Genomic DNA, 116,000 nt, shown 5'->3' on the forward strand with positions numbered 1-116,000 from the left:
TAGACGCTGGGCTCCAGTTTCCAATGAAGATCATGGTGTCTCTTCACCTAACTGACTTCACAGGAAAGTTATGGGATACAGTGGTACCTCGGGTTACATACACTTCAGGTTACAGACTCCACTAATCCAGAAATAGTACCTTGGGTTAAGTACTTTGCTTCAGGATGAGAACAGAAATCGTGCTCCGGCGGCGCAGCAGCAGCGGGAGGCCCCATTAGCTAAAGTGGTGCTTCAAGTTAAGAACAGTTTCAGGTTAAGAATGGACCTCCGGAACTAATTAAGTACTTAACTGAGGTACCACTGTAGCTCCTTGGAGGGCAGGTGGGATAAAAATGCAAAAAAATAATTTTAAGACACTTTAGAGTAATTTAGCAAGATGAAGGGCGACTTGGGTTAGATTCCACACAGGCCTGATTGAGGCTGCAGCAGAATTACGCATATTCTTGTACTAAAAAGATAAAATAACCTCCAAGCTTGGCACTAAGAAACATTCGTCAGGTACTGGAATAAATCTTTACTGCATTATTATTTCTTTACTTTGCAAAACCTGCCCTACTCCTTTCATTTATGGAGAATAATGTATTTATTTAAATAAAAGGATTTCTATACTACTCTCTCACAAAACATCAGCAACATACAAAATACAATACAATCGTTGACCGGCTACTCAAGATAGATTTTCAACAATTGCATTGGCCTGTTGGCATAAAACAATAATGTTTATGGTGATAATTATAGACAGAAGGCACTGTAGAATAATGAAGGTTAAGAGAACAAAGCCAGGCCCCTGGGCTTACAATCTCAAACCAAACACAAAAACAGAACTATAAAGAAAGGAAGACCAAAGAAGACTGAGAAGAGGCAGAGATCAGAGGTTAAAGATGGGTTGCATTTAAGCAATAGCTGGTAGCACTGGTGACAAGGTATGCAGATGAGCACATGGAATGCTATGCGGCTGAGTGAGCAGGCTGGCAGAGGAGGGGATGGAGCGCTCTTCTCTCCTCTGCGCACAGCACAGAAGTAAAGGGGGCTGCCCTTCCCAGCACACCAAGCCTAGAAATGCAGCAAGCCGCTGGAGAGAACAGAGTTCTCCATCCCTCATCTGCCAGCCGCTCGGCAGGCTAGTAATTTTTATGGGCTTATTTGCAAGGCTGGATTAAAGGCTCAGCAGAGGGGATCAGTTTTCAGACACTTGCAAGGAGGGGGGCACAGGGAGTTCCGGAAAAAAGGGGCGGGAAAAAGGGAGAAAAGGACACCAGCATGAAGTAAAAACAAGTAGCCCAGATCTGTGGAGCAAAGACAATTAAGGGGCAAATAAGGAGAGGGAAAGTAGATAAGAAAGAGCCAAGCTTTTTTAAAAAGGAAAAAAATTGAATGCCACATTCAAACTGATCCATTGAGGAAACAGAAGCCGGTGAAGAGGGGGATGTAAAAAAGGAGAAACAAGGGCAAAACAGAGAATGAGAAGGAGTGAGAGGTGGGGAGAAGAATGGGCGCCAGAACTGAGAATAAGGGGAAGGAAGGGGGGAGAGAGAGGATGAAACCAGAAAAAAGGCAAAACAGAGAGATGAGGATTCGTCATCAAGCCAAGAAAGTGTAAGAGAATAGACAAATGTGGTTGTTGTGGGCAGAGGGAGAGAAAACAAAGGGTAGCACTATTAAGAAGCATGAGTCCAGACTTTGGAGAAACTTGGGTAGCCATCCAAACGCTCTGCCTGCCAGAAACCTCTTTCTGCCCTCAAGTGGGAGAGATCTTGTCTGGAAGGGTCTTGGCTGACATCATGCTACCCTGGACAGCCAGTGCGGTGTAGTGAGTGATGGGGAGACCTGGGTTCAAATTCCCTGTCAGCTATGACGTTCACTGGGTAACCTTGGGTCTGTTACTATGGTCTCTCAGCTAACTGTACCCCATTGGTTCATTGCAACGAAAAAACAGGAGATCCTTGAAGGAAGGGGAAATGAAGAGGAGGAGGAGGAGGAGGAGGAGGAGGAGGAAGAAGAAGAAGAAGATTTAGTAAATTTGTACACCGCCCTTCATTCAAAGATCCCAGGGTTGTTCACAACAGAAAAAGACACCGGACACATTCTTAGGGTCCCTTGAGATATTTGGTGGGTCTATTCCACAACATGCAGAACAGTGCATTAGTGACGGATCGTGTGCAGGTAACAAGCACCGTACTCTGCTTTCACTTACATGATTCCAGCTTCGCGCAGGTAGAGGAAAAGTAAGTAAATAAATGAAGAGCAGAGTAAGCCCACCATTCCCCACCCTCCATGTACCGTATTTATTTTCCCCCAACCCAGGCACCCAGCAGGTTTTCCTTGCTTACCAGACTTTGGGAAGGCAGTGGGGGGGCCCTGGCAGCAGCCTAGATTCCCCTCAAGGCTCCTACCCAAAGCCTGATAACCAAGACTTCCAAGAAGGTCATGGGAAGGCGCTGGTCACTGCCCTTCCCAGAGCCCAGGAAGCAGCCCTCCACCCTGCAGGGGGACAATGGCTCCTTGGCTTCCTGAAATTTTACATTTACACACGGACCCCAGAACCTGACCCTCGCATAAGATAAAGATACCTGTACTGGACCATCCACATACCATCCTGCTTTATTAGTTTTTCAGTCAAGCCTCCTCAGTATTATCACATTATTGCCATCTAGAAAGGCAGTCTTACACTGCAGCACAATTACATTGGGAGAAAACCTCTGAAACATTTGTGGGATGAGTTACAGGATTTCAGCAGGAAACTGAAACTTTTACCAGCGTAAACAATATTGACAGCAGGATCATGTATAATTGCCCCAATAGCACAAGCACAAACTAACATGAATGCACTACAAAAAGGACGTCTGGAAGAGCCTTTAGTGCAGAGCTTTCCAAACTGTGTGTTGCGACACATTAGTGTGGCGGCTGCAGTGTGTAAGGGTGTCACACAAACGTTCCCACACTCTACCCAGGGCTGGAAAGGGGTTAGTTTAACCTCTGGTTTTCTAGTAAAACTGTATTACTGTGTCGAGAAATGATGCATGTCTAAAAAGTGTGTCACTGACATGAAAAGTTTGGAAAGCTCTGCTTTAGCGCCTGAGAACCATGGAACAACTGTAGCAGCAATCCCCTGCCACTACCTTCTCCTGCAGCTCAAGCTTCCGAGAGGGATGCTGAAGAGAAAGTTTCTCATCAAAGTATTTGCAGTGGCTCCAACAAAAGAAGAAAAAGGTGAAAAGAGTGGGGAGGAGAACCTGTGCCCCCCCCGCCCATTGTTGCTGGACAGCCTTCCAATGGTCCAGCATGATGGGAGTTGTAACGCAGCAATATCTGGAGGGCCCAAGGTTCCCTACTCCCAAGTTAAAGCACAGAAGCACTACCCAGAGTAAATAAAAAAGGAAAAAACTACAGCACAACCCCTGAGCTTCAAGCAATTAATTTTAACAAAATTATAAAACACAATCACAAATAGCAACAAGACAATCAGAGAGGCTGAAACCCAACAAAAGGCAGAGATAGTCACCTCTTCTTTTCATCTTCTGAGCTAACAGGCGAAAGAGAAAGGGATAAAGAGAAGAGGGCCCAGCAGCCAAGAGCTTTGGGGATCTCTTCTGGAAAGAAGGCAACCTGCCCTGTATCCATGCTTGGTAGCCAAGCAGAGTGCCTGGGGCAGACGTCCTGGGAGCCTACATAGCAGGTAGCAGAGAGTAGGAGAGGGTCTCTACTCAAAGACAGAGACCACCCTAGCACATATCCCTTTCCCTCCCACACACTTCAACCCTAAACTACTCCAGAAAAACTTATATGGGAGAACAAAGGGGTGACAGAGGAGCGAGAACTTCATCCATACTACATGGGACCATGAAATAGCATGAATGAAAGCTGAAGGAACAAATGGGACAGCAGGAAATATTGGGCACCCACTACCCCTTGGCATCATCCTCACCCCAAACTGGCAGCAGGCTGCTCATGTGTAGAACCCTCATGTTCCTGGAGAATATGCCCAGCAATAGCGAAAGTTGTGTGGGTGCTACGCCCCAGACCAGCTAGGACAGGGTGGTGGAGAGTAGCCAATGGCTGACTCATTACTGGGGAAATGGATATGGCGAACATGCACGATCTGTGCCCTGTTCTTGAGCTGCACACACACACCCCGGACCCTTGGTATGACAAGAATGACTGCTCCTTTGCTGCTTAGCACACAGGCCAATTCTCTTCTCCCAGCCATGAGTTTTCACAGGACCCAACCTTGGTACAAAAAAAGAACAGTCTGAAACCACTCCACAGGGCAGGGCAGGGAGGGCAAAGCATGACTGACAGGATTCTGGAAATCCTACTCGGCGCCAGGCTGGCTTTGGAGACCAGATAAATTTGTAACCATGTGGATGGCTACTTCCACAGCTGGAACACATGATGCTGATGCTGCCTTATTTACTGGTCCATCTAGTAGTGGCTATTCTAACGGTCAGGACCTCAGGTCAGAAGACTTTCCTAGCATTTGCCACCCAAGTGCGACAGAGGATTGAGCCCCCAAAATGAAAGGAGGTCTGCTCCTAAGAATCAGGTCTGCTCCAACCTAGAAACCTGCTTTAACAAATGAAAGTTGAGGTTTTCAGGATACTCAATTCTGCCAAAGTCTGTCCCTGGGCAGTCCAAAGTTATGCACGCCGGCCTAAACCTGAATAAACTGCAGTGCAAGGCTGCAGCTGTTGAGGAACTACGCGGGAAAACTAACCCATGTTACTGATGCAGTTTCTCACCTGGACAGAAAACACTAACACACTGGGCACCACTGATTCTAGGTTGAAGGCACATGTGTGTGTGTTTTGGGATATGAGGAGAGGTTCTACTAGAGAGGAAGAGAATAGGAACCTTGGACTACAAGCATCAATTGGTATGAAGAGTGGATCAATCACTGCCCTAGGCCCTTACAGTGAGCAAAATTAGTAACCACAGTTAATTAATTAGTTAAATCAGCAATATTAGAACAGTGGGGCTGAGAGTAAAGCATGCTCATGTTCTTAGGTTATGCTGGTCCTGGACTGTTACTGAAAGGGTTTGTCCTCACTTCCTCTTCAGTGTTCAATCAGAACAAACGGCAATGTGGGTTTCCTCCAGAATCCGGATTGACATTTGTTCTGATTTAGAGCTAACAGTGGGTTTTCCCTGAGAAAAGAGGGAGAAATAAATGGCTGCCTTTGTTTACTAAAGTGTAATGTTCTGTCTAACATTTCCTTCATTATCCCGCCCCCCCCCCCCCAATATGCTTATACTGGTTCTTTTTTTTAGCCTAAAAACTTAGGTTGAAATCAGAAAATTGGTTAAAAGGCAGATCAATCAACTAAACATTATTTAGTAAGTGGCCAGTCCAAAGGGGAAATCGCATGACAGAATACAGTATGGCAAATCCATAGACAGCAAAAACTCTAAAAGGCCGACAAGCCTTCTTAAGTCTCCAGATTTTTCTAGACTCAGTACCAGGAATCAAGAGCAATTTTTCCAGAGCTGAAAGAATTGCAGCAAATACTTTATGCTGTGAAAGGATCTCCTATCACTTTCCTTCTTAGTGAGAGGAGAATTTTTATGGGGCTTCCTGCTCTGTGACACATTTGGAGAAACTGCTTATTATACACTTAGTTTAATTTTTAAAAATCCTCCGCTCTTAGCTCTTCCTTGTCATATGGCGAAAGAGAAGCAGCAATCATCCCAATGCAAGAAAATTTACAATATGCTTCCAGCATAAGCAACACAACAGCCTTCACTCTGTACAGTGTATTAGGCCTCAGGTTTAGACTAAGAGGGAGGGAGGGACAGCCTGCTTGGAAGCAGGTGCTGGCGCTGCACACATGAAACATGCAATTTTAAATGGCTTGAAACACGCAATTAAAAATCAAAATCAAACCCAGTCCTACCCCTACAGGCAGGATGTGCCAAATCAGCCCTCCCTGTAGAATATTTTTTTGGTCTTTAATTTGTGGGAAAATGGAATCTCAGACTCGGGAGGAGAAGGAAATATGCCAGACACACCTTGCATTTTTTGAAAGCTAAATTTCTGCTCCGGGGTGAACTAATTCTGCACTCCAAACAGCTATACTCCATAATCTGAAAGGAATTACAAAACTTAAGCCGATCTGCATGTGCTTCATTTCCCTGCACAGGTTTTCAATTTGCTTCTATTACTCATGGGAAAGAGCAGTGACCAATCCTTACACTAGTTTTGTCTCCTCTCTGGTTTCAGAAGCATCACTAGGCATCAACCACCTACTTAAACAATTATTTCTGCACCAATATAGCTAGAGACTTGCTCTGAAGGGAGGGAGAGAGGAGGAGATTCTCAGGATGTTGAATTAGTGACCAATACCAAATTTTGCGGCTTGCAAACAGCATGAGCTGTTCCACTTTTTATCTCACACATGTGGCAGGCATCTCCCAAGCCTATGCAAATAAATTGTACTGTGGGATTAAGACACACAGATGCTAACTTATTCAGAGTCTCAAACTCGGAGCGCTTTGGAAGAAAAGAGGTCCAGACCTTGAAGAAATTATACCAAGCTCTGCACACATGTGGATCAGAGGCATAATTAGAGGTCTGAAAACTCCAAACTGCAGAAATGTATCTACTTCTGGTATGGAGTTGCCTTCACCCCGTACCTCCCCCTTCTAGGATATTGAAGAAGTTAAAGCAACATCAAAAGGCACACACAGTTTAGGGTCTAACTCTTGATTCGCTTACAAGCTTAGGGACATAGGTCAGTAGGATAGCAACTGCTTTGCATGCAGAGTCCCAGGTTAAATCCTCAGCATCTCCAGCTGGGCTGGGAGACCACATTGCCTGAACTCCTCAAGATCAAGGCCAGTCAATGGAGAGAACATGGATCCAGACAGACCAAGTTGCCTACACTGAAGTGAGTAAGCAATAAGTCAAATATGAATGAAAACATGTGAACACAAGCACACGAGTTCTCTTTTGAATTTTCCTTGAAGAACAGCTTTGGGAAGCAGTGATTTGGAGCACAGAAGCAGCTGAGGTACTCTTGCTCCCCACCGCTGCTGCTTCTCCACTCCAAATCATCCTACGGATCCTGCCACACACAGGATGAACCCAAAATAAAATCAAAACCACCTATGCAGAAATATGGGCTAAATAAATTTAAACAAATATATAAGGGGGGAGGAGGAGAACAGTAACACAAACACCCATTTAGCAGGTGCACACCTGGGTGGAAGCTGTCAGCAGCACAGCAGGAACACAGCACACAGCTCAGATTATTGTCACTGCGTCGCCCATTACCTTATGCAGCTGCCCAACACCATCTCCAAGGAAGGCGATGGTATGACCTGCTTCTATCATGGCCGCCACGGCTGTCAGTCTTGGCATGGTAGTGAGAAGAGCCTCGGCCACCAGTGGCTTCCGGCTAGCAATGGGACTAGGTGTGTGCTCATCCCCACAAGGGTAAGACTCTGGCGACTCCTGGAAATCAACAGAAAGGTTGGAATGCAGCCACCTCTGGGCTAGGGAAGCCTTTCCACTGCCCCCTCTTGCCTCTTCCCCCACGGAAAGAAGGCAATCACTTCCAACCTCTCTCTCACCTTAGGCAAATAATTGCAGCGGGAGGTCACCCCATATTCAATGGCGGCCTCCTGCTCATTTGTGGCACCCATTCCAGCCGAAGTGTAACACAGCCGCCGTGTCTGCTCCATGGCTGCGTTCACGTCGCCCAAGCTGTAGGAGCACAAAGCTGTCTGGGCTGTCGGGGAGGAAGTGGAGCCCTGCCCAGCGGCTGAAACGACAAAGAGGGTTGCCTCGTCCCCAGGGACGCCGGATGCCAAGTGCCCAGCCTGAGCCAGATTGTAAACCTGCCCTTTTGCGTCCCGACACTCGAGGGGCAGCTCGACGTAGGAGTAGAGGTTGGTGTCGTCCACGCAGCTCCGCGATAGGTAGGGGCGATACTCCATTTGTGCCTTTGCTCCACGCCGAGAGAACAGGAAGTAGACGTAGCCCCCAGAGGCAAAGGCCGCCACGTAGCTGTTGTTGTAGTCCGAGAAGTCCCCCACCACCAGCTTGCCCATCCCTTCGTTAGAGAACGCCTGGGGTCCTTCCAGCTGCCGGATCGTGAATGGTGGGATGCCCCCAGAGAGCTTTGCGGTTAGCCCACGACCCACAAAGAGCAGGTCACGGCCATCGTGTTGCCCCACCAAGCCCACGGTCGAAACCCGCGGCTCGTTGGCTGCCACAAACTGGTTGTCACCAGGATCCTCGGGACGGTATAGCACTTTGTTGATGTCTGCTAGGGCTCTCTTCTCGCACACTCCCTGGAAGAGCTGCCCACAAACCACCAGCTCCCCGGCCCGCTCATTGGCCAACAGCAGCTTGTTGGAATTGTCCGTGAGCCGGGCCTGGGGGCAGTCGCGTGCGTCGCGGAAAGGAAGACACTCGGGGCTGTCTTGCGCGGGCCCCGTTCGCACACGCCCTGTCAGCCTCAGCTCGGGGCTCAGCTGGTACAAGGCATTGACGGCACCCACATACAGCGCCCCTGTGTCCCGGGCTCGGGCCAGGTGGTTGAAAGTCGTGTTGGGGGCCAAGAAGGATGGGTAGGAAGGGGGCCGAGCAGCTGGGTATGATGGCAGGAGGAGTGTCAGGGCAACCACCGAGGGCAGCAGCAAGTGGCCTAGGAACATGGCCAAATCCTGGACAGAAGGAGAAAGAGAAGGCATGATTAGCACCCAGAGACACAGCAGGCAGCCTCTTTCGTGTGGAAACTCCAGGCTCAAAGGAGACATTTAATTAACTTATTCAAATAAGTCTCGTGACTCATTAGCCGCTCTCATGCAGCACAGAACTGTGGCATAGCATGCTGTGTGGGAATCACCAAGCTGGAGATATAGTCTGGTTTCTGACACAGATCTTTTTCCCTGGATAGGATCTGTACCACATTCCAAGGGGAGCTGCTGATCAAGGCTCCGCTGCTGGATTTTGACACTGAGAAGTGCACCCATCAACATTCGGCAAAAAGTCTGGGCAGACACTCTCTCCTCACTGCTCCCCAGGGCTAGTAAAACCAGACTAACTTGTGCAAAACAGATGCGATGCCAATTTGATGATGTTTTGTCTGGTTTCTCTTGTCAGGGTGGGTTAATGAGGAGGCAAAAGAAGATCTCTTTCCACTCCACCAATTATACACTTACAAGTGAAGTTGGAATCCTGATCACCATTTGTGAATACAAGATAGGGACTGTCTAGACTGGTCTGTAGTAAAGAGGTGCAATCTTGCATCCTCTGTGCACCACACTTTTAAGGCAGCACCAAGAACCCAGGAGCAGAGGCATAGGAAGGTCAGGTGGTCCCTGGTGTGGAAATTTTCTTGTCTCCCCCCCCCCCACATTGATTTATTTATTTTTGCCTCCAAAAATGGTTTTACTTTATTTCATATTTTCTTACAAAGGAATGTGGATTCTGAGCCTCTGATAACAAGTAGGCAACTATGGACAGATACTTAAATCTACAGGATGGATTGTGTTTTGGCTTGTGTTATTTTATTTATATTTATTGTTTATTTATTTAATAAAAATTATTTTTAAAAACCTGAAAAGTGGTTTACCGAAACAAAAAACACCACAGCAGTAAAATCAAGAAAAATTAACAATCCTACTTTAAAACATACAAAAGCTAAAATATTAAGATTAAAATTAACTTCAACTTTCCAAGCATCTAGTTATGCTTGCCTAAAGAAGAATGCTTTTAGCAGGTGCCCAAAAAGAGTCTAGCAAAGGCATGTGCTTTGTTGCAATTTCAGCCTTCACGACATAGGAAAAAGGCCACGTAAACAGATGTTTTCATGGAGGAGGGTCAAGATATTAACTGATATGCATGAAATTTCATATGTAGCTATATAATCCCTAATGTAGTAGGATCAGACGTTTGGAGCAGGCATGTTCAAAAAAAAGTTTTTTATGAACCGCCCTCATAGGGCAGTAATTGTTCCCTGACAATTTGTCACTCCCCCCCCCCCAATGATGGCACCTGGGGCGGTCCGTCCCCACCCTGCCCCCTTTCCTATGCCCAGGAGTCCTGGCACACTTCTTCTACCTCCCTGGCTTAGGATGCCTCTCAATGTCCAGTTTCAGTGGCCCTTTTCCCCAACTGGTGCTCAGTTCCGCACATTATTCCTCTCCCCCGCTCTGCCCACCACAATGGATGCCGTAGAATGGTGACTCCAGTTCCTCCTTCCCACACTTTGCCCTTTCAGACCCAAGACATTTTGCTGCCTGAAGCAGCCCGAATTCTCCCTCCCCTCCCGAAGGCCAATACTTTAAGGAGTTGAGCGCATCATTCAGACACCAACTCCTGCCTTCATTTGTCTCCCCACATGGTGCTGCAAGAAGCCGCTCAAATTACCCCCAAGAGGAAGTGGAAGGAGTGGGGGGGGGAATCCAGTCCGCTTTCACCTTGGAAATGAGTGTCCTCCCCCTCCTTTCCAACACCAACTGGGATTTAGCAGCCCAGGGAAGGCGATTAAGCCACATCCCATCGGAATTAATCCCCTCCCTCAAGCGAGGTCACAGCTCAGACAGCAGCAACACAGGCGGGAGACGTGAACAGCGCAAGGATGCTCTCGGCTTCATCACTGCCCAGCCCCTCAGTCTGGCCTTTGCTTCTATTTGCCATTCTTTAAATGGCCTGCAAAGGCAATGCCTACAAGACACCCAAAGCACAATGTGTGCTCACAAGTGCAGGAAGAGGAGAGACAGAAATGGGACTACTTTTTAATTAATAGGTTGTTTTGGTTTTGGTTTTTAAAAAAAGCAATAATGCACTGATAGGGAGACGAGTGGGATATTCTACAGGTTTAGCAATCTCAGTTTGGAGCCATGGCAGGAAAAAGAGAGGCCAGTTTGGAGCCATGGCAGGAAAAAGAGAGGCCAGAAGAAGAGTGTGAACTGGCAAGTCAATCTGCATGTTAGCACAGGAAGCAAACGAGTGTGCAAAGAATGTAATTCAAAACGAGGAAACTGCATAGCCTCCTCTTCACACGCACACCCCCTCGCAGGCCCCAGACAGATGCCATCAGGAAGATGGCACCTAAGGCGGCGGGGGGGGGGGGACACCTCTCCCCCTTCTGCTCTGCTCCAATTCCCCTGACCCAGCTGTTGCCTAAACACACAGATGTGAAGGTGCTTTGTCCCACTCCCTCCTCCCCAGTGGAATTCCCAACCCAGCAAAGCACACACAAACACCACCCTCCATATTATCTCATTGCCCAGCACATGGGCCCATCTGCCTGCTGGAGGAGGGGGGGTGCAGAACCTAGATATTCAACATCCTGGCTGGAAACCAAACCTTCTGTCTCATCCCTCCATCTCCCCCTACGCCCAGTCTCAGGTGGGGGTGGGCAGGCAGGAAGCACAGAGACGAGAGCTTACAGTAACCCCCACCCCTTCCCTCCTGGCAACAGCTGGAAGGGAGCAGAGGCAGCACATGTAGCAACACCAACACACACACAAAATCCCTGGGGAAGGTGAGAGAGAGACACACAGGCAGACAATGGCACAGGGGTGGGGCTGCAAGGGAGACAAAAGGAACCACACACACACACTTTCAGGAATCCTGGTCCCCGCTTCTTAGCACGGAATAGCAACCCAAGTCTGTCATCAAAGCATATCACAGGGTAGTATCAGAAATGTGTCACACACCAAACTAAGTTTTTCCAGCACCTGCTTCAGCTCATGACATGCGCACACATGCACATCCCCTCTGCCCAGCAGCTATGGTACTCCAGCACAGTTGCGCCTCCCCTGTTAAATCCCATTTTCCTCCTCTGCAATTTCCCCTTCCTACACTTCCAAGGCTTACCGTTTGGCTGCGCTGGGGGCATTTCAGCTCCCACATGGTGGCGTCGAGCAGGAGGACTCAGCAGGCATCCCTATGGGTGGAAGAATGAGATAAGACAGCGGGTGAGTTGACATGGGTGCCGGGGGACGGAGAGGGGGAGAGGTTAGATGGCAATTCAAGGCTGCATCAATGGCTGCTGTGATAACCTTCCCCAATCAAAGCCCCCACTGTTCCCATCTCGGCTGTGCCATCACAGAGCCACACGGGGGCTAAAGGGGCCCATTATCCCCTAGAAACAGAGCTCTCACAACTTATACACATAGCACTGGCACCCCAGAGAGAATGAAACAGGCTGGAGGGGAGAGGGGCTGTGGGTGCAAAATGAAGGGCATTGCCAGAGACAGGAGAAGGCAGCTATTGCAGGCTGGGGGGGGGGGTCCTGAGATTGCAAGAGACGGACAGGTCGGGCTTGTGTCTGGCCCTTGGGTGGGGAACAGAGGAATCCCTTGTGATTTCTTTGCATGAAGTTATTGATTAACTGGAAGGGGCAGGGAGAGGGGGATGGCTGTGCCTGGTTTGCTGGGACCTGAGGGGGCCCCTTTTTAATTTTGGGGTGGGGGCAGGTCATAAAGCAGTACAAGGCTGACCCAAACCATTTAAACGAAAAGCTTAAGAAAGGCAAAACCAGTCAAGGAATATTGTCTGATAAACCCATTTCCAAAATTGATTCCCAAACCTTTCTGATCATTTTGCTACAGGGCTTCCTAATGCCTGAGGAAGGAGGTGGGAGAAGAAGTCAGTTAACACGCCCTAATTAACTTGGGGGCCTAATCAACTGGGAAGGTCTCCTGCACACAAGACTGACCAAAGCTGTTCATGTCAGCAGAGCTGGTGCAAAACTTCTCAAGGTGGATTGAGTCCCACAGATCAGGACTTTGCCTGTCTCCCATTCTCCTGCCCAAAATCTGCTGCTGGAGGCAGCTGCCACCATGAGGCACCTGGCAGAAGCCTTAATGTGTAGTTATGGTGCTATGAGCTTAGAATCCAGTTCAGTCAAGTCCAGCCCATTTCATGCCATTTCAGCCTCAATCTCTCAAAGCAGCAACCCTCCCTGGCTTTCCCAAGCAATTATTGTGCCCACCCCACGCTATAGCATAATAGCAATTCCATTAGAGCCTCATGGAATCATCGATCCTCCTTTGCCGGCTCCAGGAAGCTGCAGAATTGGGGACATTTGGCCTGAGCGGGGAGGGGCAGGACACTCCCCACAAGGGAGTGGGTGCAAGATTAAGGTTACAGCCAGCAGGGGGTGGGTGGGGAGAAGCAGCAGAAGGGGAAGGACAGGGAAGAGAGAGAGAGAGAGAGAGAGAGAGAGAGAGAGAGAGAGAGAGAGAGAGAGAAAGTGTACACAAAGTACAAACAGCCAAGGTGTCAGGAGTGTGTTGCTTTCACTAGGCCTTCCCCAGGTACCTAGGCCCTGTCACAATGGGTCCTGATTATTCCGTTCCCCTGCAAAGTTTGGTTTGGGGCAAGACAACACACTCTTGCTCTGAGCTCAGGCCCGCCCCACCCTTGGTGCTGCTTTTGCGACTCCCCACAATGCCACCTCCTGTGGCGCCCTGGAGTCAGCAGAGGCCTCGGCTGAGAAGGTGTCGGGGTCAGCAAGAAGCTGCAGTTCCCTGGCGAGCGCCCAGCGCAGCCGCCCCCACAGCGGGAAGCAGGCGTGGGGAGAGCCATGCCAGTCCAGGGGCTGCTGAATGCCCCCTTTGTCTGGCTGGGGGTAGGGGGGCAGGAACAGAGCCACCCCTGATAACAGTCCAGGGAATAATGAGAGACTCTGGCGCAGGGAGTTCAGAACCAGCGCGTTTAACCCTACAAGTGCCAAAGCCCACCAGAAAAGTGGGGAAAGGAGGGGGAAATTGCAGGTACAACAACCTGACATCTCTCCCTCTGTGCCAACACCCCCCCCCCCGCCTGCACGCACACCGTGCATTTAAAGCACACCCTGCCTGAGCAATCCTGGGAGGTGCAACTTGCCCATCTCAGAACTACAATTCCTAGTATCCTGAACAAACTACAGTTCCCAGGATTGTTTGGGGGCAGTGTGTGCTTTAAATGCATGGTGTATAACCAGCCACACACTTATGCGCAGGCATGGCGGGTAGGACTCCTATGGACACAGACAGTGGCGTGGGAGGAAATCAATGGGGCTTTTGAGTGCCTCCCAGGGTAACAAGCTCTGGGGCAGCAAAGCGCGCGGAAGCCTGAAAGAGGGCGTCAAAGCAAGTCAGAGCGTGAAGGGGAAAAAAGACAAGAGGAGAAAATGTGGGGCAGACGTGAAGGGACCACAGCCAAGAGGGGGGGCTGGGACCTCGTCATGAACCTCTCTTCGTTTCCTCAACACCGAGGCTTCAGATGCACACCCTTCTCACTAGCATTGCCCTACCAAGCACGGCAGCACATCATGTCCCCTCAGACGGACCTCAGCATATCTATGCACTTGTTGTTTTCCAGCAACAGGCACCTTCACACACACAAACACACCACTCACAATCGACCACCACCCTGCCCAGGGCCATTGGAGGTACCTTCCCCTGTGGATTCCTTCCTTACGCGGCCTCAGGCTCCCTGCACACACCTGTTCCAGCGGGAAAGCAGGTTCTTCCTCCTCCTGGGAAGTGCCTGGCACTGCTGCCTTTCGCACAGGTTCCTACGCTGGGCAACACGCATTGCTGGTGCTGGTGCCCGCAAGAGCAAACCGTGGGCGGCCTCAGTAATCCCTCACGCAGCAGCAGCAGCAAGTGGGGCTGGGAACCACAGCAGCCCCCCTCCGCTGGAGGAAAGGATCTAAAAACAGCCACAGCCGAAGTGCCTGTGCAGCAAGTGTCAGCATGTGTGGCAGGTATATGGGTGAGGACCGAGAAGCGTCTACACACCCACCCACCCACACCCCGGCCGCTGGGGTGGGTGGGGAGAGAGGGGCCCGTAGCTGGGGTCCGGGAGGGGATCCCAGATTCGACCACAGCCATCCCAGTGCCCCCCACATTCCCAAGTAGTACACATTATACAGGAGGAGGAAAACAAGGGGAGGATAATCACTATGTTTGTTATATAATCCAGGCAAACATTAAGCACTATTTGCCAGTCTATGGTAAACCGTCCCATTAAAGGAAGACAGGCACTAATCCTTCCCCCACCCCCTGCTGTGTGAGGGGAGGAGGGGGAAGAGTCAGACAACGACAGGATTAGAATCATGTGATTCTGAGTTCTTGGCAAATCCATTCCTCTCCCCAACCCAACCCACTGGCCACTGCTTAACCATGCACTGGCTGAAGTCTCTGGGGAGGAAGGTGGTCTCCCCCCCCCCTTCTGCCTCACCCCGATAAATACACTCCACTTTAGAAAGATGAGACAAACCAACAAACACCCATTGTGAGTTTAATAACTGTGTGACTGGCAGCAGTCAGGCCTGCTGGGACTTGCCCTGCAGTCGACAGCAAAGGGGGGAGGCAGGAGAGAGACAGACTCCCACCCTCACCTACACGTGGCAGCTTGCCCTGCAAACCTTCCCCCGAAGACTAACACCTTCACATCTGGTTTCTTTAAGCATTCCTCCCCTCACTCCTTTGTAACCCCAGCGTCAGAAAAAAGGGAGTCCCGCATTTAACATATCCATTTGGCTGTCCTAGCTTTAAATCACAGGGAGGAGAGAGAATCCCACCTCTGTGTGAGGGGAGAAAACAAATCAGCATGGGACTGCTAGCAAGCCTACTCCATAAATTCAGCAAATGGTGGGGGGCGTGGTCCTTTCCCCCAGTTTGCTGATAGCTAGCCTACCACTTGCCTTTCCTTGTTATGTATCCTTAGGAGCATTCTGCGTTTTAGGTTTTTGAGGAGTGAGGTGGAGTTGGGGGCAAACACACTCAGAAATTAGAACTTAAAATACTAATAATTATACATAGATACATATTGTTTGTGTGCCTTTCCTTGCTATGTATAATTATTAGTATTTTAAGTTATAATTTCTGTATGCATATATCTGCTTAATTTAATAAAAAGGAATTTAGTGGGTTCAGAGAGAAATCCGCTTTCAGCACAGGTGGGATCACGTTAAGGCGCAAGGAGGCTGGGGGACCCATTTACTTTGCGGTGAAGGCATCATTCCAACTAGTTTAATTGTACTTTACTGTACTTGCAAACCATGCAACAGTATTGCCTCTTTGTGCAAAATGAGAACACTTAGCCCCCCACCACCACCACCACCGAAGCTCAGCTGCCTTATCCCAAGTCAGACCATTGGTCCATCAAGCTCAGTACTGTCTACACCAGGGGTGGGGCAGCTGTGGCCCTCCAGGTCTTGTGGGACTCCATTTCCCATCAGCCCCAGTCAGCACAGCCAATGGTCTGGTTTCCAGTCTCTGGTCCCCCTGATGGGGAGCAGCTTTGCTCAGTTCCTGAGAGGAGTCTTTTGCAGCCCTACCTGGAGATGATGAGAATTGAATCTGGGACCTTCGACAGGGTCAGCCACTGAGCTACTGCCCACCCCCAAGGCAGACCAAATCATCTCAGACTGGACGTCACTTTCCAAGCGGCAATCATTCTTTCTTAATCTATCCTGAAATCATGGTGTTAAGTGCCCCGACTCTTGGCCAGCTCAGCTGCAGAACTTTTAAATGGAGAAAACTGAAAGAAAATCCATCATATCTCTCTGTGATGTGGACATGTGAAAAAGGAGCAGCGCTTGTTGCCTATTAAAAATACAACATGCAACATGGTGACAAAACGCAAGTCTGCCTGGAAACACCAATCTCTGATCTGACAGCCCTTCCTCCTAATTCCCAATGTGTGCGGAGTCTCTGCGGTCGCCCAGTGTATGGAAAACGCACTCTGCACTTTCTCAGGGCCTGGCAATCTCCTTTTACTTTAAATATTCTGGCACAGAAAAGAGGTCAGAGCTGAGCTCTGGCACAAATCAAGCAGCCTCTCTGCAAATGAATGGGGCGTGCTCGCAGGGACGGAGAAACAGCCCCTACTCACTCTGGCATTTAGGGAGAGGCAAACGATGCCCTTCCCGCCTGTCACCTCTTTGAAGCTGCCGGAGAAGGTGTGATGCAAGCAGAAACAAACTATGGAAATCCACCCAGGCACGGAAAACAAGCCGCCTTTCCGATTGCACATCTCCGCCAAAAACGCGCCACGCTGAACCGAAGCTGGTTCTCCGAAAGGCGAGCGGCTCCCCGCCTCTGGGCTGCTGCCCCCTGCAAGCCCCACATGGCCTCAGCCCCGGCTCCCACTCCTTGCGCGGCTTCAGGCGGCGCGCCCAGACCCTCCGCCAACTCCCGAAGAGTCCCGGTCCAAAGCACCTGTTTCGCCGCCCGGCCTGGGAATCTCCCAGCGCGACAATTCGGGCAGAAGAACCATTGGCGGGGAGGCGGGCAAGGCAGGCAGGCAGGCACACAAAGCAGCCGGCTTGCGCAAGGGGCGCCGCGGGAGAAAGGGCTTTGCAGCCCACCCAGCCGCCCGAAAGCCCCCGGCAACTCCCCGCCGCCGCTTCCCTCCTCCCAGCAGCGCCTCCGCTCGCAGAAGGGGCGGGGATCGGGACCCCGATGGGGGAGGAACGGGAAAGTGCGGGGAGAAAGGGAGAGGTCGCCCGCGGGGGGAGCGAAGGAGAGGCAAGTTTGGCCCCGGCGCTGCGGGGAAGGGGGTCGCCCAGGAGGCAGAAGGGGGAGGAGGAGGGTCTCCGCCCGGGGCGGCATCCCGGAGGGGTGAAGGGACGCAGGAGAGGGGCGCCGGGGCAGCCGGTGGTGCTCCGCGGCAGGCAACGAGCCGCAACTGGCCGGCGACCCCGGGGGAGCAGGGAAAGGGGGTGTCGCGCAGCCTGGGAGCCCGGCGGAGAGAGCCTGGCGAGCGCGCCGCCCGTGCGCCTTACCTGGCCAGCCCGCGCCGAGAAGAACTTGCAGGCGGTCGCCGCTGCCACCCAGAGCCGCTCCCGGCGGCGGCGGCGGCCACTCCCCACAATGCACCGCTGCCAACTCCGGAGCGGCTCCCTTTCTCCGAGCCGCTCGCGGCGCCCAGCCTGCCCGCCCCTTCCCAAAGCCCCGCGGCGGGCCAGCGCCGAGGCCCGCAGGCGCCCCCTGCCGCCCCGAGGCAGCCGCCGCTCGAGAAGCCGGGCGCGCCTCCTGCCTTCCTTCCTTCCTTCCTTCCCGGCGCGCAGGAGCGGCTCTGGCGAGCAAGGCGGAGAGAGAGGGGCCAAGCGGGGCCCGGCGCCCACCAGGCGGACGGGGGCGGCTGCCTCGGGCGGCAGAAGCCAAGGGGCGGCTCCCACTTTGCTGCCCCCAGAGAAGAGGTTTCTGGGTTCCTGCGAGATCTCTCTGAAGAGCATAGCTGTCAACTTTTCCCTTTTCTTGCGAGGAATCCCATTCGGAATAAGGGAATTTCCCTTTAAAAAAAGGGAAACGTTGACAGCTATGCTAAAGAGTCCTACAAGACATAGGAGCCAACTCCTAGGGGCTGAAGGGTCTTTGGGCCCCCAATAAAACATTGAGGGGGCCGGGCCCTCCACAGTTGATGGGCGTTGCCATTCAAAGAGTGCGTGTGCACCACTCATGTGATCAGTTATGCAGTGGCGTAGCATGGGGGGTGCAGGGGGGCTGGCCGCACCGGGCGCAACATCTGGGGGTTAGGGGGCACAAATCCACGGGTTAGGGGGCGCAAATTACTTGCCTTGCCCCGTGTGCTGAAAACTCACGCTACGCCACTGCAGTTATGCCAGACAGGGCTTATCTGGGCCCCTCTAGTTTTTAATTTGTTCATTTAATTTATGCTTTTGCAGTAAATTGGTACATCCATTTCACAATATTCTTCATTATCCTTCTACATGATTTGGCTTCCCCACACCTCCCGCCATGGGTTCCTTTTTACTCTTGGTTGTGCTACATATCTTTCTACAGGGCCCCTCCAATGGTACCCCTGCTGTGAGAGCCCCACAAAATTGCATGGAGGCCCCTGGGAGATCTTGTGGGGTTTTCTCCAGACTCTGCGACTGCACAACTCTGAGAAGCAAGGCTTTGGTGATGGCAGCAACAAAGGTGGGGTGGCACATGGCACCTTCCTGCTTTGCCTCAGGCAGTGAAATGGGACAGACTGCCCCAGTGCCAAAGGCAGGATCCTAAGAGAGGGTCGCCCCCAGCTAGTGATTTGGACGGGATGGAGATTGCGGTGGACGGGGAGGCGAGTGCTTAAATAGTGCCATCTTGACACGGGATGGGGTTGGCACTTTGCAAAGGCAGCCAAATGCTCCCATCGTATCGCCAAGAACACCCATCTTCATGTCTGGACCAAAGAAATGCATTTGAGGCAGTACTGCAGTTCAGAATTCTGTCCTGACACCTTATTTCAGTGATACGGTAAATTAAGATATATCTACACCAGGCATACCTTTGGTTCCCTAGCAATCACTTCATTTTTAAAACTTGGGGCAAGCAAGAGATGCACCGGGTGGAGGGATGAATTTTCAGTGCAGGGTAAAGGAAGGTTAATCCCCTGTGTTGTGGGGTCACAGGGCAGATCGAGTGCCCCAACCCCATCGCTGATTTTTGAAAAATGAAGACACGTGGTCAGCACTAAGCATAGGGTTTGATAACAAGTCCTGTCTACTCTGATCAGGGAGCAGGGACAGCAAGGTTCAAAACAAAAAGTGGTGTTTTTCACACAAAAAAGAGGAATTGAGACAATATCAGCATTTTACCCACAACAGAAAACGTTTACTAACTATTTTGCCTATGTGTCAGCTTTACTGACATCTATCCAATATGCTGTACTCAGCACCTAAATTATGGAAACTCCCCTGTATCTGTTAAAGAAAGTTCCCTGCTTTCAGTGATAGGCTGGGAGTGAGCCACATGTGATGCAGAAGATCACCTGACTGGTTATAACTTTAAAACAGTTGCAGAAAGAATTCTGAATGTGGAATTTCCCCCAATGAAATTGTGTGTTGCTTGATAATCAGACCTGGACACACACACACACACACACACACACACACACACAGTTGGACAGCCATGTGAAAGCAAAAGGGCCCATGTCATCAGAATCATCCTGCTGATTGTGCTTGATCTGCAGCAACTACTTTTTCATCCCTTGCCACATGCAGACACCCCCGATAAGGATTAAGCAACCTGGCTACAAAGCACAGAGACAGTGAAGTAGTAAGAAAAGGTTGAAAATTGGATTGACTGAGAAGGTGAAGTCCCTCCCTGCTTTAGAATTTACTGTTCAGTTCACTGGACTGTGCTTAGTAAAAAAATGCCTGAAATGTTGTTTTCAAGCATTAAACTAATCTCCAGACACCAGAGAAAGGACCATTAGAGAAGAGGAATACACACATCGCCACATCCTTATCAAGCCTAGAGAAAAACTGATCTATTGGGATTGGCAAATACTTGGACAAGAGCCTTGTGGACATTTTCCTGCTGGCTCAGCCTGAGGAAAGCACAAACCATTTAATTTCTTTGGTAAATAAAACAAAAATAATAGTTGACACTGCTGGGTCAAACGTCAGATCCCTCACACAGGGTAGAACCCCTCTGCATTTCTGTCATTGGCCACTTCTACTTGGGTTAGATTAGAAATCAACCATGTGACTGACTAGAAGCCACTCTCAACATACCAGCTAGTGCTTAATGCACTTCTAACAAGTCTAGTCTAGTCTGGTGAGGAGGACAACACTGAGAACGAGCCAAGCATAGTGCTTGATTAGTGTGCACAGCGGTGTTTTACGCACTGTTATAACATAAAGGCCTTTGATCAGCTTTTATAATGGCGCAGATGCATCTTGGGAATATCCTCTCATGGGTGTTATTGTACTACTTGCAGGACCGGCCCACCCATGAGGCAGACTGAGGCAGCTGCCTCAGGTGGCAGAATCCCAAGGGACGGCACCCCATGTGTGCCCCCCCCCCACTGGAGAAGCGAGGAGAAGCGATGGAGGCTTCCAGTGAGATCTTGCTGCTGCCACTGCTTCTCCCGTGGTCGGTGGGTGGGTGGGTGCCCTCCCCGCTGCCCACCGTCACTGCTGCTAGAGATGCATCTGTGGCTTCCAGGTTCTGGCAATATCTGATGGGACCTTATGTAATATCTCACCAGACTCCAGAAGTCGTAGCTGTGTGACCCGATAAATGAGGTTTCAGCAATGAAGTGGTGGCACAATTCCGTCTCACCTTAGGGAGCGAAACAGGCTTGGCTGCTCTTGACTACTTGTGCTGTGGGGACTTCCCTTTCTACTCTTCTCCTGTGTGCTCCCCAAAATCTGTACCAGAGCATCCACTGACCCTCTGGAGCAGATTTGGAGGGCGTGAGAGGTGCTACGGAGAAGGAGGGAGTTCTGTTACACAAGTGGGAAACCTGCTGCATGAGCAGGCCTAAACTATTGACCTAAATCCATAGTTGCTCTCCAGGTGTTATTGGACCAGAGCTCCCACCATCCCTGACTATAGGCTGGGGCTAATGGCAAGTGGAGTTCCATTACAACATCTGGAGTGCCACAGGTTTCCCTTTCTCAGCCTAAAACCGACTCAGACTACCAAACAAGCTCAAGCAAGGCCATTGATAGACCCAGCTCTATGATGGGTTTAGGCCCTTGATTCTTGCACAGGAGAACCTCCTGGTGGACTGTAGTGTTATTGGACAAACAGTTGTCCATGTTTATGACTGATGTCAGTCTAAGGCCGCAATCTTTTAACAATTTAAAACATGCCCTGTTGAGTATAAATGATTAAGCCCTGAATGTGACTATTCATATGAGACAATGACCGAGATTTTCAAATCAATGAGGCTAGAGCACTTGGTTATGAAACAGTTTGGGCTACATCCAAGCACTCCAACTGAACTAGTTTATGGATTAGGTGGAGACGCCGTTTACCCCATGCTCACTTGTTTTCCACAAACAAACAAACAAACAAACAAACAACAAACAGATCAACTGTGTGTCAATGCAACTGCAAGCCATGGAATCTATTAATGTCCTAGACCAGATCTAAGAGAGGGTCCTGAAGAATTGCACTTAAAACAAGCAAATACCAGCATGTTCTTACTCATCCTGGGGAAGGAGGTTAGGAAGAAGCCTTCTGGATTTTCAGGTAACGGTGGATCTGCAATGTAATCAGAAATGAAGCAACAGGAAAAATCAGCAAGTTCAATGGGAATTAATGCTTCTTGCATGCAGATATGTACATGCATTATAGCTCTCAAAACATAATGCAGAAATATATACTGTAAATGTAAAACAAAGCAGTTTATGTGCATACTAATTATAGATGATGGGATCGGTGGGGAAATCCAGCAGACAAGTTGGCACTGGGGTAGCAGCCTTGTTTACCTGCTGTGTTGCTGACCAGGGAATTCTTAAGCAAGATCTTTGCGTGTTGCTTCCTGCTAGTGCTGGGCAAGTCTTCTGGCACACGCTGCTGAACTCTGGGCTTGTCCTATCCATTCCCAGGACCAGCCCTACCATTAGGCAGAGTGATGCAGCCACTAAGGGTTGGAGGACAGATCTGCCCAGCCTGCTGCCCTCAGCTGCACTGGAGGGAGGATTCTGTTAGTTGCCAGTCCCATCAGCATTGGCATAGGGAATGGTGTGGGTTGCTATCTCAGAATGAAATGGGAGGGTGGGGAGTCAGTCTTGACCATCCCGAGCATTAGAGGGAGCTCATGAAGCCCCACAGAAGGGGTCATGAGTGATTCTATGAGCAGGACTAGGGTGGCTGCTTCTGCTCTGCTAAAAATGCATCACCAACAAGAAGACGACAAACTAAGTCCTTGATCTGTATAATATTCACATCTGCTAATATATATGCAGGGTGCCAGGGTTGCCATGTGTCATTTTTTTCCAGGACACACCTTCTTTTTCAGGGGTAAACTGTGAGACAAATTGCATTCATTTGCTTTGAATGGCCTTCATAGTGTCCTCTTTTTTTATCTTCAAAATATGGCAACCCTAAGAGTGGCCATGTATCCTATTTTGCGGAGGATGTACTCTATTCTGGAGGGCGGCTCCAGAGGACAGTCCTCTCTTTGAAGGTGTCCTCTCTTTTGAGGGCTGCCCAAGCCAAGTCAGCTGTAAATATAAGGAGCCAGATGAAGGGGCCTTGGAGCTGCCCATCAGCAACTGCGACACCTGGTCAGCAGAATGAGCAGGTGCACAAGCCACCTGCTGTCTTCCTCACTATGGCAGGATGTCCTGTGTTTCTATTTAAGCTATAGTAGTTATGTCTAAATTTGGACCTAACTATAAATTACAATATGCCCATTTTGTGCAAATTGGTGCCTTCTTTTCTTTCAGTGCATAACACACCACACTAACATATAGATGTGCATTTCAAAATAATTTCTGAAATCTAAATCTAAATCCCATAAAGGGGATGACTCTAACGAGGTGACCTGTATACCTGCTTAGTCTGCTATCCAGGTACTGTTGACAGGCAGCTTCGGGGTCCCCTTTTGCTCTCCCTTCCCAGGGTTCCTTACCATTAATCTGAGGGGAAATCGCTTTCAAACAAAGGACTGCCCCCTCTAATGTAAGACACACAACCACCCTAAGCAGAACTCAAAAGAAAGAAAACTGGTGGGGGGGGTGGTCTAGGGCATGGTGGGGAACCTCAGCCTGGGGCCCAAATGTGGCCCTCCAAGCCTCTCTGGCTCTCAGAACATTCCTGAGCCACAGGTCCCACCAGCTCTACTTAGCACCAGCTATTTTTGCCCAGCTGGGAAGTGTCATTTAATTCTGGTAATGCTCTCGCTGGTCTGGATGGAGGGGTGGACATAGAAACCGGCCGACTGTGCAACAATAATCTTTACATTTGCTGCCCCACCCATTTTTGCCCCTGCCCACCACTGGCATGGAAGTTTGCTCCAAACGGAATACAGCTTGTGGGCTGATACAGATTCCCTGCCTTTGGCTTGGTCACAGCGGTTCTCAACCTGTGGGTCCCCAGATGTTGTTGGATTACAACTTGAGTGGCGGTTAAGCATTGGTATTGTTCTGTAGATGAAAGAGGGGAGGTAGCTCCATCATTGAAGGGTAGTCCGATAAAGGATTCCGGGGGGCATGGCCCTGTCCGAAGCCTAGGGAGCTGAGGGCCTAAGGCACGCCCCCTATCGGTGACCCCGGGAGAGTTCCTAGTTGATGTGCATCAGCAGGACTCACCCAATGGTGGCTAACACATCCTGGACTTCAAGCAGACGGGCTGAAGCCAGATATAGTCGGTTAGGACCAATGCCTAAGCCAATACCGCTCATCACCTGTAACCAATAAAGTTGTGGCCTTATTTAGCCCATTAACCTTAATAAATGTGTCATGTGTCATTATTTCCACTGGGGGCAGCGGGAGCTCACCACGCAACTCCCATCATCCCTGAGCTCTGGCCTTGCTAGCTAGGGGTGATGGGAGTTGTAGTTCAACAACATCTGGGGACCCACAGGTTGAGAAAGGCTAGCTTAGAACAAATTTTGAAGCCAAGCATTTGGGCGGGGGCAGGGGGCATTAGGAAACCATAGCGAAGCACTTTGCACTTCACGCAAAGGGAGGAACGAGCAAGCACACAGCACCACACTCACACAGCTTCTGTGGCAGGAGGTCTGCAGAAAGAGCCCTCCTTGAGAGAAGGGTTCAAGGAGCGACTGTTGTGACTGGGACTCTACTTCCCACCCAGGCAGGCGGGGCACTACTAAGAGTGCAAGGGCAGCTGTTCTGTTGCATGTGTCTGGGCTGTGATCCTGCAAGGCAAAAGTTTTCCTGAGTGTCTGGCCAGCAGTGGTTTGAGTGCAGTGCTTAGCCTTTGCTGATAAAATAGAGCTTGCAGGATGTGGGGGCAAGTGTTTTCTCTCTATGGGAGACAACTCTCTTCACTGCTGTGAGTGGCAGAGAAGGTTACATCCCATATTGCAAGGAGTGGGAGGCAGTTGTGCTTCGCAGGATGACTCCCACTTCCCTTACTTCCTTGGGTGGAGTGCTCTGCCCTTGTGCGTTTGTGTCTAGAGCAGGGACAGGTAAGGAATGCACTTCAGTTTGCCTTTAAAGACAAACCTGTGTAATTCACATATTCTGAAACAAGATGCAAACCTAAACACAGCCACCTGTCAAAATTCACCCTTCTCTGAATTTTGCAATGCAGTTCTCCAGCCAAGTGATGTCATAAACATGCATATACTGATATTAAGTGTGCATGAAAATACATTATAGTAGTGAATTTTAAAAAAAGCATTATATGAGGGGAAACTGCTTTGTTGAAAAGTGTATATTAGGCGAAATTGTGACAACAATGAGTATATTAAGAGAATTTTTTGTTAAAACACTGATGAATTTTCTTGTAAACTGATGTGGAAATGTGGAGAACTTAATTTAAGCCTGGGGAAATGAGAAGCTGAGAGAACCCAAGATTGATATATTCACCTACCCCTAGTCCAGAATCCCCAGGTGAGCTACCTGTTTGGGTTCTAGGAAGGGACATTTTAGGTACATGTTAGCATGTACCTAAACTGTTCTGGAAGGAGATTGGCTACCTTGTGTATTAGGCTCCCCCTTTCCTGCAAAGTGCCTTTGTTCCATAGTTTCCATTGCCAGAGTTCTCCCTTGTGTGCTCTAAGTGTGCACAACATCCAGCCAGAGAGAGAGAACCATGTTTCACACCATATCATCTAAGTTATGGCACTTACATATAGATGCTGGTGTGCTGTGATTGGCTAAGCCTTCAGGGATAGGGAAGCAGTGGCCCTCCAGCTGTTGCTGGAATACATCTTCCACCCTCCTTATCAGCTGGGGCTGATAAGATTTGCCATCCCTACTGTACTTTTATGACATAGGCAGGGAGGCCAGGAGGGATGAGTTCAGTAGGAGGGAAATGCTTTGCACCGGTTCTGTTGTCATTATAAAATTGTGCTATTGATAGAGATAGTCTGGGGGAGCATAGGATCTGAAGAAAGTGCTGCTTCCTTGTATTGCCCATGTCTCTGCCTCACCTTGGCTGTTCCTCTAGAGGTGTGTTCAGCTGGTGTATCTGAGCAGATGTGCTCGTGAATCTCTCTTGTTGGCTTATGCCAGCTTCTGCTATATCCTATACAATTCCTCATTCAGCACATATTTAGTATAGTGCCCAACAGATTTCTGATTTACAGTGATGTAAGCACAGTGATAAATAAACTGCGTACTAATAACATAAAAATAAATAAATAATTTATTACATTGATTTGGGTCTCATGTAGATTTAAGATAAATGTATAGATTAGAACATCAGCACTTGTCTATGTTCAGCCTCTTGTGAACTTTCTGTTGTTGGGCGTCTTTCTCTGAAACTTCAGAAGGAAGCATAAAAAAGGGAGAAACCTGAACAAAATCCCTTCCAAACTTCAATCAGCAATGACTGAACTATCAGATTAGCATACGATTAAATGTCTACCAACTGTATTTCATTAATACTCTCTTTTGACAAGAAGGTGTAATGAGAACAGCAGTCACTTCCATTCCATTAAGCATTTGGCACGTGAAGAAGGAACTAACAAGTTCAGCGTAGTTAACAGATGCTTGCTTGCTGATTCCAGCGCAACCTCATGATTTATTGCAAAATGTGTAATCATACAATATTTAGCTGCAGTCAGCTTTCAGAGAGATGTGGCATTGCAACTCTGAAGAATCCAACTCCCTGAAGCTATATCTCCAAGATTTTTAGGAAACAATGCAGTCAGGTCCTTTGCATGCTGACTCAGAAGGAATTCCCACAGAGTTCAGTGGAGCTTTCCTCTAAGTAAGGGTGCATAGGTTTGCAGGTGGCAATGGAGGCGCTCTTGAATGCAACAGAGTTTACTTAGGAACAAGGGGAGTTTCCTTATACTGGGTCAGACCACCAGCTCATCTAGATTGAATGCCAACTGGCAGTGGCTCTACAGGCTTTCAGACAGATGTCTCTACTTGGAGATTTCATCCAAATATTGTCTTCCAACAGCAAACTGCAATACTTCTCTTGGGTGGTTTACAGTATCAGACTGCACATTGCTTTGCACTTGCAATGTGAATCTTGAACTTCAAGTCCCATTGAACTTAACTGCATATTCTTTTGAGCAAACATACTGTACAAGGCACCATGTTGCCAGATTGTGAATCTGTTTAGGGACACTGTCATGGGAGTCTTGATAGCTAAACACTGTGGTTGAGTTGAGATGGTTTGTGGCCGGTACCAGAGCCAGCTACTACTAGCAGGTTTCAGTCTGCAATTCAGTCAATATGGCACCCTCTGGATGTTGTGGGACTCCAAATCCCATCAGCTCCAGCCAGCATCATCCCATGATTAGGGATGATGGAAGCTGAAGTCAGACAGCATGCATTGAATCCCAGACAGGCAGTTCTTTATGGCTATGTTTGTACAGAGTTTCAGTTGTGAAGCAAGCACTTTTCTATGCTCACTCAAATTTGGGACATCCAAGTAGAAAATGAGTTCTCTGAAAACAGCTTCACCCATTACCTCCTGCTCCCCATTATGCCTAGAACTCCCCCCTCACCAGAGCAAGGCTGGCCAGCGATAGTATCAGGCAGAGTGAGGTGGGTGCCTCAGGAGGCAGGTTCTTGGGAGTGGGCCCAGGGAGAAGTGTGGAGAGATGCAGTCCCTGAGCTAGCGCATTGCCCTCAGGTGTGGCAGAAGACATTGCCCCACAGACACGGTTGAAGGAGGATCTGATTGCCAGTCGGATCACCTTCAGTGTTCCAAGTTAAATGAAAAGGACAGTCACTACTTCTTCTCTGTGTTTTTATTTTAAATGCAAATTGCATTATTTCACCAACTTGCTCATCAAGAGGTCAACCTGCTCCTGTCTGCCTAGCTAATGAACACAAAAAAATCACCAGGCTGAGCTGACCAGTACTCGGGCACTTTTCCAATGTGATGTACTGAATTAATTTCATGTAAACAGTGTCCTTTTAAAAAAATAAAATAAAAAGGTAATTAAAACATCACACTATTAGTTAAGGTTGTTTAAACTCAGCAACTAAAACATTACTTTTATCTCCCTTTGACCCACAATAAGCCCCTACCATTGGTTTTCCCCATTCAACGTTTCTATTTGAATTTCTAGTTGAATCAAAAGGGTCTCCCTCAAATAAATTTAAAAAATTAAATGACAAGGTGCAGAGACCTGTGGATAGGGTTGAGGGAGAAATTTATTTTAGTTCATATTTAAAGGTGATAGAGGGGCCTGGGACAGAGCAGTTGATGAATACTGGGGGAAAGGAGGCTGTGCCAAAAGTATCCTCTGGCACAATGCCTTCTAGCACCCCTTGGACCCCACTGAGGACCACCAACTCAGTGCTAGGGCTGGCTCTCCCTCTCCCAATACCAATTGCTACCATTCTTGGCAGTGGCCATGCAGAATCCCATCCCAGAATCCAGAATCACACGGACAGATGTTTGTGATCTATAATATTTTTATTATCAGCATCTGAATAAACCTGGCTTCTGCCAGCATAAAAGGCACTGTGAGGGTAGGAGAAAGGGGGAGTGGGATGGCAGTTTTGCACGTACATAACAGCAGAGAAAGAAAGTCTTTGTTGCATAGTTTTGTAAAATTCTGACATCAGAGCCAGCAGATGGGAACAGCCTCATTCCACTGAGAATTTTGACACATGCTCAGCCCTCCATGGCACACACTCTGTCTCCCCCGCCCCTTGCCAGGCAATAGTATCACATTGTTTACTTGTGGGGCTTTCATACTGGGAAGGGCACAAAGTGGATGGCAGGCTAAAAATAAAAATAAAAAGATGGTCCGAAGACAATTCAGAAATAAGTTTTAAAAACATCTTACAAAACACAGACATACTACAATTAAATAAATCAGCAATTTATACAATCAAGTAGAGGAGAGGAAGAAAAAGTTGAAACTCCTCACTCCAAACACCTGGGACCCACTTGGGAAGTCCCATCTCTTCGCATGTATTTATAGGGTTTCAGAGCTGTTCCAGAATGAACAATGCAGAGATTTTATTTTCTCTCCAATAGGATTGTGGTGTTGCTATGCACACACTTGCAATGGCTTGCCTTGAAATTTGGCTGGAGTAGCTAAGCCAGGCAGGTCTGTGATCAGGAACAAAAGAAGAACCTGTGTTGCCGCTGCTCCCCTAGGCAATGGCGGCCAATACAAGGAGCTGCTCATGAGAGCGAGAGAGAGAGAAAACACAACAGCCCTGAACTTCCAGGCTCTCTTTTCAAGGCTTGCAGGAAGCTGCAGCAATGACGAGACTTGCAAACATAGAGAGCAAATCAGAAGCAGATACAGGAGAAACCAATGGCAACACACACACATGCAGAAGAATGTGGCAGAGTGGGCTGCACTACTTCTAACTTCTGGTGGGGGCACTCTCTTTCGATGGTCACACGTACACAAGCTCCTGGCAAGTATAAAACTAACACAACATGGAGAAAGTTCCTTTCAGCTTTCTCTTTGCTCTGCTGTTTGCTTAAAAAAATTTCACAGGAAAGCATATATGTGTTTATATGTTTAAGGAGATGACTGCCAGCAAACTAAAGGAGTGCACTTTTACTCTGTCAGGTTGTTACCATCTCTTTCCTCGACAGGTGCAGATCCATTCGTTTTTGTGATGCTGGTATTTTATGGGGTTTGATGCATTTTTGTGGACTGGTTTGTATATTTGATTGTTGAAAGCAACTTGGAATTTAGTTTTGTAAAAAAGCAGAATACAGATTTTTTAAAAAAATATTAAATAAGAACCCCTATGTGGCACTTAAAAGACGCTGGGTATGGTGGTGATGTGTGGGGCATGAAATGACCTCCCCAGTGCCCAAATTGGCTGGTGACACGGGCCGTGTGCTTTGTAAAATGTCAGCAATTGCCCTTGGGGAAAGGAAAACTCATTGGACTAGTTGACTGAAATTATGTTAAGAATTTATCTGGTTCTCTGAAGATGTGAGCACACTCTGACTGAGGTGGCCTCTCTGTGAACATGGCTGGCCCAGGCAGCAGAGCCTGCAAAACACTGTATGAACTTGCTTCCCTTGTTAGCATCTCAAGATGATTTGCCCAGCACAATGTCCTCCCCCACCACAATGACATGTCAAAATTTGGAAGTGGTGATTTCATGGGGCGCAGGGAGCCCCAGGAAGGTTGTATGAAACCTGCAGGCTGTGGGCTGCCAAGCTGTGGTTTTACTCCTCCAGAAGCAACATGCCATTTGAGAGCAATGCGTCTATCCCAATCAGGGATGGCTCCCCCATGGGACAAGCAGGGTTCCAGGTGCCAGTCCTAGGGGGGGGGGTGTGCCAGAGGGCCAGTTGCCAGGTGTCCCTGGGCACAGAGCTGTGGAATCAGGCCTGCCACCCAGCTTAATGCAGCCTACCAGCCTCATTGTCAAATAATGCCTCCTGCTCTGTTTTTTGCAAGAACAGAGATTTGGTCAATGCAGGTTGCAGGGCTGGTATAGCTCTGAGCCCCCTCCCCCGGAAGAGCCCCCTCCCCTCTGGCTAAGGCCTTATGTGTCAGCAGCCGCTGGGCCTGAGTTGCTGCACACCATGCAAAGTGTTGCTAAGTCAGGCACTCTGGAGCACCGTGGGAAAGTTAACACAGCGGGTGGTTTGCCAGACTCTGCTGCTGCCAGTTAAGTTCAAGGGCCAAGCATGGTAGGCCACACGACTGCAGGCCAGTGCAAGATGTTTCACGAAGGGAGAGCCGAGGGTTCATTTCCCCTAAGCAACCATGCCTCTTCTTTGCTTTCTTAGGAAGATGAGGTGTGCTTGGAAGCAGCAGGATTGGGAAAGGGAGGCAAGCGGGGAGAGGAGGAAACACCCGTGCAAAAGGGCAGAGGGGAGAGAACCTAGAACATGAGGCAAACCTGATGTCCCACCAACAAAGCCAACGGCTGAAATATTTAAAACAAATAACTGCGTGATGGCTATAGCTAAATGCGCATTTAAAGGACATGGGAGCACACATTATTAATAGCTTGCTGGTCTGTTATTTCACGTGGAAAACACAACTGGCAGTGAGTCTTCTAACAATAACAACAACAACAACAACAGTAACAACAACAGCAGCAATCACCTTCATGAGTAATTAAAAGGCGGCTCAGTTTTTAAGAATAGACACATCTGTGCAGACTAACACTGGCATAAGTGAAATAGGGGACAACCAGCAATCCTAGTTCCTTTGCCACACGCTCCCTCTCTCCATCGCATCACGCACATGGCAAGAGGCAAGACCCAAATTGCTGCACTCCTCCTAATGTGGATATATGCTGTGCAGTTGAACTAATGCAGCTTCACTGGCTGAGGCCTTGTTGTCTGTATACAAAAACATCTCTTTCTCTACCTCCACCTCCACCTCCACCCTGCTTTAGAAAACGAGGGGAAATGACCCCAGGAGAATTCTTGCTATTTCAAGGAGAACAAGTCCTGAAGGACAGCTCTATGGAAATCAAGTCTCAGCAAGTTCCCATAGAAAGTGCCCTAAGCCAATGGCACGGGGCCTTCAGCTGGCCTTCACAGGGAAGACCAGTCCCTCAAAATTAAGGGACTAAAGTATTAGAAGCCACGAGGACAAAGCCTCAGGAAGGGCTTTATGTTCTACAGAGTTGCACAAGAGGGGCCCAAGACAGCCCAGGACCGTGGCTTTCAAGGCTTCCCACCTCAGGGGACTCCATATTGGCTTATCTGCTGAGGACCCAATTTGTGTCTGGGACCCCTGCAGTGTGAGAGGCATCTTAGGCCACACACTCCATTTGTAAGGGCATGAGGCAGACCTAAACTGTTGCCCCAGAAAAATGAACCAACCCCACATTCTGAAACAGTTGTGGAAGGTCGGTCAAAGATGTCGTGGTGAGGTTTTTTGACCGCTTGCCTTGCATAACTTACCCATCTTCTCATTGGGAAGCTCTCTGTAAGTTCTGAGGAACAGCAAGGTTTCAGAGAAAACTGTTGAAAATTACTGATCTAGAGCAACGTGGATTTCCTAACTTGCTCCCTTGGCTGCCAGGTCACCCACATGGTGTCCAGGTAAGGAGGCTCCTTCGGCTGCCATGTCACCCACATGGTGTCCAGGTAAGGAGGCTTCCTCAAGAGGAGCTCAGGGGGTGAAGGTTGAAGGGGAGGGGGTTTTGGTGCTGCCCTATGCAACCAGCTTCTACAGCCCAGTTGTGGCGAAAAGGAGGCCACCAGGGAGAAAGGTGCAAGAGCTACATTCATGGCTTGGATTCGTATCAAATGTTGTGCGGCTGTTTTGTGTGGAGAAAGGCGGAGACCAGTCCTGCTGAACCTTCCAGGCCTCTGAGGTGTGGCTGATGCTGGAAGCTCACTCCAAAACATCCACAGATGCAGAGGGCAGAGAATGGCAGTGGGGCAACAAAACCCATGCTTTGGCGTTACTATCTTGGGATATTCAGGCACTGTGTGTGTGAGGTGTGTGTGTGGGAGAGAGAGAAAACTTCAGAGTCACTTGTCAGGACGAGGTGACCCATTCCCTCCCTCCAGTCCTAGAACGAGGCAGGCTAAGTGAGAGAAGGTGGCAAAGGGCACAGTCAACAGGTGCCAGAAATAAGCGATGCCCCAGCAGAGAAAACGTGACTCTTCCTTCAGCAGCCAGGGCAACAAGCCGGCCTTCCTCTGCAGCTCCCAGGAGGAAAGGAAAGCAGCCGGGATCCTCTTACTGAGCACTCAGCCGAGTGGGCCGGGGCAGGAATGGTGAGGGGATGCTTGAGGGTGCCTGGCTCTCTCAGATGTGTCCCGCTGGAGAGGCCGTATCTTCACCCAAGATTTGGCAAAGTTCACTGAGACGCTGCTGCATTTTGGGGACTCCGGCCAGCTGCTGCTGCAGGCGCTGCTTCTCCTCTCGCAGGGAGACACGGGCTGCGGGGTCCAGCTTCTCAAAACGCCAGCCCCCCTCCCCGTCAAACTGCAGGAGGTGGGTGTGGTACTTCCTGAAAGGGAAGAGGGAAGGGCTGCTTGAGATGCTGGCCTGCGCTACGCTTTGCTCCGGGCCTCCCAGCAATCTCTCCACACCCCACACCCCCGTGCGCTTGGCCTGGAGCTCTCGCTGCTGCCCCTCATTCCTCGGAGTCCAGCGAGTGCCCTGTGCGTGGGTGGGGTTGGCATCCCTGCCTGCTCCTGGGGAGGGATCTTTCCGCTGAGCTGTCTCTGGGGGAGTCAGGAACAAAGCGGCTCTCAGTCTCCAAGGATGAGACTCTGATGCCCCCCTCCGCCCACACGGCTTCCTGCTGGGGACGTGACTCCCTGCTTGGGAGACAGCCAGGGACTGGAGGGGCGGTGGAAACAGGGAGAGATGCGGGGAGGATAGGAAGTCTTCTGGGGGCAGGAAAGGACAAGGTGGGCAGGCCCAGGCGCAGCCAGACTCTATGCAAAAACAGTCTCCTTTCATAATGTGTGCAGAAAGGAAGATTTTAGCAGGTGCATCCTCTGCTGTCATAAAGCTTCAGTTTATTAAAGACACAGGACTTTTGGAGTCGGTGGGTTACTCTAGGTCCTCCTCCAAAACCCCTCTTTCCCTGTCCGGGTCGGGCAAAGGGGCACCAGACAGGTGATCCACTCTATGGCAGCCTCTACTGGTCACAGAGGAAATGACAGGTCTGCCTCCAGGCTCACTAATGACACAACCCTTTCCTACCCTGTCTGGGTGGCAGTGCCAAGTTTGAACCAGAGGAGGAAGGGGGTTCATGCAGTGGCAACTGAGGTTTGGGGGTATGATGAAAGCTGGGATGGGGAGATACTGACTCTGATACTGGGGGGGAGGGGTCTGGCAGGTGGGGTGGTCTGGCATTCCAGCTTCTTGGGGAGAAAGGGGGGGGGGGATATAAAAGCATGCACAATCACAGGGATAGGTAGGAGCAGAGTAAATGGATGTAGAAGTGTGGACAGACTCCTGGAGGCATAATAAGCCTGCCAGTCCACTTCTCATCTAATGCTCAGATGGTTCCCCATCCTCCTCCTCCAATTCCCTGCCCCCTGTATGAGAGAGAGAGAGAGAGAATAAGGGGTGGCCCACAGGGAATCCTGCCTGGTAAATCAGGAATGTGGAGAAACTGCTCCATTTGTGGCAGAGGTGTACCATCATGGAGACTGAGGGCCTGAGGAGGCACACTGCTGCGGGGATCTCCCCAGCCTTCCCTGCTCCACTCATGGGCCAGTGTGTGGCACAGCTGACTCCACAAACAGCCGATGGGCAAGAAGGGAGAAAACATGTGTCCAAATGACTCCAACTAACTAGCCTGGATGTCCTGGTCTTGTAGACAGGAAGCTCCCTGAGCAGGACAGGAGAGTGATCCTAGAGCACCCAGTACTGTAGAATCTTTAAAGGGAAGCGGGAAGACCATTGGGAGCCCCATGGAAGAGTGAGATAGATGTATATAAAGTCCTTAGATCAAGGGACTCCAAAGGAAGAAAGGCCTAAAGAAACATACCAGGCAGAAGACTGTGGGTGGAGCACAAAACATACCAGAGTGAAGGTCGGTGGGTGATCGAGAGCAATGCTATCCCAGCATCTTTTGCAGCTTGAAAGATCTTGCCTTCTACATCAATGCTGACGGCGCTGGTGCACTCATCCAGGAGAGCGTACTTTGGCCTAGGGAGGAAGAGCAGCAGCCCAAATGAGAGACCCCAAAGTGGCTCCTTGGCCAAGCCAGTCTGTACACGGCCACTCCTAACACTGCAGTCCTCCACCTTCCCCTCCGCACCCCCCTCCGCAATTCCTGATCCAATCTGCGCCTCTTCCACCTTTCAGCTGTGATCCTGGCAGTATTTCCCAATATCACCCTTTTGGGCTGCCCCTGGTGTGACTTTCGCTGGTCTCAGCTTTGGTTCTGCTGCCTTTCTACTGACGGAAGGACACACTGCATTCCCATCCTCAGCCGGCAGCAGGATGAGCAAAAATGCAAGAGGGACCGCGAGAAAAGGGGTCGCGGGACTACAAGTCCCATCTTCCCTGATTGTTGGCCATGGACTGATGGAAGTCGTAGTACACAATGTCTGGAAAGCACAACACTGGGGCTAGTCCTCTGCTAGGGGGGTTATGGTTGATTCCAGAGAACCTGCCTCATTTCTTTGCACAAAGTTTGTGGGAAGGTTATGCAATATCTGCTGCTTAAATAGCACTCACCCCGATTTATTTGCCAAGAGGTTATACAAACATTGCGCCAAGCGATTCTTCTCTCCTGCTTCCCAATGCTTTTTCCTGTCCCTTTCCTTACTGACCCCCCCTTTTTAAAAAAGAAGTAGGTTTGTTGCACAAGACTGCCAAAGCCACTTTAATTACTCTATGTGAATTTGCTGGAATGCAACTGAGTCCCATGCACAGAATAGCAGCAGTGGCCAATAATCAGGCCTCTCACTGCACTTGTAGGCACTAACCTGTGGTAGAACATGCGGGCCATCCCCATGCGCTGCTTCTCGCCACCAGAGAGCACATCCTTCCAGTCGCTGACTGCTTCCCAGCCTGGCCCCGCCCATGGATGGAAAAGTAAGAGATTTCATTGGTCAATGCAGATGGTGCAGCAGACCCTCCCATGCGACCTGCTTGCCCATTCACTTTCTGCTCCACACAGCCAGAGGCAAAGGAAGCAGAAATGACAATTTCCCTCCCCATTTGTCTCCCATGAATTAAAGGTTTGCGTGTTCTCTCTCTCTCTCTCTCTCTCTCTCTCTCTCTCTCTCATGCTCACCCCACCTCTCCTGGTTGCACCCACCTCCCTCACGCTGCACAATGTAGTTCAAGTTGACAATGCCCAGGATCTGCTCCAAGTCAGCGTCCGTCTTCCCTTTCCGTGCCATGTCCTCTGCAGTGTCTGGGTAGATCACTTGGTCTCGCAGGGTTCCCACAGACATGTATGGCCTACCAGGATATACCAAGCAGACAAGTCATAAGTGTGCAAATATATTAATATGACAACAACAACAATTTATATCCCACCATTCCTCTCAAGGAAGCCAGGACGGCAAACACGCAAATGCTAAAACAACGTGGAAGATGGAGCAAGCTTGTTTTCTCCTGCTCTGGAGGGTAGGACTCAAACCAATGGCTTCAAGTTAGAAGAAAGGAGATTCTGACTAAACATCAGAAAAAACTTTCTGAAGGCAAGAGCTATTCCACATTGGAAGGCTCTCCTTCGGGAGGTTGTGGACTCTTCCTTGGAGGTTTTAGAGCAGAGGCTGGATGGTCATCTGTCAAGGATGCTTCAGCTGAGATTCCTGCATTGCAGGGGGTTGGACTAATGACCCTTGGGATCCCTTCCAACGCTACACAATTCTGTGATTCTATTTCCTAATTTTAGTACATTCAGCCCCATGAAGAGCAACCAGGAGTCTTAGGCTCTCTCCTTTTTGTTCCATTGTATCACCCGCCTTTCCCTTCCCTGCAGACATCTGAATACTGGTCCTTTGTACCTCTGTGGAATGTAGAACATACGATGTGGGGGTGGCTTGTAGAGGATGCCTTCATATGTTGGCCAGAGTCCCCCCAGGATCCGGAACAGTGAGCTCTTCCCGCAGCCATTTGGGCCAGTGATAAGCAGGTGCATGCCCTCGTCCACCTGCAAGAAGACATCAGAGAGCAGTGTGTCTGATTATTATTATTATTTTATTATTTACCACCCACCTTTTTTCCTGACAGGGACTCAAGGTGACTTACAGATAAAAAAGAACAGCTAAAAACATAGAGAGGTAAAAATCACTGAAAAACAATTAAACATTAACAGAATTAAAACTATATGTATATTTTTTTAAAATACAATCACATCAAAACAAAAACAGCACTGGGAACAGCAGTCAGTTCCCCAAAACTCACTGGAACAAGAACGTCTTCACCTACAGCAGAAAGACAGCAGGGAAGCAGCCAGTCTAGCTTCTCTAGGGAAGGAGTCCCAAAGCTGCCTGGGAGCAGCCACTGAGAAGGCCCTGCACCCCCTCCAAGTGTGCCTGTGAGGGTGGCAAGACGAGAGAAGGGCCTCCCCGGAAGATCTCAGAGCCCAGGCAGGTTTGTAGGAAGGAATACACTAGTTTGGACCCATAAAGCAGCTCAGGACCGCAATAGCTCAAGGACCACCTCTCCTCATAGGAACTGAATTGAACCCTGTGATCACGATGGGAGGCCCTTCTTCGTGTGTCTCCTCCATGAGAGGTCTGGAAGGCGGCAACATGAGAAGAGGCCTTTTCTGTGGTGGCTCCCGGTTTGCGGAATGCTCTCCCCAGGGAGGCTCGTCTGGCACCATCATTATAAATCTTTAAGTGCTAGGCAAAAACTTTTCTCTATAGCCAGGCCTTTGGCCTTTCACTATCTGTGGCCTTTTAGAAGTGGGTGGGATGCTTTTAATGCACTGTTTCCCTCCACCCCCCCCCTCAGTTTTAATGTATCTATGTTGTTTTTGTTGTTAATTTGGTTGGTTGGTTGGCTGTAAGTCGCTTTTGGTTGCCTTGGACCTGTAAAGGCCAGACTCCCCTGCCCCATCTCTCCTTGGCCTTTGGAGTATAGATTCAACTCCCCTGCCTTGGGAACCTGGCCCCACTCTCACCCCAAATGGCCCAGAACGTAAGAAATCTGTGATCTGCCAGCCGCTTTAGGCCACCTGCCAAGTGACATTACCCCTATGGTGCCCTGACAACTATCTCTGAGCCACGTCAGGCGCTCTCTCTCTCGCCCCACTCCTGTACTCTGGCCGATTTTCCAGCTCTTTCTATGCTCTTGCAAAATATAATAAAGAGAAGGCAGTGATCAAGGTCTTATCAGCCCCCCCCCCCTCAACACCACACCCCCTGCTCCTCCTACCTGACCTTGCAAAGTCAGCAGCACTGGCAGGGACTCTCTGTCCCACCCACCCCCTTCCCTCAACTTTGCTGCTTCATATCTCCTACTGACAAAAAAGCTTGCAATCTCAGCCCAGCCTTATCTCCATCTCTCTTTTAACAACCCTGCTGAATCTGAAGAAGGTTCTTCCAGGCCTTCAGCATTAGAAACCTCTCAATGTTAGAACTCTGCCCTAGGATATATCTTTCAAGCAACAATACAGAACAGAATTTCAAGCAATAATACACAACAGGCTTAGCAACCAATAGCAAAAACGGAAATGGGGGTCTGCTCTGCTCCCGTGCCTGCATGAGCAAGTTGATCTGCAGAAATCTGCAAACTTCTCATGGCATTGGAATACAGGGATCAATGTTATCACATGCAAATTCCTGGATATCAGGCAACTGTTAAAGGCACAGCCAACTCAGCCAAAGTCTCCCGGCTCCTGCTCCCCGCTTTCAAACTTTGTATTTTACCACTTACCCGAATGTTGAGGCTGGTGACCACGACGTCTCCAGTGGGGGTGATGATGGGGATGTTTTCACAGACAATTCCATTGTCAACATCAACCACACGTCCTGTAAGCAAAATGGGGTGGGGTGGGATGGGATGGGATGTGGGGGGAAGGAAGGAAGAGACTGGATATCAAATCCACAATGGAAGACAGTGTTCCAACCCTTGCGAGAGTGAACACAGGCTCAGCCAGAAGGGGGCAGCACACCCTCTCACAATCCTCCTCCTGTCTCCTCTCTTGCTCAAGCCCAAATTTAGACTTTGCCTGGGAATGAATGCAAGGTGGGGCCCCTATATCTGCTAAACGTTGTCCATCTCAGTCCTCAGGATGGTTTGCGACAGGCCCCTCTCTGACATCTGCAGGGGATGGCTACGGCTCACTGGTTAGATTAAGGCAGTCTGCACATGCTCATGTGCACTCCTCCATTTGGTATTAACATGCACATGACTTTATGTTATATGTTTCTGGGAACAAAGCATGGCTTTCAGAGGAGGCTCCAGGACCCAAAGCCCTGCTGGTCTAATCCAGTCAGGTCAGGGATAATAATGGGAGGGAAAGGAGGGCTGCTGTACTATTGCAAACCAAATGGGAGACATAACTTTGACAGGTGCCACTTCATACAAAGTGGGGAACACTGTACCTGCCAAAACTCCTCCTCAGCCTTCAAGGCACAGGAGACAAATAGTTATCCTTCCACCGCAGTCATGTTATCTGACCCAACTGGAAGTCACCTTGCGGTCAGGTCAGAGGAGGTTCAGCTGGTATTTGCTTATGGGATGAAGCCAGGAGAACAGGTGAGGAAGTGTATTAGGATAAGCCATTAGCTGGCAGGGTTGCCAGAGCTGTCCCATCTTAGAGGATCCAGTGATAACCAATGGACATACAAACAGCCCTGACGGATCAGACCATCCCATTTCCCCAGTGACCAGCCAGATGCCGCTGAGAGGCCCACAAAGAGGACATCAGGGAAATGGCCTACTCTCAGCAACTGGCATGGAGAGAGAAGTTGCTCCACCCACTGATCACTTTGGGTGCCCTTTTCTGCACGTTTCCCCGAACTAACAATGCCATTGAGGCAACAGTTTTGTAGTGCAGGAGTGGGGAGTCTTTTTGGCCCAGTGGGCTAAGATCTTTATTTCCCCAACCCCATCAGCCAGCTTTGACAGGTGTGTGGGACCGCTCATCTGCCAATCATCAGGTGCAAGATGGGTGGAGGAGTCTGTAGGACCCAGCAGGACTGACGTCTCCATTCTCCAGCTGAAGAGTGGAGGGTTCAACACTGCTCTCTGCAGGGGGCTCCTTTGCCAGCATATCCCACCCCCCATGACTAACAGAAACAGGACCTATTGTGCAATGTTGTCAATAGATTATGCAAAACATATCAGAGAAATATACTTAATTTGCATAATTTATCCAGGGCCCTGAATTTAAGCTCAATTTAAGCAGGTTGTTGTTGTTGTTTTTAATGAACAGAATACCCACAGCCCTAGCCTTGTCAACTTGCAAATTTCAACTCTGTAAGTCACTTGAGCCATTTCTTTTGATAGAAAGACAAGATAAAAATCTAATGAACACGCACAAAACAGAATTACCAGCACAGACTCTGGCCTAGAACTGTACATTTTAATAATAGCCAGGGAAGCTGTTGTCAACAGAGAGCAAGAAGCAGGTACAATGGCTGCTCCCATGAAGTGATGGGCTGCAGGGTGAAGAGATGGAGAGAGAGGTGTGAAATGTGAGGGCAAAGACAAGAGGAGGTGAACTTGCTTTGGGACAGATGGAGATGATGCTGGAGAAAGAGAAGGGTTTGGTGGAAGAGAGAGAACAAGAAGAGAAGCAGGACACCAAAAAAAGAAGTAAGAGCGGACACAGAGCAGCAGAGAAACAAAACTTACAGGCACAGACTCTGGATTCACAGACTGCCCACTCCCCAACTAGAGATGGGCAACTGACACAGCCATCAACTCATCAAAAGTAGTTTGGGGTTGTGTTTCCTTTGTCTTTTCATTTATCCATGCTTTATAGGTTAGTTGTCCATAGCATAAAGCAGGTGTGGGGAACCCTTGGTCCTCCAGATGTTGCTGAGCTAACCCTCCCACTGTCCCTAGCCATTGGTCACGCCAGCTGAGGCAGATGGCAGTGGCATGGGGGGCAAAGGTTCCCCATACCTTGGACCTGGAACAAAATGTTGCAGTGCAGTGCTCCCTATTCAGGATTCCCGCCACTCTATCTTTCCATTTTTACCTCCCAAGAGACAGTCAGCATTAGGCGCCCATTGAGCATGCTCAGTGTTTTTGCATGTCTTTCTCTAAAGGTTCTTTTGTAGTTCAAATGGCAGTGTTCCCCCGAGTCTGCTGATGCCTCCGTCTTGTGCACGGGTGATACTATATTGGCTACATAAGGACTGGCACTCCAAGAATTGAAATCAGTATTTGTATGTACAGGATGTTGTTCAAGCATCTATTGTGCTATAGAGCAATTACCAATCTGCCTCTCGTTGGGCAGTTACTAAGGGCTATGTGCATTACTCAGGAAAGGAGGGGAAAGAAAGTAGATGCACAGTCAAGCAGGCAGGAGACAATTCTGACTTGCTGGCAGAAAGGTCTAGTTCTCACTGAGGTGGTAAAACATGCATCCGGAATGTACCAATTTAGATTGTTGGTGCAAGAGCTCCCTTGAAAAGTTCCCTCCATATGAAACATGTTTTTTAAACCTCCACACAACCCTCCCCCCCCCCTTGTTCCTCCTGACATGCTGCCTTTCTTTCTTTTGGACTGTACCAAAAAAAAGGAACTAAAATAAAGCACTCGCCAGTAACTCCCTTGCATGTTGTAGTAAGAAAAGGCAGGAATACAGATGAGAGAACCCCTGGCAAGATGGCTCCTACGTGGTTTGTTTTGTAATGAAGTGCCTTCAGTCACGGGAGCCCCTACCTGCAATTCGAAGTGCTATAGCCCAGGCCCAGGTTTACCAGCTCACTGAGAACTAGATCTGACGGAAGCTATGCTGCTGTCTCTGGGTTCCTGTACCCTGATACCTATGCATGTTTACTTGGCCGAAAGTCCCATTGGGTTTTATGGGACTTCTGAGTAATTGTAAATAAGATAACCATCTTGGTTTGATCCTTGCCACCACGTGAACATCATGTCTTGATCTAGCAGGATGCATCTCGCAGTTACCAGGCCAACAGCAGTGCAGGTGTGCCATGTCAGCCCAATACAGTCTGGAGCTGAAGGCCTTACCTTGGATTTTGAGTGGCCCTTCTACCCGTACGCCATGCTTCATCACTCTTCCAGCATGAGCCTGACCCTCCTCAAGTTCTCCAGGGCGCCGGAAGTTGCAGGCTTTCACCTCTTCAAACACTTGGAACATCTCATGTACGCGAGCAGTGTACCCGGCCAGCTCAGTCACCTGAATTAGGAAGCAGCAAGTAACATACCTTAGCCCAGAAGGGAAACACGAAGCTTTTAGGGCTGGAGTTGGGATGTTCTTGGTAATAGCCAACATTAGTCTCACTGAGACTAATGTTGGCATCACCTTGCCAACAAAGGTCTGTATAGTTTAAGCCATGATTTTCCCAGTAGTGATGTATGGAAGTGAGAGCTGGACCATAAAGAAGGCTGATCGCCGAAGAATTGATGCTTTTGAATGATGGTGCTGGAGTAGACTCTTGAGAGTCCCATGGACTGCAAGAAGATCAAAACTATCCATTCTGAAGGAAATCAGCCCTGAGGGCTCACTGGAAGGACAGATCCTGAAGCAGGGGCTCCAATACTTTGGCCACCTCAGGAGAAGAGAAGACTCCCTGGAAAAGACCCCGATGTTGGGAAAGATGGAGGGCACAAGGAGAAGGGGACGACAGAGGATGAGATGGTTGGACAGTGTTCTCGAAGCTACCAGCATGAGTTTGACCAAACTGTGGGAGGCAGTGGAGGACAGGAGGGCCTGGCGTGCTCTGGTCCAGGGGGTCACAAAGAGTTGGACACGACTAAATGACTAAACAACAACAGTCTCACTGAGAGTAGATCCCATCAAGTCCACTGATATCCATTAACTCATAGAGTAAACCCATTGATGTCAATGAGTGTTACCCAGAGTATCCAGGATTGGGAAATCACTCCAAGCATACAGGTAAAAACAACAACCCCACAACAATCACTAATATTACAGACCTTCTGGCTTCGCTCCAGACTCCTGAAACCAGCTCAGTCTGTCAAGTTTTAATATGCCTAATTACTCAGAATTCCCATATAGCTCAATGCTCCTTTCTCCCAAGCACACAGAGAACTGCATCCCACTAATGGATATAGAGAGCTGCCACATACCAGGTCAGACTCTTGGTCTCATATATGTAGCCCATTATTGTTGGGCTTGCAGCTCTGCAAGAGTCTTAAATCTCAGCCTTTCCCATCCTTTTAACTGGCAATGCCAGGAATTGAACCTGAAACCTTCCAGATGCAAAGCATCTGATTGACCACTGAGCCAAGATCCTTTCCCAAAGTTGCAGGAGGTTGCTTCAGCAAGCTTCCCAGAAGAAAACGTTTCCAAAGGCAGAGTTCCCTAGGAAGTTCCTGTGAGTAACCACTGGCAGTTTCTCTCTACCTGGGACACATAGTTGGCATTGTTAGGAGGATGCCATTAAATGGCAGGGCGGTGTGTGTGTGTGTGTGTGTGCGCGCGTGCGAGACGAAACACATTTAAATAAGTTTCAAATCTCTTTAACTGAGGGTCCCAGATGTCTAACCTGGAGTTTCATTGGCCCGTTTCAATCAAAGCTTATGCATACACTATACCTTTAAAGCACATTCTTTCTCTCAAAAAATTCTGGGCACTCTAGTCTGTTAAGGGTTGCTGGGAAATGTAACTCTGTGAGGGATAAACTACAGTGCCCAGGATTTTTGGGAGGAGAATAAGTTCCTAATGTTCTTTAAAGGTATAGTGTGTAAAGAACCAGAGTTTCAATCAGGTTTAAAGACCAGGCATGTGGAGATTCCCTTAGAGTGTGTGATGAAATAAAGGAACTACAGTATGTTCTGGTCCAGGAAAGGGCAGATTTGTGGAATATACTTTGTATTTCCCCAGAACCCTCAAGCTCCACAGATTGGAGCCTGGTTTGGAATACATGTGCTAAGAATTAAAGAACATGGCATGGCGCCTTTGAGCAGCTACTGAACCCAGGGAATTGTGTTGAGTTATCAGAACTGAACTGAGTTCACAGTTCTTCCATGTAAAAAATCTACTCCTCGTTACTCCAGCTTTCTTCATTTTAGAAATCTGGTTGGGAAGCAAGATATGTCATTTTGTTGCTGCAATTATTAAACAATTGGGAGTCACAAATCCCTGCACAGATACCGCACTAGCTCCAGATCCACCTTATGCTCATTCCTATTCTAGACCAGGGGTCAGCAAACTTTTTTAGGAGGGGACCAGTTCACTGCCCCTCAGACCTAGAGGTGGGCCGGACTGCGCACGTGCACACACACACACGACGGAGGGGGTATTCTCTCCCCCCTCGCTCCCCCAGCCCCTCCCCTCCCCTTGCTTTCCTACCTCCTCCGCCGCTCTGTCTGTGGTTGGGAGCCACCGCTGGTGCTGCCTCTCCTTTCCGGGCCAGCTTTCCCGGGTGCCAGGTGGCGGGGCCAGCAGGCACGCCAAGCTTCAGCCAAAGCCCCGTGACGCACCCGTCACGATGCCCACAGCGCGGCCATGGACGGAGAGGTGGGTGGCGAGGCTTTGGATGGCTGGCACCAATCAAAGCACAGCTCCCGTCCTCCGCAGGGCGGGGAGAAGCCAGGAGGAGGCACCACCATTGTGTGTTGGGGGGAGGGGGAGGAAATGGCGTCTGAAAAAAATTGCAAAAAAAGGCGCAGTCCAAATGATCACACCGATCCAAGTGGTGATTCCAGGATTGTCTGCAGGCCAAATCCAGAGGGCAATTGGGCCTGATCCAGCCTGTGGCCCTTAAGTTTGCCGACTCATGTTCTAGACAGATCCTATACATAAGTCTCACCAAGTTCAAAGGGAATTATTCCCAAGAGTGTGTACATAGGAGGGCAAAATTAGATGTTTGCTTTGAACCATTTGGTCTGTTACAGATCGAAACCAATCCCACGAAGTATTAGAGCACTGCACTAGGTCAAAGATCATGCATGTGGGTGTTGGAAAACATGATCGTGTAAGGCAGAATCTAGGACGCTGATGTGCAACTGGGAACTGATGCCAGGACATTGTGCTCCCAGGTCTTCCAACCTTCTGGGTGTGGGCTGTGCCTTGCAGAGATGTGCAATTTTAGGATTTCCCCTCAGAGGAAAACAGAAACGACGTGGCTTATTCCCCTCCTTCAATTGATAATCAAACCAACCCAGTTCCTTCTGGGTCAACCCAAGCAGCCAAGCTGCATCCGTACCTCTTTGTAAGAAGAGATGACTCTCTCTGTCGCATCAGCTGCTGCATTCAGTAGACTCCGTGCTGTGGTGAAGGCTTCGGTTCTCAGGCTCACCAGCTCATTCTCCTCCATGTCCAGCGCAGCTTGCTTCACTGCCTCAGGGTCTGGCATAGGAGGGGAAACCGACATGGTCAGCAGAAACTCCAAGGACAACATCTCTACCTTCCATTTTCTAGCTCCACAGCTGTTTCTAGGACCCAAGTTTGCCTGTAAATCACATGCTCTCACCTGGAATCCTTTCCCTCTGGCCAGGATCACTTGCCTACTGATTACTTCCTGCATGAATGAAAACATAAGCAGAGGACTCTGAAACTCCCTCCTGCCAGCATCACTGGCATTGGTGAAACCTCTCCCCTAGGCATTTGAGGCATTTGCTTCTAGGCACAGGAAAAGGCTCTTTAATTCTCTCTTGCACCCTTGTGGTTAGCAAAGATGTTTTAGCAGAGTTATTCCCTTAAATATTTCCTTTGTTTGCCAGATTTATTTATTTGGAATACTTATTACCTGCCCTTCATCATATGTCCCAGGGCAAGGTGCATTCCAAAATCAATAAAACAAATTAGAGAAGCACATTAAGCTAAAACTCCAGTTAAAACCATACTTGAAAACCATACCATTAACTTAACAATGGCAAAACAGCTGCAGCAACACAGCATGGGGGAAACAGTTATTCCATCTTTAACCTCCACCTCCAAAGGCCTGCAAACAGGTGTGTCTGCTGGAGGGTGTGCAATGTTGGGGCCAGACACATGGCGGAGGGATGTTGCAACACCTCTCTTGTTCTGCCACCCCTTGAATTTTGCAGGGCAGTGGTGCTGCACACAGGGCCTAATGTCAGGAACATATGGTGACAGAGCGAGCCTTCCCTGTTGTAGATGTGGGTGCTGGAGGAAGGAGCAGCTTAAATAGCCATTGGTCTGTCTCTTGGCTAACATGGGAGAAAGCAGCTAAGACAATATCTAGGTAGCAGAGGGGCCCTTGGTAGCAGATGCTGCAGCTGCAACCAGATTAGGAAATCCCTGAACAGCCTGTACTGGATCACTGGACCTTCAGTTCCTACTCTAACTGGGCAGGTCCCAGAGACTAAGCTAACAAAGATCCTAAGAGACTAAGCTAACAAAAAGGAGTCGTTGGCGAGGGCAGGGACAGCTCAGACACCCACAACGAAAACAACAAAGAAAGCAACAAATCTTCCTGGGATGATCAGCCTTTCGGTTTCTGTAATACCTTTACATTTAATCATCAAATATCTGTATAATTAGATTTAAACTCAGGAAGAGGAACCTGATCACCTACTGCTGATCCTGACGGGTCATTTCACCAGAACTTTGAGCAACAGGAGAGAAAAATACCTTCCAGAAAGAAAGTTGTAGGCAGCAGGGCTCTAGCCTAGGCTTAGGCCTAGACATTATAAGATTATCAGTCTGACAACACCCTTCATGTCATTCTAGGTATCATTACTCAAGAAGATATATGGAACAGGTGAGCTGCCGACCTGCCCAGCAAGTTATCATTGACGAAATCAGGATCACACACACAGGGTGAATTTATAATAATAATAATAATAAATTATTTATATCCCGCCCTCCCCAGCTGAAGCCGGGCTCAGGGCGGCTAACAACAATAAAATAATACAACATTCTAAAATCTTCTAAACATTCTAAATACTACATCCCATGTAAAGTTTCACTGCGAGCTGTCTGTATAATCTGCTACCACTCCTCTCACTTCCACCATAAGTGGAGCTCTTGCAATTAACACAAGGACACCTGTTGCCTATAAAGCCAAGGAGGAAAAACAGGGTCTCCTCTTCACATCTCCCCAGCTACAGCCGTTTTTCAAAACCAACATCTGTGTTCAGTGCCATAGCTAGCGATTTTCATGTGCAGTGAAGGTTTCCAGTTCTGTACACACAAAAACAACTGACCTCAGGGAGAGTGAAGAATGGTTGTGGGCCTTTAAAAGCAAAGACCAAGGACTAGGAATGCAAGTATCTTCCAAAGAGGTGCAAAACAGCAAGCAAAGGGTGCAGCTCCAAACTAAAGCAGTGGATGTGCAGGGCTTAACCCTTTCCTTACCTGCTACTTTCAACCTTCAATCACCTTGTTATCATCTCCTGCACCAGTTCAATCTAAGATTCTGCACAATCATTTACTGTGTTATTCAGGAAAACAGCTTAAATTTTCTTCCCCTACCCTAAGCTTCTTCTCTAAATCACACAGTCTTCCTGTCACTTTGAAGCTGTTTTGAATGTCCTGACCCCAGACTCTGCCAAATGTGTAATTCAACCAAAGATTACAGCCACTTCCACATCTTCACTGCTCAGACAATCTGTTCCTGCAAGGGGGGCGGGACTGGCTGAGGCAGGGGCTGTCATGTCACATCTATCCTGTTTTCTTCCCTCTCTGCAATTTTGTGGTTATATGTACTTCACTGTGGCAAAACCAGCAAGCAGAGGGCCAAGGAGAATCTGCAGCAATGACTAGTCTGATGCCCTGCCTATGCCTCTTAAGCAAGCTGGTATAGGGCACTTCATCCGGCATCTTGAAAGCATTCTTAAGTATCCCCTGCCAACAAACAATTATTTACTTTATTACTATATCAATAAGTGACGCCCAACATGCTCCCGTCACCCTGTTTACAAAACCTAATTTTGTAATTTGTAAACCCTGTTTACAACCTAATTACAAAAACTGCCTCCACTCACCTGTCTCAGAATAGCCAGTGGCGGTGATGATTGGCACAGCTACCATAACCAGCCCGGCGGCACTCCACACGTACTTCATGAGGAACTGCTCCAGCATGACATACCAGAGCCTTTCCAGGAGCAGCACATTGATCTGGGAGGCCAGCTCACGATAAGAGCGCCGTAGAAGCGACAACTCCACCTGGAGGGGAGGCCAGGAGACATTACGGCATTCGGCAGGGTGATGAGATGTTTATTATTTATCATTTGTATACAGGTGTATCCCCTATGAGGTTCCCAGGTCTCCCATCCAGACTGCGACCAGACTCGGACCTGCTTAGCTTCAGTCAGGCAGCTGAAATCCCACGCCCTTAGACTTGGCCTTAACACAGCTGCTGAGATGGAGGGCATTTCCATGTGGCTCTAATTTCAGAAGCACTGCTGCTTTACTTCCAATGCCTGGGGTTTAATTAAGAACCAAAGAAGAATCTTGCTGGATCAGGCCAATGGCCACCGAGTCCCGCATCCTCACAGTAGCCAACCAGATGCCTGCAGGCTGGACATGAGCACAGCAGAACCTGAAATTCCCAGCAACTGGTATTCAGAAGCAGTACTGCCTCCTATTGTGGAGGCACAGCAGAGCCTGATCGCTAGTAGCCATGGATAGCCCTCTCCTCCATGAATTTGTTTAACCCTCTTTGAAAGCCATCTACATTGGTGGCCAGCACTGCTTCCTGTGGAAGCAAGTACTATAGTTTAACTAAAAGCTCTGTGAATGAGTAATTTCTTTTATCTGTTCTGAATCTTCCGACATTCAGTTTCATTGGATGTCTATGACCTCTTGTCATCTAGGCAGCCCAGGACCCCCAGACATACTGCCAGGCTTGTGCCGGCCCAGGGAGGTCACTTTGGTGGTGCTAACATACTGGTTTGATTTCACCTGCAGAGGCACACTCCATTGTCTCAAGACAGACAGAGGTTCACAACAGCTCCACTTTTCTCATGATATACATAATTTTATAAATTTGACCTTAATTAATTTTTATAATGGAATGTTTTTAGAATGTTTGATTATTTGATTGTTTGATTATTTAATTGTTGTTAGCCGCCCTGAGCCCGGCTTCGGCTGGGGAGGGCGGGATATAAATAAAATTTATTATTATTATTATTATTATTATAAACGTCTATCATACCACCTCTTAAAAAGGGGCGTGGGTTAAACCACAGAGCCTAGGACTTGCTGATCAGAAGGTCAGCGGTTCGAATCCCCACGACAGGGTGAGCTCCTGTTGCTCAGTCCCAGATCCTGCCAACCTAGCAGCACATGACCCAGAAGCTGTATGCCAGCTCCCTTGGCCTATAGAGCGAGATGAGCGCTGCAACCCCAGAGTCGTCCACGAATGGACCTAATGGTCAGGGTTCTCTTTACCTTTACCATCTCTTAGTCACCTTTAAAAAAGGTAAAGGGACCCCTGACCATTAAGTCCAGTCACGGACGACTCTGGGGTTGCGGCGCTCATCTCGTTCTATAGGCCGAGGGAGCCGGCGTTTGTCCACAGACAGCTTCCGGGTCATGTGGCCAGCATGACTAAGCCGCTTCTGGCGAACCAGAGCAGCGCTCGGAAACGCCGTTTACCTTCCCGCCGGAGCGGTACCTATTTATCTACTTGCACTTTGACGTGCTTTCGAACTGCTAGAAACTAAAGTTTCAAATGCTGCAAACTTTCTTTGTACGCTCCCTGGAGGCCAGAGGTAGCATTACCTCTTTGTTAGAGAATCTGCTTTATCTGTGCACATGTGATGAAAAGGTTCAATGGTTCAAAAGCAGCCACTCCCACCAGGTTCAGTGCTTTTAGCAGCAGACTGACCTGCATAAATAAGGCAGGTGATGCTTTGCTCATTCCTTTATCTCCATGTCAGGAAAAGATTCCTTCTTTACTGACCACCAGCCAGCTCTTAAAAGGCACTCGAGCAATTTCCACAAGAAAGAGGCAGAACGACAGTTTGGTTCATTACACGTGTGTCTTTTTTCAGGACTACAGAATTAAGGGACGACTGACATATGTGAATGAACCATTGCAATTCTCTGCTGTCATAGACAGAACTCTTAGAGATTTTAACTCTTAAGATTTTAACAAGCCCTGTTTCTTGTGTCCTTAACAGCAGCTAAGGCAGCAATCTCCACCCCCATGACAAGAGAAGCCTCATCTACATATATTTGCCCAATCAATGTGCTGTTAAAGACACAGCAGCAGGGGGAAAAGGAAAAAGAGTTGGGTCACTGGTAATTGGTAATTGGCAAGTGATAAGTACTCAAGTGATGTACCTGAATATGTGAACTGGCCCTAAGATTGTCCCTCCCTTTCTGAAAGGGAGGAGAAAAGAGGTGTAAAGTATTCCCAAGGATAAAAAGTAGGGGGAAGATTTCTAAAATTCAGTTGTTCCAGTAGCACAATCCTATGCCTATTTACTCAGAAGTAAGCTCCAGTGGGGCTTGCTTCCCAGTAAGTGCGGCTTCCACTATCTGTGTGACCACAGAAATAGGAAAAGTACTATAGCAACACACACCCTGAACTTTGGGTTACAAATTGAAAAGCCACATTTTGAATAAGGAGTCCCAGTTCTTTACTTTACTAGCACTTCACTGGTGCCAAATGGTTTGTCAGGGTTTTCATCACATAGATGCAGGGATGCAGCAATACAATACAGTGGTACCTCGGGTTACATACGCTTCAGGTTACATTTGCTTCAGGTTACAGACTCCGCTAACCCAGAAATAGTACCTCGGGTTAAGAACTTCGCTTCAGGATGGGAACAGAAATCGTGGTGCGACAGCAGCAGGAGGCCCCATTAGCTAAAGTGGTGCTTCAGATTAAGAACAGTTTCAGGTTAAGAACGGACCTCCGGAACGAATTAAGTACTTAATCCGATGTACCACTGTATTTGCATTCATAGAGTAACAGCCAATGGCCAGGGGGGTTATCGCTCTGGGCACAAAATTCTGAGGGGGTGCAACCAGGCGCCTCCATACAGCCACCAGCTTCCGCAGGGATCCCTATCCTGGCAAAGGCAGCAAAGCAGCCTGTCAGGGGGTTGCGCCACTGCCACCCAGGCTCATCCTGGAAGGCCCCGTCCCAGGCTCCCCGTCCTTGCCTGCCTGCCTGCCACCCTGGGTTTCTGGACCCTGGAGCCCAAACTGGCCTTGCCACCATGTCCCTGGCAACCTTCCTCACATTTCTGAGGCCGCATTCCTGAGGCCATGCCACCCTTCATTCTCCAGGCCATGCCATGCCAAGGCCTCACTGAATGGCTGCCTGGCCAGTGCTTGCTCATTCCTTGCTCAGTGTGCCAAGCTCCCTGGACGGGAGCAAGAGCAGCCCAGGTCCACAGTGAGTGGATGCAGGTGGAGCGAGGGTGACCCCAGGGAAGCCCGACTCAGCGCTCCTCTCTGCAGGCATTGAGGGGTTTTGCCCACCAAGGGTCATGTCAGCCAGCGCCTGCACAGGAGGCGGCACAACACAGGCCCGCTTGGTTCCAGGCGCCAGCAACCCACGCTACACCACTGGCCAATGGCAGTTTTTAATTAACTACTGGAAGGTCAGGGTGTGGTGCTAATACCTAATCTTCTCCTTAGCTCTCTGCAATTGAAATTGGGAAATTGCTCTGTTCCTTCATCTCTGTGGTACAAGCCCTGTTAGCCTCACAACAGCAATTCGCCTGGTGTTAAATCTACAAAAGTGCTAGTTCAGCCGCACTGGGACAGGGAGCCTGGATTGCACCAAACCCAATCTACCTGTGATTCCCAAATTATGGAATGCTCTCCCCAGGAAGGTTTGCCTTGCACCTCCATTATACACCTTTAGGTGCCACGCGAAAACATTCCCCTTCAACCAAGCCTTTCGCTGACTGACATCTGATGCTCTTTTAAATGTGTTGTGGGAGGGGGGATTATTGGCTTGTTCTTACTTTTACTATGTATCTTTTGTTTTTTATGTTGTAATTCTATTAGATCTACAGATCTAAGGCAATACAGTGGTGCCCCGCAAGACGAATGCCTCGCAAGACGGAAAACCCGCTAGACGAAAGGGTTTTCCGTTTTGGAGGTGCTTCGCAAAACGAATTTGCTATGGGCTTGCTTCGCAAGACGAAAATGTCTTGCGATTCTTGGGGTTTTTCCCCCCCTCCCCCCCTTTCCCCCAAGCCCCTAAGCCGCTTAACAGCTGTTCGCTAAGCCGCTTAACAGCTGATCGCTAAGCCGCTTAACAGCTGATCTAAGCCGCTTATCAGCTGATCTAAGCCGCTAATAGCCTTTTAGCAGCTAATCCGCTAATCCCTTAAGCCTTTAATAGCCGCTAATAGCCGCTAAACGGCTAATAGCGCTAATAGCGCTAATCTGCTAATGGGCTTGCTTCGCAAGACGAAAAAAACCGCAAGGCGAAGAGACTCGCGGAACGGATTCTTTTCGTCTTGCGAGGCACCACTGTATACAAATTTAATAAATAATGGTAATAATAATTAATAACACCCTGAAAAAATACAGGAGGTGCAAAGGGGTATGAGATAATCCTGCACCAATACCACAACTTTAATAGGGAGGGCAAAGTTAATAAGGACCAGGGCAGGGAGATCAGCATTTCCTGTTCTCCACTTACTAAAGCCATTGAGGAGACAACTAACAGATCTTGTCTCAAAGAGATGGGGACGGGGTGGCTACTGTATTTGAGCCACAGTCCTGCTATTCTGACAATGGCTTTCATTTGGGAGTAGTATTTTTGTCCTATGCTGTGTCCTCCACCCTTCCAATCTGCTGTGCAGGACTGGTGGGAGGCCATCTTATGCTGAAGAGCCACAGGTAGGTAGACTAGTGGAGGAGGGGGCAGCTGGAGGCACAGCACAAATGCATCCAATAGCCCTAAGAAAACATTCAGAGATAATTGTCTTAAACATCACAAGTGGTGACACAATTCAAATGTCATCATGACTAATACTGGTCATACTCCTTTTTCCTAAAGGGCAACTGCTGCTATAGACTTTTTGTCTGAGGTGTGTGCATGTGTGCACAAATCTGCATGGTTCTAATAAATGTTTAAGCACAAAGGCTGGCCCCATTGCTGTATTTCTGTGTGCGAATGTGACCTACAATTACCCTTAATTTGGGCAGGATGCCAAAGGCAGGAGGGTTTCGGCCTTGGAATGTTCCTGACACAGCTGGGCTGGAATGGAGAGGGGCGACTACACTGGACATGTGATGAAAATGACGATTAATTTCAGTCACCATCCGCCCTCAGTATAAGAGCATTCCCCCCCCCGCCCCCCCCACCCTCACGATGATTCAGAAAACAGGAAGAGCCCAGATCCCCTGATTCCCAGCTCTCATCTGTTACTGTTATATGTTATCTGATCCATTGCTTTTCCAAATCTGGGGATCAGAAATGGTGTCTGATAAACACACCGCAACTGCCGTCCAATCGCCTCCGCTAGGCAGTGCAGGAATCCTTAAGTGCCACACTTGGAAACGCCTGGGGCTGTTTTGACGGTTGAGGCAGAAGTCAAGCATGAGCAATAGAAACCAAGAAAGGTTTCTATGGAAATTTAGACTGGTGGAGGATTACTGAACATGGACAGATTTGAAGCTGGATAAATTCAGGTCAGGGCCTCAGCCTTGCCCTCGGACAAATTCAAGGAAGAAGACTACAAAGAAAAGGAAGTAAACAAGGGTGCTGGTTTCAGCTCTAGCTTGTCTCTCTATAAAGCCAACTTCACTTCCACCGGCCCAGGGCCTGGCAGGGTCAGCTGCCTCCGTTTCGGAGCTCAGGGGAAGAAGAGAAAGTGGAAAGACATATAACAAAAGAGGGATAAACTACCCTTCTCTGTTTCTCCAGTTCTACTACACTATAATTCCCTGTCCGGAAACCCAGGAGTCCTGGCTTCCAGTAATCCTCCTATCAGCTGATCCCTGCTTTCCTCCCAAAGAACCATGGCACGTTGCCCACTTGCTTTACCTTATGGCCCCCATAGAAAGCAATCTCTTCCGAGTTGGCGACCACCCGGGAATGCATGTAGCGCAGCTCCCCTTTCCGACGTGCCTCTTCAGCCACCAGCTGGCCAAACTTTGGCGAACAGGCACGCAGCACCTTAGCAGTGATGCAGACCACCAGGCCGGCAATGACCGAGGGCCAGGCTGTGTCGGCTCCTTTCGATCTGGCCGAGCTGAGCAGGGTATAGGAAGTGACAATCACATCCAGCACCGGCTTGGTCAGGTTCGAGTAGAGGTGAGCCACGGAGTTGGCGAAGGCCACCAGATCTTCCGTGAGAGACTGGTCCGGGTTGCGCAGGCGTCCGTCCATGTTGCTGACACGGTAGTAGGTCTGGCCCTCAAAGTAGAGCCGATAGGCATGGTCCGCTAGACGTCCGCGGAAGGCCAGGCTCAGCTGCCCTTCTAGGTATCGAATGGCACTGTTGACAAATGTGGCAGGCAGGGCAATGAGCAGCCACTGAAGAAGCTGCCACGTAAAGTCATGCGGGTTCTTGCGGACGATGCAGCGGGCCAAGCGCCCGTCCAGCTGGGCCACGTAGACCGAGAGGAAGGTGCGGCTGGCAAGGGCGGCCGAGTGCAAGGCCAGGAGCCCCGTTTCGCGGCACAGTGGCCCAGGGAACAGCAACCTCAGCAGGCGCAGCAGGCGGAAGAAAAACACCCTGTTCACCCCGGGTGGAGATGCTGCCACCTCATCGGCTGCCCCCCACTTGGAGGCTGGCTCTTCGGCACTGTGGTGCCCTGCTGAGTTGGCATTCACTTGGAGGTCAGAGGAAGCCCACTGTCGCCGCAGGACTGGGTACAACTTCTTGGCTCCATACGCCGCCACCAGGAGTGCCACCGCCGCTCTTTTTGCCGTGACCCCCTGGGCCAACCTGGCTGCCACTTTGGCTGTGGCAACTGGCATGGTGTCCCTTAGGGTGGGGTGGGGGGCACTGCCCCTTGGTCCTGGCTTCCTCTCTGCCCCCCCACCACTCCTTCTCCTCCTCCTCCTCCAGCTCGGGTGCTCTGCTCTCTGCCTGGCTGTGGCAGGGCTGGCTGTTCAGCCAGAGTCCGCTCTCACCCCACAATGCCCAGCCCTCAGCCTGACTAGGTGGGAGGGGACTGAGCCATGGCCATCCCTTAGAACCATAGAGAAAGCCTCGGGGCACCATAGAGAGGACGGCGACAGACGGGCGCTCCTCGAGGCAGCCGCTAGGGGGCGCCGGGAAGAATCGCGCGCGTGTTTAGCTCTTTCTCTCGCTCGCTCGCTCGCTTTTGCTCTTCCTTTAAATCGCTCTAATTCGGAGGTTTCAGACCCCGCTAGAGTCCACTTCACCAATCGCACCACCCAGATAGTAAATACAGTATGTGTCCAGGCGTTCGTCTTAAATCCAGACGTTTTTGGTTTTTTTAACCCATTATTTTGGGGTTGATGTGCCGCATCCATCATTGCAAGCAATGGAGCTGTGGCTTCTAAAAAAACAACGGATGATTTATTTTCTAATTAGAAGACGCCGCGGAGGAGCATGTTTCCTGCTTGCAACTCCCCGAGAGAACACAATTACCGCGCGCTTGATTAATAATAAGTACATAAATGTAGATGACTTTAAAGGTTTGACAATAAAACCTGATGTAACACATGAGCTTAAGAAAATATTTTGCCATCAGGAACCTCTGTTTGGAGGGTAGGGGGTAGGTGAGAAGGGGTTACTGTTGGATGTCGGTTTTGTTATTTTGAAAAACCAATAACATACATAGAATATATTTTAAAGCAAATTCTGTGTCCTGTTGGGTATGGGGTGTGTGTATGAAAGAGACCCGAGCCCTCCTGGTTCAGGACCAATGGCCCATCTAGTCTGGCATCTTGTTCTCACTGTGGCCAACCAGATGCCCACCCACAAGCAGGATCCGAGCACAAGAGCACTCACCTCTCCTCCAGGTTTCAGCAATTGGTACTCAGTAGCATTGCGCCTCCAGCATTGAGGCAGAGCACAGTCATCATGGTGTGTGGGAGAATGGAAATTGTGGAAATTGCATTGCGTAGCGTTGTTAGATCATATCAAAAAGGCTCTCTGTTGTGGGTTCCAGATGTTGTTGGACTTTTAATTTCCATCAGCCGCAGCGAGCATGACCAATGGTAAGAGATAATGAGACTTGTAGTCCAAGACCATAGAGAGTAGGGATGGGCAACCTGTGGCAACCCTCCAGCTCCCATCGTCTGTGGTCATAGGTCAACCAAGTTCCAGTGTTTTGGAGTTGTAGTCTAAAATATATGGAAAGCACCAGTTTGGGCAGACTGTTCTAGGCAGTTACTGGGGTACCATTTCAAGCGCAGGGAGCAGCTTCCAACAAAATGGAATTTCACTTCCTTTCATGCCCTGGAAGATGCAGTTATGGATGCATATCGAGGGGAAATGTTTTGGCAGCATCAATGGTTTCATGAGCTCAAGAGATAATGGACATGGTGAGTATGCTTATGTATGAGGAGAGGATTAGATTATTTTGCTAGCTCAGTAATCCACTTCTACTCAAGTTTGAACATACCAATACTTAAGTCTTTGTGAGTTCCTAAACTATACTCTGAGGTGGCACTGTGGTCTAAACCATTGAGCCTAGGGCTTGCCGATCAGAAGGTTGGCGGTTCGAATCCCCACGACAGGGTGAGCTCCTGTTGCTCGGTCCCACCTCCTGCCAACCTAGCAGTTCGAAAGCACATCAAAGTGCTTTAGGTACCGCTCCGATGGGAAGGTAATCGGCGTTTCTGTGCGCTGCTCCGGTTTCGCCAGAAGCAGCTTAGTTATGCTTGCCACATGACCCGGAAAAACTGTCTGCGGACAAACGTCAGCTCCCTTGGCCAGTAAAACGAGATGAGCGCCTCAGCCCCAGAGTCGTTCGCGACTGGACTTAACTGTCAGAGGTCCTTTACCTTTAAACTATACTCTGCTCAGTATGTTGGAGTTTCTATAAGAAATAGACAATCCAAAAGCTTAAAAAACTGCTGGTGTGAGTAGGTGTACAAAGTTCAGAGTTGGCACCATAGAGATAAAAATTAGACTCTGTCCTGATTGTTATCACTGCGGGTTCTTTAATTTACCCCTCAAATGTCTTTTTAATCTGAAGGAGCTAAAGGTCATAGTTCTTTTAGAGGAAGGAGCTGAAGTCCTCAAAACCCCAATGTCAGCAAAGTCCTGAAGTTTTCCCACCAGCTGCATTCAGGATGCCCATGGATGAAACCCATCCCAAGGTTTGTGATTAAGCCTCAAGATCTTTCAGTTTGCATTCTTTACAAAACAACTGCCTGGGATTTCACAATAACTCAAAGGGTTTCCTTGACTTCATGGCATGTATATATTTCAGAAAGCAATTTGTTGATGTCATGCTTACATCGCATCCTTATATAACCAAAGGCTAGGAAGCAAGAATGCTGCTATGAGCAAGGACCCCATGACAAGTTTCACAATAACAGCCACATTAAGATCCAATAAAACATTCCTTTCAGGCTTGCTGCTAAACTGAGCTAGCCATGGTGACTGGAGGAGAGCTGGTATGTCCTTGGTGATCAGTCTGCTCCTTTGGCCGTGATGCTTGCAAAGTCTGTTTGACTACATGCATAGCGGCATCACTGCTGCAGAAGCCAGGTCCTCAATGACTGGGTACTCTGCTGTAACTATGGTTGGTATTTGTTCTGATTAAGCCAAGGTGCTGCACACACAGCAAGTGTTCAAGAGCACATATGCAAAGTGGCTGGTTGTTAATATGGCAGAGGTAGAAAAGGGCAGGTATTGTGGCAACGTTCAACTGAGTGCAATGCACCAAGCATGGGCATGCACCTGCTTCTCTGCCAGAACCCAGTTCCAGCTCCTATTGGAATCCTCCCCATGGCAAGAATTGGAAACCGGTTCTTGGAAAGACAATAAAGTAAAAAAAGGGCAGGACTAGAATCTCCTTTTCACTGCAGTGCTTTGACATAAACATGCCTTCCACCCTGCAAAACAGTGTTTGGCTGGCCTGGAGGAGCCAGAAGATTAAAAAGAACCCGGGGATGTGGAGTTTGGACTGTTGGCTACTGCATTTCCACGTCTCTATCTTTGCACGGAAGAGCCTATCGCCTGCAAATGGGAACCTGAAGTCTCATTAGCCTGGAAATCACTAAGGCCACTACCCTTTGGCATTGCCGTGGCAACCGAGGTTTCCTGTAGTGTCATGACAGTTGCTCTATTTGTTCCTACAGAGATAAGAAAATGTAGAGTAACACACCATCTAAACTAGAAGTATGAAATTAAATTGACAGCTGCCAGTGGGTCAGAGGTGAACATTCCTTTTGGTAATTAAACAGTAGCAGCCAATTCAGTTTAATGAGATGAGTACCAATAAAAGCCCTGTTCTTTTTCAAGTACCAGAAACAGAAACCTGTCTAGAACTGCATCCCCTCCATCTGTTCCTGGTCGCCATGCCACCTTTCCACTTTTTATCACATAATTAAAAAATAAAAATAAATAAATTCGGCACTGAGGTTCTGAAGAAAGCAGGAACCGCAGAGATACAAATGAGTTTGAGATTAAGAATTCCACTTTGTGGACCTTGCTTCCAGTTCCACTTTGAACATTGCCCTATGGGGGTCAAGAGCCCAATACGGGATGTGGGGAGCTGCCCCAAACATGATGAGCAGGGCCAGCTCAATACATTTTGGCACCTGAGGGAAACCACAAAATGGTACCCCCTCCCTGCCAGGGAAGAAGGGGTGAGTGAAGATCTGTCTGTGGATTCTGCTGCCTGAGGCTGGCACCTTACTTTGCTCATGGTTGTGCCCCAGACAGTTCTCATTTTATAATATTGTTTCCTTCTCCCTGGTTCATACCAGACTTGTCCATTTTGCAGACTAGTCTTTCTCAGTTAACTTTTGACACTATTCCTCCACCCCTCTCAATCACCCTCCAGTTTAGTGGGGCATAAGTGAAAACAGCCGTCAGGAGAAAGCAGAAAAACCTAGCAATTTAGGACAGCTGTTATGGGAGTTTGTAGTCTTTGAGACTGATTGATTTGATTAATTTACTTACATGTCACTTTTCCACCATGAGCTGCACCCAAAGTAGGTTACAGGAAACATTCCAAAACATCAAAATAAAGAGCATTGGAAATACAAATATGCAAAATACAGAACATGGTAATAAATTCAAAAATGACAAAAATCAACAATTTGGCAAACAGAACATATTCAATATTACAAAAATAAAAGGAAATATAATTAAAATAACTATAGGAATGTATAGCATAACAATGTTCTTTTTGCTGTGAATTTATCTTTACTTTTTTAAAAAAATGTGCTGCAGATGTAGACACAATTATTATCCCCATACTGCAGATTTGGGGAGGGAGCCTGAGGAAGGGGCTTCCTCCGCAATATAGTCCAATTTTATTAGCCCCAGGCTTGTGGAGGGAGCTGAGGCTGCGACCCTAGGCACACACCACCAATTCCTAAAGCTACTTTGAAGCTGTATTGTTTATTCACTCATATTAATTTTTTGCCTTCCAAATGCATATCAAAATGATTTACAAACATACCATAAAACAGCTAACACATATTGTTAAACAGGAAAAAAATAGCTAAATATAGCTATTTGGGTGCAAGTAGATAAATAGGGACCGCTTACTAGCGGGAAGGTAAACGGCGTTTCCGTGTGCGGCTCTGGCTCGCCAGAGCAGCGATGTCACGCTGGCCAGGTGACCCGGAAGTGTCTCCGGACAGCGCTGGCCCCCGGCCTCTTGAGTGAGATGGGCGCACAACCCTAGAGTCTGTCAAGACTGGCCCGTACGGGCAGGGGTACCTTTACCTTTACCTTTATTGGTTTGCAACAATACAAGATGAGCACCCAAGTTGTTCTTTCAGTTGCAAAAGCTTGTTGAAATAAAAAAAGTATTCAATTGTCTCTGAAAAATACTGTTGTGAGTTTGGGGGGGACCCCCCTAAACCCTAGAAATTAATAAATGGTAGGATTTTATTTGGAGTATTGAAGGGAAGATTGCAGGCCAGCAGAAAAATACAGGCCATGCTTTCTTTCCAGGATGGAACCTCACCTGGGATAGAGGCATTAACATGACAAAAAGGTGTTGATGGCTCACTGAAGAGGAATCTTGGGCCTGGATAGATAGAAAGTTGCCAGGGTAAATGGGTGTGAGTTGAAAGGTAAAGAACATCTTTTGCAAGATGTGCTGGGAAGGAGGAGAGAAGAGAGAGAGAGCCATCTTGGGCAGGCTGGCTGGGAGAGATGCCTTAAGACTCCATGGCTGCACTGCTGTGCGGAACAAGCTCTGCTTGACATGACCATACTGTAAGATCTGGACTCCTTCCATGCAGTCTGAAGGTGCAAATATGTGAATACAGTGGTACCTCGGGTTACATACGCTTCAGGTTACATATGCTTCAGGTTACACACTCTGCTAACCCAGAAATAGTACCTCGGGTTAAGAACTTTGCTTCAGGATAAGAACAGAAATCATGCTTTGGCAGTGCGGCAGCAGCAGGAGGCCCCCTTAGTTAAAGTGGTGCTTCAGGTTAAGAACAGTTTCAGGTTAAGAATGGACCTCTGGAACGAATTAAGTACTTAACCTGAGGTACCACTGTAAATCATATTTCTTAAAGCTACAACAGTCTCCACTGCGTCTCCAAGGGAGTGCCTGGAACCCCCTGAAATCTTCCTACCACTTGGCAGAGTGCGGGTGGTACCCAACTTTTTAACAGTACAAACTGCAGCATGTCATCTCACAGGGATGCTGTTGCACAGAAAAGTGGCAGCCCACGAAAAACCCCTGCTGCAAATTTCCGCAGAGTGAGCTTTTGATCCCTGCCACTTCACCAGCTCCCAGACTGGGAGGTAAGCTTAGGAGTGTTTGGCAGTTGTGTGGCCACCTGCCCTTCCTTTCGGAAAGGTGGTGTGTTGAATATTGGTGGTTCAAGGAACTTGTGTTGCTTTCAAGCTGCCATGCCCAGCAGGCCACTCTCCCCACAAGAGGCAGTGGGGCGGGCAGGGAACGAGGGGTGGCATTTTCCTTGGAAGGGGTGGCTGGAGACTGCAGTGTTTGCGTAGCCAGCAAGACCAGGCAAAAAGTGTACACTCCACTGCTCAGCGAAAGCCCACTTGCTTTGCATGTGCAAAGTCCCAGATTCAGTTATGTCTTTTTTATTTGTTAGTTTAAAGGATCTCAAGTTGCTTATGATGGGGAAGACACCTTTGTGAGGGATGCTAGCTGTTAATAATAGAATATACTGGGGAAGATGGGCTGATAATCTGTCTAGGTATAAGGCAGGTCTGGCTATTCTGTAGCCAGCTTTTGTACATGCTATTCCTTTAAAGCCTATTTTGAAGCACGTACTTGCCCCTGAAAATACTTGAGGGCACTGGTATCCTGGGGTTGCTGGGGATTGTAACTCTGTGAGGGGTCAACTACAGTGCCCACTTCAGGCTCACTGCCCAGAGAACGCCATCACCCGGTGGTCTTGCAATTCACTCCTATACAAGCTGTCCAGAAGCAAACCCCACCGAGCCAGGCGCCTTTGGGTGTAGCAAGACCAGTACCACAAACTTTATTGTGGGTTAACTTTCCTTTTTGCTTTGTATTTATGTACTTAAGTCTAGATTGGTGTTGGGTGGGTTGTTTGTATGTGTGTGTGTGTGTGGGGGGGTAATACTCAATTTATTCTGCGCCTGCTAAATTGCTTTTTTAAAAAATTACCGGCACACTCTGCATCTTGCACGTTTGTCTTTTCAAGGCTTTGCAACGTTTGCTGTGGGCTGCTTTTTGGGCGCAGCTTATCATGCAAAAGTGGAAAGTTAAGTAATATTATAATAAAAATTGGGGTTGACTTTTAAAAGTCCCAATTTCCCACCGAGGGGCCCAGGATACGCTGCTCGTTATTGGTCAGAGAAGAATGCGTGGAGGCAGGAACCAGTTGAGGAACGCGAGGCCGATCTGTATTTTTCTGTTGCAAGAATCCCCCCTTCCCATTTTCTGCGGAGCGTGTGCCCGCTATATATACGCATCTTCATTTTTTTATAGCCGCAAAGCCGACTCATCGGCTCAGTGGGGCGGCCCCACACTGCAAGCACCCAACCTAAAATGGAGGTCCCTTGGAGGCGCGCATGTGCGCAACTCCAGCCCTTTCGAGAGTCCCAAGAAAACAACTTTTCTGCTCTTTTACGACTTCCTTTGCCAGGGCTCGCGCTCCCTGCGGAGTCCCTCCCTTTGCAGAAGAAGAAACCAAACCAAATAAGAAACGAAGAATAAAGACGCAGCAGCGAGGGCGGGCATGCACTGCGCGCGGCGTCTTCCGCCCGGCTGGGCCGCCCTCTTCCTCCCGGCCGACGAGACCCTGGGATGCCGCGCCCACCGCCGGGAGAGGCGGGGCCTGCCAGCCTTCTAGTTCCGACTTCGGCCGCAGCTGGGCTCTGCTGGAGGGCCTGGTAAGTGGGGCGCCGCCCGGCCTTCGCCCCGGGGGCAGCGCGCGGGAGCGGGGCAGGGGCGCGCCGAAGCGGGCCGGGCGGCCGAGGCCTCCCCGGGAGAGCGGGGCTCCGGCGCGGGTTCTCGCTGCTTCCCCGCCCCCCCACCCCCCAGGCAGGCTCTTCTCGGTGCGCCTTTCCCCCTCTTGCCCCTCTGAAATGTCGCGGGGCCGGGAAGCAAGAGGCGCGCGCCGCCCTGGCTCCGGTTGCAGCTCCCTGAATCCCCATTCCCAGGCGCGGCCAGCCTTTAGACGCGCGCAATTAACTCTTCCCCACGTTCCTCTTGGGCTGCGTGTCTGCCTGCCTTGCGAGGTGAGACGCCTCGGAGGCAGCGGACGAAACCCATCGGCGCGCAGGTTTCTCCGTTTGCTGCTCCTGCTGGGCGTTTGTGTGGGAAGAGGCGCGCACAGACCGGTTCTGCAACAATCCTGCCTCCTCGGTGGTTCGCAGGAGCCCTGTTGGATCCTGCGGCTGGTTCTGCTGGCTATAAAGCGTGGGAGAAAGCGCATTGCCTTCTTGCAGGGGCGAAACTAGGCTTTATTTCACCCGGGTTAAAGACCCAGTTTGGCAAAAGAAAACCTGTGCATTTGCGAACGCACACAGGCTGGTGCCCCCCCCCGGAGGCGTAACCCGGGACAAAAAACCCGGTTAGCCCCCGCCCCCCTCGTAGCTACGGCTCTGCCTTATTGCTCGGACATTTCTAAAGTTTTAACAACCTAGAAGCAGCCTTTAGAGTTAGAAAGAACTCCCCCCGCCGCCTTTTTAAGGCCTTAGGTTTCCATAGCAAACCAAAAATTTGCTTTGCACCTTGCCTTGATAGCTGTGTTCCCAGTACATGCTGCAATGATTTTCCTTGCCCTGCCCACGTGTTCTCTGAATGTGGCTGATGGTGTAACACTGTGGGAGGTGGACGGAACTTTTTCTGGTGCTTTCTCTGGGCGTGGAAGTGAGGCAGGGAACGGTAAACGAAACCCCTGTTTGCTGCAAGTGTCTGTTTAAGCCCCTGGTGGGCTATTTCTGCACCAAACGCTCAGATAAAAGGAAGTGAACAGGCTGTGGCAACCCCTCTGGCGGTTATGGGCCTGTTCCAGGATTGCCTCCAGGCCTGCGCTTTTTCAAGTAATATGCTGAAATATTGGAGAAGAGCTTTCTAGTCTCAAATGCAACTCCTCCGCTGGGTCTGTGCAAAGGTTGTAAAGGTAGCAAAGGGTGAAATATTGCTTGCTTCTAAACACTTGATGCTTGCTGTGGGGCTGGAGGCCTACAAGTTGTTACTGAATGAACTGCCTGTTAGGTGGGGCACTATCCTGGTGTCCATGGCAGCATCACTCCCTAAATGTTTGCGCAGGAAAGATGGCACTGAGCAGAAAGCGCTACTTTTGTTTCTTTCCCTAAAAGAGTTTTTCTTGGGGTGTCAGACCCTGCCTCAAGGCCCCTGCTTATTTGCATTAAGGTAGAGGTAAAGGGACCCCTGACCGTTAGGTCCAGTCGTGACCGACTCTGGGGTTGCGGCGCTCATCTCGCTTCATTGGCCGAGGGAGCTGGCGCACAGCTTCCAGGTCATGTGGCCAGCATGACTAAGCCGCTTCTGGCGAACCAGAGCAGCGCACAGAAACGCTGTTTACCTTCCCGCCAGAGCCGTACCTATTTATCTACTTGCACTTTGACATGCTTTCGAACTGCTAGGTTGGCAGGAGCAGGGACCGAGCAACGGGAGCATTAGACTGTGCCTAAAGCAGGCATGGGGAACCTGTGGCCCTCGAAGTTGTTGTGGAGCTGCAAGCCAGGCCACCGGTCATTGGCTGGGGCTGATGGGAAGGAGCTGCAGTCCAGTAACATCTGAAGGGTCACAGATTCCCCCAACCCTAATCGGAAGGTAAAATCAAGATGGAGGCGGGGAGGAGAAAGAGGCCTTGATCTAAAGAGACAGCAGAAGATTATCATAGGGCACTTTTCATTAATGGCTCTGCCTGGGAGCTTCATTAATGTACCCATCTCTGGCTGGATTGCAAACAGAGAAATCTCCCATGGAGCAAGCTGTGTTAAGAATATATTTATTTAATATAAAGAATATATGTATTTATTTAAACCATTAACATTTTTAAGTGGTGTACAAAAAATTAGAGACCAGGACCCTCCCTATTTTTTATGATTGTGTTGTTCAGTTGTCAGTTTTTTAATTGTCGTGACTCGCCTTGCAACCTTAGGGTGAAAGGTGGGTACTAAATTAAAATCATAATAATGATGATAATAAACTGTATAAAGATAGGAACAATCAAAATTATCATAAAACAAACTATTTATATAACATGTATTTTGGGCAGCTCACAAGGTACGAAAGAATAAATGCTAAAATGTGAGGATGAACCTAATTACCTAAGCAAAAAGAACAAACTTGTTCCAGTTCTTGAGCAGCTTAACGACATGTTCTGACCATTGTGCCAAATACATTTTGGGGGGGTGTTGATGTGGGTTTCATGAACATTACAGACTTTAAGTACATCAGAGCCCTGCTGGATTGGTCCAGAGGCCCATCTAGTCTAGCATCCTGTTCTCATAATGGCCAAACCGGATTCCTCTGGGAAGCCCATAGCAAAGGCAACGGCACTTGTGGAACCCCAGCAAGATACACCGCCTCTGATCCTGCAGGCAGACCCTGCCTGAGCTTACTCAAAGGCTGTCCTCCGAGATGGCAGTGAACTCGCATGGTATATAAGCTTAGCCAGTCTTGAAAGCAGAGGGGAAGAACTTGTGGTCCTCTAGATGTTGTTGTACAACTCCCAGTGGTCACCCCTGACCATTGACCATGCTAGTTGGAGGTGATGGGATTTGGAGTCCATTGCCATCTGGAGGACCATAGGTTACCCAGCGCTGCCTAAATAGATAAGGGGGAACCAATAGCTGAGGCTTCTCCCTCCTTCAGTGTGCCATACAGGTTAAACCTTAGCTTTGGAGTTGAGCAGTTGTTGCTGCGAGGGTACAAGATAGGGGATTTTGCCCAGCAAATTTCATATTCAAGTGTCTTCTCTCTCTCTTCCAGCTAAGAATTGCATCCTAGCCGTGAAGTCTTCAGCCTCTCCAACGTAAAGTCCCTTCCAAGCGTCTCACGATGAGTCTCCAGTGGGCGGCTGTGGCCACCTTCCTCTATGCAGAAGTCCTCCTCGTTTTCCTCCTGTGCATACCCTTTATCTCAGCAACAAGGTGAGCTGAGGTGGGGATGGGATTGCGGGTGAACCTAGGAGCCTTTCCAGGCCACAGCTGTTGTGTAACACAATTAAGGACGCAATCACACCCTCTCTCGCCTTGGTTTCTAGGATGTTGCAGGAGGCGGATGCCTGTCAACGAAACAGTGGGTTGAGCTGGGTGAGAGTGATTAGCTCTTGCAGACCGATGGGAAATTATTTTTAATATCTGGTTGTCACTGGAATCTGTGAGAGGAGACAAGGAGGTGGATGAAAAGTCACTCCCATTTATTTAGCCAAGTTCCTTATTGTCAAACGTCTGTTAAGTAGCTCAGAGGGGGGTTGTGGTTAGGAAATGGTGCAACAGCCCTTATGTAGGACATAGTTCTTGGACAGTGTTCTTAGGAACCACCCTATTCTACAACACTAATTTATTTTAAGCTGATTAAAATACCTATTAAAAAGTGCTGCAACTCTGGGACTTTATAGAAGGGCGGCTAAGTAATTTTTTATTACTATTACAAAGGTTGATAGTAAAGCTCACCGTCAGGGCTGTTTGTATTCTGATGCACTAAGAAATAAAATTCTGTAGCCTGCTAAGTCCAAATTTTGCAGATTCTGCAGCAAGAAAAGCCATGTTTTGCTACATAAACGGTGTTTGGAATTAGCCAGTTGCGACTGGTGCGGGTCCAGTTGTGACCACATGGAGATCTCTGGATGCCAGGCTGGCGACTGAAGAAAACAAAATGCCACTTCGAGAAGAATCTGAAATACTTTCCCTGAAGCCTGAATTAGATTTATTCTGAATTGTTTTATTTGATGTTTTAATGTGTTGTAAAACACAGAGATTTGTTCTTTAAAATATAAAGCAGTATAGAAACAGAAATAATAATAATAATAATTGTCATCGTCCCATGGGGGTGGGAGGGGAATGGTGCCACTGGGGTGACCGCAGCCTTGGCTTAAGGTGCCATTTGGCAATCTATATCTGAATTTCTAACACTCGTAAACTTAGTTTGCATAATTCAGTTAATGAAATCCGACTGTTGATGGAATCTTTTGTGTGACATGATTGGACAATGAGAGGCAATTGCTTAAAAAATATTTTTGTGTTTGGTGCCATGTGTCACAATCCTTAAAATGACCTACTTAAACCCTGCATAGTTCTGCTAATTTAACTTTTTGGGAGAAGCAAAGAGCTGCCTGGGACGCTTCATTTCTGTCTCTAGCTCCTGGAAGCCTTCCTTGGCTGCTCCTCTGGCTTTTGAGTCTTTCGCAGGCACTGCTCACCTTACAAACATACCTTCCCAGTTATGAGGCCTAGAACCTTAGTTTTCTTTTCTAAAAAAAATATATGCAAGACTCTCAGGAAGCTGAGTTCTCTTCCCAACATACACCCCCCCCCCCATTCCTTCCTCCCATCTCCTTCTGGCATCTCTTCCACTGCTGTTTAACCCAGACGGAAGGCTGTCTGGGGATGGGGAGGAAAGTGGCTTCTTCATTAGTTGCTTGGCAATTACCGAGTTGTCTCCTGATTTCTTCTAGGAGCGTTACACTCCCTCCAAGGCATTGATGTAGCCCCAAAATGCCTTCTGCCTGAAAGTGGCTCCATGGCGTCAGGTTAGGCAGAGGTAACTGGGGAGGTGGGAAATCCCTGGAGGTGGGGAAGGGGGAAGCTAGAGCCTTCCAGATTTTTCTGAGACTCCCATCAGCCCAGCCAGCATGACTAATACTCTGGGATGATGGGAATGTTATAGGCCAACTGCGTTTGGAAGTTTACCATCCTAGTCTTGGTCGTCGCTTGTCCACAGCCTCCTAAATAGCCCAAGAGAGGAAAAACTGGGTCCCGTCTCCATTTTGCTTCCCCACCCATAGCAGAACAAGCTGCTGCCTGTGTTGCGGTCAAGTGTGTTTGTGTTTGTTGCCTGCAAAGCATTGATCCTAACCTCCAACCTTCTTCCACAGATGGCAGAAAATCTTCAAGTCCCGCTTGGTGAAGATAGTGTTGGCCTATGGGAATACCTTCTTTGTTGTGCTCATAGTCATCCTGGTTCTGTTGTTTCTTGGTGAGTGGAAGGAAGCCAGTGTGCTTGGGGTGGGTGTTCTTGCCTCACCCGCTCATGGGAGTGTTTGCTTCTCTGCCTGTGCCTGCCAGGTTCTGGCCAGGTCCCCAGGGCCTTGGGCCACTTCTTCCTCCTGTGCTCTCTGAGCTGCTCATAGCCCGGCACTGTGACAGAAAGGGGACAGGAACGTGGCTGTGGTTCAGGGCCTTTCTCCACACCCGCTCAACTTTATCTTGGCCAGTGATTCAGGAGAACCATCTTCCATCTCCCTCCACGTAGCTGGGGAAGGGCTTTGCCCAGAGTGTTGTGCTGGGTTTGGCTGTGAAGGATTGAGGTTCAAATCGTGCCCAGCCATGAATTTACTTGGGGTCTTCCTCACAGGGTGGCTGTGAAATCTAAAAGGCAACCAGAAGCATTTCTGTGCTCTGGAAAATCCTAGAAGAGTAAGAGTTGGAAGATAAATCAGAGGGGGAAAGCTGGTGTCAAAATATTGGGGGTTGCGGGTGTGAAAGTGGTAGAGATGACAGACCTCTGCTTTATAGGTACCCGTATTTTTCGCTCTATAACACGCTCCCAACCATACCACGCACATAGTTTTTAGAGGAGGAAAACAAGAAAAAAAATATTCTAAACGAAACAGTGGATGTATGATTTTTGTGGTTCATGCTGTGGCCACAGACATGTGATCTGACGGTGAGTTTGGGGTAGCCCAATGCAAAAATCCTGAGGATCCATGTGGATCCGTTCTTTGTAACCACGTTTTTGCACCACTGCGGCCCCAGGCAACAGTGGGTGCGTGATTTATTTGGTGCAAGCTGTAGCCATGGACATACTATGTGATCTGATGGTGAATTTGGGGTGACCCAGTGCAAAAATCCTGAGGACCCGTGTGGATCCGTGCTTTGTAACCATGTTTTAAGTGGGGAGGGAAGGAAAAGCACTCAAGGGACAGGGAACACGCGTGGGGTGGGTGGAGAAGGATGCTGTTAATAATGCAGAAGAGGGGTATAAGGAGAAGGCTCTTATAAGAGGAGTGGGGAAGAGAGAGAGACAGAGAGCTTGCTTGCGAAAAACTTTGCTCCTATTTAGCAAGTGGGGAGGAGAGAGAGACAGAGAGCCTGCTTGAAAAATCTTTGCTGCTATTTAGCGAGTGGGGAGGAGAGAGAGACAGAGAGCCTGCTTGAAAAAACGTTGCTGCTATTTAGCGAGTGGGGAGGAGAGAGAGACAGAGAGCCTGCTTGCTTTAAAGGAGCCAACCAGACAGGAGCCGCTTACACTCGTGTAAGCGGCTCCTCTCCTCTCCTCTCCCGCTTTGCTCCTTTAAAGCAAGCAGGCTCTCTGTCCCTCTCTCCTCCCCACTCAGCGGCTCTTCTCCCGCTTTGCTGTTTCAAAGCGAGCCACGGAGGAGGGAAGGAAGGGGAACCATGGATCCTCTGCTCACGACTGCAGCAGATCCCCCCGCCACCCGTAGGCATTCCGTCCATAACACGCACAGACATTTCCCCTTACTTTCTAGGAGGAAAAAAGTAAGTGTTATGGTGCAAAAAATACGGTACCTTCTTTCTTACTTCACCATTGCACTTAACTGCTCAGGACAGTTGAGTAGATAACTGCTTTGCATCCATTTTGATGTATTTTTAATCTTTGTTGGAAGCTGCCCAGAGTGGCTGGGGAAACCCAGCCAGATGGGCAGGGTACAAATAATAAAATAATAATAATAATACCATCAGCAGTTGGGCTAGGATGCCAAATATCTTTTGTGTGGGTTATGGCAATGTATTCTATTCAGATGGGGGGTGAGGGAGAGACCCTGGAAGCCTTGTGAAATGAGGCTGCTCTTTTGACCCCTACCTACACTACACCAGTTCCACATAAAGCAAACCAATTTGTTTTAAGTCCCTTGCATCAGGGCATTTCAGGAAACAGCCTCTTTCATGTGATACTTGTCTGCCTTCTGAGGTCCTCAGCAGATGCCCTGCTCTGCCACTGTTAAGAGATGCAGTCTACCCTCTACATGGAGTTTAACAGGGAGAAATGTAAAGTATTGCACTTGGGCCAAAAAAATGTGAGGCACAAATACAAGATGGGTGACACCTGGCTTGAGAGCAGTACATGTGAAAAGGATCTAGGAGTCTTGGTTGACCACAAACTTGACATGAGCCAACAGTGTGACGCGGCAGCTAAAAAAGCCAATGCAATTCTGGGCTGCATCAATAGGAGTATAGCATCTAGATCAAGGGAAGTAATAGTGCCAGTGTATTCTGCTCTGGTCAGACCTCACCTGGAGTACTGTGTCCAGTTCTGGGCACCACAGTTCAAGAAGGACACTGACAAACTGGAACGTGTCCAGAGGAGGGCAACCAAAATGGTCAAAGGCCTGGAAACGATGCCTTATGAGGAACGGCTAAGGGAGCTGGGCATGTTTAGCCTGGAGAAGAGGAGGTTAAGGGGTGCTATGATAGCCATGTTCAAATCTATAAAAGGATGTCACATAGAGGAGGGAGAAAGGTTGTTTTCTGCTGCTCCAGAGAAGCAGACACGGAGCAATGGATCCAAACTACAAGAAAGAAGATTCCACCTCAACATTAGGAAGAACTTCCTGACAGTAAGAGCTGTTTGACAGTGGAATTTGCTGCCAAGGAGTGTGGTGGAGTCTCCTTCTTTGGAGGTCTTTAAGCAGAGGCTTGACAACCATATGTCAGGAGTGCTCTGATGGTGTTTCCTGCTTGGCAGGGGGTTGGACTCGATGGCCCTTGGGGTCTCTTCCAACTCTATGATTCTATGGGGCAGAGCCTTTTGGGTTGTTTCTCCCAGATTATGGAACTCCGTGCCCTGAAGGGCTCACTTTGCCCCCTCTCCCTGCTAGCATTTCGACACTTGGCCCAGCCTTCATGTAGTGCCTTTGTGGACAAGCTCTCCCCTGGATTGTGTGCGTGTCACTCCTGATCCAGTTTTATGGTGCAGAATTCTATATTTTTAAAAGATAAGGTTGCCGGCACTTTGAAGGCCTTTGAGATGGAGAAACGGCTTAGAAATAAATTGGATCAGAAGTTGGGCACATTCTTACCTCCCCCTCCATTAAGATAGATTCTGTGGCTGGGTTGTTGTCTTAGAGATGCTCAATTTCCCCTAAAGCAAGGATGGTCAACATGGCACCCTTCAGCTGTCCCTGAACTACAACTCCCATCATCCCTGACCGTTGGTCATGCTGGCTGAGGCTGTTAGGCGTTGCAGGACGCCAGCACCTGGAGGGCACCATGTTCTTTGTCACTGCCTCTAAAGTCACCTGCGGTGATGGCCCAGAATCCAGCGTTCTAGCCAGCAGCACATGCCCAGTGACAGGTAGGCTGTTCCCTGTGAAACATTCCTGGCTGTTCTTTAGCAGGTTTCTCTGCTTCAGGCTCCTTTGGCAAGAGAGACTCTGCAGAGCAAGAGTGTTAAAATGGCACATGCAAGCTGCAGTTCATGCAGAGATGGAGCTTGCAAGGTATGCAAAAAGTTGGCTTCTGCTGCCCCCTGGAGTTTTCAGTGGGAAAGTGAGGGTGAGAAGTTCACTTTTCCATACAAACCCCTTGCATGGACTCAGAATTGTAGAGTTGGAAGGAAACCCTGAGGGTCATCTAGTCCAACCTACTGCAATGCAGGAATCTCCACTGAAGCATTCGTTTTATGAGTCGAGCGCCATCCCATCAGTTTGTGCCGTCTGGCTGTTGGGGCTCCCTATGGATGGAGCTGATGGACTTGTGTGCCGTATTCCACACAAATGCAGAAACTTATTATAGAACCAAAATGAGACTTGTTCACGTGGCACCACAAGAAGGCAAGTCCAGCCCATGGGCCATCAGTCAGCCGCCCTGTTTTAGGGAATGAATTCAACATAGAGCCAAGCGGATCGCTCTGTCGGCTCACCCATTTCTGCTTTCCTGATGAAATGAGCTGCCTTCTCCTCCACCTGCCTGCTGTCCCAGTGGTTCTCCTGACCCCCAGAGCCAACTGGAGGGGCAGGCCCCATTGCGCTAGCGGAAGAAGTTGTTGCACAGGCTTTTTTTCTTTTCTTTTGAAGAGGCTTTCTTGTAATAATTGTCAAGGGATAGGGCACTTTTTCCTCCTGGGGGCCACAAAATGGGCCCCAGACATTACTCACTTGCATATAGCAGGCTCCATTCAAGTCATGTAAAATCCAGAGATTCCCATGCAGACCTCTCTATTCTCAGTTCCAGTCAGGCAAAAGTCCTCAAGGAGACAGTGGGGCCGGTGCTAGTGTGGGCTGACCCCTGGAGAGAGTCATGTGGGCCAGATAGAGAGGTCTTGGGGGTAGATGGGTGTGCACTGGGCCTCAGGACCTGGCCTAGGAGGAGAAGAAATTCAGTGCTTTAGTTCTCAGTCACTTCAAACTTTAGTTACCTTTATCCTGCTAACCCCATATATTCTTGAAACCTGACTATCATATTTGACCCAGACTGGATGATATGTTTGCCATGTGACTTGAGCTTGATTTTCCTTCTGGAAATATCAGCTGTGGGGGTTTGACTTTGGGTAGGATTTGTGGGGTGAGGGAATTGTCCCTTCTTTCCACACATTTCCCCCCTCAAAATTGCCTCCCAAGCTGCTTGTGGCAAATCACACCTTTAGGGGCAACAAGCAGAAGAGTGGATTTCTAGTGAGAAAAAGGCTGTGGGGTAGGTCACCACCACACACACACACCGGTCCATGCACTGCGATCCCCATCTGAATTGCACCCCAGCAATTTCTGTTGCTAAAAGAAAAAGAAGCCTGGGCAGCACAATCATGTGACCAACGTATCGCCTGGTATTGGAAGTCCGCTGCTTTTAGAATACTTGGCGAGGCTGAATATGTGAGGAAATAGTTTCGCCTTTAGCACAGTCAGTCAGGAGTCAATTTTTGTCAATCAGGAGTTATTTTGCAATCATGTATTGCCCTGACTTAGGCTGTCAAAATGGCTTGTAATGTTAGTACCCAAATAGCATCCGTACTGTCTCAGAATGGAACAGAATGAAGGAGGGGTGACATTGTCTTACATCTACACAGACCTTTCAGCTAACATTGGCTTAATTCTCAAGCATGAGAAGCAGGTCCCTTCCGCCCCCTTCTAATAGTACCAAAATGGCAGCCATTTTGTGCTGGCACCCACAGCACTTTGGTATAGATCCTAGAACCGGCACCTCATTATCATGAAATATATGACAATGGAGTGGAACTGACAGATTTCTCTCAGGAGAGAATTTAACTTGGGCGCCATGCTGAATATACCCTATTCCTGGTGACAGCTGATCTTGCCTCAGATGATCATGATTACTGGAAGTCTGGATGAAGTAATGTCTCATGTGTCAATCTTAATTAATGTGGTGGGTGGCAAGTATAGGAACTCATTAAGTGGCTTGCTAGATCAAGGCCACTGAGGGCTTTAAAGATTGGAAGCCGACACCCTAAAGTGGGCCTGAAAACAAGCTGGCAGCTAATGGCGCTCTCCTCAGAGACTGGGCTGGGGAGCGTGTGACCCCCCCCCCCAAGTAGTTGTTGAACTACAGCTCTTATCATCTCCAATCATTGGCCATGTTGGCTGGGGCTGATGGGAGCTGGAGTCCATAAATAGCTAGAGAGCCACAGGTCCCCAGCCCTGCTCTGAAAGGTGAGATATGCTCCTGGAGGTTAGTTCTAGATAGAAATTATGCTACTATATTCTGGACCAGTGGAAATTACCCAGAGGCTCCTCATGGTAGGAGGGTAGCAAAGTGTTGCATTGTGTGGGGGCAGCTGAAAAGCTTGTTTATGTTCCCATCAGTCTAAGACCCGCTTTGGGGACCCTACCGTTGGTCTGTGGGACAAGCATTCTCAAGTTGGCATGACCAAAACCTACCTCCATTTTATACTTCTGTCTGGAACACATGCTGTTGTGGCGTGATGGCTTTTGGTGGAGTCTTGTCAAAGACTGTAGCTGGATTCATGGATTCATGGCAATGGGCTGGGCTTGGGACGAAATCTCCAGAAACCAACCGGAGCTTAAGTTCAAGCAAGGCTTGCAAATAAATTGTCAGTCTGTGGAGCTCTGACTCGTGTATAAATTTGTGACTTTCAGATGCCATTCGTGAGATCCGGAAATACGACGATGTGACGGAGAAAGTGAACCTGCAGACCAACCCTGGGGCTGTGGAGCATTATCACATGAAGCTCTTCCGAGCCCAGCGGAACCTCTACATTGCTGGCTTCTCGCTGCTGATGTCCTTGTGAGTACCTCAGGGGCACTGCTGAGGCTACATCAGGTGGCGGGCAAGCTGCGTGGCCGGCCAGACTCATCACCCCTGACTATTAGCCATGCTGCCTGGAGCCTGATGTAAACTGGAGTCTTAACAGCATCTAGAGGGCCACCATTTCCCAATCCCTGGGCCAGATGCTTGGGAATCTGGGTAAGGCTTGGATACTAGGTTTGAATTCAGGAGGCACTGGAAATAAGGCATTGAGGGGAGCATCAGCTGCAGCCAGATTGCATCACCCTTAGCACCCACTTCTTGCCAGTAAGAACCAAATTATTTACTTTGTGGCCCTTGACATAGTTCTTGCACATAGTAGCAAAGAGTTCTCTTGGGAGCATCCCTCTCCCCCTTTCAAGGGTGGCCTCCATATATTCTCCTTTGCAGAGAAAAGCTTCTAGGCAGGCTTTGACATCTCCCCTTAATGACGCTTTGCCTGGTTCTCTTGCACCCTAGGTGTTGGCTTCAGAGCTGCATAAAAGGTAACGGGACCCCTGACCATTAGGTCCAGTCGTGGCCGACTCTGGGGTTGTGGTGCTCATCTCGCTTTATTGGCCGAGGGAGCTGGCGTGCAGCTTCCGGGTCATGTGGCCAGCATGACTAAGCCGCTTCTGGTGAACCAGAGCAGCGCACGGAAACACCGTTTACCTTCCCGCCGGAGTGGTACCTATTTATCTACTTGCACTTTGATGTGCTTTCGAACTGCTAGGTTGGCAGGAGCAGGGACTGAGCAATGGGAGCTCACCCCGTTGCGGGGATTCGAACCGCCCACCTTCTGATCGGCAAGTCCTAGGCTCTGGTTTAACCCACAGCGCCACCCGAGAGGATGGCAAAGCTAGAGGTGGGGAGCCTCTGGCCCATGGGCCAAACATGGCTAGCCAGGCCTGCCCACTTGGCCTACAAGGCTTTTTTGCGAATCCAGGCCCACCGCCCCACATACATGACAGCAGGTGTGGGACAGGTAAGGGTGGAGTTTCAAAGGAACAACCAGGAGCTTAAAGTGGATTCCTGACTGTTCTTTTGCTGGAGCAAGGGATGCCCCCAGTCATGGCATCAAATGATGGGCAGTAGGAACGCACCTTGCTTGAGGTGGGCATGTGGTTTCTATTCAGTGGAAGCTGCTTCTCCCTTTTTACAACTGCTCTTTGAAGCTGCCTGTGCTTCTTTCAGCCTACAGAACATGGAAGGCACAGGGCTGGCAATGCCTCCTGCGCTGTGACGCCAAGTTTGGGAACCCTGCACAATGAATTTGGAGGGGTGGCCAATCAGCTGGTGTTGTCTGCCTCAGAGCTGTAGCTATAGGAGGCGGGGGCTAGCCAGGGTTTTTGCTCAGGTGAAGCCTCCAGAGGGGCACCATTGAGGCTCCCAGGCTGTGTGTGTGTATATATGCATATATATGTATATATGCAAATGTGCATTGGGGGATTGGGTACCCAACTGAGTCTTTGACCCAAGTGAAATAAAGCCTAGTTTCGCCTCTGGGATGGATTGCACCACTCACCTGTCAAGGTTGGCCCACATGGTGGGCGAAAAAGTCTCCCTACCCTTGCATAAGCAATGCAACTAACCTTCTGCAGTGTTGTTCGCACGGTGCATGCCCAGGTTGTCTCAACAACTGTGAGATGTGCAGATTGGCAGGCAAAGCAATACTAAAAATTACTCCCTGAAGATAGATTTGAAAACCACTGCTGTACAAAAGGAGGCACGGTTTCCATCACATTTCCCTGCTCTCCCTTCTGGAAGCTTTGACAACGAGCGTGATGTGAGCTGCAGAGGGGCTTGCCTCTTGTCCCTGCTCCCATTTGCGTTGCTCTGTTTAGGTCAGGGCCGCAGAACAGCATCTAGAGCTGGCACCCCCAAACTCGGCCCTCCAGCTGTTTTGGGACTACAACTCCCATCATCCCTGACCACTGGTCCTGTTAGCTAGGGATGACGGGAGTTGTAGTCCCAAAACAGCTGGAGGGCCGAGTTTGGGGATGCCTGATCTAGAGGGCCACACTGGTTTCCTGTTCCTGGTTTAAAATAATAACAACAACAACAACATTTTTTATTTTTACCCCGCCTTCCCCAGCCAAGGACGGGCTCAGGGCGGCTAACAAGCAATAATAAAAACAAGTTGAATGAATACAACTTAAAAACAAGATTAAAATACAACATTAAAATATTGAAACATTAAAATATTAAAATGTAGCCTCATCGCAGGAGGGGAAAGGAAAAGAAAAATTAAAGAGGGGGAGGGGATCAAGTTGATCCCAAGCCAAAGGCCAGGCAGAACAACTCTGTCTTACAGGCCCTGCGGAAAGAAATCAGATCCTGCAGGGCCCTGGTCTCATGAGGCAGAGCGTTCCACCAGGCCGGAGCCAGTGCTGAAAAGGCCCTGGCTCTGGTTGAGGCTAATCTGACTTCCTTTGGGCCCAGGACCACTAGGGTGTTGCTATTTATGGACCTTGAGGCTCTCCGTGGGGCAGACCGGGAGAGGCAGTCCCGGAGGTACGAGGGTCCTAGGCCGTTTAGAGTCTCATTGGGTGCTATCTCTCTGTCTCTTTTCTCTCTCCTGTCTGTCTGGGTGGCTTCCATCCCATCAAAAGCTTATGCTGTAAAAAACCTGTTAATCTTCAGAGCAGGACTCCTGTTTTCAGCATCAGTCTGGCACAGCAGCCTAGCTCTTTTGGAAGGCCTCTTGGAGGAGGCAGGGTGTCAACATTTCTATACAGCAACACGATCTGCAAGAACTATGTCAAGGGCCTTACTGACAATTTGGCCTTACTGGAAAGCAGTGGGTGCTAAGGGTGATGCAATCCGTCTGCGACTGATGCAATTGCTCATCTCAATGCCTTATTCCCAGTGCCTTCTGTATTCCCGCTTACTATCCAAGACTTGCTATGATTCCTAAAGAGATTCCTAAGATTCCGTCTGGATGCTGTTGGACTCCAGTTTCCACAGATAGTTCTTCTTTTTATTATGTATTTTGTGTTTTTATTACTTAATTTTATGCTGTGGATTGCCTTGAGAGGAAGGGCAGTATACAAATAATAATAAATAGTGGGACTATGCAGTAGCTGGGCATTCACTGCTTGCTCCCTCTTGCCTCCACCTGACTGTGAGGACCGGGTGGCAGTTGACCAAAGACATCCTGTTTCCAACCCCTGTTGCAGACAGTGGCACCTCTGGATAAGAACTTACAGTAATTTGTTCCAGAGGTCCATTCTTGTTCTTAACCTGAGGGACCACTTTAGCTAATGGGACCTCCTGCTGCTGCCGCCGCACAATTTCTGTTCTCTTTTTTTTTTTTTGAAAGATATTTATTAAAATTTCAACATATTACAAAAATAAGAAAAAGAATAAAAAGAAAAAGAAAATACAAAGTAAAAACAGTTAAAAACAGATCAGTCTTTCCATATCTTATCTTTCATTTGCTTGTTTCCCTGACCTCCTCACACCTCCCTTTCTTGTATTCCAGTTCAATTAGTTAATTCAGCAAATCCTTTCCCTCTTTGATTTTATCTTAATCTTTTATCTTAATATATTATAGCTTTAGATTATCACCTGTTAACAATCCATTTTTACATATTCCTTTATAACATTGCTGCTAAAAACCACTTAACTTCAATCCAACATCATTCTAACATTCATTAATTTTGCAGTATTTCTGTAAATAGTCTTTAAATTTCTTCCAATCTTCTTCCACCGACTCTTCTCCCTGGTCTCGGAATTTCTGTTCTCATCCTGAAGCAAAGTTCTTAACCCGAGGTACTATTTCTGTGTTAGTGGAGTCTGTAACCTGAAGCGTATGTAACCTGAAGCATATGTAACCCGAGGTACCAGTGTAGTCTGTTTGCTGCTGTTTAGACTAGAGTCAAGTACAGTGGTACCTCAGGTTACAGATGCTTCAGGTTACAGACTCTGCTAACCCAGAAATAGTACCTTGGGTTAAGAACTGTGCTTCAGGATAAGAACAGAAATCGTGTTCCAGTGGCGCGGCAGCAGCAGGAGGCCCCATTAGCTAAAGTGGTGCTTCAAGTTAAGAACAGTTTCAGGTTAAGAACGGACCTCTGGAACGAATGAAGTACTTAACCCGAGGTACCACTGTAGTTGTAGAGGCTGAAGCAGCCTGCTGTGCTCTCTTTGGCCACAAGGTGGCAGGCGTGCATAATTTCTTACCTCTTACTGAAAATTCCTGAGGATGAGGACAGCAGCTGAGTCTACAAGCCAGTAGAGTAGACTCTTCAGAGTTGGGGATTAAGCCACAAAGTGACGCCCTAATGAGCACATGCCGGACGCTTTCTCTGGACAGAACCACCACTTCTGGGCACTTGGACTGTAGTGAGGGCCAGGCAGCCCTTGGCCCTTCGTGCCAACTTTTTCTTTAGAAGCTTCTGAGATTAACAGTAAGAAGCCTAAAAGAGGCGAAATTCCAATTCCTAAAGTTATTCTCTCTTCTCCTGCCCACATAATGGGTTTTTATGTTTGCTATTCATTTTGCAACCTGTTGAGAGTCAGACCATTCGTCCATCTAGCCCAGCATTGTCTGCACAGGCTGGCAGAGGCTGTACAGGGTTCAGCCAGAGGATGTTCCTAGCCTTACCTGGAGGTGCAGAGGACTGACCCTGGGACCTTCTGCATGCAGAGCAGACGCTCTACCACCGAGATGTGGCCCTTTCCCCAGTGGAGGAAGATGGCCTCATGCTGAGTTAGAGCAGCTGTCCATCTAGATCAGCGGTTCTCAACCTGTGGGTCCCCAGATGTTGTTGGACTACAACTCCCACCATCCCTCAGCTCGGGCCTTGCTAGCTAGGGGTGATGGGAGTTGTAGTTCAACAACATCTGGGAACCCACAGTCTGAGAAAGGCTGATCTAGATTTTGCCACGCTGATTGGCAGCCACGGCCTCCAGGGTTCAGGCGGGGTGGGGGGCATTTCTAGCCCCACCTGGAGATGCCACTTGGAGATTGAACCTGGGACCCCTTCTCCATTGCCAGTGGTCCTTGCCGTTGGCAGCAGCTGCTCACAGAGGCCGGCTGAACCAGGGCTCATGTCCTCCCTGGCACTGAGCAGGCTGCAGGGTCTCTGTTGTGTCCATTACGGTGCCTGTCCAGCCAGCTCTCTGGTTTGATGAGCAGCCGCTTTTGGCCGCAAAAGACAGCTGGCGAAGGGTGTGAACAATGCCTGTGGGCCATAAATCAGCAGCCTGGGTGCAGAGTTGCATACAAAGGGAATGTGCTTGACTGTGCAGCTGGGGCTGGAAGTAGGGATGGGGGGGGGGGTGAGCTGTCGGCTTCCATATCTTTGCTGTATGTGAGTGTCTGGCCAGGAGGCAGGATGTTCTGGTCTTGTGAGCTCAGCCCTTGGCCTTCGGGCTGCAGCTTCTCAGCTCACTTTCCCTTTCATTGTTTCAAAATGCATTTGTTGTCCGTGCTCAGAATGGCTATACAGAGGAAACTGGGAGTCCTGGGCCAGATTTCACTCTCATAGCGCTTGTCCAAGGTGGCATTGCCCTTCTCTTGCCCTTGAAAACGCGTTGGCTTGCAAGGCGGTTATTCAGAAAGGTAAAAAGCCTGCCCTTCCCTCTCTTGTGTCCTCGCTATCGAGAGAAGCTTTTTAAAAAACGGGATGGAGCATTTTCTCCAGGCGAGAGCTGCAGGCCACCCTGCGCTGGGCTTCAGTTGGCATTGAAGCACTCGAAGGGACTGCCAGCGTTCTCTCGTTCCGCTTTGTGGCTTTGCGATGGCAGCTCTTGCAGCCAGAGGAGTCTGTGCTGAGGGCCATCTCTGCCTTGCGCTGGGTTTATTGCCCCCTCACTCCCTTCTCTGACCAGCATTTCGGTCTGTGGCTTCTAACAGACAGTGGCCATCTGGTGGTGGCAAAAGCCTGTTTGACATCTGGCCAAGGCTGAGCTTTGTGGGCGGCACTCTTGGCCTGTGTCCTGGCACTCCCTTGTCGCGACTGATCTGCTTGGTGGCTCCTGTATGTGGCAGCCTTCCTTCCCCTGGGCCAATCCAAGCTGCCGGAAGGGCTTGCGTAAGCCTTGCAATGTAGCGCCTGACTTGTGCGGCTCTGGGGGCTGGCTCTGCATGGTTCCCTATACGTTAGTCTGCCTCCTGTGGTGCCAGTGTGGTGTAGTGGTTAAGAGTGGTAGTCTCGCAATCTGGTGAACCGCATTCGCTTCCCTGCTCCTCCACACGCAGCTGCTGGGTGACCTTGGGCTAGTCACACTTCTTCGAAGTCTCTCAGCCTCACTCACCTCACAGAGTGTTGTGGGGGAGGAAGGGAAAGGAGAATGTGAGCCGCTTTGAGACTCCTTCGGGTAGTGATAAAGCGGGATATCAATTCCAAACTCTTCTTCTCTTCTCCTATGCTGAAAAGGAGCTGCTCCTTGAAAGGGTGATGTGCAGTGGCTTCTTTCAAGTCCAGGAAGCGTTGTCTCATTGTTCTTGCTCCTCTGGTGGGGATGGGGCAAGAAGTGATAAGGCTACGTTGGAGGGAAGCAGTGGTGAATGCAGGGGGAGGGTGGAGCAGAAGCTGCGTCTAAGCTGAGAGCCCTGGTGAGCAACAGCCTCGTAAGAGAGGCCATATTTTGATATAAACAATTGCAGAAGGGCTGGCAGAATGGGTTCTCAGTGTGGAGCTGCGCCTGCTTTGGCAGGGGCCACAGTCACTCCTTCCTGACTTGGGGGGCAGCAAAGGCTTTGGCCAAGCCCTCCGCGGATCCTGCACTTCTGCCTTTTGCTCTCCTCTGTCTTGGTGTGGGAAGAGAGCTCCTGTGCAGTGGGGGCACTGAAGAGCCTTTGCACCGGCTGTTTGCTGCTACCACTAGCAGATTGGCTTTCTTGTCGTGGTGGAAATGAAGCTTCCCTATGTCTGTGGGAGAGCTGGTTGGTGGAGTGGACAAACCCCAAAAGCCTGTACATTAGCTTTGGGGGTGGCGTGGGAAGGGCCCTAAGTGGGTGACAGAGCACATGTGTGCCACGCCAAAGGTCCCAGGTTCTTTATATATATATATAATATTTTATTTTTTAACATATCAATTTCAGCAATAATTAAACATACATACAGTTTTTTTGACTTCCATCAATCACATCTGAAAATTTTCCAATCTATTCACTTAATATATATTTCTTACTTTCACTATTACATTTAAATCTCATAACTAACATCTCTATTCTTTCTCTACTTTGCAATATTTCATATATTTCTCCTTACAAGACTTTTTATAGTCTTACTAGCGTAATTTGTTGATTACAGTTGCTCTTCAAATTGTTCATATATTTCTTCCAATCTTCTGTAAATCTCTGGTTCCGCAGGTTTCGAATCCTTCCTGTCATTTTATCTAATTCTGTGTAGTCCATTAATTTTGTCTGCCATTCTTCTTTCATCAGAATTTCTTATTGCTTCCATTTCTGGGCTAACAATACTCTTGCCCAAAGGGCCAGGTTCAATCCTTGGTGCCACCTGGTAGATCTGGGCAAGGCTGGTAGGTCTGGGCAAGAATCCCTGCTGGTCAGGGTACAGACGATAGTGGGCTTGATAGACCAATGTCCTGACTCTGTGTAAGGCAGCTTCTTTTATCGAAGGTTTGGGGAACCTTGACATGAAGCAGGAATGGGGATCCTAAGTAGCCCTATGGATAATGTTGGACTCCAGGTTGTGTCAGCCCCAGCCAGCTCGGCCCGTGGCCACGGATAGTGGTCCAGCAATATCCAGAAAGTCACAGGTCCCCTCCTTGATCTTTTGACGTGAAGCACAGTCTTCTCTACTGCAGTTAAACTCATGATCCTGTTGATGGCAAGACCGGCCTTCCATTTTCTTACCAGTCTTCTCTGGTCAGAGACATTGTTAGGCCTCGCTGTTCTGTTTTCCCCAACGGGTATGCATGGCTCAGTCGTTTTATGACTGGAAGTGGGGGCTTCAGTGATCCAGCTGATAAAGCACTACTGGGTTCAGACTCAAGTCCCACCTGGTTAGCCTTGGACAAAGCCAAGTTGTGTTCCTTGCTTGCTTTCCCCAGGATGCAGAGACAGCCTTGGTGGGTAAGGAAGCTACTGTCACTCCCAGTTTCCAGTACAAAATCCTCCTTTCCCAAGGCCAGTTGGGAAGCCTGTGACTGACCTGGAAATTGAACCCGGTGCTTTATCAACTAGGTCACTCCAGTGCCCTTTACAGCAGACCCAGATCTAAAGACGTCTCTGTGTGTTTCTTAACTCTCTTGTTGACTTGGTTTGCGATGCCCTCTTTGAGCCACCTTCTGCCTCTGTCCTTGCAGTCTGCTGAGACGCCTGGTCACCCTCATCTCCCAACACGCCACCGTCCTGGCTTCGAACGAAGCCTTCAAGAAGCAGGCAGAAGGAGCTAGCGATGCGGCCAAGAAGTACATGGAGGAGAACGACAAGCTAAAGAAGGTATGGTCTCCTGCCTGGGCCAGAGGCACAGGGGAAGCTGCCGTGGGGCAGTTTTGACTTTGGCAGATTGCTGCAGTGTTGTTACAAATGTGAGTTTTGAGGCTCCCCTCAGTTTTAGCAGCGGGTGGCCCTGCTGGATGCTAGTCCCTCTGCTCTTGAGGAAACACAGGTGCAGTGGCCCCTCTGGGCAGTAGTTTGCACACTTCCACGCATCCTCAGACTTCGGAGGTCTGATTTATGGGTGTATTGGTTGGTGTCTGTAATCCTATAAGGCTCTGGGACTGTCTGTCACGCTATATACCCGGTCCCCTTTTATGGCAGTAACCTTACCCAAGGGGTTAATCGCCCACTGGTGCCTTGTTTTTTCAGGAATACTTGGTGGGTGACTTTGACCTACAAGATTGCTGCACTAGCAAATGCCAAGCATTCGAAGCAGCTGGCATTGCAACCCGCTCCCTCGATAGCCTGGTGTTGGTGAGAGGCTTGCTGGCACCTAAATATGGAGTATACCTCAAAATGGGTTCAAGATGGTGTTGGCTAACCTTCCAGTAGCCAAGGCACACTTTCTGAATTTACATGTGAGGCAGGCTTTGTTCTGTCCACCACATTTTTCTTCAATGGGGAGGAAGATGTAGCCCACTGTGGCGTACCTGTGACCAGCAGGTGGTCTCCTGGGGCTTGGGGGCCCTTTCTTGGCACCAGGAGACACCTGGAATTGGACCTGGGACCTTCTGCATGCAGAGCAGGTGGCCCCTCCTCACCTGCATTTCCTGGGCTTGCCTCCCTCCAGCGAGAGCGCAGAGGTGTTGTAGGCCAAACTCTTCTGGGCAGGGGTGTAGCGCTATTTGCCAGCACCAGGGGTGGTGCAAATGTTCACCAGAGGGAGTGGAGCACATTCACCCAGCTCTTGCTGCTGACGCTGCCAGGCAGGTGCTCATGCGCCGGGCAGGGTAGGGGCACACAGGATGCTCTTTGCCCTTGGCACTCACCCAGCCCTCACTGCTGGAGCCAGGCAGGGCATGACAGAGATGCTGGTTTGCTCCCCTCCAAGATTGTGTGCCAGGGCCATGACCCGCCCCATCTCCTGGATGGCAAATATCTTTGCTGATTTTTTGCCTTGTGAACACTGGGATGATCTAATGAAGGAGCCAAGCTCCTCTGAAGCCTTGCCTTCTGACCACTGGAAATCTTCCTGCTTGGTTCTTTTAAAAACAAACTCCCAAACCTTTCAGCGTCGTGCATGGTGCTTGTGACAATCTTGCAAATGGGAAACTATCACCTGTGGCCCTCTGAACTGGTGTTGGACTGCAGCCCCCATCATGCTTGACTGTGGGCCATGCTAGCTGAGGCTGATGGGAGTTTTTTCTAGAAATGTCTGGAGTGCCAGGTTCTCCATCCCTGGTATAGGACATCGTGCTCTGCCAGGAGAAATATTACATGGTGGAGGTCACCTCAGCACCCACAAGCAAGGTGGCACCTGGAGAGGCTTTCATTGGTGCCTTTGGGCAGGGGCTCTGGACTCTGAGCTTTCCTTTTTCTAAAGAGGCAAGTCTCTTGCCCTTCTAGACAGAGAAATAGGAAGCAAAATATGCAGGTACCCCGTCTAAGAAATTTCTGTGAAACAAGCTGGACTGACTGCTCCAACCATTTTAGCCAATGAGTTGTTTGGACACCAGTTATTCCTGTGGTCTAAAGAGTTGCTGTTTCCCCTTCCTCTTCTGTGTTCTTTTCCTGCTTCAGACTTCTTTCCAGGTTCTTGGAATTCCTGTAGTTTCCATTCCTTTTCCCCAGCAACCAGGATGCATTTTTCCTGTGGTCAGTTTTTGTGGGATCAGGGTAGTCCCTAGGAATCATTTTCTGCAAATAATACTACACAGTAAGTGTGGGTGCCTGCTATGGAATCCCTCCTCCCCACCGAAGGCAAAGGTTAGAACTTTGCAACAGGCTGCGCCGTCTCTCCTTCTGTGTGGGAGATAAGAATTCACTGCAGTACAATTGTGCACATGTCTACTCAGATGTAACGCAAGAGGAAAGTGTAGTTTGGCTGGCCAGTCGCTGCACCTCTCAATGGCAAACTTTCATTGAGACCAGAAACCGTTGCTTTAGGGTGGCTGAGTGTGTTTCTGCAAGCTTTTGAATTGTAGAGTTCACTGTGCATTTATTTTTTGAAAAACAAAACACCGTGTGTAAGCTGGCAGCAATGGAAAGGCACCCCGATGAAGCAGGGCGCTGTCTAGTCTTGCACTGAAATGATGAAAGCGGTAATAACCAGTCTGCACTAGTAATTTTGCACCCTTCTACTCAAGCACAGATGCCCAAGGCCTCTTCACACCCGTCTCGCCCTGAGGGAACAAATACAGTCATACCTTGGGTTGCGAACGCTGCAGGTTACGTCTTTTCAGGTTGCATCCCGCGGCGACCCGGAAGTACCAGAAAGGGTTACTTCTGGATGTCGCCACTCGCGCATGCGGAGATGTGCAAAATGACATCATGCGCATGCGCAGAAGTAGTGAATTGCGACATGCGCAGACGCGGGTTGCATTCCTTTCAGGTTGCGAACGTGGCTCCGGAATGGATCCCGTTCGCAACCAGAGGTACCACTGTAATGTCTGAAAAGTCTGTAAAACCCTGACACCTGAAATATTTTGTTTCCATCTGCTTCCCCCTCTGCCTTGCAAAAGAAAAAGAAAAGAAAAGGGTACCTGGGAGCTTCTAAGTTCCCTAAACATAGGCTTGCTAAATAGTCCCACAATCTTTACAGCTACAAAGCCTTTAAACTTCTGAGAGCCTCGGCTTTGCTTCATAAGAATCCTGAACTAGATCCCAGGTCTTCCCCACCCCCTCCTCACGTGGAGAGTGCGGCTGTGAAAGGCAAGCTCTGTCGCATGGCAAGTGTGTTGGAGTTTCTGGGAATTCACGGCAGCTGCAGCTTCTAATGCAGAATCCAGATTTCCTTAGAAAATAAAAAAAGAGCAGGCTTCCTTCCACGGCATGATGGACAAAACAGGTGAAAGTGCCCCTGCAGTCTCAAGTTTCAGCTTTGGGGGGTGGGGCTCCAACCTGGGGGCAGCTCCCTTTCATGCGCTTTCTTTCCAGCCCTACTTTCTGTCCTCCCTAACCAATAGAACTAAGCATGGAAATTCATGGAATTTCCATTTGCAGCAGGGTGAGAGGCCTCACATTTGCCTGTGTACCAAAGAGCCTTCAAACCTTATGTTTTTTAAACCACCACCCGCCATATGGGGCAGGCAAGCCCCATCACGCTGGGTTGACATGAGGGCACTGCCTTAAATATGGCAATAATTTTTATGGAGTCAAATAAATAAGGACTGTGCATTAGCAAGACAGCCTTGACCCTCTGGATAGTAGGGTGGTGGTTGAATGTATCGGCTTTGGTGTGTCTTCAATCTGTAGCCATAAACAGGATGCAAAGATAAAAATGCAAACCTTGCTCAAGGGCGGTGATTATGACTTGGGCTTTTGATAGTGCCCCAGTCCCTTGCAGCTGTTTTTGGAGAGCTCTTCTCTCCCCCCGTTCTCTGGCGCTACAGACTGGCACAGCTAGAGATTGGCTTGGAATGGACTTTTCTATTCCAGTTAAAACTTATCTCTTGTGAGGGATGTGGCACTCGGGTTTGGGAGGAAATTTCCCCTTTTCTCGCTCATTTTCATAGAACCTTAGAATTGTAGAGTTGGAGCATCCTGCAATGAGCCAGGATGCTCACTGCAAAAAAATTGGAAAGGGGAAAAAATACCACCAATAAAAGAATGGCAAATGAAATTTTGTGAATATATTTGGCAAGATTCACAACATTTTTAAGGGGACAATCGGACCAAAAATTAGTAAAAGAATGGGATTGTGTTAAATAATATATGAAAAAACATTGTTCTGGAGTAATTATATCAGGATGTAATGAATGAAGCTTTGCAGGGTTAAAGAAATTGAAAAATGGTGCAAGAGGTATAAAGATAGAGGTAATCTGCACTAGACACAGCAATACAGAATGATTAAAAACTATGAGGTCTCAGAACAAAGGAAGGAAGTCAATAGCAATGATTAGTATGACGATACAGTTTTCTTTGTAGGTGTGATTTTTCTTTTTCTTTTTTCATCTTTGTTTTGCTTTCCTTTCACCCCCGGCCATTAGATACGCTGTCTGGGGCTGGTGGGAATCCCTTACAGGCTTCATTTGGACCAGCTTAACAGCATGTGAAGGGGCCACCAGGAACCCACCCTATCCTAGAGGGTGGCGGGCAGATCACTTTCTTGAATGCTGGCCCTGCGGCAGTATGTCTTGGGAGGGCAGTGCAAAGAGGATCAAGTGAATGCAGAAGCTTCTCTAAAAACTGGCTATGTACACATGATTCCCCCCCCCCCCAAAAAAAAGAATACTGGGAACTGTAGGTGCTGGGTGTTGGGAATTGTAGCTCTGCAAGGGGGTATGCTACAGTTCCCAGGACTCTGGGGGACGTCATGTGCTTTCAATGTGTAGTGTGTACTCAGCCCATATTCCTGGCTGCTTAAGGCCAGCCAAGTTGCAGGGAACTGTGTATTTATTCTAAAGACAACGGGAACTGGTCGGACTTCTATTCTTGTTTGATTAAGGCAGTTTTATAAACAGCCCCTTCTTGGGTGTGGCAGGTCAGTCTCTTCAAGGTAACCAGGCAGGGGAGTTTTAACAAAAGATTCTGTGCCCTTCATTTTGGCCACCAATTACTTGGTAGAAAAAGAAGAGTTTGGATTTGATATCCCACTTTATCACTACCCTAAGGAATCTCAAAGCAGCTAACATTCTCCTTTCCCTTCCTCCCCCACAACAAACACTCTGTGAGGTGAGTGAGGCTGAGAGACTTAAGAGAAGTGTGACTGGCCCAAGTTCACCCAGCAGCTGCATGTGGAGGAGCGGGGAATCAAACCCGGTTCACCAGATTACAAGTCCACTGCTCTTAACCACTACGCCACACTGGCTCTCACGTTGATGTGTGAACTCAAAGGCTGATGCCAACAAATTCAATGACATAAGCTTCCATTGAGTTACTCTGAGCATGTTTGAGGTTGGACATTGCCTATAGCAGGGGTGGCCAACTCCCAAGAGACTGCGATCTACTCATAGTGTTAAAGACTGCCCCCATTTTTGGGGTGGTGCAGGTCAAAGTTGTTGAGCTTTTTATATAGGAAGGGAGGAGAGAGGGGGGCCCTGTTTTTGGGGGGGGCTGCAAAAAATGTCAAGCTTTTTTTTAGAGGAGCAAAACTTTTTGAACTTCTTGGGGGGGGGGGGGAGCCAGTGATCTACCGCAGATGTGCAGTGATCTACCATTGAAGGATTTCTGCCTTTTCAGATTGTCACAGGAGAGCTGGAATCATGTGTTGTAGCTGGTGGGAAGCAATTACACAGCCTTTGAAGTTGGTTGACGGAATAGTGTCATCCTGCAAAACACAGGCATGAGCAGATGCACACTTTCTACATCTCCATATAACGGCTGCAGAACACGAGGGAGGATATTTTTAGGTTGCCATTTTGAAAGCAGTTTGAATTTAAGAATCCATGCATGTTGGAACTTCTGTGAAAGGAGATTCAGTGGCCCTTGAAGTGGCAGTGGAGCAGTTGGATGTGCGACACAGTTGAATATTTGTGTATTTTGAATCTCGTTTCTCTCTGTGTATATATATATATATAGAGAGAGAGAGATAAACACAGATAAAACACCAGTCAACCCTGATTTGTTAAAAAAGAGAATTCATATTACAAAGATCTGGCTTTGTATGGTTTTCAAAAGACATCTGGGCTAGTTCCTGCAAAACATCTACGGGCAGGGAGTTCCACAGGGCAGCGCCACTAAAGGTTTAGTCCCTTTTACTTGAGCAATGGAGAGAAGCAAAGGGTTTCCAGAAATGGAGGGCACAGGATATAAGCACACTTGAGGACATTAAGAATAGCCTTGCTGGGACTTCCGGAGGCGGCGCGAAACCGTGATGGCGGACCTCTTCGAGCTCTGAAGAGGGGTACCGCAGAAAAGGGTTGTTTCGCTACGGCGCAGCGGCAACCCATCAAGAAAAACCACGGACAGAGAGAGTCCGTGGCCGTGGGACTCGGCGGGCACCTGGAGCGACCCCAAATTCGCGGAAGGGACCCCGTAAGGGGCTCCGGAGTGAAGGAGGGGGAGCGGTGCTGTGAGTTCATCGCTCTTTCTGCGGAGGCGAAGCCGCGCGGCTGTCACGGATGAGCGCTGACCTTTCTTCCAAAAAATACTACTCTGAAACAGCAAACCCGTGAGTAAGGACTTAAGATTTGTTACAATAACTTGAAGAAATTTGGCTGAAACCGGGAGACGAGAAAGAGGAAGTCCGTCTTCCGGCACTGCTTATAAGATCAAAGCAGACTGTTTAAAGAGCGGAAAGCGCTGTGAACAGGGAAGCTTTAAGGCTTTAAAGTGGGACTTTCGTGCACACTTGAAATTCTATTCTTAAAGGAAGAAAAAATACAGTTTAAATTGGACTTGGAGCGGTCCCCCATGGGGCGAGGGAAGACTCTAACCCCAAATCTTCGGGTGGCCGGGTGAAGTTGCTTGACTGCGGAACTGTTACAAACTTCCAGATACTTTTGTAACTGAAGTGCAACTTTTGGGCTTACTTAGTTTGAGTGGATACAATTGCAGGCACCTTGTTGGAACATTGTTAAACGTTTTAAAGTGCTCTGCAGGACTTTTTTCTTAGTGTTTTGGAACTAACTTGCTTTTAAAATTGTTTTTGAAAACGGAAACTTTAATGGCGGAAAAGTTACCTTCTTCTTACTAACTTTTGGTGGCACTCCCCCTAGAGGACATTGGATAACAAAGGCCTGGGAAAAGTTTTTTTGCTTACTTTCTTTCTCCAGACTGTTTATAAATTTGGACTTGTCTTTCCCATGGGATTACAACATCTGACCTTGAACATTGACTGATGAGTGGTACAGGAAAGACAAGAGCAGCCAAAGCTAAGGAAGCTAAGGAAAAAGAAAAAGCAAAAAAGCAGGCACAGCTTTTGCAAACAACTTTAACTCAGGGACGTAGACTATCAGTGCCTGCTGTGCTTGCAACACAAAAAGTAGAAAGTGAAAAGCCTGAAAAATCTGAAGAGGAAGATATGGCATCAGGAGGAGCAGAGGCAGCACTGAAACAAGTTTTGGAACAATTGTCAACATTAAATCAAAAAATTGATAACCAATCAACAAAAATTGACCAAGCTACATCCTCGATCCAGAAATTGACAGATCAGGTTTCCCAACACACCCAAGCAATTGAAAAATTGCAAGGAGCAACGGAAGAGAACCGTAAATTGGCAGGGGAAGCCGTTGAAATTGCAACATCAGCTAAAAAAGAGGTTGAGGAAGTTAAAGCAGAAGTCAAGCCTCTGCATAAACAGATAGGGGACCAACAAACCTATCTCTCTTTGGTGGAACTGAAAAACCGGGAGACTAATCTTAGGCTTAGGGTGGTCCCAGAAATCGAACAAGAAGATTTGATTGGATTTTTGACAACAGAATTTTCAAAGTTCTGGGGCTTAAAAGAAGAAAGTGATTTTAAAATAGTATCGGCTTTTCGACTGGGAAGATTGGTAAGAAAAGATAGATCTAGAGACTGTCTAATAGCTTTGAGATCAAGAGAGGAGAGAGACAAAATATTAGGCCTACACTTCAAAAACTCAATTGAGATACAAGAGAAAAGGGTGGAAATCTACCGAGATATTCCTAAACAGCTATTGGATCTGAGAGCCACCTATTCAGAATTGGCTAAGTTGTTGAGACTTAACTCAATCCCTTATAGGTGGGAGTTCCCACAAGGACTATCATTTACTTACAAACAGAAGAAGGTTAAAATAAGATTACCAGAGGATCTACAAAAGTTCCAGCACGACCACGGAGAAGATCTCCAAAAAGAAGCAGCAGCCCTTTGGCCTATACTTAAACCAGGACCCACTCTGCCAGCAGGCGGAGGGACGCCTAAACCCTCGGAATTAGAGGAAAAAGAAGATACACCGCTCTAGGTGTAACAGAATAGTTCAGGATGTCTCTGCAGCTACTCAGTTGGAATATAAATGGCGGAAATTCCCCGGAGAAAAGAAGGAAACTGTTTCATATATTGAAGAAAGAACAATTGGATATTATTTGTTTACAAGAAACCCATGTGACCAGGCTCCACAGGAAAGTTTTGGTCAACAAAAGACTAGGCCAAGAGTTTATTTCTTCAGACAAGGTAAAGAAAAGAGGAGTGGTGATTTATGCTAAGGAGAGCCTGATACCTAAATTTTTATTCAAAGATGAATATGGAAGAATTCTGGCAATTGAAATCCAGACCCAAGGAGAAAAAATATTGATACTAGGAATTTATGCTCCAAACGACGGGAAATCAGAATTTTTCAAGAAGCTGCATGAGACGCTGCTGGACTATCTGGACTATGCTAACATCATAATGATGGGAGACATGAATGGAGTGGTGTCTACACATATGGATAAGTCTTATAACCAAAATCTAACATCAGACGGCAGACTGCCTAAAACTTTTTTTGAAATGACTGACAATCTGGATTTGATTGATATATGGAGGACAAAGAACCCCCTAGGTAAAGAAGGAACTTTCTTCTCTGAGGCCCACCTGTCCTGGTCAAGGATCGACCAAATCTGGACCTCCAGGGGGCTGGCACCCAAGACTAAAAAGGTGGAAATCTGCCCAAAAACATGCTCCGACCACAACGCTCTGAAATTAGATCTCAGACTTACTCAAACCGGTTCCTTCAGATGGAGAATGAATGACACTCTTTTAAGAGATCAAGAGATTGTGAAAAAGGCCCAAAAAACATTAAAGGACTATTTTGAGATAAATTTGAATACTACAGTAGAAAAAAGAACGATCTGGGACGCAAGCAAAGCTGTCATGAGGGGGTTTCTGATACAACAGAATACAATTAAGAAGAAGCTCTGGAATGGAAAGAAAGATAAAATACTGGAGAAAATACATCAAGGAGAGAAAAAATTGAGAACTAAACCAAAGTCAAAGGATCTGTTGAGAGAAATTAAATTCCATCAAGCAGAATATTCAAAATTGATTAATCAGGAGATTGAATGGAAAATAAAACAGATGAAGCAAAGATCCTTTGAATCAGCAAATAAATGTGGAAAGCTGCTAGCTTGGCAGCTGAAAAAAAGACAAAAGTTGAATACAGTTACAAATCTAGAGATTGAAGGAAGAACGGTGCAGAAACCAGAGGAAATTAGGAAGTGCTTCCACAGATATTTTAAAGAACTTTATGTACAGGGGCCTCAGAAAGAATCAGGGCCCCAGTCCTGCCACTCACCAACTGGCCTAGGGCGGCGCTTGACGGGCTCCATCAAGGACTGCTGGCGCCGCTGCTGGGCAGAGAGGCCTCCGTTTTTCTTTTTTTTAATTGCTGTTATTTTTTACCTATGTCATTTCAAACTGATATTAATGCTGTAATCTTAGTTTTAGATTTTGATTTATGTGGAAATTGTTTTCCATTTGGTTGTGTATTTTTGATGTGGTTTACAGTGGTACCTCGGGTTACATACGCTTCAGGTTACAGACTCTGCTAACCCAGAAATAGTGCTTCAGGTTAAGAACTTTGCTTCAGGATGAGAACAGATATTGTGCTCCGACAGTGTGGCAGCAGCAGGAGGCCCCATTAGCTAAAGTGGTGCTTCAGGTTAAGAACAGTTTCAGGTTAAGAACAGACCTCTGGAACGAATTAAGTACTTAACCCGAGGTACCACTGTGTTTATTGTTTATGACTTTTGTAATTATGTAAATCTTGTCATGTTGTAAGCCGCCTTGAGCGTTGTTTTTAACTGTGGGAAAGCGGCATAAAAATAAAATGCTGATGATCTCACAACCAGATGCGTTTTGGAAGTCCAAAAGCAGGACCGGGCACAGCAGCAGCCTCTCTGGGCGCCTGGCTCACTGCCTGTGTCAGTGGAGGCAGAACGTAGACCTTGTGGCTTTGAGGTGGCATTTCATATGCATCAAAAAAAGGGAGAAAGTGATAGGATGGAAATGAGGTGGCTGGGAAGTTTGTGGAACATGGCATGTGAGTCTCTCACCTAATCCATCCTCCATGAACTTGTCTTTTAAAACCACCCAGGTTGGTGGCTGTCAATACACCTTGTGGTAGCGGATTCCACAGTTTTAACTGTTCTGTGTGAAGGAGCGCTTCATTCTGGTCTGTGCTGATTTTCCACCCAGCTTCAGTTGCTGTCGTGTCGTGTGCCACAGGCTTGGGCTCTGAAGGTCTTGTATAACATTTTTTCTATACATAGCATTGCTAATGTCAGGCTGTCGCTTTTGTGCTTGTCATGCCAGTGCTTGCAATCACAACGGCTTCTTCTCATATAAGACGAACCATGATTGGAGAAAGCTTGTGCAACTCCCCCCTCCCAATGGAGGCTCAGTTTGAGGATGAAAGATTCTCCTCCTCCTCACACCCCCATGCCTTGTCTTTTCAGCAGCCATTTCTCTCTTCCAAAACCTCAGGTTTCTCTTTGCCCAATAAAATGTCCCCTTTTCTGTCCTGGGCTTATCCAGCTCCCTTTGCACTGCCCAGAAGCAACGTTCGTTGTTTCATACACTCGCGGTTGGCATTTCCAGGGGTGTGCAGGCAGTATGCCTATTGTTTGACTGGTTATTATGGGATACTTTCCTTCAGGGATTTTTCCAAAGTAAGAAATGTTAGGAGAACAACAGGATTCAGGGTGGCATTTCATATGCATCAAGAAAGGGAGAAAGTGATAGAATGGAAATGAGGTGGCTGGGAAGTTTGTGGAACATGGCATGTGAGTCTCTCACCTAATCCAACCCCAGGCTGTGTGTGAGAGGCAGCTGTCTCCCTGCTCCTTGGAGGCAAAAGGATTTTGGTGGGAGCTGCTGCCTGGCAATAGAAAAGGGCAAGAGCCTAAATCATCCTGGTTGAAAAACTTTCGCAAGCCACTTCTTGAGAGCACCTCCGGGCTATAAAGCAAGATACAGGTATTTCAAATGGGGCATTTTATTGTGTAAAAATGAAATTGCCCAGAGTCCTCCAGTAGGTAGACCCCAGGTCAAACCTTTCTTCATCCATGAGCTTCTTGGTTGGTCTTGGGCAGGCCTCACTCTTAAGCTTCCCCATTCTCATATGAGGATTGTTTGTGCGGTGGTGTAGCGTGGGTTGCCAGTTCCTGGGGCCACACACAGGAGGGAAACGGATGCATGTGCACTCAACTGCCTAACGGCATCCGTGTCACCCAGGAGATCACAGAGAGATGTAGAGTCATTTCATTATCTGGAGAAGTCACTTCCTGAGTCGCATGGGAAAGCTGTTTTCAATGGAGCCCAGTGATGGAAGCATGCAGCTGTAATGAGGCAGCATCTGGGGTTCAAATTTTGTGCCCGGGGAGTCTGCCCTTGTGGACCCCCCCCCCCCAATGCTAAACCACTGCATCTGTGTTTGCAAACTTGATGGCTCTGCATACTTGATGACTTGGTTGCTAAGCCATTCATTACTGCAGCAGGAAGGGCCCAGTCCTTGACCTTCAAAGCACGAGGACAGGGATTTTGCCCCTTGCCCAAGGTGCAGCCTCAGAGCAGGAGAGGGGTAGGGGCGTCGTCACTATAGTTCTTCTCCTCTTGGGAAGCCCAGCATCAAATGGGTACCAGTTTCTGCGAGGTTTCTAGCTCTCAGGTTGGAAGGAAACATGGAGACTTGTCAAGCTCAGCAGATGTGTATTTGCCATGCCAAGGGAAATTGTAGACCTCTGAATGTCATGCTGACCATCCCTTTAGAGCAGAGGTTTTCAACCTTTCTGAGCCTGTGGCTCCCTTAAACAACTGCATTCTTTCTGTGGCACACCTGTGGGGCTCAGGAGCCCAGTTATGTCACTCCTTGTCTGCAGTGCTGGCAGCCTCTCGCCCTTTTTCAAACACCCTCCCTTGTGGAGCGTTCCCTCAGCCTCCTCTCCTCTCCTCTCCCTCTCCTTGGGAGTCCTCCAGGCAGCCGCTTCTGCTGCCCCTGGTCTCTGAGCTAAAGAGGAATCCCAAAATTGCTTCTTTGGATTCTGCAATAGTGGTTTGCCTATCTAGTATTTTTGGCTGTGTCAACTGTCCTAGAAATGGGTTGACACTGAAGTTTTGCAAGGTAGGTTAGGGAAAAGGGTCAGGAGAAAAGCCAGCTGACCATGTACAGGACAGGGGTTTGTCTGTACACACACATTAAGTCTTGTGTCAAGCTATTTCTCATTGATGGATTGATTTCTCCTGTGTCCTCTAACCTTCTCTCCTTCTTCTCATTCAGCAACTTCAGCAAGCAGGGGTGAAAATAACAGATCTGGACACCAAAGGCGCTGGAGATGAAGAAGAGAGTAAAGCACTGCAGGGTGAAGTGAAAAAACTGAAGGATGAGCTGGCCTCCACAAAGAAAGGTGAGAGACTTGGTGGAGTATGTTTAGCGCATGCCCCCTCCAGTCCTGGCTGTAAAGTGACCTTGTGTGGTAGATGCCACTGCCCAGTAACTTATAGGGAAAGGGCATGACCTATTAGAGACCCTGGACGATCCCTCTCCCCCCACATCCCAGTTGTGTACAGCTGGATCATCTGGGCTAGATGCCGACGAAAGGGTGATACACCATCTATTTATACTTCTAGAACTGTACAGCCATGTGCCTTCCTCATGTACAATCTCAGAGTTCTGCCCCCCCTCTCCTGCTTAAAAATACTTCACTTGGCATCAGACTTTGGGAATAGATGGACTGAGCCCTGAAGAGTTTGTTTGTAAACACTTTGGTTCTCTATAGTTGTGAGGATGCTGTTTTCCTTGCTCTACAAATCAATGTCCAACTTTGGAATTGGTCTCTTTAGTTATTGAAAAGGGAAATGATGATGGGGACCACTAATTGGTGGACTCAGGTCTTCAAATCTGAATGTTTGGGCACTGCACACACTGGCAGGTTTGGGACTTCTTTACACCTTCTTTGTCACAACTCCCATCAGTCCCAGCCTGATGACCAATGCCCAGGCATGATGGGAGTCCAGCAGAACCACAAATTCTCCATTCCTCTCTCTCCTGTCCCCGTTGACATGCAGCATAGGCTGATGTAGTGGCACTTGCTCACATTGGTCCCAGGTAGCCTCCTGCGAAGTGGTTGATTCTGGCAGCAGCATAGGTGATGCTGCTCTGAGCTGTGGCGCACAGTCAAGTGGAAAGTTCTCCTGCATAAGCTCCACTGGAATAGGTGGGAGATGTGTGAGAGCACAGCCGCTTAGTGGGAAGGGAATGCTGCTGTTTGGTGCTGTTGGCACCATGCTTCACCCCTGCTAAACCCTCCCCCCCCTCTCCCCGTGTCTCCTCCACAGTCAAATGTATTTATTTATTTATTTGATTCAATTGATGAATTGCTTCCCATAAAATATCTTGATCTGATTTCATAGTAGAGACAATCAAACAATTCTGTATGTAAACTATTTTATACTGGCAAGCTCATACCCAACAATGATTGGGAATGCTAAGAAACATCATCAAATTGAGTGCAATTTTGAAATCAGTGGTTAAAATCCACACTGTTTTGTAAGATTCAGCCTGCCATCTTGATTCAGATTGGCATCCAATAGATGAAAAACCCGTTACTTGACCTCAAGAACCATAATGCAAAATTGGATTACGGTATCTTCACAGTGTCCAGATGCATAGGAAGCAGACAAACGATTTTCCAGGTGTCCTCCAAGAAAATTGTTTGAATGTCTACTATAATTGTTTGTATGGTAGATACGCAAACAATTTAAAACCAATTCTGTGTGTGAAAAGAACTACAACTCCAATACAACTCCAACTCCAAATAAACCTTGCAAGCTTTTTTAGGGTAGCAGGGCAGGGTCTTTGCACATTACTCTAAAACCTTGGCAATGACATAATGGGATACTCTCTCCCCTCATGCTGCATGTGTTTGAAACCCCCCACACACACACACTCGGGGGGGGGGGGGCTCCAGTTCTCAGTTGCAGTATCAACCAGTCTGAGCAGCTTCTCCAGGGCTCATTTCCAGGGCTGGCAAACTAGAGGGGTTGACATCAGTGCTGGAGGAATCCTGAAGCTGGGAAGTTTTGGGTGTCAATTGCCCTTCCGACCTTCTCAGTTCTTGGTGGGCTTGTGTAACATTCCCAGCTTCTCTTTGACTCCCCCTTCCCATGTGAATGGCCAGGCAGGACTGGCAGTGGCCAGGCAGGACTGTAACTGGTTGTGTACTGTGCAACACTAGGCACACAAGAAGTGCTCAATATACCTTTTAAATTTGTTGAATTATTTAAGGTTCTTGAATTATTATTTTGTGGCTCAGATTTCTTTCTTTGGGGGGTGCAGGGGGTGTTTGGCTGTGCATGCCTGGGTTGAACTGATCTCTTGTCTCTTCTTCCACTGTGCCCTCTTTTTTTTATAGCTGTTGTAAGGGGTGCTGCGTTTTGGTCCTTCTCTCCAAATGGTGCTAATTGTTAAGCCACAGAAAAGCTGCCAAATTTGGCACAACTTGTTCTTCTGGCCCAGAAGCCCTCTGTTTCTTTAGCATGGTGGTCCTCCACAAGGGAAGTGTCCCATGTGCTGGATCAGGCCCATGGCCCATTTATTCCAGCATCCTGTTCTCTCAGTGGCCAACCAGATGCCTGTGGGAAGCCTCCAAGCGGGACCTGATTGCAACAGCAGCCTTCTCCCCTATTGTGATTTCCAGCAACTGGCAATGGAAGTGAAATGGCCATGATGGCTAGCAGTCATGGATAGGCTGATGCTCCACAAACTTGTCTGATCCTCTTTTAAAGCTGTCCAAGATTGTAGCCATCACTACTTCTCAGGGGAGATAATTGAATAGCTTAACTATGTGCTATTTGAAGCCAGTGAGGAAAGTGAAGGAAGGAGCATCTTCCCAATTTTCTCGTGAGTCCTCCTTAAGGATCCTCAAAGCCTTTCAGGTCTGCATCTGACAGAAACCAGCCTTGGGTGTCCCTCTCTTCCAGTGATGCTAATGCTATCATGGGATGTGCGCCAGTTGCTCTCTGACTGTCTGCATCCGGAGCCTTGAAGTGCAGGAAGTGCAGTTTGCATTTCGCGCCAAATGCAAGCCTCAGAATGGATCTGGTCCCAGAGGGGCTTGCACTTGGCAGACTAAATTTAAATTCAGCGCTGACCACGAGCTCGGCTTTCGGCACAGATTGGCTCTGCTTGGAAAACTCTGCTGTGCCATTGATGGCCAACATGCAAAAGGCCCTGAATCCAAGCTCCTCTTGCCAAGGAGCAACTGAGAGTGCACCTTTAGGCTCCCAATTGTTCTTTTGCAGATGTGGCTTTACCTGCACCACACCTGAAGTCATAGGTGACTCCAGGTGTGGCAGTAACTACCCTGTGGGCCCAATTAGGGCCTCTGGTGGCTCTGATTGGTTGTGTGGACTGGAGGTTCCCCTCCCATGATAGGTTGTAGGAATCTTAAGAAGCAGAACTGGAAGTGACTCAGGGAATTGTTTGGGTTAGGGTTCTGGTTCTCCGCTCCCGCAATAAAACACTGGTGAATGTTAGAAGTGATTTGGACCAGGGAGCACAGTCCTAATTCGGAACAAAAAATTGGATGAGAGCTTATGGAGAATAGTTGAAATGTGCTTGTGGTGACATGATCCAATCAGTTATTTCAGGCTTGCCTAGTACTAATTACACTCTAGAACCACCATCCATGTCTTTGAGCATTACTTTTTAAAATTCTGTCTATGGTGGTGGTCAAGCACAAACCCTGCAGTGGGCAGACTGGCAATTGAGAAGCAGCCTAGCTTATTGTCCAGTGATCTCAACTGTGAAGACCAAGAGGGAAATAAGTGGCCAAGCAAATTGACATATAGGTTACGGGACAAGGATAACTGTGACTTTAAGGATGAATGGGAACCTTTTACAAAGTATTTGAAGACACAACAAAGCGAACTGGACTCCTTGGCAGGTTTTAAATAAACATTCACAATTTTTTTTACTGATAATAATTAGCTAAACAGTTTGAAGATCTACACAATTCTCTAACATGCAGAAAATAGTGTTATTGGAGAAACCAAAGACTGGAACTGAGGGAAGTCAGGGGGTGGGGTGGGAGAATGGGTTTTGTGGGGGGGAGGAAAAACAGGGGGGGGGGAGAATAAGGATATGTTTTTGGAAAATATGTTTTGTTATAACTTTGAATAAATAAATTTTTAAAAAAAGTTATTTTGTAAACTGTCCTATGATCTTTGGATCAAGGCAGGCATACAAATTTTATTAAGTAAGTGCTGGAAATCAAACTACTCACCTCAGTCCTTTCATGGAGTTGGAAGTCAGAGGAATAAACTTTGTGGAAGATCACAGCTCCTCCTCTGATCCAAAAGTCTGTGGTTTTCTGTTCCTGGAAAACCAGGATCTGCAGTGATCCATTTTTTACACACAGACACATGCATGTGACTTGGCTTGCTGTTGCCTGATTATCTGGGTCAGTTGGGATGTGTAGAGATTGCTCTAACCTGTGCTTTTCTTCCCCCTTTACCCCCCAGCCCTGGAAAAGGCAGAGAACGAGGCCCTGGCTATGCGCAAACAGGCTGAAGGACTGACCAAGGAGTATGACAGACTGATGCATGAACACACCAAGCTCCAGGTGCCAGGGGAGGGAAGTGGAGTTGCAAATATCTGTTCTGAGGTGGGAGGGAGTCAAGAGGGGCCTGGCTGGCACCTGCATGAGGCAACTGTTGTGTCTGGCTGGACTATTCCAAAACTCTAAAAACCAGTCCTCTCCCTGGCTTCTACGGGTTCCAGCTTGAGTTGGTGTTTTGCTCCAGGAAGAGCAGGGGTGTTTGTGTTCTAGGGCAGGGCAAGAAGAAGGCAGTGGTGGTGGGGTGATGAGGGGTTTGGGGCTCAAAAATCCTTTAAAAAAAGAGAGAGTGTTTGTCCCATGAGTACCGTGGCTGCTCTGGGAATGTGAGGGTCGTCGATGCCAGCCTTCCCCAGCCTGGTGACTTTCAGATATTGTTGGTCTACAGTCCCCATCATCCCTAACCATTGGACAGGCTGGTTGGGGCTGGTGGGACCCCAAGAAGATCTGGAGGACACCTGGTTGCAGAAGGCCCAGCTGCTTGCTTTTAAGAGAAGGAAGCTTCTTGGTCTTCCTCTTTTCCCCAGCTTCGGGGGGGGGGGGGGCTCCTCATTCCAGCCTTGACTTGAGTGTCCTGTGGACATTCTTCCTTGAAAGAGAGGTGGCTTCCCAGTTACCAGAATGCATAAATAAGGGAAGAATGGGGTGACGCTCGAGAAGTAAGGTTTCGGCTGCGGTCGGCCCTTACAGTGGTTGAGAGGGAGGCACCCCAAGCAGAACCTCCTTTTTTCTTGCCCTGTGCTTTGTTCCTTGTTGGATTTCAGCTGTGTGTGAGGCGGTGAGTCCAGCATGGTCACTCCTGCTGGGCAAAGCCAGTTTTGTGAACAAATCTTCCTCCAGATGAGGGCAGCTGGGGAGTCTTCTGAAGTTTCAGCTGTAACTGAAAATAAATGCGTGTCTTGCCGTTGTTTAAGCTTTCAGGGAAAGCAGGAGCTGTGTCCCTGCTGCTTCTAGTCCTACAACCCATGATTACCTCCTCAGGGGTGTGCTCTCTTCCCCCACCCCCACCCCTTGCACCCCAAACCTTTTGACTGTGCATCAGATATCCTTAAAAGCTAGCAAGAGCCTTCCACAAGTTCTGGAATCTTGTTGCTGACAGTCTCTACCTTCAAGAACATACATCCTTCCAGTCCTAGAATGTGTTGCGGGAGGTTTCACATTTGTGCATGCAGTGGGTGCTTCTGAACCTCCCCCTTCTCAGGGTCCCCAGAAAGTCGCTACCCCTGTAGCAGGAAGAAAGGAGTAGTCGGTCTTTTATTTTTTTGGGTGTGCGTGTGATTATGTTGATGAGTTGCTTTGGTACATTAATGGAGGTTCTTTCTGCATTCTTAAGGGAGGGCTTTGAATCTGTTGGATTACAGCTGTCTTCTGCCGCAGACCCGCCTTCTCTCCTACCCTGTGTCACTGGTTGGCTAGGTTTAAATGGCCAGCCCACAACAAACACAGCATACACACACACACACGTATAAAAATAATCCAGCTTTCGTTGCCAGGGTAACCTAATCTGCACACAGTGGCTGAGAGAAGCTGCCCAGCCTTGGTTGCGGGTTTTTTACTCCAGCCTCTCCCATTCGCGGAGTACCAGCCAGGGGGAGGATCTTGGCAGCGCCTGGGAATCCTGCCCGGTAAACAACCCTCCACGTTTCTCTCTGCACGTAAGCAGCAGGTCACAAGACGCTGCCTCACCTGGGAGCTGATAACAGGTGGGCGGGGAGGAACAATGCTGGGCCTGGCACCACCTCAAGGAAGCGCAGAAGGGGCTGGGCCCCTCACTGCTTGGGCTTTAAAACAAGACTTGAGGCAGCGCTGCCTGCTAAGAGGTGGAGGATGTTTTTCTTTTCCCCAGACTGGACTTAAACTCAGGAGTGAAGGACTATATACAAGTTCATTAACAGCAGTTTGGGACTGGGATAGTGATGTCTGGTTCATAGCTATCAACTTTCAGATTTGAAATAAGGGATCAGCAGCCTCACCTGTCCTGGGGACAGTCTACGGGATATCTAACAATCCGGGATAGCAGCGGGAAACGGCGCTGGAATAAGGGAATTTCCTGCAAAAAAAGGGAAAGTTGACAGCTATGGTCTGGTTACCAGAGGTGGGAAACCTCAGGAACAGCCTCCCAACTATTGTTTTGGGACCAAATGATATTTTCTAGTAGATCTTAGGAGGAGGTTTCTCTGTGTGCCACTGTCCTCTCCAGAAGCTTACTGGCAATTCTTTGGAGTTCGGAAAATATTCCCCCCGCCCTTCAGTCACAATCTTGTGATGGCCCCCTTCCCAATTCCCATGCTTAACCAGCCCCTCTTGTTATCCAAGGCTGCGTACACACCTTGCGTTTAAAGCGCATGGCTTCCCCCAAAGCATCCTGGGGACTGTGGCCTGTCATCGGCACTGGGAATTGTAATTCTGTGAGGAGTAAACTACAGCTCCCAGGATTCTTTGAGGGGATCTCTGTGCTTTATTTGTGTGGTGTGTCCACAGCCATAGTCCCCATTGGGCATTCCAGGAAGCCTCCCTTGGGGAATGCACCTGATCGCTTGCACAGCTCTCCCATAGCTAGTGACCAGGGGTTTGTCCCTTTCGCTCTAGAAGTTTGCAGTTGGGGAGGGTGGTTCTGGAAGGCTTGACTGGCCTCCAGACAGTTCGCATGAGCCGCATCTTCTGCGTTTTGCTTGCTCTCTGCTCCATGGTGGAGCTTGGGTGGGTTGGACAGGGACAGCAACCGCCTCTTCTTTCTTAGTCTTAGGATGATAAAAAAAAAAAGTTTCAAGGTTCTGTTGTAACCCATGCTGAGTAAGCCTCCTGCCTCCAGGGCTTAATTACCCCCCACGCAGCATCTTTCTGGATTGCAATGGGCGTTGCTCTGAATATCCTCATTCCGATCCCTTCTCATCCCCATGCTCCCTTCAGCCCACAAGTCCTTACTGAGCTCTGTCTTGGCTTCGCCTGTGTGCTGCAACCACCTGCTTTCCCCCTCCCCTCCCCAGAGCTGGTGTGATCCGGCTGCCAAGACTCAGTAGCAGTGTGCCTTGCCAGCTGCTTAAAAATAGGATCTCAGTGTTGTTGCTATTCTGATGGCTCTGCAGGATGGCACTGCTGAGGAATGGCACCCTCCTGTTTCTAAAGCGCCAGTGTGCCTTTGGGTACCTAGGGAAGCAGAGATGTCCTTGCCCTGGGAGGAGGAGGAGGAGGGTAGGGACCTTTCCAGCTACTCACATGCCCTTGAGCATTGTTCCTGGGTGGTGATTGGAGGCTCTCGTGTTGGCCTTTCCTTAAGGCTGCCTTCCCCAACCTGGTGCCCTCCCATGAGCCCCAGCACAGCCTTCTAGAAGGCACCAGGATGGGGAAGGCCATGTTGAGGAGGTGTGGGTGCAAACAGCAGCATTCTCGGCTGGTGTCTTGGGAACTCTGTTCGAAGCATGTTTTCAAAGGGAGGGGAGAACTAAGTGGCGACAAATGCTAAACAGTGCGTGGGAACTCCTCTCTGCAGTGAGGTATCCTGCTGAGCTAATATTTCATGCACAGCTCTTCATCTTTGCTGCCATCATACTCCAAAGCACCCTGTACTGCAGGCTGGCATGGTTCGCTCTAGATACTGTTGAGCTTCAGCCCCAGCCAGCATCGCCAGAGGTCAGGGATGATGGTCCCCTGTACAGGGTGCTGATAGACTGCTCTGCATCTTGCCCGGACATCAAAATTCGGGGTGCATTGGCCTTTCTGCTCTACTTCAGTTGAGCACTACCGCAGCCCTTCAAAGGGAGAATTTGCAGGGTGGAGGGTGAGGAGGAGGAAGACTGGATTCTGAATGGGCAGCAGAATCCAGGACAGTATCTGAACCTGTGTTAGCCGGCAATTTCTGGCATCTGCTTAGCTTGGTAGGAGTGTTGTGGGCCATAGCTACTGTTAGTTTGTTTTGCTCATGCAGCTATTTGCCTTCATGGCCATTCTGGGCAGCTTTCTCCAGGTTGCATTCCTGTAGGGAGCTGGGTGGTCTTCCCCCTCCTTGGGCTGTGTAAGCAGATCCCTCCCCCTTGGGTAGGATTGCAGTGCTAAGGGCTGACTACTTGGCAGAGAGGCAGAATGTTGCTACTGCAGCTGCTGTCCCTCCTAGACAATTGAGCTCTGCACTTGGGCACAGGATAGAATTGCATTGAAGTCCCTGGCCATCTGTGGAGGCGGGGGGGGGGGGCAGCATTTCTGCTAAGGCAAAACTGTATTTTCAGAAGGACTGTTGAGAATGCCTATTTGCTCCTCAAGTTGCCATTACTGCGTGGAGTAGCAGAACAGGGCTATACCTAAGATGATATCCTTTCAGCCATGTGGCTCAGCCTGGTGGAATTTGTGGAGATATGTGTGTCTCAAGATGCCTGGGGCTAAGACTGAGCTGTGAATGGGGAAGTCACCTGAGCCATAAATTCACAAGGTGGCCTCTCTCTCAGCATGCAAACAGCCTTGATTTTTGAGCATCCTTAACTGGTCAGGGTAGGGAATCGCCACTGGCTGCTGTGGAAATACATTCACAGAACCTGCCTTTCATGCGGCTGGTGCACACACTGACCAGCATTAGGCATGTACAGCACAGAAGCAAAACAAATGCAGCAGCCTTGAATGATGTGCCTAAGAATGAGCAGCTTATGACCTTGCAGAATACAAAGGACAATGGCTTGAATGGAGATATTGCGTCATCGGCCAGCAGGGAGTCAAATCTGTTGTGTACATTTGGGCATGCAAGGCCTTGTGACTTGCTTATTATCTGCCTGAAATGACAATGGACTTGTAGTTCGCTTTCTGCTGCAAAGTGTCCACTTGCTACCTTGCTCTGCTGTCTGCAGAGTTCTGTGAAACTCCAAATCCAAAACTATGTGTCTGCCTTATCCTGCAAAAGTAACAAGCGCAGCATGTGGCAAAGGACAATAAGGAATTTTGTTTCCTGGCAATCTTCACTTAAAGCTGATTTCCAGGCCATAATGGCAGCAACACACAGCAACTGGAAGTGTGTGTTTGCTGTCCTCTCAGAAGCCAAAGGCGATGACGGAATGAGAATTCTGTGGCTTGAGCCGTGGGGCCCTTAGTGCACTGCAGAACTTCTGGCTCCTCCCCATAACCAGCACAAAAATAAACCACTTGCAGAATTCAGTGTTATTTACTCAGCTGCAGCTTTTGAAAAGGGGACCGGGGGGGGGGGGAGCATGGGGAAACAAGACAACTGTCCCTAAAGCGTGTAAAGTGGAGAAGTTAACTGTGGTAAGCCACTTTGCACTGGCTTGTCCAAAACGTGGCTTAAAAATACAGTTGAATGAAATAATTCTCCTCTTATATAACGCCATGTTGTTCCCCCACCCTCCTTGTTTCTCCCAGGAGGCCTGCGATGGACCAAGAGACAAGAAAGAAGAATGATTCCCCAGCTGCATATTGGTGGTTCTGGCCAGTCTCCACCTGGTTGCTGTACACTCATGTTTTTCATGCGGCTGGGGGCAGCCTAGCTGAGCCCCCTCCCCTCACTTTCTGGGCATGGGTTTGGGTGATCTGCTCATCCACCATTATTTGCTCCTTCCCTGTCCTGCACCCCCCTTCAGCGATATAGCTTTTGAGTGGACTGCTAACTCTCTTTATCCTTGTGCCCCTGCCCCCCCCCCCCAATAAAGAGACTGGATGTGAACTTACCAGAACAATACTGCTGCTTGACTGTTTCTCACGGGTGGAGGAGAGGAGGAAGAGGAAGACAAAGTCTGTCTCTCTGGGGAAGCAGTTGGGGCTGGGCTACCAGGGCCAGAAGAAGCATTTCATGGTGGCGAGGGTTGGCTGGGTCTATTTCAGCATGTGCTCTAAGGCTGTCCTGCTGTCTTTTAGCTGCACTTGCTCCCCCAGACTCTGGGTAGTTTCACTCACTCCATCCAAAGCCTGAAGGGAGCATGAGTGGAGCATTATGTGTGGTGCTTATGCGCTCCTGTTGATACCATCTGGCTGTGATGCGGAAGATCTCCCCTGTGTCCGTAATCTCTGTATTTTTTTTATAATATATATTAAGGACAAGGTGTCTGTACAAAGCTTCTCATTAAAACTCTGGTAGAACAAAACTTTTAGTGTGGCCTCTGAGTGAAATGGGAGTAACGGATTAAAAAAAACAGAGCAAGGGGAAATTGATCTTGTAGCCCTGAATTCTGTGTTCTAGATTAATGAAGAGTGGGGGACGTTTGGGTTCTTCTGATGGGCTAAACCGAAAGCCCCACCCCCGTTGACTTGTTTCTGTGGCCAAAAAATGCCTGCCTTCTGGTCTGCCGGCTCCTGAGTCCCACCCTGGTTACGGTCAAGGTCTTTGTCCTTTTGCACTCAACTTCCGCCTCCTAAGGTCTGCCAAGGACTTGAGCAACAAGTTGCTACTGTGTTCAGTGCCTCACTTGGTGCCAAAACCATGGCCACAGAAGCTTGTGTCTGTAAGTGGCTTTCCTGAGCAAAGAGAAGAATGCACTTCAAAAAAGGAAAAAAGTGAAGAGGGAGCAGGATTTGAGGGAGGAGCGAGTGGAGATGGAATAAAGGAGTGCTAGGGAAAGCATCCTGTCCCCCGGAAGAAAGGAATAGTTTGAAGAATTAAGCTGAGGAAGTAGAAGAATTCTGAAAGAGAAGAAAGCTGCATGGTCAGGAGTGATGACAAGGGTCTTCAGGATGAGGGACAGAAAGAGACTCAGAGCACTTGTGCCTCAAATGTACAAGGAGCAGGATGGCTCAGTCATCCTTGAGGCAGGAGCAATAAAGCTAAAGGCCTCCCCACCACCCCCAACGGGTCAGAGGAGAGGTCCTGCTGCCCCCCCCTTGCAAGCACCAGGTGTTTTTGCAGGGGGGAGTGTGTCCTCCTTGGTTTTCTTGATGGCTTGCAGACTGACGCTTTTCAGTGCTGTAGGACAAGTGAAGAAGGGGTGTGTGTAGAGAGAACACAAAAAGCCCTGCTGGATCAAGAGCCTGTGGCTGACTAGGTCCTCCTGGAAAGCCAGAAGCTGGACATGAAAGGAACCTTCCCCCCCCCCCCCCCGGTGGCATGCGGTGAAATTTCTTGTAGGGGAATACCTCTGGTTGTGAATGGGATCCGTTCCGGAGTCCCATTCGCAACATGAAAAGAGCACAACCTGAAGCACCGTATCTGCGCAGGTGCACAGCGCGATTTAGTGCTTCTGCGCAGGTGCGAGCGGCGAAACCCGGAAGTAACCCTTTCCGGTACTTCCCAGTCGCTGTGGGACGTAACCTGAAAGAACGTAACCTGAAGCAAACGTAATATGAGGTATGACTGTACTGTACTCTAATTTACCAGGAACATTCAGGGGACTAGCCTAGTCTCCGTAATCCACTGACTGCATGCCACTGCTTCCTCCCAAAACACACACACACACACACACACACACACACACACACACACACAGTTTGTCTCATGAAGCTGGTGCAGAACAAAGTTTCTGTGTCTCTCCCTTTGATCACTTCTGTCAGGCATCTTGGGTGTATTCATTGCTCCTGTTCTTGCCCTGTTTTTCTCATAATATCATCCAAGAAACTGCCCTGTCACATCCTCCTGAAAAACCAGTGTGGCCACCATGTTAAACTTCATTTTTGCACGAGGGAAGCAGCCCAAAGGCCATGTGGACGGCGCTACAGGTAGCTGCCCAGTCTTCCAAAGCACACAGCCAAAGTGGAAAGTTTTTGCTCTCTTTCCCTCCCTCCCCCTCCCTGCCCCTAGTCTTGGGTTGGTGTTTGTGCACTGGTGGATCTGTTTTCCCAGGCCCTGCCAGGTGATTTATCATGGCGAAAGCCGGATCCTAGCCAGGAGTAGCCTTTAAAACTCTCCTTGGGCAGCCTTCCTGGCAGGGCAGTTGAGAGGAGCTCTCAATCGAGGGCCTGTTCTTTCTCTCCCTGTTGAGGGCGATTCTGGCCAGGAGCCTTGGCAGGAGGGAGGTGTCCCCCTGCTTATTTTAACGGCAGGATGTGTTTTTCCTCCCTCTCTGACAAAATGTGTGTTTTTAAAGAACACATTTATTGTGGACAGTGGGGTTTTTTTAAACGCCCCCAGCCCAAAAAAGTTGATTTTGAGCACTGGCTTCCAGCCTCCCCAAACCCAACTTGTCTCTCTTGATTTCTCACATTCAGACCCTGAACTCCTCTGTTTTGGAGCGGCCTCAACAGGCTCCCCCAAATTCTTTGATGGCTGCCCCTGACAAGGAGGCTCAATGTGGTTTGCTGCCCAGCACATGATGACAATCCCAGGGAGGAAGCGAGCCTTGAGCCCTTCTCCTCCAGCTGGCTCAGTTCCTTCTCCTCCCCTATCCCTTTTCCTAGAAATGGGAGTGTAGTTGAATGACAACACACACAGCTCCCAGAAGCTGAACCTCCAGGCTACATTTTAAATTCCCCTGCTTGAATCTTGCCTCACTGTGCTGGTTGAGAGAAGGATCATTTGCCCTCTTGCAACAGCTTGTTCTTGGGGGGTGGGTGTAGGGAGCCGAAACACACCAATGGGGCCGGTCTCTATCCCATCTCATGTTCGCTGCATCACACTTCTCAGTGCTGGCAGCTCCCTTGGCCTTCTGTAGCTCAGTTTGAGCAGGCTCAAGGCCTGGTGGCATGCGGTCCCTTATTGACATCCACCCCTGGTGTGCATGTATGCGCCACCTCAATTTTGTGTGGTGCGTCACGAGCTGTTGTCTGTGTGTCTCCTGCTAGTCGTGACTGAACAGGAATGAAGGCCAATATTAGTAGATGCAAGATTCAGCTTCCTGAACGCCTTTGCCCCCTCCCCACTTCTCTACGCCAAGGATGGCCAACAAAGGTGTGCTCTAGATGTTGGACTACAGCTCCTGTCTTATCTGGACAATGGCCGTACTGGTTAGGGCTGAAAGGAGATGGTGTGGAAGAACATACATGTTTCTCCCTCCCTCGTTTTATCCTCACAGCAATCCTGTGAAGTAAGTCAGGCTGAGAGACTCCTCATAGTGAGCTGCATGGCTGAGGGGACATTTAAAACATCTCTCTCTCAGGTCTTCTAACTGGTACACTGCACTCCCTTAAGGATGAAAAACATACTTGGAGTGGTGTGGCAATTTAACACTGTCCAGCTTCTGAGCTGATATTAAATCCCAAATGGCATTCCCCCCGCCCCCAGTTATCCCTGCAGTAATGGGCTTCTGTGGAAAAAAATGGGGAAATCTGGGGCTTTCTTGTATTTAACAATGGGACAGTAAAGATGGGAGTTCACCGTTTTTCAGTGGGCCTCTTCTGCAGGGGAAAATGTTTTTTTAAAATATTTATTTAAACATTGAAAAGCACCGTGCAGTTGCATGTCATTCAGTGGCCCACATGTGCCAGCATGCAATTGAGTGCTACAACTAAGATTTCAGGGTGGCATTTTAAGCAGACCTGACCTTTGTTTCAAGCTGAGGGCTTTGGACAGGAAATCCCACCAACCTTGGCCTCCGCTCTAGCCTGAAGTACTACAAGTGGACTGTATTGCAGGACTGTTGCGAGGTTCTTTCAGCAGCAGCCCGTGGGGAAAATTACGGCGGTTTTAGCAAGGCAATTTTTCAAATGGGTACAAAACAAACTGCATTCTTGAGTTGAAACAGAACCTGAGTCAGAGCGTGAATTCCTCTCTTTGCTGCTACCTCTTGTTTATGAGCGGCTGCACTGCTGCCTAATCGCAGCTGTGCTACAATCCTGGATTCTTTTACTTCATATTATTATTATGGTGTTTTATCCCTTGGAGACAGAGGAGATGGTGGCGGGAAGGTAGTCTCAGGGCCTGGTTTGACAGCATGTGATTCTAAGCAGGCCTGGGCCTGGCCTGTGTTCTGCATTGGGCAACCTGCTGGGAACCACATAGAGGCCACTTGTGAGTTCCATGATGGAAGAAAGATGGGATATAAATGTATTGAAATAAAATAGTGGGTTGTCACTCCAGTACGTCTTGTCTTTATGAGGAAACCCTGTTTCCCCAGAAACTATTGGAGAAGCTGGAGAAAGGAGGGGCAGAAAACGGCTCATGGTCGCCGTTTGGAATAATGGGATAAGGAAAAAGGCGTGTGCATTTAAAGTTTTGAAAAAGCTGGTGGCAGCAGCCATAGCCATTGGTTCCCTCATGTCTAGTTTGGCAGTCAGAGGGCTTATCTATACCTGCTTTTCCTCCACGCTTTCCAGGCACTTTCATAGCCATTCCCCCCCCCCCCCCGCCTCTTTCCAGGCTCAGGTCTGAGCTTTAAAGCTGCGTGTCTGAGCACACTTTTTTCGCCCTGCACTTTGCCCCATGAAAACCCTCCCTTTACTGCAGAAATAGACACAAAGCTTTGAAGTGTGAACCCGTGCCTGGAAAGAGCAGGGCAAAAAGTGCGAATAAGCCCAGAGTGAGGGCAAAGGCAGAGGTGAGCTGATGTGGAGTTTCTACAATATTTATTTTTTGAATGGCAAGCAGTGCCTATTCTCCCCCCCCTCCAAAACCCCCAGAAATGTCTAGTTCACATTATGAACTTCTCAGGCTGTGAAAATTCCAAGAAGCGATGGACACTTGCAATGATCCCTACCAGGATTCCTTTGGCACAGTCTTTCCTCAGCAAATGTTAAAGTAAGATGATCAGAATTGCAGGGCTGGCTAAGACAAGAGTCCCACTGAGACCAGTCTTAAGGATCCTCCATTTAACTACCCTCCCTACTAAATAGCCTTTGACACACCTATCCTTTATGAATTTGCCCCGAACCATTTATTTTCCTTTTAAGAAATCTGGGCTTGTGCCTATTGCCACATTGTGAGGTTTCATATGTCGGAATGGATAAATATTGCCTTTGTTGGTCCTAGGCCTGATGCCATAAACTTCACAGGGTCTTTCTGAGTTCTGGTAGTGTGAGGAGGTGGAGGAGGAACATTTCCATCACATGTTTGTTCTCTCCAAATTTTTTTATCAGCCCCTGTCACATTCTTCCTGATTTCTGCATACTGATAACTTAATTTCTTCAACAAAAAGCTGAAGAGTTTAGAGAAAAAATGGCTGTGGCAGTGCCCATGCCTTACCTTTAAAGCACATTCTTTCAAAGACTTTTGCAAACTGTACTTTGTTGCTGGGAATTGTAACTCTGTGAGGGGAAAACTACAATGTCCACATTTATTTGAGGGAAAGGATGTGCTCAAATGTGCTTTAAAGGTATAATGTCTACGGCAGGCTGTGTTTCTAAAGGTTAGATGAATAGTCCCGATAATAGTAGTGAGAGCAAATTAAGTAAGTTGCAGGTAAGCTAGAGAAGAATAAAAACAATGTCAAGGGCTAGTGGCAGTTTCTGATAATAGTGTCAGGTGTCAGTTTTGAAGCAAATGTTGAATTCTTGGTTGCAATGGAATTTTTGCCACGCAAGGCTGATCTTACCATGAGGAAGAGTGAAGCCCAGGTAGATGTTTGAATACCATAAAAGAAGAGTAAATGTTTCTCAGTCTGGTGCTTGTGGAGTTTTCTGACTTGGATATCAAAATATCATAGGTGCTGTCTTCTCAGATTTGGGTGACATTTACTGTTCTACCTCAGGGAACGAAATACCTTGGCTGGCCTGATTTGCTGTAACCTCCCGTTGTCCGAAGATAATGACCGAAACTAATAGAGTACAGGATGTACAGTTCCCACCTGAATGCCTGAATCATTAAGTTACACCTCAGCACAATGACAGAAATCATCGCATTGGAGCTCTGCGCTGAGAAGAGAAGTTTTAAACCTCTCCTCTTAACACTGTGATGTGGAGGAAAATGGGGTCTGCCAGCCTGTTCTGTATTGCTGGTTTGCCATCCTACCTTAAAGCAACGCTATAGCTTGGTTTCAGAATATCCAACAAAGGTGTGAATGAATAAATGTTTGGTAGAGGAGCTAGGGATGCCAACATCTAGGTTTGCTTGGCTTCCACTTTGCACAAATGAGTGAATGTATCATAGTCATAGAGTTGGAAGGGATCCTGAGGGTCATCTAGTCCAACCCTCTGCAATGCAGGACTCTCAACTAAAGCATCCATGACAGATGGCCAACCAACTTCTGCTTAAAAACCTCCAAGCAAGGAGAGTCCACCACCTTCAAAGGGAGACCATTTCACTGTCAAACAACTCTAACTGTCAGGAAGTTCTTCCTGGTGTTTAGTCAGAATCTCCTTTCTTGTAATTTGAAGCCACTGGTTCGAGTTCTACCCACCAGAGCAGGAGAAAACAAGTTTGCTCCATCTTTCATGTGACAGGCCTTGAGATATTTGAAGATGGCCATCATATCTCCTCTCAGTCTACTCTTTTCCAGGCTAAAAATACCCCCTCAACCATTCCTCATAAGGCTTGGTCACCCTTGTCTGTGCATGTTCCACCTTGTCAATATCCTTCTTAATAGCCTTAAATTGAAGCACCCAGAATTGGACACAGTATTCCAGGTGTGGTCTGACCAAGGCAGAATAGAGTGATACTATTATTTCCCTTGATCTGGACACCATACTTCTGTTGATGCAGCCTAGAACTTCATTAGGATTTATTTTTTCTGCTGCATTACACCGATTCATGTTTGGCTTGTGGTCCACCAAGACCCCTAGATCCTTTTCACATGTACTGCTAGTAAGCTACGTAGGTGCATCTGGTTCTTCTTGCCTAGGTGCAGAACTTTGCATTTATTGCTATTGAAATTCATTTTGTTACTTTTGGCCCAGTTCTCCAACTTGTTAAGGTCATTTTGAATCCCAATTCTGTCATCTTTGGCCTTAGGTACCCCTCCTAGTTTGGTGTCATTGTGAATTTGATGAGCATCCTCCCATTTCTTTGTCCAAGTTGTTTATAAAGACATCTAACAATAATGGGCCCAGGACACAACCCTATGGAATGCTGCCCATGCAGCAACAGTACTGGGGCAGTAAAGACAATAAATCAATTGGAACCTGAAAGAACAAAAACCACTATTCATCTATACTTAACACCGGTTGGGAGCCTGCTATGCTGGTCCAGTGTTGGCTTTGGTGATCTGTACCATTTTGTCACATTAGATGGTAGTAAAAACATGACTTTGGCTAGGGCTCTGGTGTCATAAGAACATAAGAAGAGACCTGCTAGGTCAACAGCCCATCTAGTGCAGCATCCTGTTCTCCCAGGGGCCAAACAGAGGCCTCTGGGAAACTCTAGCAGGATCCAAGTACAAGAACGCTCCCCCTTCCTGTGGTTTCCAGCAACTGGTATTCAGAATCATTAAGGCTGTGCTAGGCCCGGGGGTAACCCAAGCAACACGGTCCAGGTCCGGTCCCGAATCCAAGGGTTCCATGAGGAGACTGTTTGACAGGGCCAAGGCAGGACACGAGGCAGGAAACCAGGCAAGGTCAGGCACAGGATCACAGGCAGGTTCTGGCAAACAGCAACGTTGCTGCCGCAACCTAGGGCAGGCTCCAGCAGCCTTTTATCTCTGTCGGGGTAACGGCTGGTCCTGATTCCCCGGTGACTCACCTCCCTGTCTTGCCCGAAGGCGAGCACTCCTCCTGCGAGTACTCAGGTCTCTCCTTCTCTCAGACCTTAGTCTCTGCAGCTCGGGAGATGGTGGGTTACTAGACCCAGAAGCTACCTCAGCCTCCCTTGACCCAACTAGTAGTGGAGCAGCTGTAAGTGATTGCCCAGCTGGAGGCAACAAGGTAATCCCCGCATCTGGAGCCAGGGCAGGCTCAGGCCCCTGATTCAGCCCAGCTGGTGCTTGTTGCAGGGGAACCTGTGCAGACTGGGGCTCTTCAGAATCAGGCCCCAGCCTAGGTTGAGCTGCCACCTGAGGCAAAGGATCCGGTGCGGACTGAGACTCCTCTGGCTCCGAGTCCGAGCCTGCGTCCCAGGCCATCACAAAGGCCTCTCAATCTTGAATCTTATTCTTCTCAGCTTATTAGTCTCCTTGGAGCAAAAGTGGTTCAACAGGAGGCTTCAGCTGGCCACAGATTCTTACTGTATTCTTAACTGTCTCTTTCTTTCTTTGACAATCACTCGTAGGTGAGTAAGATTTTCTTCCATAAACACAGTTTTAACAATGAGTCCGTAGGTGACTGTGGAGGCCAATTCTGGATCCACACGTCCTTCCACAGTGGTGACATTGGTTTCCAGACGGAGAATTGGGAGAAAGCCACACTCGCAGAGCTCAGGTGATGCTGGATTTCTGCATCAATGTTGGCCCCTGTGGAAAGATAACTGCCTAGGTAGGAGAGGTGTTTGACATTTTCCAACGTTACACCATTGAATTGGATTGCATTTGTGGTGCTGCAGAGGGGTTATTTTGTACTTGTTGGTGCAACACTTTGGTTTTTTGTATGTTGAGTGATATGTTGAGTGATAGGCCAAGCTTTTTGTAAGCTCCTGCAAAGATATTTACGATGGTTTCTTAATTGTATTTGCATTTTCACTTAGCAAGACAAACACCCACAGATGGGCATGCTATGATTAACACATGCTGTGTAAAGCTTTTCTGCCTGGGAAGTAGTAGGCCTAAGGATCTCTGTCTTAAAACTAGCATGTAGCCTGTGCTACCCAGAGTGTGTCCTGAAATTGTAAAATGTGGGATATTTACAGTTTTAAGACATTTTGTAACCATGAAGGCTAGTAACTTGAGTTTTGGAGCAAGAAACAAAATTCCATGCCCTGCCTTTGTCTAGGGATGCAGGGAGAGGCAAGAGGAAGTGCTTATAGCCTGGCAGCTCTTGATTTATATGCCTTGTGCTGGGAGTTGATCAAGTAGAGCAAATGCCAGAGTCCTGGAGGCCTGTAGCTATGCAGCTATTTCAGCACTGAACTCAGCACAAAGTGATAATGCTTCCCTGTCCCCACCTCTTTTAGGTAGAGTAAGCAAACTGGATTGGGAGGCAGGGCTGGAGAACCTGTGGTATCCTTGAGATGACCTTGGACTCCAGATTCCATCGGCCCCTATTCCCAGTGCAGGCAATAGTCAAGGATGATGGGGCTTGTAGCCCATCAATGACTGGAGATGGCAGTTTGCCCATCCACAAATAGGGATGAGGAAGTGAGAGAGGTCCATCAAAGTGTCTGAGTGGCCCATAAAGCATCATTTAGTTGGTGCCCACTGTTTTCCCCCTGCCCCCTCACCAGTTAAGGATCTCTACCTGTGGGTCTTGCCCATGCCAAGAGCCTTGCAAACACTCACTCTTTTAAATTAAAGTTTACATCTTAATAAAACAGGATAAAAATTGAACCACTGGTACAGAGTGGGGAAAGTATACATAAAGAGCACACAGATAATAGGGGATCCATCAGAGAGCTGTTAAAGGGGTGGAAGCGAGAGAACAGCATACAAAAACCTCAAAATAACAGGATGAGCATCTAGGTCATGAAAATATTTCCAAGTGAACTCAGGGCTAGGAGAGAGAAAGCTCATTTCAGGATGATTAGTCAAATAAGTGATAAAGGCCAGCTGCAAAATCTTCAGCTCTGCATCCCTCAAAGCACTTCCAGGTGATAGCAAGTGAGATTTGTGACAGAGCTCTGCATACAGCTTTCTTAAACCAAATTGTCAAAGGTGGTGCACCAAGTGCTTGCTTCTAAATCCTTTATCCAGCTGTGTCTTGATTCCACAGTCAAGGGATGCCTCCAGCCTGTCACTATTTTGTGTGAGCCATTTAAACACATACTGGAAATTAAGGTTTGTGAAATTAAATTAAGGTGATTAACGCGCTCTTGGTGCCAAAGGCACAGCAATTATTCTTTAAAATGACAACAGACCTTTTGCAGTCAGAAATGTGCTGGGGACATGCAGTGAAAAGTGTGTGGTAAATGAATGTTTAATGGGAAGACATATAAATACCCCACAAACAAATTGGGATGAATGCTCATTGTTATAAAACAGCCCTGCATACGAATCAGAATAAATGTTCAATACAGAGCACACATTGTCTAATCTCTGCATAAGCTTTGTGCAAGTGAATCAGGATGAATGCTTGATAGACCTGTCACCTGGAAGAGCTCCAAGGATACTTTTGGGATACATCCCTAATTATAAAAGTATACTTCAGGAAATGCACATATTTTGCTTCTGCAGAAGCTTGAAAGGTTTGGAGTAATAGGAGTTTTTGGTCTTTCGTGGCTACAGAAACCTCCATTGCATCCAGACATGTTCCTTGCCCCATAGGAAGCCACCACCCTCTCCCACCATATATCTGCATGTTTGGGTTGAATCTCAAGGTACGCAGAATAACAAAACATTAAGAACAACAACCTGAATGGGGCAAACATAAATCCCCACAAAACAATAATTTGTAATAAATCCAGGACTGAGCTGCCTGTACCAGTTACACAATGTTGACTCTCATCAGGAAAAGGAAAAGGGGCTGAGAGGAGACATTGTCGGCCTCCAGCCCTTTGTGGCTTGGAAGGGCATTGCTGGCTGCCTGGAACCCTGAACATCAGCCTTCCAGTTGGCAGACGGTGTGGATCCATGGCAGCACATTGTTTCAGGTCACACTTGTATTGACGAGTTGAAATCCAGCCTGGAAACCACTTTTGTGCCAGTCTATATGCTGATCTTACTTTACTTCCTTATGGTGCTTTCCCACCACCATATTCTCCTGATCTTTGGAGGAGTGCCATTCCACCCCCCCCCCACAAACAATCCCAGCGCAGAATGCAACAGGTATGGGCAGGTTTACCTGTTGAACTCCTGTTTGGCATGGGGATTTTAAAGCCAGAGAATCCTTGCCCAAAAGATGGGCAAGTGGCTGTGATATAGGCCTCAATGAGAATTTGGGGGCAGGCCTGAGCAGTTGGCCTTTTGGCTGCTCTTTCTGAGCCAGCCTTTCCCTTGGCCTGCCTCGCTTCATCCTGCTGTTGCGGCGTCTGTTTCATCTGCCAGTCTTGGCCGTGGGGAAGCTGAGGCAGAGTGGAGACAGAGCTTTGGCTGCCGGAGCATGATGTCTTCCCGAGCGCCAAGCTACTCTCTTTAATGTCTCCCTGGCTTCGTGGAGCAACAGAATAAGCGTCCCCAATCTGTTTATGGTTTCAAGAATTCCAGCCCTGGAGGTGGTGGGGACAAAGGGTGGGGTGTCAGTTTGAGAGCCAAAGAGGCCTTAGTTACGGAACTTGGTATCAGTGTCTTTAAAAGAAGAATAAATAAATTAGTAGAACTTGCTCTGTGCAGCCCAATAGGCTGATGGTTCTTTGCCATTGACAACATGCCTGCACAATAATCATTGGGCTCTGCCCTCGCTAAACTCCACCCTGCCTTGGCCAAGTATTTTGACTCGTGTGTATGGCCCAGTTGATCTCGCCAGACATAGGAGCCAGCTCCCAGGGGCCGAGGTCCCATCACAGAATTGTAGGGTTGCAAGGGTCATCTAGTCCAACCCCCTGCAATGCAAAAATCTCAACTAAAGCATTCATGACAGGTGGCAAGCCAACCTCTGTTTGAAAACCTCCAAGGAAAGAGGCCCCACCAATCAAATATTTGAGGGAGCCTCCCCCCCCCCAGTTGATGGGCATTGCCATTCAAATGGTGTGTGTGTGCTGTGTCATGTGATTGATTATGTGTGACAGAGCTTACCTGGGCCCCTCCAATATTTTATTTAAGTCGGCACCCCGTTCCCAGGTTTTGCTCCCTGAGGACTTACTGTTCTGTGTAAGAAGAAAGGGAGCCATTTT

At 48.5% G+C, this 116,000-nt stretch overlaps 3 protein-coding genes and 1 long non-coding RNA gene across 6 annotated transcripts in view; 1 reads left to right on the forward strand and 3 right to left on the reverse strand.

Moving 5' to 3' along the window:
* The window catches only part of PLXNB3 (plexin B3), a 53,771-nt gene extending 35,806 nt beyond the window's left edge, over nucleotides 1-17,965 (reverse strand). Inside the window, exons 1-4 of one of the 2 annotated variants that reach the window (XM_083419265.1) lie at nucleotides 17,739-17,965; nucleotides 11,831-11,900; nucleotides 7,570-8,667; nucleotides 7,271-7,450 (exon numbers count right to left, since the gene is read on the reverse strand). In XM_083419265.1, the coding sequence (XP_083275391.1) occupies nucleotides 7,271-7,450; nucleotides 7,570-8,667; nucleotides 11,831-11,866 (1,314 nt within the window). In that variant the 5' untranslated portion in view covers nucleotides 11,867-11,900; nucleotides 17,739-17,965. Of the gene's footprint in view, nucleotides 1-7,270; nucleotides 7,451-7,569; nucleotides 8,668-11,830; nucleotides 11,901-14,447; nucleotides 14,702-17,738 lie in introns of those variants that run through there. The other variant, XM_083419266.1, reaches the window with a different exon arrangement.
* Nucleotides 17,966-28,256: 10,291 nt separating this feature from the next.
* Nucleotides 28,257-54,793, reverse strand: ABCD1 (ATP binding cassette subfamily D member 1). The gene is made up of 11 exons (XM_083419848.1): nucleotides 53,290-54,793; nucleotides 47,309-47,489; nucleotides 44,563-44,705; nucleotides 41,399-41,567; nucleotides 38,126-38,220; nucleotides 36,247-36,392; nucleotides 35,550-35,695; nucleotides 35,215-35,299; nucleotides 34,304-34,429; nucleotides 31,871-32,771; nucleotides 28,257-31,824 (listed from the first exon to the last, which is right to left on the reverse strand). Exons 1-10 carry the CDS (start codon nucleotides 54,226-54,228, stop codon nucleotides 32,567-32,569), a joined length of 2,235 nt encoding a protein of 744 aa, XP_083275974.1. The 5' UTR covers nucleotides 54,229-54,793; the 3' UTR covers nucleotides 28,257-31,824; nucleotides 31,871-32,566.
* A 6,622-nt stretch (nucleotides 54,794-61,415) lies between these two features.
* Nucleotides 61,416-104,436, forward strand: BCAP31 (B cell receptor associated protein 31). Of its 2 annotated transcripts, none has more exons than XM_083420703.1 (8): nucleotides 61,416-61,762; nucleotides 64,839-64,999; nucleotides 66,946-67,046; nucleotides 73,141-73,288; nucleotides 81,572-81,707; nucleotides 94,021-94,147; nucleotides 98,265-98,365; nucleotides 103,718-104,436. In XM_083420703.1, the coding sequence occupies exons 2-8, from the start codon at nucleotides 64,908-64,910 to the stop codon at nucleotides 103,754-103,756; spliced, it is 744 nt and encodes a 247-aa protein (XP_083276829.1). In that variant the 5' UTR covers nucleotides 61,416-61,762; nucleotides 64,839-64,907; the 3' UTR covers nucleotides 103,757-104,436. The 2 variants fall into 2 exon arrangements, with proteins under 2 accessions (XP_083276829.1, XP_083276830.1); XM_083420704.1 differs by lacking the exon at nucleotides 61,416-61,762 and adding an exon at nucleotides 61,844-63,251 and having other exon boundaries at nucleotides 63,522-64,999.
* On the reverse strand, nucleotides 103,884-110,852 carry LOC310668069. Its single transcript, XR_014506599.1, has 2 exons — nucleotides 107,756-110,852; nucleotides 103,884-105,251 (listed from the first exon to the last, which is right to left on the reverse strand). It is a non-coding gene; the product is annotated as an uncharacterized lncRNA (long non-coding RNA).
* Nucleotides 110,853-116,000: the final 5,148 nt, after the last annotated feature.

The sequence above is a fragment of the Podarcis tiliguerta genome, assembly GCF_965153285.1.
Source record: "Podarcis tiliguerta genome assembly, chromosome: 17".
NCBI lineage: Eukaryota > Metazoa > Chordata > Lepidosauria > Squamata > Lacertidae > Podarcis > Podarcis tiliguerta.

Bases quoted from the DNA above. Each gene is read 5' to 3' on its own strand.
- ABCD1 (XM_083419848.1), bottom strand. From the start codon at position 54,228: ATGCCAGTTGCCACAGCCAAAGTGGCAGCCAGGTTGGCCCAGGGGGTC. The intron at 47,490-53,289 runs GTAAAGCAAGTG...CCTCCCCTCCAG, and splicing joins CTTTCTATGGGGGCCATAAG to GTGGAGTTGTCGCTTCTACG. The intron at 44,706-47,308 runs GTGAGTGGAGGC...CTCCTATGCCAG, and splicing joins CACTGGCTATTCTGAGACAG to ACCCTGAGGCAGTGAAGCAA.
- BCAP31 (XM_083420703.1), top strand. From the start codon at position 64,908: ATGAGTCTCCAGTGGGCGGCTGTGGCCACCTTCCTCTATGCAGAAGTC. The intron at 73,289-81,571 runs GTGAGTACCTCA...CTGTCCTTGCAG, and splicing joins TTCTCGCTGCTGATGTCCTT to TCTGCTGAGACGCCTGGTCA. The intron at 94,148-98,264 runs GTGAGAGACTTG...TTTACCCCCCAG, and splicing joins GCTGGCCTCCACAAAGAAAG to CCCTGGAAAAGGCAGAGAAC.